We start from the raw sequence: 144,179 nt of genomic DNA on the forward strand, positions 1-144,179 counted from the left end.
AGTGGTTTAACTGAATTGCTTTTAAATCTGAAGCAATAATCTCCTAGACACTAGAGCTTTAATTTTGAATAGAGAAGAGCTGCATAAGGATATCCATCCTTGGTTATGCATTATCTAAGATAAGAAGACACAAAAGCTTATAAAAAGCTAATGTGACTTGGATGAACTGGGCATGAGGACCAATACCCAAGGGTGAAACACTTCTGATTGCAATCCCAATTAGCATTTACATGAGAAAACAGTATGGGGGATTCAGATAGGAGAACAGATCTGTGTATTCCAGGCAAGATTACAAAAGGAAATGAAACTTTGACATAGTTGGATTTCTCTAATATTCAGGCTTGCTGGGATTTTAAAATGTAACTTAGGGGCATTTCAGATGGAAAGTAGGATATATACGCCATGAGGTCCAACATGAGTTGCTGCTCCACAATATTGTTATGCATGAATTTGTTTCTAATTTCAGTGTTTATGGATGTACACGGCACTATTCTATTTCTTATGTGATCCTTGTGTGGTTGATGTCAGGCATTAAAGGAGGATGATAAAGCCAGTTTCAGGGCAGAAACAGCAGCAAAGAGAAACAAGAGGTACAAACAAGTTTAATCTCGCAAATATTTCCTTATGAATATATAAATAATTCTCTTAGCTCAATACTCTTACGCTCTATGACTCCAATGCTTAACCTTGGATGTATTCAAACCAAAAATTCTTTTTAGCTGTAAAGTACATTGGAGGCATGTAAACATCCATAAATTAAAGGCAGACAAAGTCATACTTGTTAGATTCTGAAGTAGCTGATGGATTTTCGAGTCAAGAAATGTATTTAATGATTTTTAAAAAGAGATTTAGTATTAAGAGAATGAGTTATCATCTGGAGTTTCCTTTAGCAGACAAAGTCATGTTTGTAGATTTAATTGCATGTCCTCTCTGCTATATCCAATAGGCATGACAACCTTTTCTTCATTTCTCCTGTAGTCAGATGTTGATAGCAACCCCTATTGTAAAGCACAGCTATTTTTATCATGAGTTATTTGTGCCTTACTTTTGCCACTGTAAAGGACAAAACTCTTACCCTTGTATCCTAGCAAATTATATTCTTTGGTTGGATGCAGTGGTGACATACGACCGGTACGCCCAAGTACGGATGTACCGGTACCTGCTGGGAGCACCAAGTACCATTCCGGTATGGTGCAACGGAGGGCCCACCTGCCCACCCGCTCTCCTTACCTCTATTTGAGCTGACTGAGGCATTTGTGCAACTGCATGGGGCGTATGGCGCCTGGATGATGCTCTGCCAAGCAGCTGCAGCATCGCAGGCAGTGGGTAAACATGCGTGCACTGTGCGCGTGCACATGGTGGACGCCCGGCTGCGTTGCAGCGTACCGGTTGCAATGAGAGCCGGAACCCACCACTGGTTGGATGATATACCATAAGTAACTGTTTGCTTTTACACAAGAATTACTCTAATCAGGTGATTCATAGACTGTCTTGTAGAAGGCAAGGCAATGGTATTACTTGCAGACATGCCAATGCAGCATTGTTGCTACTTTGCCATGCTGTTGTTTGTAATCAGTCTGGGCAATCTTCTTGCAGCAACTAAATAGGTAAGTAGAGTTTTTTCAGATTGTTTGCAGAGGCAGCATTTGCTATCTGTTGCTATCTTCTCAATTCTTGCTTTGCATGCATTTGTTCTTTTTTTTTTTTTTTTTTCAAAATATTTTATTCAATTTTCACATTCCATTTGCAATCATTTATATACAGGGTATTTACTATAAGAAAAGAAAAAAAGAAAAAAAAAGAAAAAGGGAAAACGAACAAGTAAAAAGGAAACACAACTCATCATTCACAACCCCACCTAACCCTTGCATCCTCCATACACCCCATCTACCCCCTCCAACTTTCCTTTCTCCCTCTAACACTCCCCTCCTACTTCCCTTTCCCCTCAAACCTTCCTTCTCCCCTTACTCCCCAGACACCCTCCTTACATTCCCCTTACTCCTTACATTCCCCTTACTCCTTCCTTACTCCTCCCTCTTCCTTCCCTCTACCTCCCTCCTTGGTGTATGCCTTTATTCGAGTGTTGTTTGATCTGATAAAAGTAAAATGAACCAAGGAAAAAATAATAATAATAATAATAAAAAAAAAGAACCACCGTATATAAATACATTCTTGTTCTTGTTAAAACTATGTTAACACCCCCCCACCCCACCCCCCACAATCCCCATCCCTAATCCTCCCGACTTCCCAGGGCCCACACCTGGCACTACCTTCTATCTAAAATATCTTGTATACATATGGATTAAAAAATAAAAATAATATATCAAAAAAAAAAAAAAAAGAAAAGCAGAGAAAGAAAAAAAAAAAGGAAAAAAAAAAGAAAAGAGAAAAGAGAAAAAAGAAAAAAAAAGAAACCACTCTTTGTGTTGATCTCAGCCCCCCATCTTTATCTATGCTTAAATAGTATAAATAATTCTATCTATGTTTTATTCTCATCTCTTACTTCTTTGCTATTTACCCCGACCTTCTGTAGGCTCTCCCGTTCCCTTCCTAAACCTCATGATCCCTTCCAATAAGATTTAAGCAGCGTGGATCATGCCATATATTCAAATATAACTTTACAGACAAGTAGTCAAACTTTCCCTTCTAGTAAAATTTAAACAACGTAAATGATCTTTCTTTACCCCTTTTTCAAACAATAATTCAAAATAATCTAACCAGATTTCCCCTTCTTAGTAAGGTTAAGCAGCGTAGATCAGATATTACCTTACACAGGAATCAATTTCTATCTTAAGATAATTCCAACCGACTTCCCCTTCTAATAGGATTTAAATAACTTAGTTCATTCCACATGTATTTTACCCTCATCCCCCACTTGTCTGATATTTACCACTATCAAATTTATACTACCATTTGTTTAAGATATAACTCAGAGCGATTTGTAGCATGAATCATTCCACATATTCCAATAATACTTTCAGCAAGAGTCAGTTAACCTTCTATTTTAAGGTAGTCGCTTCTAACAAAGTTTAAACAACATAAATCATTCCACATTCTTTTTACAGTTATCTTAAGATAATCCCAAGCGGCTTCCTGTTCTAATAAGCTTTAAACAACGTAAATTTTGCCCTCTTCCCTTGCTTGTCTGGTATTTACCTCAAAGAACGTAGTTCATTTCACATGCATTTTACCCTCATCTCTTGCTTGTCTAATATTTACCACTATCAAATTTATACTAGCGTTTATTTGAAAAATAACTCAGAACTATTACAACCAACTTTCCCTTCAAATAAAAGTTAAATAGCATGGATCATATTCAAATAATACTTTCGGCAAGAGTCAGTTAACCTTCTATTTTAAAATAGTCCCATCTAACAAAGTTTAAACAACATAAATCATTCCGCATTCTTTTAACCACTATCAAATTTATGCTAACGTTACTTTAGAATCTAGCTCAAAGTAGTTTCACCCAGCTTTCCCTTCTGATAAAAATTAGTCCACTTTTTCTACCGGAGAGAGGTCTCAAACCCCCATTCAGTCCTCAACTTTAGGAAGTCTTTTGAAGTATCTAAATTCTCGATCTGCGTTCTTCTGCTTCTCCGAGGGAGGAGGGGCTACCCCCTCCATCTTGCAGCCGCATGGCCAGCCGTTTGCTTTCTCCTTCCGCTTGTCTCTCCTCTCTTCCAAGCGCGTCAGGAGGTCCCGCCTTCAGAATCCTACAATAGAAATCTTGAGCCTCCGAAACAGAGTTAAGACGAAATCTTTGATTCTCAAATGTAACCGTGATGCCGGCAGGGGCCTCCCATCTGTATCGAATCTGTTGACTCCTAAGCTCTTTAGTTAAAAAAGTGTAGTCCCTTCTTGCTTTCAACATCTGGAAAGGTATATCTTTGAAGACAATCACGTCCTGGTCATCAACTCGGAGACTGTTATTATGAAACTTTTGCACAATCGCGTTTCTAGATTCTTTTGTAGAGAAATGTATAATTATGTCCCTCGGGAGCTGTCGCTGTTCCGCTATCAAAGAGTTCTGGCGATAGATTTTCCGAATCTGCCCATCAAAGTTAAATCCCGGGCTTCCCAGCGCATGGCTGAAGGCTTCAGCAAAGGTCTGTTTCAAATTCTCTTGCTCCTTTTCACGGAATCCTCTGACTCTTATTGAAAATGCCTTCCTATCAAAATTTAGCATCATAAGCTGTTCTTCGTTATTTTTAATTTTTTCTTGTAAAATTTGAATATTGGTGGTCAAGTTAAAATTAGCCTTCTCCAGACTTTCCAATTTGTTCTCTATTTCAGCAGAGTAATCTGACAGGGCAGACACGGCTGCAAACGTATTCACCTTCATTTGATTAACTTTAGATTTTAGATCATCATAAAGTTGCAATACAAATTCCTTAATTTCTTGCTTAAAGGTATTAAGTATTTTAAAGAGATATTCCTGTGTTAAAACTTCTCCAGTAGAGGGCGTAGGAGACAAAGGCTGTGTTTCCAAAAAAGATTCTTTAAATTCTTTAGACACATTTGTAGCAAGACGCTTCTTTGATCTGGGTGCCATAATAAATAAACAAGTAAGCAGCGCTTCGCTCCCCTCTATTTCCAAAGAAAAAGAGTTTATTTTGTTAAGGAGCGGTCTGCAGGAAGATAAACCCGGCTAAGTACATCCAGTAATCATCCACGGAGAGAAATCGCCATTTTGAAGTCTATTTAAACAAAGAAGTCTTTAAGACGAATGGTGCTGGTATTTAAGATAGTAATAAAAGCATAAATCTCACAGGGGTGGTACCCTCCCGTATCAAATCTAGCTTGAGAAAACTTTGTTTTGTCCTGGGGGGGGCTAGCCTGTCTGGGGCTGCCAAAAAAAAAAGGCAGCTGAGAAGAACTGGCCGGAGATAAAAGCTCCGCTTCGGCTGGATCTAATCTCTTCCACAGCCAAAAAAAAAGAAAAAGGCTGTGGCTTACGAATAGACCCTAGTCTACGGAGCTATCCTCCCTGCCCCTTTCTTAGCCAAAAAGGGGTGCTATCTATGATCTTATTTAGATATACAGACCAGATCTCTGAGGAGCTCGGTGGAGCCCTCCTCGGCAACAGGCCACGCCCCCAGGAAGCCCCATGCATTTGTTCTTAAGGCTTGGTCTTGTGCAGCCAGAATTAGCCCCACTGTCTCTTTCTTCATTTTTTTCTGTTCTTAACCATCACCAGGTTTTATTGTTATCTGCGTATTATTTTATTATTATTGGCCACACGACTTCAGTGGACTCTGGGCATATATTTATGAACAGGCAGCCCTTATTACTATCATGGCAGCCAAGGGTGAAGATGACTTGTCTATCATTCCCAGCAGACTGCTTATCATTTTCTTACAGTAAAACCACAATTGGGCCATTCTTCACATGACATAAATGGCCCAGCTATTCCATGTTCCAATCACCTAACTTATCCTTATCGACTCATGCATCATGCAGTTTTACAGTCCTGCCCTATTTCCTCCCTAACTTTCCATCCCCTTAGGGTGATTTTTACAATGGTAGGTGAGAATTGGGAGACAGGAGGAAGAGCCACAGCCTAGAGAGTGATCATGCAAAAGATATCTCAGTCCATAGAAGGAATGGGGGCATGGAAAGTGTCTCAGAAGGGACTCTCTTTTCTTAGTTTTCTGGAAAATAAAAGTAAGGAAGGAGGGGGGGAATTGCTTTTAAAGTTGCAACGTTCTGTTGTTGTAACCTTACATTAAAGATAGTTGTGATCCTTATGGTTGTGCCTCTTGTCTTAACTACCTCAGAAGGCTGACATTTCTCAACCAGCTTTTTGATTAAGTCCTCACAGGTACAACCACCCATGTCAATCACCAGGAAGGGAAAAGCCTCTGATTGGCTGAGGCGCACCAGCCCTGAGCGGGAGAAATACTGTTCACTGATTGGGCAGCCGTCTGACAGCTTTTGTATAAATAGCTGTCAGACAGCGGCATGAATTAGTTGTCATTGTTAGAGTTAAATAATAAAGAGTTGTGTTAATCTGCACCCATTGTCTCAGCATATTTTACCGCTACCTCAAAATATACCAATTTTGTTGTATTTAAGTACAATGACAATAAAGATTATACTACTATAAAATTGACAGTTGGAAATAATTGTCCAATATGGACAATTGTCCAGTATCCAGGGAGATGTTGGAGTATTCCCTCTTTGAGGACTTCAGGTAGCACTCTCTTCCACTGCCCATTATCTCCACAAGTATCTTCTCCATAGGAACCAATCCCTGTTGTGCAAAACTAATACATCCCTGTCCTGACCCTAAATGACAGGGACTGCTTCTCATTTTTTGAAAATTATGTATGGAAAATGTTTATTGTGGCCATGCCTTCCTTTGGATTAATGGGCTTTGACCGCTTTACAAGCCTCTGGGGAAATCCTGAACCACAAAATCATGGCCAGCACATTGATATCACTCCAGCCCAGCCTTATTTATTCCTGATGGATTGGCGAGATGAACGCCCATCAGATTAGTCATACAATTGAGAATTACAGACTTGCTTTAAATAATTTCATGTATAAGGATAAATAATTTTTTATACATGAAATTCGGGTTCACCGACAAAACAGTGAAGCCCTTTTCCGCGTCGACATAACCGCGGAGGGCAAATCCGCGCCTTCCGAAGCGCTCAGCAAAATGCTTTTACTAGCATTCAAAAGCTAACCCTAACACTAAACCAAATCCTAACCCTAACCCTAATGCTAACCCTAACCCTAACCCTAACCCTAACCCTAACCCTAACCCTAACCCTAACTCTAAACCTAACCCTAACCCTAACCCTAACCCTAACCCTAACCCTAACCCTTACCTTAACTTAAATCGGCTTTCTGTTGCCGCGCTGTTGAAAAGCGCCCTTCTGTCGCCATGCTGTTGTCGGCGCAGTGATGACATCGCAGTTTTAGCGACACGGTTTTGTCGGCGCGCTTTTGTCGTGCGTGCTTTTGTCGTGCGTGCTTTTCTCGGGTCACATGAAATTCGTGATATCTGAAATGAACTTCTAGGGTTCTGAATAGTCTGCGGAACATTTATATACAAACTACAGTGCTTGAAATCAAAGATTAAAAATAGCACTGTAACTGACAACCCACAATTGGGTTCTGTTCAACTCAGTGAACAGAAATGAAATCAATTCCTGTCTTGATGAAGGTCCACATTAGTTGAATTTTTTTCTGATTATTTTTTATTTCCAGTTATAAAGCTTAACAAGAAAATGCATACATAATTGCAACATATATACATATACCATATTTTCACGACTATAAGCCGCACTGAAAATCCTAAAATTTGATCAAAAACCGGCAGTGCGGCTTATAACCCGGTGCGCTTTATATATGGAAAAAGATCGAAAATCTCTCCCTCCCGATTTTACGCTCAAACTTGAAACTCGCAAGCGCATGACCGCGAGCAGGCACGCACACGTCCCTTGGGCCTCTCCCTCCCTCCTTAGCCGGGAGGCACCAAACTGTGCCCAGCCATCCTCACTTCGTCCTGGTTAAGGGTGGGAGTGTCTGAGACGCCGCTGGGAGAATGTCCACTTCAGGTTGCTGGGACAGCAAATTTCAAGGAAAAACGCAGCTACTGGAATCGGTGCACCACCGAAAGTTCTCTGGTCTGGCTGCACCCGAGCTGGTGAAGCGCCCTTGCGATCAGAGCAATCGCGCGGCTCACCTGCACTGGCTGTCTCCCTGGCGATAGGCGGGCGGTTGCGAGCACTCCATCAGCTTGGGTGCAGCCTGACCGGAGCCCTTTCTCTTCTCAGAAATTTCTTCTCAGTGGAGCTATAGCAGCCTGCATGCCCCTTTCAGGTACTTTGACCCCCCCCCCCGGGAGGGAGGGGGCCAGCCAGAGGGGCATAAAGGGAGCCGCAGCTTCTCTGTGAATGGAGGGGAAAGAGTTCGGCTTCTCTCTGCCATTTAAAGGCTGCAGCAGGGAGAATCCCAACTTTTTTCCTCTCCCTCCATTCAGAACGAAACTGCTCCAGCCTCCCCCACCCCCACATTGCCCAGTAACCCTAACCTTCGCGCTCTTCTCCGCGTTCTCCTCGGGATTGCAATAGATGTCCAGAAGCGGCTTTTGGGGCTAATGGGGATTGGATTTCCAGCTCGATAGCCCCTGCCGCTTCTGGACGTCTATTGCAGTTGTGAGGAGCTGAGGAGAGTGTGGAGAAGAGCATGAAGGTTCTTGGTGCTCCGGGAAGCGGGAGAGGCACGCGGTTTGGTTTATCCTCCCTGGATGTAGTAGCAGCCCCAAACTCACCGATCTCAGTGTTTTTCGCATCGGGGTGTGCTGCAAGAGGGAATGAGTGAAGAGTGAAGACCTTTTCCAGCCAGCGCAAAGGACTCCCCCGGACTTTTTTTGCTGAGCACAGGGCAACGGGCCCGCACCTCCACCACCAGCAATCCGGAAAGGTCTTCACTCACTCTCTCTTGCAGCATGCCCCGATGCGAAAAACACAGAGATCGGTGTGCTTGGGGCTGCTGCTGCGACGTCCAGGGAGGATAAACCAAGCCGTGCGCCTCTCCCAGCTGCTTTCGCGGCTTCCTGGAGCGGCAAGAACCTTCGCGCTCTTCTCCGCTCCTCGTGACTGCAACAGATGTCCAGAAGCGTCGGGAAACGTGCGGCTTATAACCCGGTGCGCTTTATATATGGAAAAAGTTTGAAAAATTAATGTTAACTGATACTGCGGCTTATAATCCGGTGCGGCTTTTGGTCGTGAAAATACGGTACTAGTATTGTTCAAATATCTGATGGGAATAAATTATCTTCGATTATGTCAATTCCAAAACTGAATAAATTCAGTTTCGGGAATCGACATAACTTTGTAATTCAATTTTCTCAAAAACATGTAATTGAATTATTCTTTCTGCCACTTCACAGTTTATAGTCTGTACAGCCTGCCCAGGTTTTCAATGAACACTTTTTACAGTATGTATGTATGTATGTACGTATGTATGTATGTATGTATCTTTGCGTATACATATAGTATTTCCAAACAGCAGCAAAAGCAGCAGAAGCAATTTCTGATCATTGTTTATTTGTTCATTGTTGGCTACGCCCAAGAATGATGTAGAACAATCCAGTCATATTTCATTTCTATATATGTGTATATTTACTTATACACAATAGAATATTGTCAGACTAAAATCTCTCTACTCTTATCATAACAAGTATTCACTGGGAGATGCTATAGAGTGGCTACTCTAAATCTCTCCCCCATCTCCTATCTAACTCCGTGCTGTACTTCCTCCGGTCCCACTCCCCTTTATGCCATGTGCTCCTCCTTCCTGTGAATCTGCTGTTTCACTGTAGTCCATCGCATCAGCTCTTCCTCTATAGATATGAACTTTTATATCCATCCATTCGTTTAAAGATAGGCCTTTAAGGAATGCTTGCCCTAAATTCCAGTATTTTACATTCATAGGTGTTGTAGCTCATGGCTTCAACATTTCAGTCATAATAGGGCTTATGATCATGTCTTGCTAACCATTTTAAAAGTATTTGACATTAGCTGTACAAGTTTCAAAATAATGTTTCCTTCTTCTCTACAATACAAGACTTGCTATATGAATAATATAGGAACCTTTGCTTGATGATGTTGGTGATTAGTGAACAAAGCCCAACTTGGATTAGTTACTTGAAGCCACTATAATCTGCCCACCGTCCATCCCCTCCCTAATAGGGCACTCTCCTGGGCACTATTCTCCAAGGTCATTTTAGCTTTTATTACATGAGATACAAGACATCTAGCTTCCACAGTGGCATCTGCCTGGCACCATTGAACATGGCATTTGGGTATTGTATCTCTAAGTATCCCAAAGGTGCTTTTTCCAGAGGCAACTGGATTTTCTTGTTTTTCTTTGAAGACATTTCACTTCTCATCCAAGAAGCAACTTCAGCTCTGAAAAGAAAAACCAGAAAGTCTAGTTGCCTCTTGAAAAAGCACCTTTGGGACAACCATGACATATAGAGAATCTCTATAGACACATCTCTAAGTGGTTTTATTGCTTTTCTAGACTAGGCCTTTATAATACGGGTTGTGTGGTCCTTGGAAGACTTTAGGCCCACCTGTGAGCAAAAAGGCTGCTGCTGGCACTATGTTTAGCCATTATGTGTACAGTTTCTATTATTGCCATGGTGGGCTAAGGTTCAGAGTCAGATACACATATACTTTCAACCAGGGGGGACAAACTCAAGCCCCCCTGGCTGCATCAGACCCATGGGGTGCTTAGATCTGATCTGTGGAGCCGCCCTGGTAACAGCAAAGAACTGGCCCATGGTGCCTCTGTCAGTGAAAACGGAGCTCAGGAGGGCTGCACACAGCCCCTTGGCCCCCATTTTTGGCCACGATGGCCTTCTGTCAGTGAAAATGGGCTCTGTTTTCACTGGCAGAATGCTGTAGGAGGCCATCAAAGCTGAAAATGGGACCAGGGATGTCAAAGGAGAAAAGGAAAGAGGAAAGACAAAGAAAAAGAAGGGAAGATGGAAAGAGAGCAAGGAAGGAAAAAGAAGGAAAGAGGGAAAGTAAGAAGAAAAGAGAATGAAGGGGAAAGGAAAAAGAAGAAAAGGAAGGAAGGAAGGAAGATTGTAATGAGAGTGAGGTCTGAGGGAAGTCCTATCTTAGCACTTGGCCACCACTGGTGCCCCCAATGTGAGTGATGTCAAGCTGGCCATGCCTATTATGGCCACACCTCAGCCATGCCCACCCCAGCCCCCTAAGATCAAACACAACCCTGATGCAGCCTTCAGTGAAATTGAGTTTGATATCCCTGCCCTAAACCAAAAGAGCAGCCAGCTCCAGCATCACCAAATGGACTGCTGTCTGAGCCGCAGAGGAAGTGGGTCAAAACAGCAGACTCTCTGAAGATAAGGGTGCAAAATAATCACCCACTCCAAATGCGAGAGTTTAAGGGGCTAAAAAGAGAGCAAAGACACTCTGTAAGACTGCTCATGTGGAAGGAGTCTTGCCCTAATAAATGAGCTGCATCAGGACCGCATCTATTAAAATAGAACAGCAAACACAGCAGTGTGTGTTGCAGGCGGTACACCCTGGTACGGGTGTACCAGTGCCTGCCTGGAGCACTGGGTAGCATTCCGGTAGGGTGCTCCAAAGGGCCCACCCACCTGCCCGAGCTCCTTACCTGTATTTGAGCTCTTTGGCGTTTCTGCGCGCGCACATGGAACACACAGAGCCTGTGCGATGCTCTGCCGAGCAGCTGGAGGCTCGCGGAGGCGTCACAAGAGGTAAGGACACATGCGCACACTACATGTACCAGTATGCAACCTACCAGTTGCAACATGATCTGGAACCCACCACTGAAACACAGGCTCTATTAATAGCAAATACATGTTAACTCCTACTCCATATAAGTTGACTAACCAAGCTCACAACCTTGAATTTGAACATGGAGCAGTGCGAGAGTGAGCTTGCATTGGGAATACAAGCATTCTCACAATCCGATGGACCACTTCACGAATCTCTAATTCCTAGGCTGCTTTGGCAATGAGACACACACACACTGCAGACTGGGTGAAAATGGCGTCTTCTGGCTAAACCAGAACACTTTTTATTAGGAAAGTTCAAAGAAAGCTAGTCAGCAGTTTAATACAAACAAAGCATCTCACAGTATGTTACAAATCACTTCTTGATTACACATTCTGGCAGAAAGGGCAGGGAGGAGGGACAAAAGGTACTCTTTGATAAGGGGAAATGAGGAGGTATGGAATTGTAAAACACATCCTGATAAGGAGAGCAGGAAGGAGGAACAAACGGTCTTAGAAAGTATAGAGTTGTAAATTACACAGAGAGCTACATTAGGCATATGGGAATGACTGATTTGTTACACGAGGCGGCAGAAGGATGCAAGGCTAATTCTGTGTGTTTATATCTCAGATAATAGAGGCCTCTCATCTCTGTGCGTATCCGTGTATTGCTATTCACATAGACACCCGAAATGAATTCGGCTTCCTTATCTAAAAGCTTTCCCAGGACTGTTCTTTCCATATGGCTTTTGGCAAATGTTCACTGGGATACTTTTGATCCAGATAGATATTGATCCAGATATTCTATCCTATCCTATTGATCCCAGCTAATTTCACCCAGCCAATTATGGGATAATTTCCCACATCTCCTCCTTTTTTATTTTTTAAATGGAAGCAATTGCCATGGGTTGTTTCTTTCTCACAAATCCCCCTTCCATTGGATATCCAGGGATTATTAATTCTGATGTATTGACACTTATTAATAATGCGTGATGCTTCTGGATAGCAGCGTCCGCAATACTCTGCATAGTGGATCTCAATAATGGTATCATGCATGGCAACATAGTTAATCCCAAAAATATCATCCCAATAAAAAATAAACCTTGCTTCCAATTGTTAAAAATACCTCCAAGCCAACCGTCAGTGTCCAATATGCCTTTCCAAGTTTGTACAGGAACATGTGCAGTTTGTATCATAGTTCGAGTTATTTTTTCTATCACAATTCCAGAATCATCAATTTGTATACAACAATTACTAAGATTAAATTTACCACACACTCCGCCTTCGGCAGCGAGCAAATAGTCTAAGGCTAAACGATTTTGCATAATATAAGTTCTTGACAATACACTTTCTTTTGCAAGCTTAGTTAATGCCAATGCAGTTTCATTTGTAATTATTTCTAATACAGCTTGTAATCTAATAATGCGATTTATCATATATATCGGCGTTCTATATCCCCACGATCCGTCTTGTGCCCACGTCGCAGGATCATAATATGCAATAATTCTCTCAGGGGGCCACTCATCATCCTTCCAGTTACCTATTTTTATCCCTTTAGCAAGATCTATGGTACGTTTACGTCTTTCAAGAGTATCATATACAGGGACTCCCAGTTTTTGTTTTTTCTCTATAGGCATTAGGAAGAATGAAGGCTGAATCGCCCTTAAGATGCATGACCCATACCAACCCGTGGGTAACATATTATAGGCAAAATTACCACATATCCAATATAACCCATCAGGTGAATTCCACACAATAGTATCATTTTCAGGGTCTGAAAGTCCTCGTAACTTAGTTACTTCCAGCAATGAGTTTTCAGGTTTGGTCATATTAGTTTGTGAAACCCAAGTGTTATTTTCCCATTCATTAGAACATTTTAAAAATCCCATAGGTTTATTTCTTTTAGTCTGATTATTTTTATTTCTGGTATAACATATGTGACCTATTATATGAGAGGTAACTTGCCAGGTTTCATTGAAGTTGTTATTAAAGGTGAAGTTCCCTTTCCATTGAGCTATTTCAGTATAGTTTGCTTCTTGTACATGCCATGGCCAGCGATCTCCCATAGTGGTTCCTCCACATACAAAACAATTTTTTAACATAAGTTCTGTAGCAACTTCTTGAGCCAAATTAATAAACATATTTTTTGCTTTTGGAGGTGTAGGTAGATCGTTAAGTTTAGCAATCTCCTGCTCATAGCTCCAAAAAAACTTTACAGGTTGATTTGTTAATTTTGTTGCTTCAGTCTTTACAATGATGTATCCATAAGGATCCTTTCCTGCTTTATCTATACCAATACCATAATGATAGTATCGGGTACCTAAAGTACCTGCTACCTGTGCAGAAAGGCAGAGTGGTGTGCAGTGATGGGATTGACAATCAGTAGTGACTGGAGTAACATTGTATTCCATTTGGTGTATAGCACTGATTGTATTGTGTATTGTTATGTGTGCATGGTGGTATTAAAGTTCCATTGCATTCAGGTTTCATAGTATAATATATTAAGGTCATGGAAATTTTTGCCTTGTTTGGTTTTTTGTAAACAGGCTGTGCAAATGTCCTCTTTTATCTCTCTTTTTGTAAGGTGGCGAGAGCTGTCTCCTCCTATCTCTTGTTGATAACTCAATAGTGTTAAGAACCACTCACTAACCGGGGGAAATTTTATACTTGCTCTTGAGGTTACTTCTGTTTTTATTATTTTATTAGGTAACCCTTTTTGGTATTGTGTGCATTGATACCAACCTATAGAATTCTCTGTAATTTTTACTTTAATATGTGATGAGCAGCCATTCTCTTTCGGGTGTGAAATACCTCTCACATTTTGGATTGCCTTTTTGAATTTTGCAGGCAAAAATTGCCATGTAAACATGCTGCAGCTGGATTTTTCAAATAACAAGTTAAGGTAACTTGTGTATTGGCTTCTCCGTATGTATTGTGAGGGTAGATGCATATCCCTTGAGAATTGCAGTTTTCCCCATTGGAGTATGGAATGATCACTCTTTTTGAGTGGTTGTGTGTGAAAGGAATTTCTTGAATATCCTCCACTATTCCCTTCTTGTTTTTGCGTTCATATTCACATGCTTCCCATATGATTAAAAGCACAATTCCCATTCCCAACATCATCAGCAAAAGGTGCAACAGAAAATGCTTACAAGACATCGGAAGAGCCCAAAAATCCCAAAATCCCATTTCCTGTCCAGGCGAAGGTCCTCTGAAAAATGGGCATCGGGGCTGATGTACTCTGGGAACATATGACCGGCCAACGACCTGTTCCGGACGGATTTTCATCTTGAGTACTAGATATCAAAAGAGGGGTCAATAGATCTTTGGTGATAATGGTTATAAAAAGGATTGTCAATAGCTTGTTGTACTGTTGGTGTGATACGGAGTTCAGTGTGAGAAGGATTGGTATAGGAAAAATTTTCCTCAAGATACTGTTCAATTATCACAATGTCACATGGAATTTTGCAGTGAGTGCAAAGTTCACAGGAATAACAGTGGGAGCAGCAACAATTCTAGTCGTCTGTTGTTTGAAACAAAAGGGATAGGCTTGCTTCGGGATCCTTTTTATCATCTGTCTTCACTGGTCTCTCATGAAACGGTCGTATGCATCTTCCAGGAACCCACAGCACTCTGTCCGGGAGTTGCACAGCAGCGTATCCACGTCCCCAAGTAACGAGCTCCACTGGGCCCTTCCACTGAGGGTCTGGTAATTGTCTGTAATAAACAAGAGGGCGGGGAGAAACTACGCTATGCTGAAAATGTCTTTCCCCAGCTGTGGAAGCTATGGGTGAGCCTGTAAGATTCAAAAAATTCTGTGTGTATAAGGCTTTGCTTAAACGGTTTTGGATTTCAGGCAACCCTATCTTAAAGGGGCCTTGCTGTTTATCAAGCATCATTTTTAGTGTTAAATTTGCTCTTTCTACAATTCCTTGTCCTTGGGAATTGTATGGGATGCCAAATTTATGGACAATTTTCCATTGATCACAAAAGGTAGCGAATGCAGCGCTACTGTATGCGGGTCCATTATCTGTTTTAATCTCCAGGGGGCTTCCTAAGACTGAAAAAGAGCGCATACAATGGTTGATCACTTGTTTGGTTGTTTCCCCCCGCTGTGGACTTGCAAAAATAAAACCTGAAAAGGTATCCACTGTGACATGAATATGTTTCCAGGGTGTAAAAGAAGAATATTGTGTGATATCCATTTGCCATATCTCACAACGTTTAATTCCTCGGGGGTTAACTCCCATGGGAATTGCGTTACCTTGCCCGCTACAGGTTGAGCACTGTTGGATGATCGCTACAGCCTCAGTTTTTGAAATTCCAAACATCTTCATTAAGGCTTTTGCATTTTGATGAAAATACTCATGGCTTTCCCATGGAGTTGCAAATCCAATAAAACTTTCCCTAGCGGCTTTGTCTGCATAATCATTTCCCTCTGTTAGCATTCCAGGAAGTGACTGGTGACTCCTAATATGAGCCACAAAATATTGAAATTTTCTATCCATTATTAATTGCTGTAACTGTAAAAACATATCTAACAATTGCTTATCTAGGGCTGGTGAAAGATAGGCATCAAACAAGTTGTTGATCACTTGGTAAACATACAATGAATCCACAATTAAATTAAATGTTTGGTCTTTTAATTTCTCAAATGCTAATATGGATGCAGCCAACTCAGAACGCTGTGCTGAACTCTGAGGGTGCGTGTGGTAAGTTATCCACTGTCCTGAGATTTGATACACACATGCACCCCTGTTTTTAGTTCCGTCAGCAAAAACTGTAACTGCATTTTTAATTGGCAGTTTACTTTGTAAGGAAGTCAATTGTAAATGTTGTAGATTCAGTAACAAAAACCTATAATCTGTGGGATAGTGGTATTTAATTGTCCCTAAATAGTCACTTAAGGCCAATTGAAGTGCATCTGATATTTGAAAATATTTTTCCCACCAAGGTAGTGGATATGGAATGTAAAAAGTTTCTGGATCCGTTCCCAGTGTAGCTCGAGCTCTCTCTCTTAGCTTTATAATTATCTGGGATAACAATAGAGGTTTTGTTGAAACTGTTCTCCCCGGGCTGTTTGCTAAGTGTATCCATTCAATCACTAACACTTTGTTCTGTTGTGTTTGCAACAAACACCCTGTGGGCAAGTTTTTGGTATTGAAAATAGCAGCTGAGATAGGAACGTGTGAAACTATCCTGTCTACCCAGGTCTTTGTTAGGGCTGCCTCAATCACCTGAATACATTCTTTTTCTTTGTCCCCTATGGTTAGTATAGCAGCAGGCTCCTTTCCTCCTGCCAGTAATGCAAATAAGGGTTGTAATTGACTCGTAGTTAATCCCATGTAGGGACGTGCCCAGTTAATTGAACCCAAATACTGTTGTGACTGCACCAAACTACATTTATCCATCTCAGGTAGTTTTGGAATTACTGGTGAGGCATGAGACGTCATGATTCTATGTCCCAAATATAAATATGGTGGCATAGTTTGAATTTTTTCTGAAGCAATTTTAAATCCTTTATCATTAAAATCTTGTATGATCTCTGTTAAAATCTGTGGATATGCACTTTGTGCATCTTTTTCTATTGCTAGCAAGATATCATCCATGTAGTGGTAGAATAGGATACCTTTATACTTGTCTCTAAAATGTTTTAAAATTTTATTAATGTAATATTGACAAAGCGTTGGGCTATTTAGCATTCCCTGGGGTAAACTTTCCACTGATACCTTACTGTTGGCTCACTATAATTTAGTACAGGAATTGTAAATGCAAATAATACTCTGTCCTTTTTATGTAAAGGTATTGAAAAGAAGGCATCTTTTAAATCAATAACTGTTAAAGCATAATTTTGAGGAATTATGTTAGGGTTGGGTAACCCGCACTGCAGGGGCCCCATGGGACAAATCACTTCATTTATCTTTCTTAAATCTTGAAGCATTCTCCACTTCCCTGATTTTTTCTTAATTAAAAATACAGGAGTATTATAAGGGCTATTTGACAATTCTATTTTTTTATCTAATAACAACTGTTGCACAATTTCTTTTAAGGCTTCTAATTTAACAATGAGGAGGGGCCACTGATAAATCCATATAGGAGTATCATTTTTTAGCATAAGCTTCATTAAGGGGTCCATTTCATTTATTCTTAATACAAAACATTCATTACCATCAGTTCAAAAAGCTATACGTAAGCCAATGAGCTCTATTTTCTTACTGTCTCTCTCCCTCTAGGTCTGAAAGCAGTTACACACACACACACGTCTCTCTCTCCCCCCTTCTCCTGTTTTCTTCCAAGGAAAGGCTCAGGGGGAAAAAGGGGGGGGGGACGGCTGGGCTAACCTCTCACAAACTCTCCTTTGTTCTCACTCTGCCTTCTCTTGACAAGCTTGGAAATGATAACACACAAACATACACACATACCATTAAACAATCTTTGCAACTTACTGTTTCTTTATATGAAAGAAATCAAAGTACGTGCATACCAACTTTTACCATTTAACATATATCAACACTGCAATCAAACTGCTTGTGTAAATTAACTTCACATGCAAAATCCTTTGTCATGCATTCTTCAAACAGCGAGGAATTTCAGAGAGCAGTTTAAATCCTAACTACTCTTCTCACCCTCACGGCTTCAAGCCAAAAGCCCATTTACAAACTTCAAACATCAATTTAATTCAATTCTCCTCTTTCTCTTTACCTTTATTCACTTCCTTTTTTCTCTCTACCTCTTTCTCACTCTTTTATCACTCTTTCTCTACCTTACTCCAAAGTTAGGGTTGCCCCAAACTGAGACAACAAATCTCTCCCCCACAAATTAACATGCAGTTTTAAAACGACCGGTCGGATACGTGCCTTAATTACAGAACCTGGGATGGACACCTAAGAATTTTTTTTTTTTTTAACAGACATTACGTCAAAGTAATCAAGTCCAATTACCTAGGTCTTCCCATTCAGTCAGGCTTTACCTCATTACTTACTAAATTTCTTACTTTTCTTTTAAAAGACAACTATTACAGCTGCAACAATTTTCATCTGATGGTGGCCAGAAAGTCAGCAAATTTGTTACAAAATTGAACACTTTAAATTCCCTGTCTTTTGGATTGAAAACATCTTGTCTACAATTACCTTGAGGGTGCACAAAAACTTAGGCACACATTCATGCATGCATAAAAACATTTTTTTCTCCATTCCAATTCAGATCTGACACGGGCTTTTGTAATTAGAGCTGCAAAGAGTGCAGGTTTCTGAGAAATGAAACATCTGTGAAAAAGTTTCAGGTGCTCAGGCAGAAAAGTGTGCTTAAAGCAATCAGAAGAAAAATTAGATGAGTCAGTAAGAAAGGGAGTAACAAGAACTCCTTGAGACAAGAAATGAAATAGAGGTAGCCGGAATCACCGGAAGAAATAGGAAGAGCCAAGCAGATTCACTTGCCAAGAGATTGAAATGAGAAGGAAAATAAGAAGCAGCCTTTTGTGTGGGGCTAGCCGAATGCCCCAAAATTAATCTCCCGACTGTGAAACAGACAGAAGCGTAACGTTGAGAAGCTTCAAGGGCATATATGCAAGGGAAAAGAAAGCCTTGGATTCAGAGTGAGAGTGTGAATTTAGCAAAGAGGTTTTCAAATATAGCAGGGGGGTGTCTGTTCCCCCCATCACGGCTTGTTCATGAGTTTTTAAACATTCCGTGATGATCTGCCAAGTGGAAAGTATTTTTGCTGCTGAGTACCATTCATTTGGCAATAAAACATAATTTTCAGACAAACTCTGCAATAAACCTTGCACATATGGAGACAAATCTTTTAAAACACTAGATGGCAAGGGAGTGAACACAGGATTTTGTCCTGTAAAATCAACAGGAAAAGCAGCCATTAATTTTAGGTCCTTCAGTTTCACGTCCTCCCCACTTCTCTTTTTTTGCATTCCTGCAGTGAGGAGACCGAGTGAGCACTCAGTACTTTTTAAAACTGGATAAATATTAGATTTTTCTTCCTGAGGAGCCTGTTGTTTGATCTCCTCTTTTATCTTTTCTACAATCTCTGATGTGATTTCCTCTTTTACCTTTTCTACAATCTCTGTTGTTACTTCTTCATATTTAGGAGGGATATCAGATTTTTCTGGGGTGTTGGATTTTTCTTCTTGAGGAGTTTGCTTTAAAATCTCCTCTTTGCTTTCCCTTTTCTCTCCCCCTATAGCCTTTGTTGTTATTTCCTCATACTTGGAAGGGGCAGTGGGGTTTAAAGATGCTAATTCATCTGCCTGCTTTTTGGAAAGCGTGAATGTGTCTCCGTTATCCTTTAATATAATTTTGTGAGCTCCAACTATTTGTCTAATTTCCTTAAGGTGAGCGATCTGCTCTTTTTCCTTAAGGCGAACCACCTGTTCTTTAGATAAATCTGTCCCCATACTTACGGATTGGCCTGGGTAAGAGATGGGGGTGTTGGGCACGCGATGAGTCCGTTCGACCTGTCCGGGCCTCCCTGCGTCGCACCTCGACTGATTCCTGGCGTTGTGAAATGGATCACGTCGGAGGTCACCACTTGCGAGAGTGAGCTTGCATTGGGAATACAAGCATTCTCACAATCCGATGGACCACTTCACGAATCTCTAATTCCTAGGCTGCTTTGGCAATGAGACACACACACACTGCAGACTGGGTGAAAATGGCGTCTTCTGGCTAAACCAGAACACTTTTTATTAGGAAAGTTCAAAGAAAGCTAGTCAGCAGTTTAATACAAACAAAGCATCTCACAGTATGTTACAAATCACTTCTTGATTACACATTCTGGCAGAAAGGGCAGGGAGGAGGGACAAAAGGAACTCTTTGATAAGGGGAAATGAGGAGGTATGGAATTGTAAAACACATCCTGATAAGGAGAGCAGGAAGGAGGAACAAACGGTCTTAGAAAGTATAGAGTTGTAAATTACACAGAGAGCTACATTAGGCATATGGGAATGACTGATTTGTTACACGAGGCGGCAGAAGGATGCAAGGCTAATTCTGTGTGTTTATATCTCAGATAATAGAGGCCTCTCATCTCTGTGCGTATCCGTGTATTGCTATTCACATAGACACCCGAAATGAATTCGGCTTCCTTATCTAAAAGCTTTCCCAGGACTGTTCTTTCCATATGGCTTTTGGCAAATGTTCACTGGGATACTTTTGATCCAGATAGATATTGATCCAGATATTCTATCCTATCCTATTGATCCCAGCTAATTTCACCCAGCCAATTATGGGATAATTTCCCACAGAGCAGCTAATAAATCTGCTACAACCTCTGATCCTTACATTCCGCCTGACTACTTTCCTGTCTGCTGTTTTGATTTGAAGCTCTAGTAAGGCAAACTTCTTTATATACTGCAAGGGTGTGTGTTTTCAAGCCTCATTTAGTATAGAGAACAAAACTACCCCTTTGTGTATGTTTGCTTGGCCTGGCACACAGCAGTTATTGGTTTGGGAGCAACACTATTTTGCCTTCTACGTCGCTTGAATGCTCCTTGGACTAGTTCTGGATGCTGCTGGCCACAGTCGCTCACAAGCACTGCCATTCTTTTAGCACACTTATTGAATTGGGCTATTTGGGAAATGGAAGGAAGCTGACAAGAATTCTGCCTATGTCCTCTTTTTATGCCTGAGTAACTATCAGTATTGCTGAAGGATGGGATAAAGCATCCCATCTTGTCTCTCTCTTTGCATCTGTCCTCTGCTTCAGCCTGTCAGCCTGATGCTTTGTGCCCATGGGTACAGCTCCTCCAGAAGAGTGATAGACCATATTTCAAATCACTTGAATGACAGGCCAGAGATATGAAAAAGTTCACTAGTGACCTGTCATTCTGTCATGTGGAAAACTGGCCAAAAGCCTCAGGCACTCACACATATCGTAGTTAGCCAAGCCAGCCCTATCACATGTAAAAGGCAGTCATTTATGTATGTGTTTCTCACAGGTTGCACGAGATAGGAGAGGAAATACAGCCACAAAAATCCAAAGTAAGGCGAACAGTAATTGCCAATCTCATCACTGAGACAGAGTAAAATTTGATTATCAGGCTAGCCCAATTTACACTGCTTTACTTTCTGCTGATTCAAGGACTGTAAGAATGCATGTCAATGTGGAAAACCCTGCGGAATGAACATTTATAATGATGATTTTACACCTCGTTATCTCTAGTGCCAGCAAAATGATTAATCTCAAGCTAAGAGTAAAAAAAAATAAAATTTAAACCTTAACTGGCAGCCTTGCAGCCACTTATGAGTTAGCAATTACCCCACAGGTTTTCAGGGACCACTGCTCTGATCATTAGTATCAGGATGTTAAGATCGATAAGAAAAAAAATAGTAATATCAGAGAGAAATGAAATGTAGAAATTACAGACAATGTAATGTAGAAATTAGAGACTCATTGGCAGTAGACAATGATAATCCTTACCTTCTGTTTAAATTTGACTTTCAGACAAATCAATCATCAATAGACAGAGAAACCATATTTATATGCCATTCAAAGGAGACAACAAGAAACCTAGGAAGGAAACAAGACTGGATATATCCCCCTTCAGCAGCCAACACTCAGATAACCATGGATTAACAGAATCTGGCAGAAAACAATATCTAATCAAGGAGCCACCAAGGAAGAAACCACACCTTTAGCAAAACTGGTAGGACAAGCTACTGTATGTAATCAGGGAGCAACCCCACATCACTTGCACTGATCAGGTTACCTAGTTAGTAATGAAATGTCTCAAAGGAGCCACAGAGTTTAGAGAGTACTAAAACCCCCACACCTAGAAACTAATTTCCCAGCCTCGTTTATACTGAATTCATTAAGATGGAGTTTCTTGTTGAGATTTAAAATACTTCTTCCGAGATTTTCTTCCTGTTTGGGCTAAATTGCCAATTATGAGACGAGCTGTCAACTGACTTGTCTGCTATGTCTTGGTGGATTAAGCCTGTCTTCTCTTCCATCCTTTTCTCAGTCTCCCAACAAACTTTTCCCTATAATGGGCTCCCTACTTCATCAGCTATGAAAGCAAAAAACTTTCTGATTAGCTAGGTACAGATTTCCCACTGAGCCTGGAAACAGCAGCTGTCCATCATATATATATATATATATATATATATATATATATATGTATGTATGTATGTATGTATGTATGTATGTATGTATGTATATATGTATATATGTATATATGTATGTATGTATGTATGTATGTATGTATGTATGTATGTATATATATATATATATATATATATATATATATATATATATATATATATATATCAATATAGCAATAGCAGTAGACTTATATACCGCTTCATAGGGCTTTCAGCCCGCTCTAAGTGGTTTACAGAGAGTCAGCATATTGCCCCCAACAATCCGGGTCCTCATTTTACCCACCTCGGAAGGATGGAAGGCTGAGTCAACCCTGAGCCAGTGAGATTTGAACCGCTGAACTGCTGATCTAGCAGTAGCCTGCAGTGCTGCATTTAACCACTGCGCCACCTCAGCTCTTATATATATATAAGCACCAAAGCTTTTTAGTATATTTTGCTTGTAATTCCTTTCAGGACATCCCCTGGCTAGTTGAAGTTCATTTCTGTTCATTGGCTTGTTGCAAAGAATCACAGAATATATTGGACCTATACTCCTTGTGAGGACTGGCTAAAGTAAACATAAAAAACAGCATGGAATGGGAAGAGAGACTAAGGCAGTGGTGTCAAACTCAATTTCATTGAGGGCCACATCAGGGTTATGTTTGACCTCCAGAGGCTGGCTGGGTGTGGCTAGGGTGAGCATGGCCATCTTGACATAACTCATGTTGGGAGCACCTGTGGTGACCAAAACACTCTGACAGTGAAAACGGCGCTTGGAAGGGCTGCATTCAGCTGGTTTCCATACCTAAGAAAGGACTGGAACCCAGCACCTTAATGATTATACCATGCTGGTTCTCATATATATTACGTAGGTATGCATATATATCTGTGTGAGTGTGTGAGCATGGGTGTATGCATGCTAAATGAACTCAGTTTTAATATGTATCGGAATATAAGCAAAAGAAGGACCTTCAACAAACAAGGAGAGTAGAATGCGGGTGTGCAAGAGACTGACTATTTTTAGAGAAACAACAATTGGGAGACAGTGAAACAGTATCCTGGAAGGAAGTATTGTTTGGTGGTTGACATCCTATGCTGGAGCACTCATGCTGCAGTGTCACATGTTGTACATTCAACTTTAGTTTTTTTCCAGAACATGCATTTTTTATACAACCCATTCTCACCTTACAGTATGTAATAACTTTAGGGATCTTTCCCCTCATCCAAACATCACCACTGAAAGCAAGCCAAATTCTTCACCAGTACAAACATCTTTAAAAAGCCTCTTAAGAAATTATGGGAAAAGCAACCACAAATAGAAAGATATATATAATTATGTATGTAGCAACTTCAACAAAGCATTTATCCTGCTGATAACGAACTGTAATTAGTCATTTCCCTCCTCCTTTTAACAGGGTCTGGCTTTTCCCTACAATGATATTGGCATAACAACAGAGGTATTAAAAAGCAAAGGAAAGTAGTCATTAGCATCAGATTGGGACGTGTCTGTTTAAATTTGGATGTTTCTTTTGTAAGAAAGATTAGAGATCAGGCTGTCTGGGGCTTTTGCTTCACTGCCATTTTTCTTTCTTAATTAAACTATCTGCACCTAGACTTTCAAAAATACGAGATCCAGTTCTGTATGCATGAATTTTTAAAAAAGAAGAGAAGTAATTTCCAAGATTAGCTGCAGATTGAAACCCTTTACTTAATTTATCCTTCTTTCAGAGACTGGAAATCATGTATAGTTGCAAGTATGGTGAGATGTTTGCCAGGCCTCAGAGTGGGTTTAGAAGTATGGTATATATTTAATGGGCTGCATAAGAATGGATTTCTGGAAAAATTTCTAATGCTGGGAAAGGTGGAAGGAAAGGGAAGAAGAGGAGGCCAGCAGCAATGTGGATGGACTCCGTTAAAATGGTAATCAGGGCACTGATGGAATGACTAAAGAACCAGGTAAAGGACAGATCACCATGGAGAAAATCTATGTGGTTGCTAAGACAGCTATGACACACAATAAAACAAGCAACAAGGATGGAACTGACTGCTCGTGATGGATTAAATTCTTGGGTTGAGAGGTGAAAGTTTCTAGGTAGTTGACATCTGGTAGACTTTATAGCTGCTGGAGAAAAAAGGTGGGGGGGGAAGCATCAGGACTAGCTATGAAGAGATTTTAAACTATTTATTTCATAGAATGGAATGCAAAAAGCTTTGTAAAGGAGTCATAGAAATGCAAATATTTTAGAATATTTTTGCAGTTAAGTTTGTTCACTGCGTATTTGCTTACACAATCTTTTTCCTGAATGTTTTCTTTGAATGAAAGCCATTCTGTGCCAATTAAAACAAATGTTTCTGATCCCAAGCTAAATGATTCAGTGAGGGCTATCCCTCTTAGTGCCACACATTGGCAAGAATTGATAATCAGGTTTTCCAAATTCAATTTCATCTCTGAATGCTAAATGGTTTTTCTGATTTCTCCAGAAAAAATGCTTACTCAACTTCCTTTAAAGGATGAAGCTCCTAGCTCAGGGTGGCATCTCCGAAGAGTTCTGGCTGGTACCTGGCTGGGAAAAGGTTTAGGAGTGTTAACCATGAAAAAGGAATAAGTGACTCAGAACAAGTTTTACTCCATTCCACTATTTAACAGATAAGAAGTCTTTGCAAGATTTAAAAAAATCATATTCAAGAAATGGAGTCAAAAGGATGTAATAGTCCATAATTCTCAAAGAGGCTTTGAAGCCTATGAGTGAGTTTGGGTACCTAAGAAGCATGTAAATAAGCATGTCTTTTCCCCAATCACCTCGAAAAACAACTCAGGAATGCCTCTATTCTCGAGTTAAAATGAATTTAGATTCATTTAGTTGAAAGTAAAATGGAAATTATGAAAACAGACATCACTTTTCTTTATACGTAATTGAAATTATATGTGACAGTTTGGTCGTACACTCAGGGTTGATTAATAGGCAATCGCCTTTTATAACCCCTGCAGAGAACAAAAACAACAATAAGCCTCTGAATTGCAACTTGGAATATTTTCATGGCATTATTTGGAATGAATTTACCAGTGCTATTACACCAGGAAAGCATCAAAGTCTCAAATGAAGTGTAACTCACAATTTATATTGTTCATGTAATTTTTAAAGATATCAAAGCCAAAATTTGTTTTTAAATCACTAGCTGCCAAGAGAAAAAGACATTGCATATTTGCTAATACTGAACTCTTGCAGAAACAAATCCTTTTGAGGGCATATTGATCAAAATATGTCTGGGCCAGTAACATTTTTATGATGGATAATAGCTGTCTGCCTTTACAATATGTTAGGAAATCTGTGATTCAAAATATACTTGGTATGAGTGCCAAATATATCTGGTGCAGAAGGAATACGGGTTTTTTATGAAAAATATTTTATGTACAATCTATTTTCCTGAGCAGTAACCTATTTTGGTAATACCACACAGGGACAGTTTTGGATCTTTTGATGACTAAGAAATTATAGAAATTCTGTAGTTGTAACTCACCATCCATAAAAGTGGGCATTCCTTCTTCACCTAGATATGCACATTTTTTGGTTGGACACAGGTCTTAAAACAGCTCCACCTTTTATGAAGAGCACAGCTCATAAAACAAACCCCAAGTACAGTATGTGTGCAGGGGGGGTGACAAAGTTGTTGGGGGTAATAAAGGCAGAATGCAAATAAATAAATGAATAAATAATGGCAACAATAATAATATATTACTATCATAGTAATAGGCTCCTTGGATGCAATCCCAAAACAATGATCACCACACAAACACCATCAGCAAAGTCATCACCAGTCAATTGCAAAATTAGCTTTACTTGGAACAATTTACATCCTACAATGATACCTTTAATATTATTGAACAACAACATCTCCCTCTCCCAGGTCCTTCAATAGGTGAAGAAAAATGCCAAATCTGACTATGCAACCAATCGCAACAATGATATTATTAAACAACATCTGCCTACCCCGGGTCCTTGGAATGTCTCAATCGGGAGGTAAAAACATCAAATCCAGTCTCAACCTCTGGTGGACTGTAACAACAACAATAACAACATACCTGACATCACAATTAATGGAAAAGAAAAAAGTCTGGCTCAACTAGAAAAAATAATGAAATACTGCAATCTGCAAATTGAACTTTAGTGATTGTGGAAGAAGAAATCAATGGTTCTACCAATAGTAATATGAGCCTGTGGAGTAATACTCAAAGATACTAGATACTTGTAAATTCTTATTAGACCTCAATATTCTGTAAAAAACCACCTTATTTGCAATTGCTTATATATACAGACCAGTAGTGGGTTTCCATTTTTTAAATTACCGGTTTGCTTGTGCATCCACACACCGCTTCTGCACAAAAGCGTCTGGGTGGGTGGGCGGAGCCTCCCACCGCCGCTACTACCAGTTCATCCAATCCGGGCCGAACTGGGAGCAACCCACCTCTGATAGCTCTATCAGATACCTTAATAGCTCTAAAGTCATTGGTTAGGATTAGAACTGTTACATTTTTCCCAGTCCCAGACTATGAAACAAATTGAAGATAATAATAATAATAATAATAATAATAACAACAACAACAACAATAATAAATCTATATGCTACCTGACTCCCAGCAGCTTACAATGATTAAAACTTTAAACAAAATAGAGAAAACATGAAAGCAAAATAAGACAAGGGACAACAATGCAAAGGAAAACAGGAAGGAAGGAAGGAAGGAAGGAAGGAAGGAAGGAAGGAAGGAAGGAAGAAAGGAAGGAAGGAAGGAAGGAAGGAAGGAAGGGGCATCAATTGTCGTCTCCAAAGACTGGATGAAGAGTCAGGTCTTTAGAGCTCTTTAAAATTCCAGTTGGGTTGGAGCTGTTCAAATTTCCAGGAAGCTCTGCATTCAGAAGGATGAGGATGTCTCTAACACAGTAGGATTCAAGATGCAACACATAAGTAAACCAAAACTGGCAGAAGCCCTAGAAGCTACCCAGACAATGGGAACATTGTCCTTCTGGAAAGCATATTGAAGCAAAACAAGCATAAGAAAGCCTGCGGAGCAACCAACTGGGCAGTGGTTTTAAGACCTGGCTGTAGTGAGCTGCAGTGTAGAAAGCCTTGACTGGATTCAAGAGATGGAATAACTCACTGTATGCAAGAGTTTACTTTATGGATTTAAAATGACAAAATGGAAGCCATTTGCTTGGATGGGCCATTGGAACACTTGGTTGCCCTATTACAGAACCTAGGAAAAAGAAATCATTACAGAATCTAAAAGAGGGAATTTAGATTCTATTTCTTTTCTCAAGCGTAGAGTATAAGTTGCAAGCCAAATGGAAACCTCCCTATAGAGAAGTGGTGGGTTTCAAAAATTGTTCGAATCTACTCTGTGGGTATGGCCTCCTTTGTGGGAGTGGCTTTCTGCCCATGTGACCGGATGGGAGTGGCTTGATGCCCATGTGACCGGATATGAAGATGCCGACGACACTTGTCAGAACCACCTTAAATTACCTCACACACAACACTGGCATGCATAAGAATATGATGTAAACTTGTTTTTTAAAATGCATCTTTGGTTTGCGTTAAAACAACTTCAACACACAGTGTTCTGATTGCACTACAAATGCAGTAGTCATCATTACCTTTCACAGAGGCACTGAGTTTTATAAATATGAGCATGATAGTGTAGAATAATCATATCCAAGGACCAGTGGTGGGTTTCAAAAAATGTTGGAACCTCTTCTGTAGGTGTGGCCTGCTTTCCGGGTCCACTGGTAGAACCTCTTCTAACCGGTTCGGTAGATTTGACGAACCGGTTCTACCGAATAGGTGCAAACTGGTAGGAACCCACCTCTGCTATAGAGTCTTAAAAAGGACACAGTATGTTTATCAGTGGAAATTGGTAGAGAATGGGAAGTAATATTTGGCAGCATAATAACAAACACCTGTGAGTCAGCTCCAGGAAGATGAAACTCTGAATGCTGGGGATTGGAAACAATCTAATATTTATGGAGATTGTCAATCATCCAGGTCATGGTTATCCCAAAAGTATTTTTTAGAACCGAAGAAGGTTCTTGGATGAGAAGTGAAATGTTTTCAAAGAAAAAAAAAAGAAAAGAAAGTCCAGTTGCCTTTTGGAAAAGCATTTTTGGGAAATGATCCAATATTTTGCTACCTTAAAAGTGAAAAGGGAGAAAAACTTGAAGGCTGCAGGAGTTAATAGATTCTCATTGGTAACAAGAGCCAAAGAAAATGTCAAGAGATACCATAACATCGAGACACCATATGTAGTAAATACAAACTAAAGAAAACATAGACAAAATAAAATATCAGAGGGAACAGGAATACAGAATTAAATTTAAAATAATAGATTACAGAAATATAGAAATATGCATTCATAAATAAGAAACAATGTCCTATTTTCCACTTCCAGGACCTGGAAAGCTTTACATTTTTACAATAAATCACTTCTGATGGGGCAACATCAAATCTTGTGTCTAGAGTCCATATCAAGAAAAGCCATTGTGGAAATTTCTATATTGAAAATAAAAGAAGGCATATGTAATTAAGAACAGCTGAATCCAATAAGCATGGTTAAACAGATATCATTTATTCTCAGCATGAAGTGTGATTTGATTCTGTTATTAGACTTTAGATGGAATCTGTGCTTTGTTTCTTATTTATCCTGTTATTTATTACATTATATTCTCGCATGATTTGTCAGAGGCTTATTCATAAATAAAGTTTAGAATCCATAAATTCCTTTAGTTGAATTCACTGCTATATTTAGTGGCATCTTTTTAATTTTAAGTGTCATTTTTTAAAGTTTATTCTTACATTATTCTAACTCATCCCTCTTAATGTTTTCTATTCTTTTAATTAAAAATCTTTATATGTACAGTAGGCTTTTTATTATTAATCTTATCAGTGTAGCCTATATAACTATAGTTATATTTACTTCACAATGTGATTTGTGTAGATTAATAACCATTATACGAATAAATGATGATACTGAATGTAGATGGAAGGACAGCTTAAATATAGTTAAAATTCACTGCTATAATATTAAAACTCAGCTCACTCATTTTCATTCTCCCTTTCAGTGCAAATTACAGTAATTTGTAATTCTTTTCAAGCAAACACACTGGCTAAAATGGGAAACTATCCTCTGTCTTAATTCCCATCATCAAGAAGTTGCTTCTAAATTACTTAGTTATATGTGGCCTGCCAACCTTTAATCTAACAATAGCCAGGCAACAATTTATTCATGCTGTCATAAGTATATTCTACGAATTATATTGTAATCCTTTTGTTGTAATGTAATATAACACTATTATAACTCCCACATTGCATCTGTATATGTGAATGGACACATATGTGAATTCATTGGGAAATGCAGAGCTGATATGGTATTATTCACCAGGAATTGAGCTTGAATGAAATAAGATTTCTCCATTGTATGCTATTAGTTTAGAAAAGTATCTTAGCTATATACAGGGAGTTTTTGACTATGGTTCAGATGCTTGGCCAGCAGAGGTGGGTTCCTACCAGTTCGCACCAGTTCGGTAGAACCGGGTCGTCAAATCTATCGAACCGGTTAGAAGAGGTTCCACCAGAAAACAGGCCACACCTACAGAAGAGGTTCTAAAATTTTTTGAAACCCACCACTGACACACAAACACACACACACACACACACAGACTCACACAGAGAGAGAAAGAGAAAGAAAGGAAGAAAGAAATAAAGAAAAAAAGAAAAAAGAAAGAAAAAGTGAGAGAGAGATGAAAGAAAAAAAGGAAAAAGGGACAGAGAGGCAAAAGGAAGGAAAGAGAGAGAGAGGGAGAGAGAAAGAAAACACCTGGCTGGCAAGCCACTCCCACCAGGTCACCTGGCTGGCAAGCCACTCCCACAAAGGAGGTCACATCCACAGAGTAGGTTCGAATTTTTTTTGAAACCCACCACTGTTGGCCAGACCAACTTTACAAAGAGTACTAATTTCTTTGACATTAAATAAAGTATTTTGATAATTGATTATATTCTTACAGTTATTGTAAAACAGGGGTGTCAAACTCGATTTCATTGAGAGCCACATTAGGGTTGTGTTTGACTTTGTGGGGAGTGGGGCACAGGGCGTGGCCAGGGGGCATAGCCAGCTCAACATCACTTGTATCGGGGGCACCTGTAGTGGCCTGCGTGGGGCTGGGGGATACATTGTCTCCCCCGGATCCAGGGAGAGATCCAAATCCTTGTCCTCCAAAGGAGCCTTGCTGTCAGCTGGTGGCCAAGTGCTAAGGCAGGACTTCCCTCCCTCCCTCCCCCCTCCCTTTTCTTCTTTTTTCTTCCATCTTCATTCTCCTTTCTTCTTCCTTCCCATCTTTCTTTCTTTTTCTTTTTCTTTTTCTTTTTCTTTGTCTTTCCTCTTTCCCTTTCTCCTTTCCTATCCCTTCTTGGATGCTCAAATGCAAAAGGGGAAAAGTTTCTCCTTTTGTTTTGCTTTCAGTTTGTTTTGCCAACAAACTAAATGGAGCATGTCCCCCCCCCCCAGGCCCCGTTTTCAGCACTCTGCCAGTGAAAATGGAGCCTGAGCAGACCACACGCAATCCCTGGCCCCCATTTTTGGTCTGCACAGCCTCCTGCAGGCCTCTGCCAGTGAAAACAGGGAACAGAGCTCCATTTTTTGCTGACAGAAGGCTGCAGGAGGCTGCCCAGGCCGAAAACAGGGCCTGGGGGGGCTGCGCATGGCCCTCCCAATCTCCATTTTCATTGGCAGAAGCATCACGAGCTGGTCCTTCACTGTTTCCAGGACAGTCCTGCTGGCAAAATCTAAGCACCCCATGGGCCTTTAATTTGTCACCCCTATTGTAAAGCATGAAAAGGGGAAACAAAAATGCAGTGCTTATTCTTCTTTCTTTCTGCTGTTTATTCCTTCATAATGTATCTTTGCCCAGCTCTGAAAAAATGTCTTTGCCCCATCATATTAAAAAGTGAAATGATTCCTTGAGTAAGACCTGGAAATTTGCTTTTATATAAGTGTCCTTGCCAATTGATTATAGTTTCATTTAGTTCTTCCACGAATGAAACTTGTGTTGTTTTACCTGCAGGACATTATGACATATTATCATGTTTCTATTGGCAGTTAGGATATGAAGGAGAACAAATGAAACTATTAACATTCAAGAAGCATTCAAAGTGCTTAAAAGACATTTAATTATCTAATGTGAGTGTCTAAATCAGTTTTTTCCTCAACTTTGGCAATTTTAGGATGTATGAACGTCAGTTTCCAGAATTCTTCAGCATGTAGCTGAGGTCAAATAGCTGGCCAATTTTTTAAATGAACGAACGAACAAACAAACGAACGAACGAATGAACGAACGAACAAATGAATGAATGAATGAGTGATTGGATAAATAAATAAATAAATAAATAAATAAATAAATAAGTAAGTAAGTAAATAATAAATAAATAAATAAACAACTAAACAAACAAACAAATAAATAAATAAATAACCATCTTAAACTTGCCAAGGATGAAAACCTTTAGTCTGAACCCAAAGCAACTTGGACTGTATGTCAGATTTAAAAGCTTTAAAAAATGGCCCCATTTTGAGAACACATAGGTACTTTGGAGGCAATCAAAATGGGAATAAAAACCTACTCTTTCAAGCTGGCTGTCTCTTCTTCCCAAGATAAGACTTTCCCAAGATAAGAGGTAGAAGATTATTTTGGGGAAGAAGAAAAAGATGGCTTGAAGGATTCATCAAGTTTCTAGAAACTTGAGGAACAAGTATAATTTTCCCAAATGACTTATTTATTGCTTTTATATGCCTATTCACCTCAGAGAATGTCACTCTGGATGGCATTTTAAAAAGTCATCCACAAACAAGTATAAAAGAAAAACAATTACCATTAAATCCAACTAATATAATATAATGATGATTGGAATTAAAATTTATTATAACTTGGCATTTTACTTTTTTGTATTAGGTCCACTTGCTGTGGACTTTACAACACATCCACAAATGCCTCTATTCTGATTGGCCAGACTGTACTGAAATAATTGTTGCTGTTGTTATACATTCAGTAGTGTAATGCTGAAACAAGGACCCTTTGCTTTTGTTTTAACTGGGTGAAATTGACTAGAATTTTGTCAGATTTTCCCATTAGCTCACCTGATGGAAAGAACTGTAACAATAAAGCTGGCTTTATTATTTTTTTCTTTTTCTCCAGGTTTCAAAAGAAATGTTCACAGAAAGCTGAAAAAAATGAGTGCTTATTTTCCTGGATGGGAAGGAAAAAGGAACAAGGAACAGGGGTTCTGGTTAGCCACTGCCCAGTGGTGGGTTTCAAAAATTGTTCGAACCTACTCTGTGGGTGTGGCCTACTTTGTAGGAGTGGCTTGCCGCCCATGTGACCGGATATGAAGATGCCGACGACACTTGTCAGAACCACCTTAAATTACCTCACACACAGCACTGGCATGCATAAGAATATGATGTAAACTTGTTTTTTAAAAGGCATCTTTGGTTTGCGTTAAAACAACTTCAACACACGCAATGTTCTGATTGCACCACAAACGCAGTAGTCATCCTTACCTTTCACAGAGGCACTGAGTTTTATAAATATGAGCATGATAGTGTAGAATAATCATATCCAAGGACCAGTGGTGGGTTTCAAAAAATGTTGGAACCTCTTCTGTAGGTGTGGTCTGCTTTCCGGGTCCACTGGTGGAACCTCTTATAACTGGTTCAGTAGATTTTACGAAGCGGTTCTACCGAATAGATGCGAACTGTCAGGAACCCACCTCTGCCACTGCCTATACTAAACACCAAGTTGTGGTAAAAATGGAGTAGGAGGTTGAAATAGATTGATTAAACCAGCTTCATTTTTACCCAACCTATGGAAGAAAGTCAAGCAGTTGAAAATTGCTGGGTGGTAAAGCCCTAACTCCCATAAATATAGTAGTTTGCACAAGTCAAAGTAGCCAATTGGGGGATGTTATCTTAGTTTCAAACAGATCAGCTAACCTGCACTGGATTAGTTGAATAGATGTTGGTTTGGGTAGACAATCTGCATCAATATGCTCCCTACTTTCTCCTCTCTGTCCCCCCCACCCCAATATACCCAGTTAAACACACCATACAGGCTGAGCTATGATGCTATGTCTCTTCATAGCAGCAGAAGGAAGCACAAGTGAAAGAGGACTACCTGGAATATTGCTCTAGAGCAGGGGTGTCAAACTCAAGGCCCCCAGGCCAGATCTGGCCTGTGGGATGCTTAGATGTGGCCTGTGGGGCCACCCTAGAAACAGCAAAGATCCAGCCCACGGTGCCTCTGCCAGTGAAAACGGAGCTTAGGAGGGCCACATGTGGCCCTCCCGGGTTCCATTTTTGGCCACGACAGCCTCCTGAAGCCCTCTGCCAGCAAAAATGGAGCTCTGGGAGCCGCATGTGCCCCTCCCAGGCCTTTTTTTGGCCATGATAACCTCCTCTGCCAGTGAAAACAGAACTAGAGGGGTGGCTCCATTTTCTACTGATAGAGGGCTATCAAAACAAACTAAAAATAAAACAAAAGGAAAAAATGTTTCCCCTTTTGCATTTGAGCATGTAAGAAGGGACAGGAAAGGAGAAAGGGAAATAGGAAAGACAAAGAAAAAGAAGGGAAGATGGGAAGAGAGCAAGGAATGAAAATAAGGAAAGAGGGGAAGGAAGAAGAAAGGAGTCTGAAGAGGGAAGAAAAAATAAGAAGTAAGTAAGTAAGTAAGTAAGTAAGTAAGTAAGTAAGTAAGTAAGTAAGTAAGTAAGTACATTATAATGAGAGTGAGGGCGGATCTGAGGGAAGTCCTGTCTTAACACTTGGCCACCACAGGTGCCCCCAATATGAGTGATGTTGAGTTGGCCATGCCCACTCTGGCCACACCCACCCCGGCCCCTCGAGGTTAAACACAACCCTGATGCGTCCCTCAATGAAATCAGGTTTGACATCCCTGTACTAGAATAAGGGTGCATCGAGGAAGACAGGAAGCTGATTTAATGCATCAGGGTTTTCCCCTCTTGGGACAGTGTTTCACTGGAAACCTTGCTGTATTTAAGATTTAGTGGAAAGATTGATCAAATCAGGTTTGCTACCGAGAGACCATTTTTCGCTGTCATAGGAATCCTATAATTCTTTGGTTGTCCTCAACTTACAATTGTTAATTTAGTGACCATTCAAAGTTGCAAAGTCCCCTGAAAAAAGGGACTCATGACTGTTTTTCACATTTATGACCATTGCAGCATCCTTGTGGTCATGCAATCAAAATTAGCATGCTCGACAATTGAAATGTATTTATAAAGGTTGCAATGTCTCGGGGTCATGTGATCACCTTTCGCAACTTTCTGACAGTCAATGGGGAAACCAGATTCACTTAACAACCCTGGTCCTAACTTAGCAAGTTCAGTGATTCACTAAAACAACTGTAGCAAGAAAGGTCGTAAAATGGGTCAAAACTCAATTAACAGCTTTCTTGCTTAGCAACAGAAATGTTGGGCTAAACTGTGGTTGTAGACCAAGGACCATCTGCGGTATGATACCTGCTTAATGCATTTGGAGTCCTTTTCTTCGGAGTATATTCTTTGAAAATTGTTATAGGTATTTTGCCATTAAGCCTTTCTTCTTAAGTAGTATTTTTTTAAATGGGTGATATATGCTGTCTATTTTTTATATAAACACTAGAAAGGTGAGAACTACATATTCCTAATGATTGTTTCTTTTACAAGAAAACAGATTAAAAATTTATCTTCCAAGTGACCAAGAAAAAATAGGGTGTTTCCCCCCCCCCCCACAGAGAAGATAATAAATACTGTTATATACTGGAAACCACTTAGATATGTAAGAATCTTATTTGACTCTAGATAAGGACCAACATTTCTGTAATGCAAGCAGTAGGAAATTCTCCAAGCACAAAGAAATAGTAGGAGAGAAAAAGAAAGAGAGGAAGACAGAGTGAGTGAGTGAATGAGTGAGTGAATGAGTGAGTGAGGGAATAGAGAGAGAGAGAAGGCGGGAGGAAGGGGGAGAGTGAGAGTGAGACAGAGAGTGAGACAGAGGGGGGAGGGAGGGGTTGAGAGGGAGGGAGGGGGAGGGAGGGAGGGAAGATAGATAGATAGATAGATAGATAGATAGATAGATAGATAGATAGATAGATAGATAGATAGATAGAAAGAGAGAGAGAGAGAGAAGGCGGGAGGGAGGGGGAGAGAGACAGAGTGAGACAAAGAGAGAGGGAGGGAGAGAGGGAGAGAAAGAGACAGAGAAAGGGGGGAGAGGGAGGGAGGGAGAAAGGAAGGAAGGAAGGAAGGGGAGGTGTATGCATGCATCAGGCAGCAAGGAAGTGCAAGAAGGCAGAAAATCAATGTATTGTGACAGCCCTTTTTTCAAAGAATAATTTGTTCAGACAGTATTATGCTTATAGGCAAATCATTTTTTAACTTATGCAGAGATAAAAATAGCAATAACTTTTAAAAAAAATCGCATTAGCCGATCACGTTTACACAGACAAAAACCTGGAATTGAAGACTATTTGGAACCCCCCCCCAAAAAAAAAATTAGGGAAGAGACTTGACATTGTATCATTTTCCTTTATGGAGTTATTAACCAATCAGAACTGATTGATTATGATGTCACTTGACAACTACATAACTCTTAATTAACTAAGGTTATGGAAGTTGTAAGGTTTTTTTTAAACAAATTGAAATATCATCCAATTAGGAATGGAGGCAATTGGGCAATATTTTGAGATATTCAAACATGTGTTTTCACACTGACAGTGTTCTTCAAAGAAAACTGACAATTGTGTGATCTGTTCCAGATCACTGACCTCACAAATCTGATAGGTCTCAGGACCAACTCAAACGCACAATTTCTGAACTTACACAGCAGGATCATCAATATCTGTGAGAGTCTGTTTATGGTACTTTGGGTTCTAAATACCCCAGCTTGCCAAAAAATTACTGTCCTGGTGTTAGCAATCAAGTTAAAATAAAGCAAGTTTACAATTAAAGAAGCAAGCAATAGAATTGTGTACACTGCCATAAAAATAGCTAAACGTTGACATACAGTTGTTCATCTGCATCCTGAGATCATAGATGTACGTTCATTATATAAGATGTTTTCAACTTACATTTACAATAAAGATTTTCTGATGATTGAATGTCAGATATATGTAAGATGAATAACTCATATTCTTTAATTTATATACTTTCTCTCACTTCCCACTCTGCTTTCAGAGTCAGGAAACAAAATCGTATTTTCCAATTTCCTTCTTGGAAATGTTATTTTTCTATTCACAATTCAAATACTCTGTGGGTGAAAGAGTCAGATCTGAAGCACGCTCTCACATACCGTTTATTCTAATTCAGGGTTGTTGTTATTTTGTATAATTGTTTTGTGCTATAAACAAGGAATATTTAAAGGGTTAGTAATGGGATACTTTTCTTCCAAGATGAAAAGGGATGACTCATAGATGACTTCAACACCATCAAATCTCAGCCACTATTTATCATCCATAACTTTAAAGCAAAATCATGGGTAATCAACCAATAGCCAATTAATAGCCCAATGTGACAGCAAGCAATGGGCAAGAGAATAGGTTAATATCCTGAAATGAAAATGCATTAAATTATTAATTTAAAAAAATCAGAAGCTGAATTTATTTTTCAGATTCATTGCCTCATGTATTGGGAATTCTACAGTAGCCCATTCGAGAAAAAAGCAAATAGGTTACAATAAATATATGATTTTGTAGATATAGTTCTTTCGCATTAATACACCATTGTTTTCTCTCAGTATTACTACTTGGCTTATTCTGATGAAACAACAGTTTTCCTCTCCAATTACAACACTTTTTCCACTTGAGAAACCTAATAGTGTCTTTATCTCTTGTGCAGAAAGGATTCTCTTTCTAGGGATCCCTAATGAATTTCATGCCATTTAAAAATGAATACAATCAAATGCCTAGGAGGCATATTATGAGTTAGTCTAAAATGCTGATCTTTGGGCAGCCCCATCCCATTTCTTAATATCCTGATCATTATGAAATCCAGTTAGGGAGGAAAGCAATCACAAATCAAATGCAAGCTCTTATAGCCCAAATACATCAAGAATTCAGGCTTTACCCATACCTCATTTAAATCCCTCTCCAGGCATTTAATAAGATGCTCAAACTCATTTGGTGTAAGACATTCTTACTTTAGGAATTACAAGTGAGAGAGAAGAGGAACAAAAGTATGCTATGTGTGTTAGATATGTCATCAGTGTTCTTGCATTTGCTATCCTATTCATTTTATTGTTCTTCCTTCCCCTCTCTCTCCTACCTATCTGGTTCATGAAGAAGAAGCCAGTGGTGTTATAGAGCATTACCAGTATTCTCCTGTGATATCAGACATTAGGGCTGTGTCTACTTTGAAAATCGTATGGAAGAAGTGCTTTTGAATGAACATTTCTATGTTATCCATTAAAGCAGCTGAGATTTCCAATGGAAAAAGACAGGACTATTTTAACGAGTAGCCCAAGTTCTGAAATACTTTTGTAACATTTCATGTTGTATGTAGACTATTTGGTGGTTGGAGTTGTTGTGAGAACATGGGATATGACTTGCTTTTCTCCAAACTCTCACTTCTTTTTTAAAGAAGAAGTAGAATTCATTATCTCATTGTTTCTAGGCCAGCAATTTAATCACTACACCAAGTTGGTTCTTTTATAGGATTATGGTTTATGATAAGTTCTGCAGAAATGACTTGCCATTGTTTTCTTCCATCAACTAAGAGAGGAACTGGCCCACAGTAACGCATCTGGACTAGAACTCACAGTCTCTCAGTTACTAATCATGTGCTTTAACCACTATCAACTAGCTCTCCATGGAAGGTAGTAAGCCATCAAATAAATTGATCCTATGCCAGTCCTCTCTCTCTTCACTCCCCCTCTCTTTGGAGTTAATGTTGAAAGCAATCCAGTATTGGTCTGGTGTGATTAGGTAGATAGATGGTTTTGTACATGCACTCAAGGCATGTACCAAAAAATCATCTAGCCAGCATCTGTGCCTAAGGGAAGACTGAGGATTACAACCTGAGTTTCCCTACTTCTATTCCATCAGCTCGACACACATAATATAAAAGAAACCATTCATGGAGACGATGTGGCTATAAAGAATGAGGTTTTTTTTTAAAAAAAATCAGGTTTAAGGTTAAAGAAAAACCTTTCCTTAAATGAAATTCTATTTTAGGAATGAAGTTCCAGTCTCAGAAAGAAAAGCAGTTTTGATATCTATTCTTCAGCAGGTTCTTTTACTATGGCTTATTAAGAAAAAATATATTTCCTCAGATATCCTTATTATAAACTTACTAGCGTCAAATGAAAGCAAACTAATTAACATTATAAAATGAAATGTTCCATATCATAAGGAGCCACCTGCCTGGACATTCAACAGCCCAGCCAGGGTTTTTTTTTTTTTTTTTTTTTTTTTTTGCAGAAGACAGAGATTAGGCTAGTATGGAGATAAACTGCAGAAGGTATTTGTGATATTCATAGAATGTGAATGTTTTATCCTACAGAATCCAACAGTAACTTGTGCCGTTCAATATATTCTAGTTTCAATTAATTAAAGAAGCTGTATTCAATTAAGATTAGGATCATAGTTTGCTGGGAATGAAGATTTCATCTTTTTCCCCATCTGTGATAAACCTACCCACTATTCAGCAGGTACTGATAATAAAAAGCATCCTGTTATGTCACAGTGGAAAGAATTACAACACACGCAGGTCCAAACACAATTATTCTTTACAGTCAAACTGGCAAGACTGCTGACCAAAACTTTGTAGAAACAGCAACAGCCTTTTCAAAACAACATGGACCAAAAGTTATTGCTCTATTGCTAACACAGTAATGCTCCTAGTGTGTATAGCAGGCCCCTTTATGTATAACAAATTTGGGTCACTAAAGATTAAGGGCAGATCCAGACTTTCTGCTTGCTCCATTGCTAATATGGGCCACCCATTGCTTCCTCAGGCATGAACAGATGATGTCCTTTCCTCCCTCTCCCAACCCAGTGCAAAAGCATCCAGTGCCAACTTCAGTTCAAAACGGCTATTTTCTAACCTAAACCATCTTAAGCTTTTCAGAACAGATGGTCTCTAGTGCTTCATTCCATTCTAAAAGGAGCCCCAGTTTCAAATGAATACAATGCCCAGCGTCATCTCTTTCCTCCATGGCCTGGTCACTGCCCTGGGCTGCTATTTCATCTTAAACTACGGAGCTACTATGTTCTCTGCTTGTTGGCATCTGTCGTTTTTAAATTACTTTGCAGTGGATCCAATGATGGCCCGTTAAGTTGATGAACCTTCCTTGCTGGTGTGTTTTCCTACCCCTTCTAGAAACTTCTTGCATGAAGAACAGTTGCAGGAACTGGATATGTCTAATCCAAGGAAAAGAAGGAACAAGCGTGACATGATAGCAGTGTTCCAATATCTAAGGGGCTGTCACAGTGAAGAAGAGGTCAACCTATTCTCCAAAGCTCCTGAAGACCGGACAAGAAGCAATGGATGGAAACTAATCAAGGAGAGAACCAACCCGAGAAATAAGAAGAAATTTCCTGGCAGTTAGCCCAATCAATCATTGGAGCAATTTGCCTTCAGAACCTCCATCTTCAACCTCTTGAAGAAGAGATTGGACAGCCATTTGTCTTAAATGGTATAGGGGCTCCTGCTTGAACAGAGGGTTGGACTAGAAGCCCTCCAAGAAATAGCAATAGCACTTAGACATATATCGCTTCATTCTGCTTTACAGCCCTCTTTAACTGGTTTACAGAGACTGCATATTGTCCAACAATCTGGGCCATTTTACCAGCTTGGAAGAATAGAAGGCTGAGTGAATCTTGAGCCATTCAGAAACAAACAAACTCCTGGTGTGAGCAGTGAATTAGCCTGCATTAGTGCATTCTAACCACTCTGCCATCACGGCTCAGTTGGAAAGCTGGATGAATCATGTTCTTTTTTTACTTTTTTCCCCATTGTCCAGTTTTGGAAACCTTCCTCCCCCTCCCCCTTTTTCCTTTTTCAGAATCCTCAAGTTGCAATATAGTAAATAAAACCCCAAAGTTTCAGTTGATGCTGCTTTGCTTTAGCTATGAAACTAAATCATCAGTTCTTTCATTCTACAAAGGTTTTTTATAGGTCTACAGTGGAACATAGAAATGAAAGAAAACTTTTAACTCTTTATCACTGTAACACAGCAACACAGCAACAGTAATGCAATAACTGGGGGAAAATTCCAAAATGCTTTATATAAATGGCTGTGTGTATGTTCTAGTATAACTCTGGAACGCTTCGAGCAATTTCAACCAAACTTGATACAGATGACTTACTCTCTGAAACAAATACTGGCGGGGCGGGGGAGACCTCCCTAAAACCCCTCGGGTGTGTGTGTGTTCTGTTAAGATACAGCCTGTTGTGACTTAAAATGGCTTTTACTGTACAGCGCAGTGGAGTTGTCAGTGGAGTACAGGCTTCCCAGTACTCCACAAGGGGGCTCCCTCTGGTAAGGGGGGAAATCCAACATTAGAAATTACATCCGGACATTTCCCCCCTATAAATAAATACCCAGGCAATTCCAGGTTATCAACTAGTAAAACAATAAAAGAAGAGTCTATGCTGTATCACAAAGTAGAGAACATGGAAAGGGGATATAAAGGTACAAATATCTGAGAAGCAAAGGAAAGGTATGGGGGCTAATTAAGAAGGGACAATTCCTAAAAGGCAAAATCAGGGATCGGCAGGCCCACTCAGCCAGCAAGTCTTGCTTTCTCTGGGTGGATGGGAAGAACAAGAATAAGCAGATGATACAGAGGAAGAGAGACAAACTACTTAGATGGAATTGTCCTTAAGTCTCTCCTCCCATGCTATGGTGATCTCCACTCTGAGTTGGTCTTTCTATTTCTAGTCTATAGTATAGTTTTCTGTTAAGTTTTAAAATTCTATTTAATTTTAAGAATCAGTGCTGTTTATTTCCATTCATTTCCTTCTTCTTTCAATCCTGTGACATTCAGATCATATATCTGATTCCGTTATATATTAGCCATCTGGGAATTTTTTGTGAGATAAACAAGATGGTAAAAAATATTTTCAATAAATAGTATGATTAAGTGACCATGAGTCACTAACTGACCTTCAAGAGAAGAACTAGGACGCAGCATGGAGAAAATTGGATCCATTTCTGATGTTGAGTTGGGGAATCAGAAATAATTCCAAGGAAATTCTCAGCACTAAAGCCTAAACAGATATTAGGTGTTGGGAAATTCTTCCCTTGTTTAGTGCTGGAGAATTCAGAGGTAAAATCTTGCCTTTGTATCAGCAACTTCATTGCAATTTTTTTCTAAGCTACCTTTTATTAGGTATGCTGATTTCCAAACTCTCTATTCAAAATAGCATGAAGAAAGAATGAAGATATTATCATAACAGTAAAAAGTAGCTGTAATATTCTCCAGATTAAACCTATAAATAATACATTTTTCAAACGTATCTTTCAATCAATCAATAAATCAAGGTGTTTCTTACCTAATCAGCACAATACTTCACTGTCACTATTGGCTGAATTGGTTGTGTTAGTTAACTTCTGGTACATCATCATGATATTATACCAGACTTCTAAATCTTGGACAACCTCTTGATGCTCTTGTATGACATCAACTTTTGGAAAATTCAGCCATAGCAGAGCTGACTAAGGATTTCTGAGGATTGACATTCCCATTTCTGCCAAGGCTGGTGAAAGATGCTTTATATTGCATGCCAGGGAATTATGCAGCAGGTGTACAAATGAAGTCAGAAACCCTGACATGAACTTGTGAATTTATATAAATAAATATATTTTGCATCTATCTATACAGCAAACTAGATAGTCAGGCAAACAGGAACATCATCAGGTAAATCAACACAGCAGGTATGATGAGGTAAATTACAGAGCACGCACAGAAAAAAGGGCAGGGAAAAAGGGACACCCCCCCCCCATACTCACAGCAACCAATCACAGCAGGAGCCAGCAATTTTCAATCGATCAACCACAAATTTCTAACTCAAAAGTAGAATATGGATAGACATCAAAGGTTCATGGCAGAACCTTAATTCAACTAAATGTCTATGGAGATTCTCAGTCAGCCAGGTCATGGTTGTCCCTAAGTTGTTTTTCAAAAAGCAACTGGACTTCCTTGTTTTTCTTTGAAGATGTTTCACTTCTCATCTAAGAAGCTTCTTCAATTCTTCTTCATCAGAAGAAGCTTCTTGGATGAGAAGCAAAACGTCTTAAAAGAAAAAACAAGAAAGTCCAGTTTCCTCTTGAAAAAAGCACCTTTGGGACTTAATTCAACTACTGTACCTTCCACTTCCCATCCTGAATACAGCCTTTCATTTATATAAATACATGGACATTTTGTCTAATGAGACACTGGATATGTTTTTTTTTTCTTAAATGACATGCATTAAATTAATATATAGAAAGTAATTAATTAACATTGATAGAATAATTAAGTTCAGTAGCTTGCAGTGTTTCATCTTTGTTCTTGCAAACACACTATTAGAATTGTAATTGATCACCGACTGAATACAGGTCTGCAGTGTGATATAACTATAAATGAGGCAAACACAATTTTAAACTGCAGCAAGAGAGTTTCCAAATCACAGGAACATTTATTTCCTGTCTATTATGCATTGGTTAGACCCCCATTGCAAAGACTGTGTTGAGACAATAATTTTCAAAATATTGAAACAGATGGATAGGCTAAAAGTAAAGCAATGTGGATGATTGTCTGGAAATTAACTTCTGTAAAAAAAGGTGAATTCCGAATATGTAGTCCTGAAAAAGAGAAGAATGAGGGGAATATAATAGCTCTCTTCAACTAAGTACAGTGATTTCACACAGAAGGAAGTCAGGATTTTTTTGTATCATCCCAGATTGGAAGCAAAGGAACAGTGCAGTGGTAGGATTCATTTTTTTTTTACTACCGGTTCTGTGGGTGTGGCTAGGTGGGCATGGCAGGGGAAGGATACTGTAAAATCTCCATTCCCTCCCCACTCCAGGGGAAGGTTACTGCAAAATTCTCATTTCCTTCCAATCAGCTGGGACTTGGGAGGCAGAGAATAGATGTGGGTGGGTCCAGTCAGAGGCGGTATTTACCGGTTCTACAAACTAATCAAAATTTCTGCTACCGGTTCTCCAGAACTGGTCAGAACCTGCTAAATACCACCTCTGGAATAGTGGCTTTAAGTTACAGGAAGACAAATGCTGTTGAATGTTAGGAAGAACTTCTTTAATGGTAAAAGCAAGTGGTAGAATGAATTTCCTAGAGATGATAGGCTGCCCTTTATTGTATGTGTTTAAGCAGAAGAAGGATCACTATCTGAAAGAATTCCTGCACTGATTTGGCAATTCAACACAGGGGCCTATCAAGTCTAATCTTTTATTTCCTTAAACCTAATGGACAGAATCTTGCCAGATTAAAGCTATAACCTTCTAATCAAATAGGAATACCCTGAGAGATTTCAGAGTGCAAGAACTCTGAAGCTCATCCCCCGCCCCCATTTACAACACTCTTTGGGTGGTTTACAATGTCAACATATTGCCCCCAACAATCTGGGTTCTCATTTTTCTGACCTTGAATGGCTGGAAGGCTGAATTAACCTTGAGCGAACTCCAGGCCGTGGGCAGAGTTTGCCTGCAATACTGCATTCTAACCACTGCACCACAAGGGCGCTATGCAGTCTCTTAATTTGGGACTCTCTCTACTGCTCCCTCCCTGAGGAACTGTGATGCTGCCAAGATTCCCCTCCACTGTGTCTCCAACTGCACATTCCATTTACATCTAATATAATTCAACAATTCTGTGTTTTTGTGATTTCCAGTGAGTTCAAATTCTTGTATCCATCCTTTGAGCAAACAAATAAATTGTGGGAGATGGGGAAAAGAACTGAATGTTTGGGTTCCTTTTATTTGGTGATTTTATTAAATATGACTGCTCAGTGCCAGCCTTCCCCAATCTACTACCTCCAAAATATGCTGTATAACAATCCCATTTTCCCCATTCAACATTGGGAAAATTGTCCTACATTATTATTTGTTGCTATTAATAGTCTGTTGAGCACTTTTTTCTCCCTTTCATGTAAATATAAGCACCCTCCAGTCCAATCTTGTTATTTTATCCTTCAGTATAAATAAGACAGTTGCACAATAATGATGCTTCAGAAAATATCTAAGGGATTTATAAAATGTGGTTGGAAAGTACTTCTAATGGTTTCTTGAAGGTCAAATCAAACTATGGGAAAAAATTCTTAAGTGAAGGTCAAGTACTTAAAATACTTGCTATATGCCACTACCTTTTGTTATTTTAAAGAAAAGAGATTTGAAGATTATCAAGGCCATTGAAATTACAAAAGGGAGATACTGTATTAATTGACAGTGCAGTCATACAAGCATAATTTCATCAATATTGTTTAATTTGTATAAAGGAAGTGACATCTCTCTAGAGAAAATGAATATCTAAAGAAACAAAATTTACCAAGGATTTCACTGACTGAGACAAAGGACCTATAACAATAGGGGAAATTTCTGAAGATATAAAAATATGATAAGAAAACACTCCAGATGGATTATCAGGTTTTTATTATAAATGTTTTGAGGATGAACTTTTATAATCTTTACAAAATACAATTAATTTCATAGGGAGAAAATATGTCAGAGAGATGGAAAGAGGCCAATACAGTAGAATCTCTGGTCACAAACCAAATTGGGTTCCGACCAAAAAAATTCCCCTTTTTTTTGTTTGGCTGATTTCCCCTTCCGTGCCATTTTTTTTTGTAAGTGCCAAATTTCCAAAATTAGCTTTGGGTCACGACCAAAGCAGGTTGCGACCAAAGTTATGGAACAAATTATGGTCGTGACCAGAGGTACTACTGTACAGCATTAATAATACCCAAAGGGGATGGGCAAGATTTAATAAGAAACTATAGCCAATGTCATTGAATAATAACTACAAGTTGTTTGTATTGATGCCCACCTGGATTCTGTATCCTGTAATGCACAGAGATCTACATCAGTCATTCAAAATTACTATATTTTCAGGGTAGCACAGTTTATCCTTGCTGCAATTAAGTTGTTGGCAGCTAAATCCCAAGCAAAATTACAATGCAGGGTACAATTAGGACCATATAACAGCATGATTAATGTAGAAAGAATTAAAACAAATTTATTAAGAAGCATTTTCCAGGTTACCTGCTGTGCTTCAAATGCAGTATTTTGATGGGAAGCTGGAGTCAGTAAACTTGAATCCAATCTTTGGAAAAAGATCTTTACTACTGGTTAAAACTACACTACTGTCCTATTGAACTGACCCATCTATAATTGGCAGATAACTTCAAATCTTGGGAAGGTAAAGGTTCCCCTCGCACATGTGTGCTAGTCATTTCTGGCTCTAGGAGGCAGTGCTCATCTCTGTTCCAAAGCGGAAGAGCCAGCACTGTCCGAAGACATCTCCATCGTCATGTGGTTGGCATGACTAAAAGCCGAAGGAGCACAGAACACTGTTACCTTCCCACCAAAGTGGTTCCTATTTTTCTACTTGCATTTTCACATGTTTTTGAACTTCTAGGTTGGCAGAAGCTGAGACAAGTAATGGAAGCTCACTCCGTTATGCAGCGCTAGGGATTCAAACCACCAAACTGCCGACCTTTCTGATAGACAACTCAGCATGTTAGCCACTGAGCCACCGTGTCCCTTAATCTTAATCTTGGGACTTAATCTTGGGAAATAGCTGGTTCAAAAGGAACCGAGCCAATATGGCTTTCCAGTAATACCATTTAAGTCTTAGGACCAGACCAAGCTAGATCAATATTAAGGCAGAAGACCTTATAGAAGGAAAACACAAAACACTGTTTTTTCTCACAGTATGATAAATTGGTGCGGAAAAAAATAGATATTAGCACTTATACTTATATTTACAGTATATAAGATTGCAATCCCCAGATTCATGTAAAGAAGCCTTATCTTTTTAGACTGATTTAATAATATCCATATAGCGGTTGTGGAAGGGAAATATAGAAAATCCCATATGAAATTTGATACTGTCTCTGTGATATGAATGTTCTGTTGCATTGTCCATTTTACAGGGATATTTGCCACCAGTTGAGGCTCCTCCATTTTTACACGTTTTCATGGCACTCCTATAATTTTTATTTGCATTATTTGTTCGACAACCAGCATGAATCTATTTCTCTGAAAGTAGCTAAATTCTGCTACATTATGCGCAAGCTTCACATAATGGGTTGCCAGCAATCTGTGTCGCTAGGGGTTAACTTTGCTTTGTTTGTTTTATTGAAATTTTTTTATTGGTGAACAATTGAAATAAAGTTTCTCTCTGTCTTTCACCATGATCCTAGGTGACAGCCTGAAAACAGTTTAAGAATAATTTATTCATGAGGTTCAACTTGGGATTTTATCTAAAGACAGTTAAAGGTCAGTGTTAGAAATGTGTTGATCTTTTTAGATGCAGAGAAGGCCTTTGACAATTTGAACTGGGATTTCTTATTCAAAGATTTTCAGAGTTATGATGAATTATAGAAGAAACTTTACAAAATGGGTAAGACTGATTTACACTTCACAGAAAACACAAGTAATTGTTAGTGGAATCTGATAAAACCCTGTGAGATTCAAAAGGAAACAGGGGAGGGATGCCAACTGTCCCCTCTCTTGTTTATTTTCATTCTTGAATACTGAATAGAGATATAAGAGAAGGTAAGAGTATTGTGAAATATTTAAAAAGAAGCTTATAAGTTAAGGGTTTTTTACAGATGACTTGGTGTTGGTTATAGAAGATCCTTTAAAGAGAATTGAAATATTAATGATCAAATTAAAAACAATTTGGTGCATTATCAGGTTTCAAAATTGATAAACAGAAATGGAAAAGGAAAAAAGAAAAAAAAACCTTTTTGGTAAGAATTGCTCCTTTTTAAGAGATCAAACATTACCTTTTTGAGCAATTCTTACCATTAATAAGTTTTTCAGATGTCAAATCTGCTTCTTTGTAATTTAAACCCATTTTCTGGTCTAATCTTCTTGTCTAATCTTCATCCTGAAGATGAAACTCAAATACTTTGGCCACCTAGTGAGAAGGAAGGACTCACTGGAAAAGAGCCTAATGCTGGGAACGATTGAGGGCAAAAGAAGAAAGGGACGACAGAGAATGAGGTGGCTGGATGGAGTCACTGAAGCAGTAGGCGTGAGCTTAAATGGACTCAGCATAAGACTTATAACAGAATCCCATGATTCTGTAAATCCTTCCATTAAAGTAATACAGGAGTATCCTAATGGAGTATATTTTTGAAGATTTTTTTTGTTAAACTGGATAACCACTAATATTTATTTAATATTTTAAGGTATATAGATATTTGGATTTATAGAAAGACAGCAGCTCCGACCACACTTTACTCACACAAACACAAAGCCGAAAACACCAGCCTGAAGATGGTGAGTGGGACCTCGCCGAAACGTTGCCAAGACAATCTTAATCTTACATGGGAAAAGACCCGAATACAACAAGACCAGCATACTTGTACCTGTGAAAATCTACGAAAACATATATACAAATGAACAGGAGAATAAATGCAGGCATCGCAGAACACAAGAACGCAGTAAGAAAAAAAGAAAAAACTTCATCCCTTTCCCAGCACCTTAAAGCTACAGGACATGAAATTAATTTTGAAGGAACCAGGTTAATCTCCAAAACAGAACACTTCAACAAGAAAATAATTATGGAAGCTATCGAAATAGAGAAACACCCCCACAACATGAATAAACGTGACAATACCTCCCACCTACCAGACATCTGGAAACCAGCCCTAGTCAATAAAAGAGCCCCACCCACCACCCAGGCCGTTACAACAGGAAACAACAATAGACACACAGCCAGCACCAATCAGCACCAATCTAGCAATCATGATACAACCAATCATTCCACTTATTGAAACAAAGCCAGCACTCCACACACCCCCACCAATATTTATAGAAAGATGGCAGCTCCAATCACACTTTAAGCCCAAAACCCAGTCTGAAGATGGCAAGTGACACCTCGCTGAAACGTTGCCAAGACAATCTCAATCTTACACGGGAAAAGATCCAAATACAACAAGACCAGTGTGTGTGTGTGTGTGTGTGTGTGTGTATGTTTGTATGTGTGTGTGTGTGTGTATATATATATATGTGTGTGTGTGTGTGTGTGTGTATGTATGTATGTATATATGTATGTATAGATAGATAGATGTAGATGTAGATGTAGATGTAGATGTAGATGTAGATGTAGATGTAGATGTAGATATAGATATAGATATAGATATAGATATAGATATAGATATAGATATAGATATAGATATAGATATAGATATAGATATAGATATAGATATAGATATAGATGATATAGATATAGATATAGATATAGATATAGATATAGAGATAGATAGATAGATAGATAGATAGATAGATAGATAGATAGATAGATAGATAAGGGGCGTGCAGTCAGGGGAGGCAGGGGAGGCAGGGCCTCACGACTGTCATCACGAAAGGAAAAAAAATGTAAAAGGAAAAAGGCTGAGGTAGTTGCTGCCAGAGTCACAGTGGATGACTCTGCTTAGTGCTTAAATGTTTTAAAAAGCCTCTTAAAAAGTGCCCTCTACAGGAGGAGGTGGGAGAACCACGTGCCTCATTTAGTCTATCTTTATGATCACTCGAGCAGAGTTAAGCAAGGGTTAAAAGCCAAAAAATTCCTAATGTAGATGAGGCACGTGGTTCTCTCTCCTCCTCCTCTAGAGGGCACTTTTTAAGAGGCTTTTTTAAACAGTTAAGCAGAGTCATCCATTGGAAACTCTGGCAGCAGCTAACCCAGCCTGACCTCAGCAGCTCTTGCCTTTTTCTTTTTACATTTTTATATTTTCATCATGGCAGACAAGAGCAGACTTGAAATCCTCTGTGAAACAGCTGGAAAAGGTATGTGGGTCGGAGGGAGGGGGAGGAATTCAAAATTAATGTAATTTGTAAGTAATTGTATTATTGTAAGTAATTTGTGTGTGTGTATGTTTGTGTGTTTGTTTTACCCGCCTCTGCTGGTGCGCGGGCTGACACTTTTTTTATGTTGGACATAGCGACAGGGCTTTTGGACATAGCAGCAGGGCGACTTTTGCTTCTAGCTCCAGGGCGGCAGGGCAGCTTTGGTTCCATCCAGCATTGATTCTTTGAAGCTTTCCATAGGTCCTCTCTGCTTTTAAAGTCTTCTGTTGGTCTAAGGAAGTTTTTCTTCTATGGCAGACATAGCGCCGGAGCGGCCAAAAGCCTCTTTCTTTCCATGCATACTTTCTGCTATAGTCAGATCTCAGATTATTGCAGCAGGCTTGGGAGGGGTGCACCTCATTGGGGAATGTGATTTATGACACAGACTGAGGGAAGAGAAGGAACAGGGGTAAAGTTCAGCTACAATTAAAAAAGGCTAAGATCTGACTGCAAAAAGATCTTGCCAAAGATAAATGCTCCTAATAAATGACTAATTTGCTTTTGAAGTTTGGTCCGAGGCTCATGAATTAATTAGGGCATTTTTTTTCTGGAAACCTGACACTCTGCCTTGAGTTATTTGCAAAAATAATAAAGATGGGATACAAATGAATAAATAAATAATTTACCATTTGCTAATCCACTATTAAGCTGTATTTTTGTATGTTTGTTTTAAAATCCTATATACAATATGTATGTTGCTTTTGGACCTTTTAACTATCATTTCAAGTTCCTTGGTATTTTTTGGTGAATCCAAATTATTTTAACTGTCTCCTTGGCATTTTATAAGCATACACAACTAAAGTGTACTATATTGTTTCATCCCAGAAGCAAAACTATACCTCCAGCCCGTCAAGTTAAATTATAATTAATGCTTGGTTTGAAAAGCATAAATATTGTAATACATGATTAAAGAGTTTTTCTAATTTTATCAGCCCCCCCCACCACCTTTTTCTTGTTTTTGCAAAGGAAGCTCAACTCCAAAGTAAGATTTGGACACACTTATAAAAAATATTGACATATCTCCTCTCTCTGTATTATACTGTATATTTTTCTGAAATGCATAATTCAATTGCTTTTGAATTTATACATATTGCCTTACTGCCAGTATTCTCCGAATGCCAATCTAAAAATATCTCTTTAGTTAGGAAAGAAGTCAATTTAATGAAGCCTACAACGTTCCATAACAATCCTTTTGACTGAGGTGAAGGTAATTTATTCTAGCAATAAGACAATTAAGAATATTCAATGTGAATAAATGTTATACTATGCCAGAGGTTCTCAAACTGTGGTATCACTGCCTCCTTAAACTAGAAATAAAACAAATGCATAAAAGCTAATGGTTTCATTGAGGTTAGGACCTGCCAAGAAATAAATATACTACTTTTCAATAATTAACTTTAAATCTAGCGCAGTACTATGTCTTCTTGGTGGGATTTTTGCAGGCAAAAAATTAGAACAGCCTGGAGGCTGCTTTGATAGTATTGCCACTGGAAGGCTAATTGTGCAGCTTTTTTTTTTTAAAAAAAAAATCCAATATTCTCCCCCAAGTTGTTCATGTCTGCCTGGGGACACCTCACCCCAAATTGAAAAGCCCTTCAGAATAAAACTCCACATGCATGAATTGATTCTAGTGTGCAGTCCCAATAAAAGGAACAGTTGCATGTAGTACAAAATGCAGATGTGCTAAATCAATAGGAGACCCCAGAAAGCTGGGGGGGGGGAAGTCCTAGGAAGAAAAAGATGTAAATGTTATAATAAAAATAATAATAAAATCAATTATTCATATTCTGAATATTTGCTATGTTTTCTAGCACTTCTAAGGGTATAATAAAAATCCACATTAAAAAATAATGCACTTGAGTGGCAACTGACAATACAATTTGATAAACTGGCAATGTTTTTATATAAGGGAAAGAACGTTTGGCATTCATATTTCATATGTGTGTGTGTGTGTGTGTGTGTGTGTGTGTTTTATTTGTGCTGATAAATAAATAAAGGGAGACTAGTATAGATCTATTTCAAGCTATTTAGCTCTCATCAGCTAGCCATACCCTTACTGGGATTTTAACCTGGGCTATATTACATCCTAGGCAAACTTCTTAGCCATTAGGCCACAGGCTCTCATCCGTTATCAGCGAAGCCATTTTTGTAAAAAATCTAATAGATACCTTTCACCCTGGCTTCGCTGATAACGGATAAGAGCCTGTGGCCTAATGGCTAATGGCCTAATGGCTAAGAAGTTTGCCTAGGATGTAATATAGCCCAGGTTCAAATCCCAGTAAGGGTATGGCTAGCTGATGAGAGCTAAATAGCTTGAAATAGATCTATACTAGTCTCCCTTTATTTATTTATCAGCACAAATAAAAAAACACAAATATAACAAAGGCAACAGTAAAAATATTGGGTTTCTGTCATGATGGACTCTTGTGACGAGCCGATAGACAGATGATGGAAGCAGTTAGCTTCCTCCCATAATTGGGGCTTACCAGGGGTTGTAAAAAATCTTATATATATATATATATATATATATATATATATATATATGACTTTTTAATTTCTTTTCTGTCCTAATAGGATTTGAAACTAACACAGAGAAAAGTGACCTGATTTAATGTTCATTTACTAATCCTAAAACATTAAACGAAAGGGCTACTCTGAAGACTTAAATTCTTAATTATGGTGAGTGTGATGAAACCACATCTGCATACTTCAAGATTTCTCCCTTTCCCAATTCCTTACATCAGCAGGGATTGGGCTGCTGGAATTTCACAAGGGTTCAGGAGAACTTCTAGCTAAGATTCTGTGCAGTTTGGAGAACCCCCAAATCCCACTCGTGTCTGGCCCTGCCCACCCCTCCACTTTCCCCCTCCCAGGAGACCCCACACAGCCCATTTTGGATGCAGGTAAGTGCAGGGTATGCACGGAGGCTCGGGAAGTTTCTGGCCTCCAGAAGGCATCTGGAGCCTAAGGAGACTGTTTTCACAATACCCCCCTGCCATGTTGCAGGAGGCCATGCCTACCCAGCAACCAGGCAAAGAACCGATTGTTAAAATTTTTGAAGCCCACCCCTGCTTACATGTAGATAAAAAGGCACATGGGTATTTATTTAATCCTCGGGAAATGCAGATTACATGGTCGTGTTGATTAAGTCTGTTGTCTTTGTATACCCCATCTATCATTATGACCAGTTGGATAGTTGAATGAGGTCTTCAGATTGGTCTGAACTGCACTGGTGGGGCTCCAAGAAGATGAACATATGTGATTATTAAAGGTATACAGTATATTAATTTATGTATGTATTTATTATTAAATGTATATCCCTCCTTTATCTTGTACAAACCAAGTTTATACATACAACACTCCATCTCTTATTTTACTCACAACCAAACTGTGTGAGGTGGGTGAGCTAAGAGAGAGCGAGAGTGCAGGCCCATTGTCACCTCTCTGGCTTTTATGGCTAAGCGAGGACTACAACTCACACTTTCTGGGTATCCATGACTCTTTTAGGAAATGGAGTCAGACAGATGGACAAAGAAAGCTGATACCTGAACAGTATAGGTAGTCCTTGACTTAGAACACCATTCAAAGTTATAACAACATTGTAAAAATGGCTTTTTCACACTTACAACCGTTGCAGCATTTCCATGGTTACATGATCAAAATTCAAACACGGGGCAACTGACTCATATTTATGGCGGTTGCAGTGTCCTGGGGTCATGTGTATTCCATTTTGTGATCTGACAAGCAAAGTCAATGGGGAAGCCAGGTTCACTTAACGATTGTGTTACTAACGTAACAACTGCAGGGATTCACTTAACAACAGTGGCAAGAAAGATCATAAAATGGGGCGAAACTCACTTAACAAATGTCTCACTTAGCCACAGAAATTTTGGGGTTGATTGTGTCATAAGTTGAGGACTGCCTGTATATTTCTGTAATCTTAGCCTCCACCACTTTTACAGATATAAAAATCTTTCAAGGGTCAGTGATTTTATTGCTGCTGTTATTATTATTTGCATTATTTGAAGACTTCTTAGCTACCCACACTTGTTAGTATGAAGTCCATTGGGAAGGGTTCTTCTGTGATGTCTTCTCTTGACCTTTTATTAAAGCAGACCATGGAGACTGCAGCCTAAGGATGAGAGGATGATACAATGAAGCACAGAGCATATTTACAGATTTTTATAGATTAACAGAGTTCGAAGGGACCTTGGAGGTCTTCTAGTCCAACACCACCACCACCGCCCAAGCAGGAGACCCTACACCATTTTTGACAGATGGCAGTCCAGTCTCTTCTTAAAAGCTTCCAGGGATGAAGCTCCCACAACGTCTGAAGGCAACTTCTGTTCCATGTGTCAATTCTTCTCACTGTCAGAAAAGTTCTCCTTATTTCCAGGTTGAATCTCTCCTGGTTCAGTTTCCATCCATTATTCCTTGTCTGGCCTTCAGGTGCTTTGGAAAACAGCTTGACTTCCTCCTCTGTGTGGCAGTCCTTAAAATATTGGAAGAAGGCTATCATGTCTCCCCTGGTCCTTCTCTGGCCAGCTAATAACTAAAAAACAGCCAGAACACTCAATCTACCAATGAAAATATCACCAGAGTTATCTTTTCCCATGAAAAATATTTCAAAAGTACCTTCTCTATCATGAGATTGTATGAGTACTAAGAGAGAGAGAGAAAGAGAAAGGAAGGAAGGAAGGAAGGAAGGAAAAGCAAAATAATTTTTCTGCAAAGTATTAGATTGAGCATGGTCAGTTCAAAATGGGCTTGAGAAAACATTTTGAGTGATTTTCTATAGGAAACTAATATCCCATTATTAAAGCCTAGAATAGCTGCTGGAATCATTCTGGCATTATCCCTGATGTTCATATTTTATTGATTTCAGGATTTTATTCCTTAGTAAGAAATTCAAGTATGAGATTCTTCCATACAATATGCAGCTGGGTAAAGTTCCTCCTTAAAAGGGATGCGATGGCTCAGTGGCTAAGACACTGAGCTTGTTGATCAGAATGGTCGGCAGTTTGGCAGTTCGAATCCCTAGCACCACATAACTGAGTGAGCTCCCATTACTTGTCCCAGCTTCTGCCAACCTAACAGTTTGAAAGCATGTAAAAATGCAAATAGCAAAATAGCGACCACATTTAGTGGGAAGGTAACAGTGTTCTGTGCGCCTTCGGCATTTAGTCATGCTAGTCACATGAAGACGGAGATGTCTTCGGATAGTGCTGGCTCTTCAGCTTTGAAATAGAGATGAGCACTGCCCCCTAGAGTCGGGAATGATTAGCACATTACCTTTACCTACAGTTCCTTCTTAGTGAGAATGATTCTTGCAATTGACAGCTGCAGGTATCATGGGAAGGTTTTTTTCTCCCCAGAAGGTCTGAAGTTGGACCATGACAGAATGTACCATACAAGGTAATAAATTAATTTTACATTATTAATGTTGTAGAAAAGTATAAGATTAAATAAAAGTTAGTGGCATTTTGTGTGTGTGTATTACAGTATTCCCTGCCAGATGTTGTATTTTTATTGAAATTTTAGTCCAGATGCAATGCCCATTAGTGGTGAACAAGAGACTTGGTTGGGAAAGAAATATTAAAAAGCAAATAGAGAGAGGCCTGTTCAGCTAGGAACAGATTTGAATTGCAAATTGGCACTTGCTGTTGCTAAACAGAGAGACATTGTGACTGTACATATATAAACATCTGTCCATTTCCACTATTGGAGTAAATCCCAATAAAACTCTACCTACAATGTACATTTCAAATCTACAATTGCAGATTCTGTCACTGCATATGTTATTCTAAGCAATCTGCTAGGGGAAATGAGGCAATTCACAGATAAATTCTACTGGAGAATGTAGAATATGTATGAACATGTAGAATGGTTTAGTTGAAATGTTAGCACCGAGGAGCCTGGAAGTGTGATATTACAAATGCTGAATAACTAGAAGCAATTTAAAGATAATTCAGGTTCAGCTGAAGAATAAAATTAAATTGCCTTAATATAATGTGCTGCCAGGAATTTTTCAATCTGCATTTTATTTCTAATGTAAATAAAGATTCCTTTGAGTTTTGAGTTCAGTTTCTGGTGACTATATGACCACGTCCATGTAATTTTCTTGAGAATAATAGAGAAATGGCTTGTCATTGTTTTCTAGTAGGATATTTTCTCAATTAAATCCAATAAACCAAACCAAACCAATTTCCTAATCCATTCTACAGCCCTGGGAAGTTCCTTCTGTTTCCCAACCAAGCAGTTAGTTGATCTTGATCCTGCTTAGTTTTAATCGAGGTAAGTTAAAGTGGACTGAGAATTTCAGCAGAGCAGGATTAAAAAGATATGTCCAGCTAAACTTTGGTAGTGAAATATCTGTGCAAATCTTAATCTAGCACGATAATGATGAAAAGAACTAGGGGTGATATGATAGCAATGTTCCAATATCTAAGGGGTTGATACAAAGAAGAGGGGTCAACCTATTCTCCAAAGCACCTGAAGGCAGGACAAGAAGCAATGGATGGAAACTAATCAAGGAGAGAAGCAACCTAGAACTAAGGAGAAATTTCCTGAAAGTTGGAACAATTAGTCAGTGGAACAACTTGCTTCCAGAAGTTGTGAATGCTCTAACACTCGAAGTTTTTAAGAAGAGATTGGACAACCATTTGTCTGAAATGGTATAGGGCCATGATGCAAACCTATGGCATGCGTGCCACAGGTGGCACATGGAGCCATATCTGCTGGCACGTGAGCCCTCAGCTCCAACACGCATGTGTGTACCAGCCAGCTGATTTTTGGCCTTCTGGAGGGCTGGGGAGGCTGTTCTTGCCCTCTCCAGGCTTCAGGAAAGACTCTGGAGCCTGGGGAGGGCGAAAATGACCTCCCCCGGTCCCACACAGGCTCTCCAGAAGACGGAAACAGATATTTTCTGAACTTTTGGTAGGCCTGTTGGACCTGTTTTTCTCCCTCCACTGGCTCCGGAGGCTTTCCTGGAGCCTGGGAAGGGTGAAAATGGCCTGTCTCGGCCCCCTGTAGGAAATACCAAGCTCAGCTTGGAAGCGAGCAGTGCGGCGTTTGGGGGGAGCATGGGGGGGTTTGTGCGTGCATGTTGTGTGTGACTTTGCATTATGAATGCCGGCACACACAGTATCTCATGCACAAACTTGTATTTTTGGCACACAACAAGAAAAAGGTTAGCCATCACTGGTATAGGTAGGGTGACCAGATGTCCCGCATTTGGCGGGAGGCACGCTTTATCATAATTTTTCCCGCATCCCGGGCCGTTCCCAAAACATCCCGCTTTTTAATTTTGGCGCCTTCTTCGATCACTCGCTCCCCCGCCCATCCGCTGTCGCTCGCATGGGCGGGGTAGCGTAGCGAGTGAGCGGGCAGATGGGCGGGGGAGCCTGCTCGCCTTTCCAGCCCCACTTCCGGACAAGCCGTGGGAAAGTCTCCGCCTCTCCGAAAGAGCCACCTATGTGTGTGGCCCTCAGTGGGGTCTGGAAGCGGCGCCTCTCCGCCAAAGCACCCCTCGCGCACTTCGGGGGCTGGCGGGCGAGGCGAGCGCAGCGGCCGGAGACTCCTCCGTGGGACCCCTTCTGGCTCCGTCCACTTCCCAGCCTGTCCCGGCTCTCCTGACTCCCAGGGCCACCGCTTCTCCGAACTCACCCAGAGTAAGTGATGGGCGGGGTAGCATAGTGAGTGAGCGGGCGGATGGGGTGGCCACCACCGGCTGCACTGCAGCTGACTCGCCCGGGCGGGCTGGGAGGCTTTGGGCATCCGGGCGGGAAGAACCGCAAGCAGATGGTGGTGGGATCGCCACCCGGGAACCGCCAGAAGCCTTCCTGCCCAACACCTACACTCCCTGGACTTGTTTTGATGAGCGCGGGGTGACTGACGGTAGTTTGTGCTGGCTGCGCCCGCTCAAACTATCGTCAGTCGCCCCGTGTTATAATCTGGCCACCTTAGGTATAGGGCTTCCTACCTAAGCAGGAGGTTGGACAAAAAGACTTCCAAGGCAGCTATTATGTTTTTGTTACAGAGTTGATGACAGATGACACTACCGTGTCCACTCACAAATGGTACAAAGGAAAAAGGAAGGGATAATATTAAAGCTTAATATCTTTATCTGAAAAATCTTTTAGAAGTAGAAATGTGATTTGCTGCATATTTATACTAGCTGATAACCTGGCGTTGCCTGGGTGTTTGTTTATCCTAATCCTGTATTAGACAGGAAAAGCTCTGATTTCGGTGACAATTAAATTAGTTACAAATGTGCCTCCAGTAGCATCAAAAAAGTGATACCACCTTAATTTCTAATGTTGGATTTCCCCTTACCAGAAGGAGCACCCTTGTGGAGTACTGTTACTATGGCAACTGCACTGTACTGTACAGTAGAAGCCATTTTATGGCAGTATGGTAGAAGCCATTGTAAGGCACAACAGGCTGTATCTTAACAGAACACACACCCCAAGGGGTGTTAGGGGTGTCTTACCCCCCGCAGTATTTTTTTCCAGAGCGTAAGTCATCTATGTACTAAGTTTGGTTGAAATTCCTCAAGGCGTTCTAGAGTTATGCTGGAACACACACACACGCACACACGCACACACGCACACACGCACACACGCACACACGCACACACGCACACACGCACACACGCATACACGCACACCCACCCACCCATGTAGATAGAGAGAGGTGGGAGGGAGGGAGGGAGGGAGGGAGGGAGAGAGAGAGAGAGAGAGGGAGAGAGAGAGAGAGAGAGAGAGAGAGAGAGAGAGAGAGAGAGAGAGAGAGAGAGATTACACCTTCCAATGCAAAGGAGACACAATGTAAAATATTTAATTATGTTTGGTAACTTGAAGAGACAAGAAGAAAATCTCATTTGAGAGGAATTTCTAGTCTGTTCAGATACATTTTCGTGTCTTGAAGTTAGTAGTCCGCATATAAGCACAAAACTTAACCCATGGTTCCTCTACAGATGTATTTCTGCATTATAAATCCTATTACTATTATCATTTGACAAACTTGCACGAAAAAAGACACATGGTGTTGTGTATCTTTTCTACTCTGTTGCTCTTCATATCTTTACTGCCGATACTGTAATAAACATAAAAGAGCAAATAATGAATATTTTTTGCCAACTACAAAGCCTTTTGATAGAAAAGATTTCATAATTTATGGTTATATCCAAATCCAAAATTTCAAAATAATGATCTATCATTAGCAGGAAAATGGAATATACAATTACCACGGAACCCAAAGCATTGAATTTGTGAATTGTCAAATCTTGCAATTTGATAGGCATGATACAGACTATATAGGAGAGAATAATTAATCTCTTGTTTGCTTGATTGATAGATCAGCATACCATTGTTCTTTGAAGTTCCAAAAAGTAAAGCTATAGAATAGCATTTAAAAAAGTAATTAACAAAAAAATTGCAGGCAAATATTGTCACTAGTGCTGCATTAAAAAAAAGAAAACACCCAGGTTTTTTACCATTATTCTATCAAACAGCCTTGACACTTCACTTGACAGAGCAATAAAAATTAAGGTTTCTGAAATGAGCTCCTGAAACTTGGGGACGTTATATGACAGAAAGTGATTTTTCAGTGTCTCCTAGCTATTAGTCACTTAGACAGGGGGAGGGGATAACCTTTTAGCATAAGCATGACTTTAATCTATAAATAGTGATGCATAGCAGTATAAAGACAGGCATGCACAGAGAAAGACTTTTAAAAATTGAGCATTAAATTATAAAAAACAACCAAAATAAGTATGATTATTTTTTTTAAAGATATATAATTACTTATTTTCTGGAGCAAAATATGCCACCAAATTTTGGAAATAAACAAACACTAATATTCAGTCTGATTTTATGCCGAAGCCCATGACAAATGATAACCGAGAGTTACTTATTTATTTATTATTCTTGTGCCATATCCATCATCGGACGCTGGTGATCATGTCGGCAATCCTATTTTTGTCAACAGCCGCACAAGAAAGTGCTCCTGAGCTTTGTACAAACCAGTCCCTTAGATTTTGAAGCCATGATGTTCTTCTTCTGCCTGGACATCGTTTGCCTTCAATTTTTCCCTGAAGGATTAAGTCGTTACTTTTAAAGCCCTGCATGGCATCGGACCTGGGTACCTGAGAGACCGCCTCCTGCCAATTACCTCCCAAAGACCGATTCGATCGCACAGACTTGGCCTTCTCTGGATTCCATCTGCCAGCCAATGCCGGCTGGCGACCTCCCAGGGGAGGGCCTTCTCTGACTTCCCCGTTGAGATCCGGACCCTTACTACTCTCACGGCCTTCTGTAAAGCTACTAAGTCCTGGCTGTTCCGGCAGGCCTGGGGCTGTTGAAATATCCAGCCCCACTTTAATTGCGAATGTTGTTGTATTTTAAATTTTGTATTGTCTTATTTATCCCCCTTCCCTTTTTATTGTAAGCTGCCCGGAGTCCTTCGGGAGTGGGCGGCATACAAAATTAATAAACTAAACTAAGTGAAGTGTGTCATATTTTTCTGGGTTTCATATCACATGTCCAAAATACTCTAACTTTTGCTTCTGAATGGCTTTGATGATTTCCCTTTGCTTACCCAGGCAGCTAATCACCTCCTCATTTGTGATTTTGTCAACCCAGCTTATATGTAACAGCCGCCTGTAAATCCACATTTCAAATGCTTCTAGTTTCTTCAAGTGGTTTTTTGTCTGAGACCAACTCTAGGATAGAAAAGATGTAACATCTGACAAGCCTGATTTTCAGTCTTAAGCTTATGTCGTGACTGCAGAAGACATTCATTCATTCATTCATTCATTCATTCATTCATTTTCTTTTCATTTCATGGACCTCAGCTTGGTCACCGTTAAATGAAATGTCTCAAATATTGGGGGGTGGGGAGGGGGAAGGTCAAGAAACAGGGCTATTATAAATGGCTTATTGAAGGAGATCGTTTGTTCTGAAACAGCCACTGAGAGAAAGAAAAGCAACTGGGTGTTTGTTCTTGGCAGAAGACAAAACTGCCCTACTCTGGCAGAGGAGGACCAAGGAACTCATCCTGATGGAATCCAGGAGCAAAGCCTTCTTCTGTAACATTGGCCCTCTGGAATATACTGCCTCCAGGATGAGGTTTACTCTTACCCTCCTATCCTTCTGCCAGGGCCAGAAAATCTGCCCCTGCCAGTTGGCCTAGGGAAGGACATTACTGGAGGTGGATGATGTATTAATTAGCTGACCACACCTCCCACCTGCATTTCTTGCTCCACCTCTGCTCATTTTTTTACTTTCATATTATTGTACTTCCATTGTTTATTTTTATTCTATTATCTTTTACTGTTGTTATTGTTAAGGTTTTGTTGCAGCAGCACATCCAGCAAGCACACACAAGTAAATGAATTTCTGCAGAATTCAATTATATATAAGGAACTTCTTTATATACAATACTGTACGGCAGAATTCAGCATACAATATTAGGAGCACAGAAGCAATATACATAGAAGCAAGTCATTACAGAGATACAGAGGCCTATATTGTACAGAAGCTGCAAAGTTTACAGAGGCCAAACCAACTCTTATATACAGTTCAGCAAATCTAAGCCATGCCCAGACACCAAACTGTTTCTTATGGCCCCATACAAACAAATACTATGTTTCAGTCTCCAAACAGTCCTCATTGGCTGGCCTGTTATCATGTCTATCCAAACAGTCCCCATTGGCTGACCTGTTGCCATGTCTATCCAAACAATCCCCATTGGCTGACCTGTTGCCATGTCTATTCCAGTCTATAAAAACTCATTCATACTCTGACAGTTATTTTTACATGTGTATCATTTTTTTAAATTTTATCGTTGTAAGCTGCCCAGAGTAGCCCCACAGTGAGATAAGTGGCAAATAAATTTAACACACAAATAAACAAATAGGTGGGAGCATTAAAGAAGTGAAAATCCACTAATTGGAGCCATAGTAGCTCTATTTATACAGCACACCTGAGCAGCATCAGTGCCAAAGTTGAAGAACCAAGTGAAATCTCTACAAGGATCCTACTTTCACCAAATGAAACATAACATGCACATTATATTTTACTCAAAACGAGTGACTTTTTAAAATTGAGTGATGAAAACCAGCTATATTATTACTAGAGAAACAATTGGTAGAACTGGGTTATAGTAAGTGAGCACTCACTGATTTTCAGTGTGGCTTCTATTAGCGGTTTCACTTATTTTTTTCTTATCACTAGTGAAATTGCATTATAACTTGTTTGAAGAAATATTGCTAGCTTTAATGATGGCATGCTTTAAATACTCTAAGGAAACGATTTATTTGCATATTTTTTCAACTCCAACTATTCATGATTATCCTGCATCTGTTCAGTTATAAGGCAGAAGCATTTGGAAATCAGGCTTGGTCCATAGGTGGATTACACAAACCCATAATGATTCTCCTGGGGATGGCATTTCTTTGCTAGAATAGAAACTGAATCTTGATTGCTGAAACTAGAGAAGATTTCTTCTAGACAACTAGGTTACCTTTACATGACACTATCATAGTGTCATGTAACACAATGATAGTGACACTAAGATTGTCACTATCAGGGCTGACTAGACAGCATCCCCAGATTAATTTCCCACTGTAGGGCAGAACATTTGTCACCTTTAATTTGTCAAGATAAAATTTGACACCACAATTTGAAGTCTTGTTTCAAGAGAGAGCAACTGATCTACTCCTAAGTAATTTTCAGGAAATGAATGGGGATTCTACCACCCAGCCAGCATTTGTTTTTCCTCAAATGGCATTCAATTCACAACTTCCTGCTGATATCAAAGTTGCCATCTCTGTCTAGTTACTGTCAGATTTTAGCTAATCTCGATCTCAGGGACTTCTGATGATGACAGAATCATCGGTCATGGAGCAAAGCTACCCGCTCCTGCTAGGCCTAACAGCTTAGCTCAGAAGTTCTTCTTATTAGAAGCATGTTCCCTTACGAGAAGTTCTGATTCTGTTGTCAGAATGCACCAACTGAATTTATCTTAGAACTTTCCAATGAATATTTGTGTATCCCAATCTCTTCCCTGTCTTGTCTATGAAACACTTCTTGACTAGGAAGTAGAAATTGAGTTGTTTATGTTAGGTAAACTCCCTGTTGGGAGAGCAAGTGCATTCAGAGAAGCGTTGTGAGAGTTGTGTTGGAGAACACAGAAACCAACATGTAGAGACACTGCAGTTTAAATAGGCTTTTACTTTTGTGGAAATAGAGGTATCAGAGTCCATCAAACAGCCCAAGTCATACACGGATAAGACAGTCAGTCATCAATGTCTTTCAGTTAAGGGATAATCCAAATAACATAGTTCAGTATCATATAATCAGTTCAGTACTCAAAGTTTGCTAGCAGTTGCAAAACTTACAATAGCTCACGGCACTTTCTAACAGCCAGCTTCCAAAACACTCAGATCAGATCAGTATCTAACAAACAGAGACCTAACAGTCATTCTGGTTCCCTCTTATGGCCGATTGAGGAAAACAGCAGCCAATCACACGTTACAGCATGATTTAAAGAAACAGGTACAACATTGTTACATGATTTTTATATTTCCAACCCAACCATTACATTATATTCCTAACAGTTTATATTGTATTGTTGAGTGTAGTAGACAAGAATAGATTCTTGAAATGCTCATATGTTTTTGTGTTATTGTTTTTATTCAAGCCACTGGTTTCCATTGGAGGACAGATTGATAAAAGCAGCATCACATTCAAGCTTGGCCTTTTCTGTTTGTTTTATGATCCTGCATACATGTGCAAGAGGGGTGAAGATGGCATTTGATGGGAAAAACAAGCTCCTGCAAAGGCCACTGTCCTAGCCTGTGGTTAACTTTCCGAGTAGTATTCTATTGAAACTGATTCTTCTACAGGCAACGTTTTAGCCTTTACTGTTATTGTCTAATTTCACAACTTCACATAAGCCATGATTTACATCAATGTGGTTTTCTTGGCAACGATATGCCATTGCGTTCCTCCAGAATATTTCCTCCTGGCATTCCTTACTTAACCAAGCACTAACTTGGTGAGCTTGGTGATTAGCTTGTGGGCACAGACAGAGTGAGCTGAAATTGTTTGGTATTCTTGCTTCACCCCTATTCTTTCCCTGTCAGAATTCCAATGAGACCCAATTTGGCATTTTTGGAGAAACAAGGGAGCTTTGGATATACAGAGTCAAGGTTGATATCCACAAACTTGGAAACTAGGATTTGCAGTCAGGTACAGTATGTTCTAGCCACTTTCTGGCTGACAATCTTCTGCTCCTTCCTAAACCTTGTTTGGTCTTTACCAGGGAGCTTGTTTGTTTTTTCAATGTTACCAAGAAGAGTATATATTTTTTTGATGTGTCAGTGATGAACAACCTTCCACCTGTTTCCTGTTTTACAAAAATGTCAGGTTGACATTTTATGAAAGAATGTGAATGTTTATTTTGTTCAGAAAAAGGAACATCTTGATTGTTGCTATATAAATATTGTTTGAGAAGCAAGGAGTCATACAATTTATTTATTTGGGTTCAACTGATGTAATATGAGACCATACTGGTGCAAACAGGACAGATCAGGTCTGAATAACTTGCTATGTACAGGGAACAGTTGTTCGGTTAAAACACAGCAGCAAGTATAATTTTGCATAATTACTTCCAATATGATTTCACCGGGCTCTAATGTTGCAGAGAACGCTTCTGAGAAGGGAGGCACAGCTGGAAATCACTCAGTGGCTGAACCAGCATGGTGGAACACATTTCTTTTTCATGCATGAAGATTTCTGCAGAGTTTATTTTTCTTACATTCAGATTAAGCTGCATTTACAACAAAGTGAGCTGTACCTTTTGCTGGAGCATAGATTTGCCAGGGATTTGAACTGAGACGATTCTATCATTTTGGTGTTGTATTTGCACTCTGATTTTGTTAATAACAACGGGATACATTTATTCTATGAATTTCTTGTCTGCAGTAAAAGAACTCACGTTCCTCTGATGGGAAGTGACCTATTCCACTTCATTTCTGTTCATAGAGTTCCAGAATGTCAGTGTTTAATTATGACATTTATGGTCTGTTACTGCCTTGGTTCATGATTCTGAAATTCGATATAACTAATGTCATACATTTTCTTTACAGAGCTGAACTTTTCTTTAGCCTCTGGCGGTGTCAACATCTGGGTATATTTCAGCTTTAATCTAGTCACATCATAAATACCAGTGTTGCATATACTTTCCCTCTGGTCTTCTCAATAGCTTGTTGGATAATATTCAACCTTGGAGTCTCATCTTGCAAGTAGCCTATTGACACTGCTTGGTTGTTAATATCCATCTGGTTTTCTTGGCAGAAGACTGAAGTGAGCTGCCATTCCTTTTCCCAGTTGATTATATTTACTCTATGCTGTACATTAAACCATTTAATTATTTACATATAATTATACAGCATAGTGTATAATTATGCATACATCAGGGTCTTTAAGTATTTAATTTAATTATATCATGGCAAAGTAAAGTAAATTTACAAAGTAAAGATTCACTTTTGCTTCACTATATGGATTCATGCTAAAATATTGGAAATAAACAAGATATATATAATAAAATTAAGAGCTAGCTTCTTGGAAACGGAAGTATAACAATTGAAGTAAATAAAATCCTTTATTTTGTATTGAAATTCTTTGATGACATTATGTGAGATTCTTCTAATGTGAGATTTTAATTCCATGTGGGGTATTAATTTTATGTTTTATAGAGCTTCCTGAAACTAATCATAGCAAAGAAGCCATGCATAAATTCAACCACCCCATAATTTTTTTTCATATATATATTTTAAAATAACAAATTTTCCAATAAAAAATTATTTGTACCAAGGAGACATGCAATGGCATCAACAAAAAGTTCTGCAGACATCATTACTGAATATCACATTAAAAGTGTCAAGAATTATTAGAATATCAATATAACTCTGCTCAGTGAGAGATGGGGGCTTTTATAAGGTATCATGAAAGGCTATTATTCCCATAAATAATAGACACTGTTCAGTTTGATAATTAAATAGATACTATCTTGCAAAATAGCTACATATATTAGTGAACAAAAGCATCATATAATATAGCAAGGTCCTTAAGCACACACACACATACATTCACTCACTCACTATTTCTTTGGGCATTGCAATGATGAACAAAACTAAATAAACAGAAAGAATGGCAGAACTTCCATCAATTTATTCAACAACAGAGAAAAGCATCAATGAATTTAAAAGCACACAGACTATATTGGAACAGCAATTATGACATAACAGCCAAGAGGAGATGTTACCGAGTTACCAGAAAAAGTTACCGAGTGCATTAAAAATAGTTTTAAGTCGTTAATTTGGAAGGCAGCAGAGCAGACATCACATTACGACAGAAAAGGACAGGGCTGAGTCCAAATCTTTCTTCTAAATCTCCAGAATATTATTCCCATTAGATTTCTGCCTTTTCTCAGAGCTGAATGAACTGCTTTCCACACATTCAAGAAACTACACCACCATGAAGCTTTCTATCCCTATTGCTGATTCTCATCCTCATCTTGTTGCTTCCATTTAGGGTCACTTTCCTTCCCAACTATCAGTTGACAAAACCTCACAGATCTTATATGCATTTGGGTAGTGTGGTAAAACAAGTGGAATCCTACTTTACTATGGAAATTTCTTTTTTCCCCCTTTCCTTTCCTTTCCTTTCCTTTCCTTTCCTTTCCTTTCCTCTCCTCTCCTTTCCACGCTTCTTCTCTCCTTTCTTTTCCTTCCCTTCCCTTTCCTCTCCTCTCCTGTCTTTCCCTTCTCTTCCCTTTCCTCTCCTCTCCTTTCCTTTCCTTTCCTCTCCTCTCCTCTCCTCTCCTTTCCACACCTCTCCTCTTCTTTATTTTTCTTCCCTTCCATTTCCTCCCCTCCCCTCATCTTCCCTTTCGTTTCCTCTCCTCTCCTCTCCACACCTCTCTTCTCCTCTTCTTTCTTTTCCTTTCCTTTCCTTCCCTCCCCTCCCCTTTCACTTCCTTTCCTCTGTTCTCCTCTCCTCTCCTTTCTGCTCCTCAACTCCCCTCCCTTTTCCTTCCCTTTCCACATATGGCATCCTGAGCTCTTTCCATTGGGATGCATTTTAAGCCAGGAGATCACAAGGATTATCTGCCATTGTGGAAGAATTAACAAATTCTGTGTCATTGTCCAGAGGATGCCTGAGTTTCAGGGAGGTTTCTTCTTCGTCCCTCAACAATGGAACAACTAAGAGTGACTTATGTGCGTCTCATTTATACCTGATGATAAAATGAAGGCCTCAGGTGACTTGGGGAGATAAAGGACTTTGCCTCTGTTTCAGGTGCCTCTGCCCCAATAACTTCTGCAGAGGTCACAAGTTGTGGACATCAGGTGATCTGGTCCCTGAAGAACCTATTTTTTTTAATGATTCTGTTTCATGATCTGTCATTCTGTTTTCAGTTCTAAAGCTGCTAATGGGCTATTTCACTTTCCTGATCTTTGTCCCATTGCTATGCTTGGTTTTCTTCACCCAATACATTTAATGTCTATATTTGTCTGATATTTTAGCTGCCTTACATTACTTTTGATTTCTCTACTGCATTTGGCCATTCTAGTTACATCTGCTATTTTAAAATGGACCCCCTCTAAATGTTGGGGTAAATATACTAGTTTGTTCTTCACTTTTTCTACTGTTTCTGCAAACATCTATTAAATTCTAACAAGGAAGAGGCCATATGTTATGTTTCAAGAGAGGATAAAACACCATTTCACATTTGGAGTGAATTTTGTCTTCTCTAGCCTAGGATTCTCAATAGAAGGATTACAAATACGAGAGGAAGAAGGCGGGGCTTAGCAGTGAGAAGACGGATTTTCAGGCTACTTCTGAAATTCCCCTATTCTGAAGCATTTGGACGGTTCCTTTTTGGACCCAAGCTGTCCCGGAGAGACAGTGAAAGGTAGGAGGAGATCCAGTGGCCCCAGAGACGTTCGCAAAGTCTCTGGGGGCTTGGAATTTAACCTCCTTTGCCAGTGACTTCCGGATTAGCCATAAGGCTAACTGAAACTGCAGATAGCTCCAAAGAATGGTGAAAGTGTTTTCAGCTGGTAAGGTGATTTTATTACTCAGAGAAAGACAGTCCGCCTAAAAATTCAAGATAATTTAAATTAAAGAACAGAAGAATCTAGCGGCGATTTTGATCTCTTTATTGGTTTATGGACGGTGGTTATCCTATTTTTTAAATGTTTTAAATGCTATTTACATGGACAAAGGATAGATTACTCCAACATCTCCTTTGATCCTCTGCAAGTGGGCTGTAAACCAATTCACTATAATTTGGCTCCTTACAACTTGACACTTTTATTGCTTGGCTGGATTGGTCTAAGATCTGATAAGATTGTACAGTTCCCAGCTTGTTTTTACTTGCAAATACCTCAGAGTTTTCAAAGAAAATATACTAACTGCGTACAAATATGGAGTCTATTCAAGCCTCTATTCAAATGATTTCTTCGGCACTACAAAAATTATCTGCCACACATGATAGAATTGAGAGGAAACTGGATTATCTGCTGTTTCTAGCAACAAAATATGAGGGAAAAAATGAGAATGTTGAACGTTTGAATGTTCTTCAAATACAAACTAAGGATGTCAGAGATAAAGATTTTCAATTTGCTGATATTCGTGGCAACTGGTTTATCTCTGAGGGAGAAAAAGATGGAATGTCTGAAGGGGGAGCTGCCACACAGAAGATTTACTTCGAAAGTCAGGCGCAGGAGGAGTGAGAAGCATTAAAGAATTTATACTTTATGAAATACCATCTGCAAAACTTTTGATACCACCACTGAGAATTAAAGACAAGCTGATAAAGGAAATAAAAGGAGGACGGCAGCATTATATGAGAGGCACCATAAGCAAAAAGGTGCAAAGATAGGTAGCCATAATAACATACTTTCTCAGAAAGTCAAGGTCGACTGGCTCTACAGCTGTGGTGAGATGACTGAGAGGTAACTCCTGGATTGGATGATACCTGATTGGATCATGTGATGGACATGTGGGTGCTGGGTAGGGACTTGAACTTTCACTTGGGTGAGGAAAACCTGGGAACCTTTAATAGGACATCTTAATAAAATGGAACTTTAAGGAAACTCAAGCCTCGGAGTCTTCTTTCATTAGGAGTGTTACTTGGAACCCTGACAGATACCATATTTTTTGGAGTATAAGATGCACCTTTTCCCCTCAAAAAAGAGGCTGAAAATCTGGGTGCATCTTATACACTGAATACAGCATTTTTTGCCTCCCAAAACCCCACCTCCTCAACCAAAATGGCAGTGGATAGCCTTTAGGAGGCTTATAGAGTGCTCCTGGGGGCTGGGGAGGGCAGAAATGAGCTAAAAACAGACTGTTTTTGCTTAATTTCCCCCCCCCCCGCCCAGGAGCTCACTACAAGCCTCCTAAAGGTTATTCATGCCCTTTAAAAAATAAAAAAACAGACACATTTTCACAAAAAACAGACCATTTTTGCGAGGTCTGCAGAGTGTAAAAACATTTTGTGTGTCTTATACTCTGAAAAATGCGGTATGCTATCAATCAAGAAATTTTTAATATAAGAAAAAGCTTGAAAAATATGACTTTCTATCTGTGAACTAAAGAAGTCCTGTGCCATTTCTTTCTGCATATTTTACTTCTCTTCTCAGTATGATATACATTGATTTGGGATTAATGTCTATCCCACTAAATACTTTACATAATATGCTGAGGTTGGACTCTTACAGGAAAGAGATACTCTTGTAGCCATCCGTTTTTGTTTCAATGAATAGATTTGGTAGACCCACAGATTTTTCTTTCTTTGACACATGGAACTAAAATCCCTGGGCATACTTCAATATATACTTGGCAGAGACCCTAAATTTCACACATTTCATTATTGCTTTGCTATTTGGCAGCGGTTCAGTGTTTCTGTACTGTGTGTCATTTGGACTATTAATGGCTTGACCAAGCATCATTCTATAAATATAGCGTCTATAAATATTTCCCTCCTTCTCCTAAAGCACTGTTCTATTTAAAGTTTTAATTCTAGCAATATACACCTTCCTATTTTCCTTTATGCAACAGAGCTAAGGTGAAGACCTTGCGGCAAAAACATTGACAGGCATCACTTAATTTTATTAAAAATATATAAAAAAATAGAAATAGAAAAACCGTAGCAGAAACAACTGGCTTTCACTAAGCCATGCTGGTTTTCCCCTCCTATCTATACCTCTATCATTTTCTGAGATACATGAAACACAAATTTGCCTCTTAAGGGAGTACAAAATGTCAATGTAAAATATCCTCAAGTTGAGTCCACTTAATGATTTCCAAGGTGCAACTATGCAGTTGTTTTAACAAATGTATAGAAGCAGTTTGGCACTGCTTTTTTTCTGGAAAAGTTTTCAACTGTCCATATAGACTACAGCTCTGTATGATTTGGTGTCTCCCATTCAGCCATTAAGTAGCCCAGTCCTACTTCGTTTCTGAGCCCAGAGAAGACAGGTGATGAGGGGCTGCTAACAACTGGGTCTCTAACAGACTAGCAACATTATGTTATGGATCTCTTCAATGTGATACTGCTCTTTTATCTATGTTGTATGCATATAACATTTCATTTCTCTACAGTTGATTTATATATGAATAGATTGTCATGGAATACGCATCATAGAATTTGGAGTGAAGAAAATGTTCTTTTTTTCTCATTATTACATGCATCTGGCAATCAAGATCCATTTTACTAATTTACCAACAATTAATTAAATCCAAAGATATTAGTTGGTTTAAAAACAAAAGCAATTATTCTCACCTGAAGGAGCAATTCTTTATTATTATTTGATATTCATTCATTCATTCTAGAGACTATCCAGCTTCAAAATGAATCTTGGTGATTTACAATTAAAAAAACAAAGAAAAAAACAGTAAAGAAAATCTGAAACTTCTGGATCAATAAGTCTCCTCCAAGGCCTGGGAAAACAGTAGTGTTTTTAAAGTCTTCCAGAAAGCCATCAAGATGGGAGCTACTCAGATCTCTAGGGGTTATTATTCCAGAGTGCAGGTGCTGTGATTGAGAAAACTATTCATTAACTTTTAGTAATTTTCCCTGCTGCGATGCCTGTCCAAGTAGTGCTTTTTCAGAAGCACAATCACTGCAGATTGCAGAAATCTGCAGAAGCAATGCGGGAAAATGGGAAATTTAAGAAACCTATCATTTACAAATCCAAATCTGAACCAGATAATCTCCCAGATTAATTTTATTATGTATTTGTTTCTATTATGTATTTGAGTTTTGGTAACTGCCTGGAGTGCCTGGCAGTTTTCTTTGCAAAATTTTGGAAGTGTTTTACCATTCCCTGTTCCTAGGACTGAAAGAGAAATTACTGATCCAGGGTCATCTAACTTAGTCTTTTGTGTCTAAATTAGTATGTTGCAGCCTAGTGCCTTAACCACTACACAAAACTGGCTGAGATTAATAGCATAGAAATTAGTTGTCCAAAAATTTTACAGACTTCCCAAATGATTTTTAAAAGCATTTTAGAAAGACACATTCTTTAATTGTTTATGTGTAAACTGTTTATATGTTTCTGTTTAATGTGTTATAAAATGCATTGTTATGCAATTGTATTCAAGAATTTTTTAAAAATCTGTATTTTATGGATAAAATGATTATATGGAATCTAAGAAATAGACTGCTCCACTCATCCCTTATGGTGAATCTCTATTCCCTGAATAGATGTCAGTGAACTTGAGCTGGGAGCGATCAAGTTCTCTATTTTTATATGTAGGCATTATAAAGGATGGTAATATGTTATATAAATTGAACTTTATTTATTGACATAATAATAGTGTTAGTTAGTCTCAGCAGATGACTATGTGCCCCCTAATTGACAGGAAATGCAAAAGAATACACAGAAAATAAACGTCACAGCTTGTGTTTCATACTTTTACTTTCACCAAAGTTTTATCATATACACACACATATACATCGTTGACGTGCGGTGAAGTTTATGGCTGGTGAGGCAAAAAGAAAGAAAGCGGCTTTTGGCCGCTCCGGCGCTATGTCCACCATAGAGGCGGGACGCATCCCGCCTCTAATGGCGGACACAGCGCCAGAGCGGCCAAAAGCCTCTTTCTTGACAGCAGCCAAAAACCGCTTTCAAGAAAGATCCTTTTGGCTGCTCTAGCGCTATGTCCGCCATAGAGGAAAAACTTCCTTAGACCAACGGAAGACTTTAAAAGCAGAGAGGACCTATGGAAAGCTTCAAAGAATCAAAGCTGGATGGAACCAAAGTCGCCCTGCTGCCCTGGCGCTAGAGGCAAAAGTCGCCCTGCCGCTATGTCCAAAAGCCCTGCCACTTTGTCCAACATAAAAAAAGTGTCAGCACGTGCGCCAGCAGAGGCGGGTAAAACAAACACACACACACACACAAATTACTTACAATAATACAATTACTTACAAATTACATTAATTTTGAATTCCTCCCACCCCTCCGACCCACATACCTTTTCCAGCTGTTTCATAGGGGATTTCAACTCTGCTCTTGTCTGCCATGATGAAAATGTAAAAGGAAAAAGGCAAGAGCTGCTGAGGTCAGGCTGGATTAGTTGCTGCCAGAGTCCCCAATGGATGATTCTGCTTAACTGTTTAAAAAGCCTCTAAAATAAGTGCCCTCTACAGGAGGAGGAGAGAGAACCACGTGCCTCATCTACATAAGGAATTTTTCGGCTTTTAACCCTTGCTTAACTCTGCTTGAGTGATCATAAAGATAGACTAAATGAGGCACGTGGTTCTCCCACCTCCTCCTGTAGAGGGCACTTTTTAAGAGGCTTTTTTAAACAATTAAGCACTAAGCAGAGTCATCCACTGTGACTCTGGCAGCAACTATCTCAGCCTTTTTCCTTTTAATTTTTTTTCTTTTCATGATGACAGTGGTGAGGCCCTGCCTCCCCTGCCTCCCCTGACTGCACGTCCCTGATATACATACAGACACACACACACACACACGTGTGTGTGTGTGTGTGTGTGTGTGTGACTAACACAGAAAAGGAACAATACAAAAACATAAATATCAATAGCAGTTTTCAAGCATAGTCTTGATCTCGAAGGCTGAATGGCACAAATTGCTTTCAAGAAGCTGTAGACTGCTGTGTTTAAAGGGAAGGCGAGATTAACCAGTTGGTTTTGCATTTAGGCTTAAATGTTTCTCTCATACTTTTCAACTTATATTTTATTTAAAGCCAGTGAATTGCTCTCTGGGGAAGTTGACTCTTTCATTCAAATAGCCATTTTATAGTTTATAGGAGCTGGCACAAAAAAACAACTATCCATCTGTTTGACTGTGCTTGGTGCAAAAAGTCCAGCCAGTCACATAACATGTGCAGGAGTGTATGTGTGAGAGAGAGAGAGAAGGGGGGAGGGAGAGGGAGAAATGCAGGAGAGATATAAAGAAAAGAAAGAAATTTATTTTTTTTATTGTTGACAAATGATTATTAGTAGGATGGTTCTTACAATTTACATTCCTGCAAATTGAAATTTTCTACCCTGTTTGAGGGCAGAAACATTGGACGGACATTTTCCCCCCATTGGAGAGGTTGTGGAAATTCTCCAGTGGTCTCTGATAAGCATGGGAATAATTTGTTGGTCATTGATTTTTTAAAAATTTCCTAAAGGTTTTTCCTAGTTCATTTGTTGTCCCTGCAAACAGTGGGGATGATATCCATATGGAATATCTGTCCTCATGTTGTATCCCACCATGAGGCTGCTACTATTCCATAGTATTTGGAAATGTTGCTCATCACAGTATACTGTCTCTAGTTTAGGGGTCTCCAACCTTGGCAATGTTATGATTTGTGGACTTCAACTCCCAGAATTCCTCAAGTTCACAAGTCCTAAAGTTGCCAAGGTTGGAGACCCCTTCTCTAGTTAGATAAAATTCTTTTTGTGGAGAAATGAAACTCAGGAATTCCCACATGGGGGAATGGAGGGGAGAACTTCCCTTTTGCTCTAGCTAACAACGCCTTAGCAGGATCCCTGAATGCTTTGAACACTAATATTTCTCAAATACGATGTGCCTCATATACTGTTCTCATTAACACTGTCCCTTTGATTATTTTCTTGACCATCTGTTCTCTTTCTCTCTTTTGGGAAACTATTTTTGTTATTAAGGAATTATTTTTTGCAAAGTAAAAGCAGTACATTTTTTTTAAAAAGAAAGCAAAGTAAAAGAAAAGAGATAAATACATGGACACGAAAGAAAAAAGAAAGGTAAAAAGAAGTGGCTTCCAATCTTTTTCATGCAAGTTATAAATGCATTTATATTTTATGTTCTCTCTAAAGTTACATCATGGCTCCCTTCTTTCCATATTATACACTTTCTAATCATTAAGCCCATAAATCACAATTTCATCTTTTTCTCTTTTTAGCAAAATGGCCATATTGCACCACCTTTTTAAAAAACCTTTCTTTTTTATTTTTCCACATGCCCACCTGTTCATATGCTTAAAATATATATTCATTCAGCACCGAATCTGCTCTGGTAAATCTATCTGCTTGATTTTGCTTAAAATCTTGTTTTTACTGGAGAAGCTTGTTGACCTTGGCTTTGAGTATAGACCAGTGATGACTAACCTTTTTGTTGTTGGGTGCCAAAAATGTGAGTGCACGCGTGTGACAGAGTGCATTTATGCCGGCACCCATAATGCAAAGCACACCCCCACATGCACATGTGCACACAACCCCCCCACACACGTGCTCCCCCCCACACGTGCTGCACTGCTCACCTCCAAGCTTAGCTTGGGTATTTCCTCCAGGGGGCTGTGGGAGGCCGTTTTCACCCTCCCCAGGCTCCAGGAAAGCCTCTGGAGCCTGGGAATGGTGAAAAATGGGCCCAATGGGCCTGTTGGGCCTGTTTATCAACCTCCCCAGGCTCCAGAGGCTTTCCTGAAGCCAGGGAAGGGTGAAAACAGCCTCCGGTGGCCCTCCGGAAGGCCGAAAATCAGCTGGTTGGCACACACATGCACGCTGGAGCTGATGGCTTGTGTGCTGGCAGATATGGCTCTGGGTGCAGCTGTGGCATGCTGCCATAGGTTCGCCACCATGAGTATAGACTCAGAGAAGGATAACTTTGGCATGCATTGTTTCTGGGCAATTTTCCTCTGTAGAGTGGTTCATTTTGTCCTGAAAGAATGAGGTATCTTGCAGAGCTTCCTTACTTAATTTTAGTGAAGAATCCTGATAGCATCAATGGGTTTAAATCCATCATAATATCAGTGGCTGATAGTTGAGTGATCTGGGCTTATGAGAACATTGTAAATATCTTCATAAATGAAGGAGAAAAGATGCTTGCACATTGCTTGCAACTCTCCCCAAACAAGGACTCAGGTCTCCATCCCAGTGAATAAAATATACCAACAAGCTAAGTATTTACTAAAGATAAGTGTCCTTCTCTTTAAACTCTTCTTCTCCATCCACTGAGAAGGTGAAAACACCAAGATGCTCTGAGATGCACAGTGGAAAACTAGATGACTCTCAACTGTAGCAGGACGTTTTAAGCAAAAGGATTGATCTGCACCAAAATGAGGAATGTTCCAATAAATGAGCTGAAAGACCAACTTGATTCAAAATGTAGCCTTTTGTTTGGTTAGAGTGAAATGTACAGTTGAAAAGTGGTCTGGAAAGTCTAAACTGAACTGAAACAAAACCAGTTACGAAGCCTAATCTGAAGCATCTGTTTAGATCAGGGGTATCAAACTCACATCATCACAGTGGCATCACATGACATATTGGGACTCTCCTCCCCTTCGCTAAACTGGGCATTGGCGTGGCCAGCACATGATGCATCCAGCCTATGGACCAGGAGTTTGACAGCCTTGGTTTAGACAATAAAGAGGTAGATGGCAACAAGCGAATGGGCTAAGAGGTGAACACCAGGTCAAGATGAACATTTGAACTTTGAGATACTAGGTGATGTTTTGTCTTGGTGTGCCAAATAACTTGGGTGATCAACCTTCTGGGCAGTACTGTATAAAATGCATCATGGAACCTTTTAAAATGACCTTGCAGCAGTGGTGGGATTCAGCCAATTCCAACCTATTCGGGAGAACCGGTTGTTAACTTTCTAAGCAGTTCAGATAACCGATTGTTGGAAGAAATCTCATTTTGTTTTTCCCCACTTTACAGGGCTAATCCTGTAAGGAAGGCAGGAAGGAAACTCTGGTGCTGTTTCTAGCCTGATCTTTATTGCCCTGCTTACAGAAACTGCCTCTCCGGTTAACCCTTATTACATTGTAACAGTTAAGACAAAGGGCCCATGGACATGACTGATGTTGAGTTGGCCACACCCATCCAGACCCATGACCACTAAACCACATCTACCCAGCCAGTCATTAGAGCAAAGAACCGGTTGTTAAATTATTTGAATCCCACAACTGCCTTGCAGTACTGATAGTCCTCAACTTGCAATCATTTGTTATGTAACCATTTGATGTTACAATAGCATTGAAAAAAGTGACTTACAATTAATCCTCACATTGTGCTAATCCAGCATCCCATGGTCAAAATTTTATCACTTGACAGCCACATGTATTTATGACGGTTGCACCAACTCAGGTATGCAATTACCATTTTAGACCTTCCCAATCAACCTCTGACGAGCAAAGCCAATAAGGAAAGCTGCTTTCACTTAACAATCACATATGGACTCCTTCAACACTTGATAACAATAATAACCACCTTGCTTGGCAGTGAAATGCAATATATCAATATTGTATTGATATACAATATAGATATACAGGGCTACCTGTTTATCTATATTGTTAATTTCTGCTTTTTGTCTAATATATTATGAGTTTCTAATTCTGAAATACAATATATCAATATTGTATTGACATAGATGGCTATCTGTATATCTATATTGTTAATTTCTGCTTTTTGTCTAATATATTATGAGTTTCTAATTCTGAGGCAAATTAAGACTTACCTGAGGTTTTTTTTTAGAAATAATGTGTCCTGTATTTATCTGATGAGTTTTACCCGTAGCTAAAAATAAACAACTAACATCTTGAAATAATAACAGCTTTGTCAATAGTGTATTTCTTCAGATCAACTCAGATACTGAATTAGCACTTTTATCTGTTCAGCTGTTTAATATGCCCTTAATTAGGAGATGAAATATTAACAAGAACCGAAGAAACAAATCAGTTTTTCCTATCTTTAGAGCTTTGATTGTTCCCATCCTCAACAATCCTAATAATTGCTGCACCTGTCTTTGAAGCATCCTATCCCATAAAATTAGAGCCAATAACTCTTGATGAAAAAGTATTACTGGCATTTCTTAATACTTTCCCTCCACAACTTAGCATGATTCTTTCTCCTTAATTTAAATTGTGGGCTTCCACCTGCAATTGCTGCTACTATACTTTTTAGGAAACTCAACTCTGACCTGAATCTATCACAGACAATAAAGTGACGGAATTTCCTCCCTTGAGGGCAGGAACAAGAAATAAAAATGTGATGCGGCTTGGGAAGGATTTGAGGATATTTGAATTTAATCAACAAGATAAACAATCCAGTTGGAATAGATCTTTTCCCTGTAGTGACTAACACTACTCATCAATGAAGTTACAGAATGTCTATCTTTATTACAGTTACTTTTGCATATTGATGGTTGGATAACTCTGATAAACAGTATAAACAACTAGTGGGGAAATGATCTTGATTTATTTCATTCTAAAATGAGAGAGATAGAGAGACAGAGACATACAAAGGGAGTGATTCAAACTAGGAATGAGGAGCGTTCTAATTAAGCAATTGATAAGAGAGGAGCATTTCAGGATTCAGATATACTTTTAGGGATATCTGCCTTAACTAGTATGACAGTTATTTCCTGAAACATTTTCATGAACAAACTTGCAGTCTTCTTTTTTTCCCAAAAAGTTTTTTTATTTTTTTATTTTCATAACATATAATCACATGTATACTATTACATAGCCAACATCATAGTGTATTATTAAATGTTTACATCTTACCATCAACTCCCAAAAACAATTATTGGCTCTTCTGCTCTCCATACACCATATTTGTACCTTATCCATCACTTTCTTCTCCCTCTCTCCTCCCTCTCCCTACTTCCTTTGTTCCCTCTGTCGTCCTTCTTTTCTCTACTTCCCCTTCCTCTCTCCTTCTCCTCTCTCCCCTTTACACTCCTCCTTTCTCTCCTCCTCTTCCCCCCACCCTCTCTCCTATCCCTCTCTTCTTCCCTTACCTCTCTCCTCTACTTCCCACTCTTCATCTCCTTTACTTGGTGTATTTCAGCTTCTGAGCAAGCTCCATTTTGTGTTGATGGTATTTCCTTTTCAGTATACATATTTAATTTTAACATGTATTCTCCTCCATTTAAAAAAAAAATAGAACAAAAACGTATACATATGTAATCATTGTGCTTTTAATTCCTACCCACCCACCCCCACCTAATTTTGGCCGAGACGTAGACCTGGTTACAATCCCCAGCTATTCTCATCATTATCTTTATATAATTATACATCCTTACACGCCCCCAATTTGTGGTTCTGTCTTTAAATCTCAATAGTTTCCCATTATAGGTATATTTCATGTTCCCTTTCCATTTTTCCATATCTTGTATTAGATTACTCTTAATTGTCTATACATGGCAATCCTCGCTGTTCAATGTTCATTACAATTCCCTTAGTCTATTATGTAGAATAATAGTGGTAAACATCTCACTTTATTCATCATCTTGCAGTCTCCTTGTGTGGAGCAGGATTTTGGAGCAAATGTGGGTGATCCTTGGTCCAGAAAGGTTTGAAGAGCCTGTCCATGCACCGGTTTTTCATCTATTGCTATTGTCACTGGCTCCATGTTCCCTGGAGCTGTTTTCAGTCAGCGATTTCTTCCTCCAGAGGTCTCTTTATGAATATTCTGTTCTTTAAAGTGAGAATCATCCGTTGCAGAGTGAACAGAATTTTCTTTTAGTCATACCGCTGTGCTACCTAGATGGAAAGTTGGCCACTTGATTTGTAGGCAGGCCAGAAGGTCTGCAGAAAATAATTTAGTGCCCTATATCACAAAATGGCTAGTCACATCTTAATGAAAAGAAGGACCAGGGATGACATGACAGCAGTGTTCCAATATCTAAGGGGCTGCCACAAAGAAGGATGGGTCAACCTATTCTCTAAACCACCCGAAGGCAGGACAAGAAGCAATGGATGGAAACTAATCAAAAAGAGAAGTAACCTAGAACTAAAGAGAAATTTCCTGACAGTGAGAACAATTAATCAGTGGAATGATTTGCCTCCAAAAATAGTGGGTGCTCCAGCACTGGAGGTTTTTAAGAAGAGATTGGACAACCATTTGTCTGAAGTGGTATAGGGTTTCCTACTTGAGCAGGGGATTGAATTAGAAGACCTCCAAGATCCCTTCCAACTCTGTTATTATGTTACTCTGTTATTCTGTTCTGTTATCATAACGGTTATGTAGATTCTACTAAATCGTGGTATTCATATCAAGAAGGTGTTGTATATTGAGATCCTTTCTTCAAACAGGGGGCTGTAGGAAGCAATGGACATTTGGATCAATCCTAGGAGTGAAAAAGAACAACAGTTCCAGAACAACAGGCTTGAAATTTTGGACTTGGACAACCTGGAACTGGGCTGCCTGCGGTTTGATCTAAGCATAGTACACAAAATCGTCTGCTACATCTTACCTGTCAATAACTTCTTCAACCTCAATAATATACGGGCAAACAATCGATATCAACTCAAGGTAAACCGCTCCAAACTCGATTGCAGAAAATACGACTTCAGCAACAGAGTGGTCAATGCCTGAAATGCTCTACCCTAATCCTATCATGGACCTCACCCTATTCCTAAGAGGTCCATAAAGGGGGCGTGCATAAGCGCACCAGCGTGCCTTCCATCCCTGTCCTACTGTCCCCATCTATTTGCATTCATCTTCTTCATTCATGTCCATGTTCATGTTCATACCTGCTATCTTGTACATGTTTGACAAGCTAATAAATAAATAATGAAACAAGAAAGGAATAAGGAAAAGGAAAAAAACACAAGAAAATGGCTTTTATGGTACACTGACTTATTAACTGTTTACCACAGCAACTTAATTGGTGGTTCTTTTGTGAAAAATTGGGACTTCTTTATGAAAAACAATGAATACAGTACTATTCACTAAGCAGTTAGTCATGGATATGATGAAAGATTTCTTAGAACTATAGACAAAAACAAACAAACCACGCCAAGCAATAAGCCAAACTCGAGGGGGGGGGGGAGTAAACAAAGCTATGAATAGGATGCTGTTTACAATTCAAAATAAATAACAACCAAGATTAACCAAGAAGTCTTATCCTTCTACAGTTTAAGAAGCATCTCATTCATCTGCACAAAATTATTTCAACATCTATATATAATTTTCTGTATACTGTATTATCTTTTATAGTTTCTTTGATTAAGACTTCATCAAAACAAATTAGCTGAGTAAATTATAATTTAGGATCTCTGAGGTTTTTTCTCATCTAAGCCTACAGTAGTTTCTAAGAACCCAGAAGAGCTTTAGTTTGATTACTTGTTACCAGGCAATTAAAATTTGTCTGAAGTCTTTAACTTTAAAATTTGATCATTTTAGTCAGCTTTCTATTCATAATTCTAAATTATAGCTCAGAGAATAGAGGTCATTTGCCAAACAAGACAACTGTGGAAACTTTCCTGTGAATCTTCTTCAAGCTTCACTTAGTAATAAAGTGACTGTGTCATAGCTATCTTCACATACGCAAAGGGCTGGGATAAAAAAAAAATCAAGGTGGCCAATCACAACAACTTGTTCAAACGCCCCCTTCCTTTATTATAAGCCCCACACTGTTAATTTTGATGCCTTATTTTTTAATGATATCAAGTAGAGATTATGATGATGATTAACCATCACATAGTCAGCCAGATGTTCAGACTGGGTTTGGCATTTTTGTCTACTTATTGAGCCCTTACCAAGGACCAGAGATAGGCAAATCTGGATGTTTGACAGTATTACAGATATCATCGCAGGATGGAAGCAGTTCCAAGTAAATCCGCTTCCTGCAATTGACTGATGGAAAATTTGTCAATGTCTATGGTGTTCAAGTGGTGCTCCAGTTGTTTTGGGAGTGCACCCAAGGAATTTATTATTATTGGTACTACCCTTCCTTGCCTTTGCCGTAGTCATTCTATTTCTATTTGTAGGTCTTTGTATTTTGTAATCTTGTCTGGTTCTTTCTTTTCTATTCTGCTTTCTCCAGGCACTGCCACATCCACTAAATAACAATAACAATAACGATAACAATAACAATAACAACAACGACGATGAACAACATCATCATCACTATGACCACCACCACCTTGGGTGCAGTCCCAAAACAACTGGACCACCACTTGAATACCATAGGCATTGACAAATTTGCCATCAGTCAATTGCAGAAGGTGGCTTTACTTGGAACTACTTCCATCCTGCGACAATAACTGTAACACCATTAAAGATCCAGATTTGCCTATCCCAGGTCCTTGGTAAGGACTCGATAGGTAGTCAAAAATGCCAAACCCAGTCTGAATATCTGGCTGACTGTGTGATGATTAACAACAACAACAACAACAACAATATGGGAACATAAAGTGAAAACGTTACTGAAAATGAAACAGTGAAGATCTTGTGGAACTTTTGAATACAGACAGATCGTCATTTGGAACACAACATGCCAGATATCATGGTTGTCGAGGGCCAAAGAGTACAGTTTATTGATATCGCTATATCAGGAGACGCCAGAGTCAAAGAAAAAGAACCAGAAAAAATCATGAAATATCATGACCTGGCCATCGAAACTACATGGCTATGGATGAAACATGTAACAGTGATATCCATTGTCATTAGGGCACTTGGTACCATGTCCAAGAATTTTATAAGATACATCAACAAATTGCAGCTTCCTACAATAACACCAGCAGAACTGCAAAAAAACTGTGCTGCTTGGAACATCATATACTTTAAGAAGATACTTAGTTGATACCTAGGATGCTGGCAGCAACCTGTATCAACCATTAGCACCAGTCAATGGTATTTGTGATGCATTTTTGAATGTTCATTTGACTGAGTTTCCTGCTTAATGAATAAAGTATGAAATAATAACACGCTCATACACATGCATGCTTGTACATCTCCCTGAGCTTTTTCCATACTGCATCACCCTCTAAACTCATGTACAGTCTGTACCAGCTCCCCTGAGAAACCATTGTGTTCCTCACTTGGGATGTGCACTGCTTCCTACTTAATGACCTGCATGTCATTAAGTTATAAGGGCAGCTGGGACTGCTCGGATTGCTGTCCCTAAGCAATGCAATTATATGAGAACACCACACTTTACAACTGCATTACTTATGATAGAAAGTCTGGTCCAAGCTGTAATCGAACGTTGAGGACTACCTGTTGTCTTCATTTTCTAACTCAGTAGATTTTGGAGAAAAAACTTACAGTATTTTTGGGAGTATAAGACGCACCAAGATTTTGAAGAGGCAAATTTTAAAAAAAGTTTGTGTACTCTGCAGACCTCCCAAAAAATGGCCAGTTTTTCATCAAAAAAAGGGCATATAGAGCACTCTATAAGTCTTTAGGAGACTTATAGAGTGCTCCTGAGGGCTTGGGGTACCAAAATGAGCAAAAATGGCCTGTTTTTCACAAAAACAAGCCCATTTTTTTGTCAAAAGAGGGCATGCATAGCCTTTAGGAGGCTTATAGAGTGCTCTTGGGGGTTGGGGGAGAAAACGAGCAAAAAACAGTCTGTTTTTCACTCATTTCTGTCCTTCCCAACCCACAAGAGCACTCTGGAAGCCTCCTAAAGGCTATGCATGGCCATTTTTGCAAAGGGGCATGGGGTTTCAGGAGGCCAAAAATGCTGTATCAGTGTATAAGACACACCCATATTTTCACCCTCTTTTTTGAGGGAAAAAGGTCTGTCTTTTTTTTTTTTTAAACAGAACTTTTTTATTTTTCTTTAAAAAAAAAACACAAATATGTCATCATTTGTCAATCATTAAGACATTGAAGTACAATTTTTTTTGTTGTGTGTACCCCTCCCTCCCTCCACCCCCCCACCCCCCCTCCTCCTTCCCCCCCCCGACTTCCCAGAACCCGTACACGGTATGGATTTTTAACTAACACAGTCTAAAATCTATTGAGAAAAAAGAAATAAAGAAATTAATGACATTCTAGATTGACCTTAGCTTCTTCTTACTGAACTGACTTTTAACAGTTTAAATCATTTCTGATCTTAAGCATAGGCTAACTGGAATTTCTTAGTCCCGTATTTATTTTGTATATAGTCAATCCATTTTTTCCAGTCTCGTTTATATATCTCATTTGAATGATCTTTGAGATATGCCGATATTTTAGCCATTTCGGCTAAGTTTGTTACTTTCAATGTCCATTCTTGGATTGTAGGCAAGTCTTCCTTCTTCCAATATTGCGCCACCAACAGTCTTGCTGCAGTTATCAGGTGCAGAATCAAATTGGTCTCTACCACTGTAAAGTCAGTACATATACCTAGTAAAAATAACTGAGGAATAAACTTTATCCTTCTTTTAAAAACATTTTGCATGACCCACCATATTTTTATCCAAAATGCCTTAACCTTTTGGCAGGTCCACCATATATGATAATATGTAGCGTCGAGAGAACCACACCTCCAACATTTAGGCTGTACATTCAGATACATAGAAGCCAACTTTTTAGGATCTAAATGCCATCTATAGAACATCTTGTAAAAATTTTCTCTCAGATTTTGAGCTTGTGTAAATTTCACATTTCTTACCCAGATTCTTTCCCATGTATCCAACATTATTGGTTCCTCAATATTTTGAGCCCATTTTATCATACAATCTTTAACTAATTCTGTTTCCGAATCCATCTGTATTAATACATTATATATCCTCTTTATATGCATTAAGCTTTGATCTCTTATTTGTTTAAACAGATTATCCTCAACTTGGATAAAACCAATTTTTTGGTCTATTTTCCACCTAGCCTGTAATTGCCCATACTGGAACCATGTTTGAACTACCTTCTCCTCTTTTAATACCTCTAAAGATTTTAATTGTAATACCCCCCTTTCCGAGGTAAGAAGCTGTCTGTAAGTAATTCTGTCCTGTTTTTGTGCTGTATTCATATTTTCAATTGCGTGTCTAGGAATTGCCCACATGGGTATCTTGTCATTTAATTTATATTGGTATTTCTTCCAAACCCACAATAAAGCATTTCTTAAAATATGACTTTTAAAATTCTTATCCAATTTTTTGTTGAATAACAGGTAAGCATGCCAACCGAATACCAGATCGTGTCCCTCAATATTCAATATTCTATCATTGGTTAAATGAGTCCAATCACTAATTACAGATAATGCCACTGCATCATAATATAGTTTTAAATTAGGTAGTTTCAATCCTCCTCTCTCACGTACATCTTGCATTATTTTCATCTTTACCCTTGGCTTCTTTCCTGCCCACACAAATTTGTTGATACCCTTCTGCCATTCTAAAAGGTTCGCATCTTTTTTAAGTATAGGTAACATTTGGAAAAGAAATAAAAATTTTGGTAAAATGTTCATTTTCACTGCCGCTATCCTACCCAGCAAAGATAAGTGCAATTTCTCCCATTTTTTCATCTCTGTCTGTATGCTATGCCAAAGTGGTTCATAATTATGCTTATATAATTTCCCATTTGAAGTTAAAATGTTAACTCCAAGATATTTGACTTTTTTAACTACCTCACATCCTAGCATCACTCCTAATTCTTCCTTTTGTTTAATATTCATATTTATAGCTAATATTTTGGTTTTTCCTAAGTTTATTTTAAAGCCCGACACTTGACCATATTGATTAATCGTATTCATTAAAACCATACTGGATTCCTGCGGTTGTTCCAATATTATGACCAAATCATCCGCAAAAGCGTGGACTCTATATTCTTGCTGCCTAATCTTGATCCCTTTTAAACCATCCAAGCCCCGTATTTTATTCAACAATACTTCCAAAGTTATAATAAACAATAATGGGGACAAAGGACAGCCCTGTCTTGTACCTTTTCCAATTTGAAAAGAGTCTGTTAAACTTCCATTGACTATGATTTGTGCTGTTTGCTGTTGGTATATTGCTTTAATTGACTGTAAAAAATTATCTCCTATCTGCATTTTTTGCAGTATCTTCAGCAGAAATTGCCAGTTAACTCGATCAAAGGCCTTCTCAGCATCCAAAAATATAAACGCAGCAGGGATCTGGTTGTTCTTTCCCAAATATTCTAATGCATTAATAATTAATCTAACATTACTTTTCATCTGTCTCCCTTGTATAAAACCTGTTTGGTCCGTATGTATCAATTGTTGAATGGCCAACATTAACCTATTTGCTAATATTTTAGTAAAAATTTTATAATCTACATTCAGTAATGAAATAGGTCTATAATTTTTGGGTTGAGTAGTATCTTGATCTTCTTTGGGTATCAAAGATATAAACGCTGTCTTCCAAGATGGAGGGACTTTACCTTCCGTTTGAATCATATTAAATAATTCTCTAAGAGGTTCTACCATTTCTAACTGTAAGTTTTTATAGTAAACCGCTGTCAAGCCATCTGTACCTGGTGCTTTCCCTGACTTTAATTGCTTAATTACCTGCAGGATTTCCCCCGAGGTTATTGGTTGATTCAATTTTTGCCTGTGTTCTTCTCTAACTGAAGGTATTTTCTCTTTGTCTAAATATTTGTCTATGTCTAAACCATTAATTTTATCCCCTTTATACAGTTCTGTAAAAAATTCCCAGAAAGCCTTTTGAATCTCTTCCTGTTGAAACACCTCCTTCCCTCTATAAATCAGTTTAGATATATTTCGAGTTTTCCTTTTTTTCCTAATCTGATAAGCTAACCATCTGCCAGGTTTGTTTGCATTACAAAAAGTATTGTGTTTTGCATATAATAAATTAGTAGCTACCTGGTCAGAGATCAACATGTCAAATTGAGATTTTAATATGTTAATAGCTTCCTTAACCTTTGTATCGTCTGGGTTCATTGTTAACTCCAGCTCTTTTCTCTTAATTTCCTCTTCCAGTTCTGTTCGTTTTAACCCTTGCTTATTTCTATGTGTTTTATTTATATTCATCAAAACTCCTCTCATATACGCTTTGCTTGCGTCCCATACAAATTCCATAGATGTACCCTTATTCATATTCAAAACAAAATATTCAGATAGTAATTTTTTACAATCATTAATATACTTTTCATATCTAAATAAGTTTTCATTCAATCTCCAAGACCTTCTTGCCTGCACTACCCTTCCCAACTCCATCCAAACTGGGTTATGGTCCGAAAGGACCCTAGCTGCAATCTTTGTTTTCTTGACCCTAGAAAGCAAATCATTAGTGGTTAGAATAAAATCAATCCTTGAGAGGGATTGATGCCTGTCCGAGAAGAAAGTGAAGTCATATTCCTCTGCATTTCTTTCTCGCCAAATATCTCTCAATTCAAAATCATCCATAATGTCAAAGAAAGATTTGGGTAACTTTGCTCGCATCTTGGTATTTAGGCGGGAAATCTTCTTATCTCTCTTAGTGTCTATCACTCAATTCCAGTCACCCAATAGTATACAGGAACTATAGTCCCCCTGTACTAATTTAGCATGAAGATTTCTATAGAATCTATCTTGCTGTTGATTTGGAGCATAAATTCCCAAAAGTAATGTCTTTTTCCCTTCTAAGATTAAGTCTAAAGCAATATATCTTCCGAAGGGATCTGCTTCTATTAATTCAGCTTTCATATCTTTTCTTAAGTATACAACTATACCATTCTTCTTTTCCATAGCAGAAGCTGCAAAATGTTGACCAAGTTTTGAGTTGATCAAATATTTTTGATCAGTTGACTTGATATGAGTTTCTTGCAAACAAATTACATCGTTCTTAAACTGTTTGAGATAATGAAATATTTTCTTCCTCTTCTGTGGAGAGTTCAGTCCGTTGACATTCCATGTTAAAATCTTAGTTGTCATCTTTGGTTGGTTGAAGCATTTTTAGAGCTTCCTGCACGGCCTGTTTAACCTTAGGTCTAGCTCCTCCCACTGCTTCCAGATTTGTTATTGTAGTTCCTTGATCGATGGCCGATGATTGTTGATGCTGTTGCTTTTTAGCTTGTTTCTCCATACGTCTAGTAGTCATGCGGCTAGGTCTTGGTTCCATAGCACCTTGCACTTCTAGAGAAGAGAGATGCTCCATCTTGTCTGGTGGTTGTGTAGTTTGCTGTCTATCCTGTCCTTCTTGTGGTCTTTCTCTAGGTCCAGATGGTGCAGGGTGTCCGGCCTTCAATATATTATAATAAAAATCTCGGGCTTTCCATACAGAGTTGAGGCGGTACCTTTGCTTATCAAATGTAAATATGATGCCAAATGGTGCATCCCATCTATACTGTATCTGACGATTTCTGAGTTCTTCGACCAAAAAAGCGTAGTCTCTTCTGGCTCTTAACATTTGAGGTGGTATCTCTTTCAAAACAGCCAGGTCTTGACCGCCAATTTGAAGCTTAGTGTTATAAGACGCTTGCAGTACCATATTTCTAAGCTCTCTTGTAGTAAAATATATTTAGATTTAGATTTAGATTTTATTAGTATTTGTAGGCCGCCCTTTTCCCTGAGGGGACTCAGGGCGGCTCACATAAAATCGGGGAAGGGGAATACAGACGTTAAGATAGAGACATATAATAAAATAGTAAACAACATACATTCATCATTCGGGAGGGGTAACTATCCTTGTCCCCAGGCCTGACGGGCGAGCCAGTTCTTAAGGGCTGTGCGGAAGGCCTGGACGGTGGAGAGGGTGCGAATCTCTACGGGGAGCTCGTTCCAAAGGGTCGGGGCTACTACTGAGAAGGCCCTCCTCCTTGTAGTTGCCAGCCGACATTGGCTGGCCGATGGAATGCGGAGGAGGCCTAATCTATGTGATCTTATTGGTCGCAGGGATGTAATTGGCAGAAGGCGGTCTCTCAAGTATCCAGATCCACTGCCATGTAGGGCTTTATGGGTGACTAATAGCACCTTGAAGCGCATCCGGAGATCAACAGGTAGCCAGCGCAGCTCGCGGAGGATAGGTGTTATGCGGGTGAACCGAGGTGCACCCACAATCACTCACGCGGCCGCGTTCTGTACTAGCTGAAGTCGCCGGATGCTCTTCAAGGGCAGCCCCATGTAGAGCACATTGCAGTATTCCAGCCTAGAGGTCACAAGGGCCCGGGTGACTGTTGTGAGAGCCTCCCGATTCAGGTAGGGTCGCAACTGGCGCACCAGGCGAACCTGGGCGAATGCCCCCCTGGTCACAGCCATTAAATGGTGGTCAAACGATAGCTGTGGATCCAGGAGGACTCCCAAGTTGCGAACCCTCTCTGAGGGGTATAAAATTTGACCCCCCAGCCTGAGAGATGGAATATTGGTCGAATTTTTGGGAGGGAAACACAACAGCCACTCGGTCTTTTCTGGGTTGAGCACAAGCTTGTTAACCCTCATCCAGTCCATAACAGCTTCAAGGCCTCGGTTCATCACGTCTGCCGCTTCATTGAGTTGGCACGGGGCGGACAGATACAATTGAGTATCGTCCGCATATTGATGGTATCTAATCCCGTGCCTGCGAATGATCTCTCCCAGCGGTTTCATGTAGATGTTGAATAGTAGGGGGGATAAGACCGAGCCCTGAGGCACCCCATAAGTTAGGGGCCTAGGGGACGATCTCTGCCCCCCCACTAACACCGACTGCGACCTGTCCGAGAGGTAGGAGGAGAACCACCGCAACACGGTGCCTCCCACTCCCACCTCCCGCAGTCGTCGCAGAAGGATACCATGGTCGATGGTATCGAAAGCCGCTGAGAGGTATATAACGATGTCTCGAGGAAGCTGCTTCTGCTTTGCCAGCCAGGAGTTAACGCGGTAAGCTTTGTCAATTTGCCAGTCTTGGTTGGTCCCTGGTCTTCCCATCAGGTGGTCAAAAGCTTCCGATAGGATCTGTTTCAGGTTCTCCTGTTTCTCCTCACGCAGCCCCCTTACTCTTAATGCGAACTCCATTTGTCGGTACTGTATCATAATAATTTCTTTTTCAGCATTTTCCACTTTTTGTTCCACCACCTCTGTTTTCAATGTCAAGTTAGCATTGGCATCATTAAGAACCTCTAGAGTATCTTCCACTCCAGAAATATGTTCTGTTAATACAGTTACAAGACTCAGCATGTCGTCTCTAATTTTATCAACCTTAGCCTCAAATTTCTCATACAGCTCCTGTTTAAGTCCTTTTATTTCACTTTTAATTTCTTCTTTCATTTCTTTTATTTCCTCTTTTCTCTCCTCTCTATTATCTCTAAATTTATCTTCCATTTTAATTGTCTGTGCATTAAGAGCCTCGCTTAGATTACTCAGGAAAAATTCTTTCGTTAACACATCCCCAGCAGGGGGCGTAGGAAGCGGAGGCTGCAGCTTTGTGCCAGGCACTGAGGATGTGCCCCTTGAAGTAGAGGGTGACGACTTCAAGTTAATATTTGGTTTTGAGGCCATTTCAAAATTTATCTGCCTGCAGTTAATAAAACTCTATTGCCTGAATATGCAGCTTTAAGTAAAGAGGCTTTTATTTTGAAGTTTAAGGCTTGGCAAAACTTTCAGTGAGTAAACATTGTAACAAGACCGTTCAGCAGATTCATCACCATTTAACTTCCAGATAAGCAAGGTTAATGAAGGAGTAAAATTCTTCTATTGTGAAACCAAAACATATGATAAGCAATCTCTTTTGTTTTGAATTCTTGTGAGGATTAGCAAAAAGTGTTCGTTATTACCGGAGAAACCAGCCTGCTCGGCGCCATTTTAAAAGCCTCTAAGTAAATAATTTTTCGGAGGAGAAAAAGAAAAGAAGCTAAAATGTTGATAAACAATTATTGTCCATGCAGTAAACGGATTCAGCTCGTGATAAGATTAAATCAAACAAAACTTTGAGCAGAGTGGGGGAGACCTACTTTGTCCTGCACAAGGCAGTTTGAAGTTCCCAGCACGGACAGCCGTTCTGCCTTGGGCTAGCCCCCCTTTCCTTGCAAGCACAAAGCTGCAAAAATCGAAGAGCATTTGCCAGCAAAACAGTTTCTTCTTTCCTTCTTGCCTGAAGGATAAGAAAACCTGATAAGACGTCAGATGGAAGATCCTCTAAACAGGTACGTAGCCAGGAATTCGGAGGCAGCTGATTTTTTGCTGCCACCACCAGCAGGCTCCTCCCAGGAAGTCCAAAAAAGGTCTGTCTTATACTCTGAAAAATACGGTAAATGATGTTCCTAATCAAACTATTATGGTTATTAAATTTGCACCCCCTGTTATTTTAAAACAACAGGAGAGAGTGCAATTTAACAGAGGTCACAGCCCTTTCTGCTTCACTGAGTAGTCCTACCTTCTTAGCAATCCTTGGAGTAAAGCTTCTGTCTCTCATGCATATATACATATATGTAGCTTCTTGGAGGGAATTAAAAGCGCCCTTTTGACAGGAAGCTGTCAAAAGCTGCTTCCTCCCACAGGTTCATATCTCTCCCAGTTAGAAAAAGTAGCTAGTATTTTTTTCTGCCAGCAGGTGATGTTTGCTGAAAGGCAAAAAATAAAGACTAGTCCATCAATTACATTTTTTCTCTGACTTAGCTCTTTCACATTAGCTCTTGTATACTCCATACTTTTCTACCGAATGAAGGATTGGAATAAAACATGCTCAGCGTTACCATGGCTGTGAGGAAGCGCACTTGTCATGTACATAGTGCGTTGCAGATCTGCTTTGAGATTCAATTATTATATAATTGAAGACCTCTGTTAAAAGTTTTATACAATGCTAATTCAAAAGTGAGGTTGGTTATTTTTATTTGTAACCTCTCCATTCCTTTGAGGGTGAATGACAATGCCACAGGGAATGATAACTACCGATCTGGTGATGTATGGATGCAGGAAATATTTTCACAATATGGCTTTAACTTATTAAGCATCCAATTGATTAATGGCATACATTATAAAGATGTTCACCTGGAAATTTTTAATTTAATAACGTCGTTTTAGGCAGGGTTACCATTCAGTATATTCAGGGGTGAGCTGCTGGGGGTTCGCAGGAGTTCGGGAGAACCTCTAGCTAAGATTCTGTGCAGTTCGGAGAACCTCCAAATCCTACTCCTGGTTGGCCCTGCCCACCCCACCCCTCCCAAGAGTTCCCACACGGCCCGTTTTGGATGCAGGTAAATGCAGGGTGTGTGTGGAAGCTCGGGAAGAAAAAAACAACGGACCTACCAGAAGTTTGGGAAGGCCGGAAATGGGCCTATTTCCAGCCTCTAGAGGGCCTCTGGAGCCTGGGGAGGCAGTTTTTGTCCTCCCGGAAGCTCAAGAAAAGCCTCTGGAGCCCAGGGAGAGCAAAAACGCAGCCCCCCTCTGTGGTGCAGTTGGCCGATTAGGCCACACCCACTATGGCCACATCCACTCAGCAACCAGGCAGAGTAGCTTGCTAAAATTGTTGAAGCCCACCCCTGAGTATATTAATTTTTGTTGCTAAAAAACAGTAAATGTTTGTCAATCAATTATATTTTCTAGACTATAGTTAATAATAAATTATCCAGTAGAACTGAAAGTATCATGGCTTTGACTGTTGCCCAGACTTTCATATCAATATAGCACATATTTGGTTCAGAAAGAAAATTTTAATGAAAAGGAACTTACACGCGAATGCCTCACGCACTCATAGCAGGCTTCAATTTTCCAGTTTGATACCTCTCTCCGAATAGCTATTCCCAGTCCAGTAAACCAAAAATAGACAACTGAAATTGTTCTAGGATTATGTCATCTGCCAATCATTTGCCAAATCCCTCTCTATACCAGGGAGATTTTTTTTAAAAATTCAGGCTGCAGAGCCTTTTTTTTTTTTTTACAAAAAATAAATCTCAGAACGCAGCTCAAAAGGCAAAGCGCTAGTGATTAAAAATTTGTTGTATTTGAATATATCCCTTTATTTTCTCCTTAGTTTTCATTTTTATTTTTAGAAAACCTCATAAAATCCTGGCAGGACCCGAGGGTCCACAGAACACAGAGTGGGAAAAAAAATCCAGCTAATGCTACTAAGTAAACAAACTGCTTAATATTTCCCCCAGGTTTTAATGTTAGGCTCTTCAGACTTTGTATTCACTTATCAATTATACTTGATTATGCTGAGGTTCATTGCTGTCCAAGTGGAGCTATCACCGCTTTCAGAACGCACTTTAAATAAGGAAGAAAATGAAATAAAAGCACTTCTGATTGCTACTTCAGGTTCCATCATAACATAATTGGCTGTGCCTTATTTTATCAAAAGGTTTGCTGCTAAGTAGCCTGATTCTTGTTATTTGGCCACAACAAAAGAAAATAACAATCTCAGATTAAAGGATTATTTCACTGACCCTTTAGACAAATTTTCTTGATAGCATGACAAAAGTATCTTTTCCCTGTCACGGAATCCAGTCCATGACCGTAAAAAAATTTGGATTGATAGGATTGATTGGTTTGATTGATTCCAGTTAATTCTCTGACAAAACAAGGACTTGTTTCTCATATCTCTCTGAAAATTGTGATTATTACTCATAGCAGACAAAATGTATTCAGTTTACTGAGGGCCTGAATTTATTTTTTTCTCAATACAAATCTCTATTCAATTAAGAGTCAAATAAAATGAAATCTTCATAACTCTGGATTTATGAACATTTATTTATTTGTTTATTTGTTTGTCAAACATGTACAAGATAGCAGGCATAAGCATGAACATGGACATAAACAAAGGAAACAAATACAAGTACATGGGGACAGTAGGACAGGGACAGTAGGAAAGCTGGTTCACTTATGCACATCCCCTTTACAGACCTCTTAGGAATGGGGTGAGGTCCACGGTAGACAGTTTAAGATTGAAGCTGTGAGGATTTGAGGATATATATAAAAAAATGGGTAGAACATTCCAGCCATTGACCACTCTTTTGCTAAAGTTGAATTTTCTGCAATCGAGTTTGGAACAGTTTACTTTGAGTTTATATCGATTGTGTGCCTGTGCATTATTGAGGTTGAAGCTGAAGAAGTTGTTGACAGGTAGGATGTTGTGGTAGACAATTTTGTGCACTATGCTTAGGTCCGACCGCAGGTGACGCAGTTCTAGGTTGTCCACACCCAAAATTTCAAGCTGGTGGCATCAGGAATTCTATTGTGAGTAGAGGAGTGGAGGACTCTTCTTGTGAAATACCTCTGGACCCTCTCGATCATATTAATCTCTGATATACAGTGTGGATTTCAGGCAGACCAGCTGTATTCAACAATTGATCTGGCAAAGGTTTTGTACAGCTGTAATCCAGTAATATAAAACATTGTTATTTAATTACAAAGAACACAAACCTACTCACGATAGATGAATTGATATGTGAAAAGCTGAAGACTGCAAAAAATCTGAGCATCGCTGGGGCAATATCCCAAGAGTGTTTTGATTAGTCTCATCATGGCTCAGATTGAGGCAGATATGAAAGACTTTCTGAATTGCCTTGATTTTCATGGTTCACAATTATTTGCAGAACTATTTATATTACAGTAATCCAGGCAAGTTCATATGTCACCATCACCAGATATTACATACCCAGGAATGGTTCTATTGCTAAAGAATCTCAACTAGGTAAATGCACTCTGTGTCCTACTGAGATTTCAGCAGTTGTTAAATTGCTGTAATTTGGCAATTTGCTACTAATTACTGTAGTGATATTTTTGCTGCTCCAAGATCTGAACAATATTTTTGGGAGCCTATTTGCACTAAATTGTAGGTTACCTGCAAGATCCAATCTAGGTCACTCTTTAGGACCAGAGGTTTAGTCTTCCGAGCTGAAGCCCATCCTCACGGAACTTCTCTCTCGCCAGAATGTAGAATATAGAGTGACAGAGTTGGAAGGGACTTTGGTGGTTTTCTAGTCCAACCCCCTGCTTAGGCAGGAAACCCTACACCACTTCAGACAAATGGTTGTCCAATCTCTCCTTAAAAACTTTCAGTGTTGGAGCATTCACAACTTCTGGAGGTGTTCCACTGATCAATTGTTCTAACTGTCAGGAAATTTCTCCTCAGTTCTAAGTTGCTTCTCTCCTTGATTAGTTTCCACCCATTGCTTCTTCTCCTGCCTTCAGGTGCTTTGCAGAATAGCTTGACTCCCTCTTCTTTGTGGCAACCCCTGAGATATTGGAACATTGTGATCATGTCTCCCCTAGACCTTCTTTTCATTAAACTAGACATACCAAGTTCCTGCAATCGCTCTTCATATATTTTAGTCTCCAGTTCCCTAATCATCTTCGTTGCTCTTCTCTGCACTCTTTAACGAGTCTCCACATCTTTTCTACATCATGGTGACCAAAATGAGTAAGAGAAATTCCCTGAAGATGGGCTCCAGCACCAATCTGAAAACTCAGAAGAGTAAACCTCTGATCCTGGTGACTGACACAGATTGGATTTTACAACATGATCCTGGGGCACATATATTTGCCTTCATTTGTGTAGGTTACTTACCTGTCCCGCAGACCAGTGTTTCTCATTTTCAGCAACTTTAAGATTTGGGGATTTCAACTCCCATGCTGGTTGGGGAATTCTGGGAGTAGACCTCTATCAGTGGTGGGTTCCGGATCCCATTGCAACCGGTATGGTGCAACGGGACCTGGCGTCCACCACATGAATGTGTGCAGCATGCACGGACACACGCGCAGCGTGCACATGTATCCTTACCTCCTGCGACGCCTCCACAATGCTCCAGCTGCTCGGCAGAGTGTTGTGCATGCGCGGAAGTGCCGAAGAGCTCAATACAGGTAAAGAGGGCGGGTAGGCAGATGGGCCCTCCGGAGCACCATACCAGAATGGTACCCAGTGCTGATACGCCCATACCGGGGCGTACCGCCTGCAACCCACCACTGATGTCTACACATCTTAAAGTTTCTTAAAGTTGAAAAACAAACATAGACCAAGAACTACAACTCTGAACAGAATTAGACCGATCTGCATGTACCTATTCCAATTTCCACTTTCGTGCCTGCTGCTGAGTGACGCAGGCTTTTTAGCCTTATTCTGAGTATCTCCTTTTTAGCCTTTATCTGAGTACTGCTACTGCTGTGGCATAATTAGTGAAAAAGCACTTTTCTGCCCCTTCTCCACTGGATTGATGGGATCTTGGCAGAAGGGAAGCTTTACAACAATGATTGAAGTATTTCTGAACTCAGTTTTGGGGAAATTAGTTACAAAACATCTGTGCAAAACAGAATAAACATTAATGGTACAAAGCACAGATCCAAAGACTTAAAACGTTATTTATCAGCCTTTCTACTCTTATACAGCAAATTTGTATATGTGCATATACATGTTCATTACACACAAAATCTTTCTGCCATTTGTGATTTATAAGAAAACCACCATTTCTCTAAACTTTATCTTAGAAATCAGCGGTCCACTAGTTGCATATTTTTGTGTGGATAAAATATTCAATAGGGAATATTTTCCCCAACATTATAATACAATAATGTGTCCAAATTCATTATTTGACTTGTTGACATTCGTAGACTTCTAAAAAAGTTTTTCAAGAGAGTCTCTTTGTGTTTAAATTAATGCATTTTGCAAAGAAAACACAGATGAAATATTATAGTCCACCAAGGCTATGGTGATACAAGAGATCCAGCATTTACACCAACACCAAGTATAGTAAACACATTATAAGTAAGATGTAAGATTTCTCCAAAAACTGTGTCTAAGCAGTTAAATGAACTGAACTTATAGTCCACTTGAAATTGCTGCTACATTGAGGTAATGAAATGGAATTCACTTCATTCTTTCTTTCTTCCACTCTCACTGCAGACTAATTTCTTTCTGGCAAAAATCCATTTGGCAATTGCCAGAGGCTTTTAGATGGAGCATCTCAATAGGCGTATAATTAAGGCTGATGTGTCTATTACCTACTTAACGATAGAATGCCTTGAATCAGTGGTATGTTACTGCTCGACTTGGCTATTAGAATATTTCGGCAGCCAAGACAGAAAGGAAGCAGTTAGTAGTTAGTCTATTTCAAGTATGTGTTTTAGAAAACACCATAGGAAGTAATTGGGTAGGAAAGATTAATTTCTGGCTCCCGTTTAAAGGATGCCTTCGGTGATAGGTAAAACATATAGCAAACTCATCAGTCAGTAGGGCCTTCAATTATTGCCTGTGTTAGCTTCTGTGATCGTTGTGTATCCTTTTTTGGATAGCCAGGGCATTCAATGACAACTACATGTGTTTTTGTTGAACCCAAACCCTGATATGGTGGCTCAGTAGCTAAGACTCTGAGCTTGTTGATCAGAAGGTCAGCAGTTCAGCGGTTCAAATCCCTAGCGCTGCGTAACAGAGTGAGCTCCTGTTACTTGTCCCAGCTTCTGCCAACCTAGCAGTTTGAAAGCATGTAAAAATGCAAGTAGAAAAATAGGGACCCCCATGGTGGGAAGGTAACAGCGTTCTGTGCACCTTTGGTGTTTAGTCATGCTGGCCACATGACGATGGAAACATCTTTAGACAGCACTGGCTCTTTGGCTTAGAAATGGAGATTAGCACCGCCCCTAGAGCCGGAAATAACTAGCATGCATGTGTGGGGGAACCTTTACCTTTACCTTAATTCTTATTAAATGGATGAAATTTAAATCAAGACGATTAAAGCTTTTCAGCAGTTAAGTATGGTAAACAACTGTTTTTCTTGTCCCTTAGATTTTTACTAAGAAAAGCATGGAAAATCAAATTAGACAGGGAGAGGTGTAGAATTGCTGACTTAGCAACCAGATCAAGAAAAACATATCTGCAAGGAATATCTATCTATCTATCTATCTATCTATCTATCTATCTATCTATCTATCTATCCATCCATCCATCCATCCATCCATCCATCCATCCATCCATCCATCCATCCATCCATCCATCCATCCATCCCCTACTGGCAGTTAAAATTTAATCCCCTACTGGCAGTTAAAAGCAACAAACAGCCGAGATCTCACACTACTCCTGGAAACACCAAACCTGAAGTAGTCTGAAGCAGCCTGAAGATGACGAATGAGACTTCGTCGAAACGTCGCCAAGACATCTCCAATTCTACGCGGGAGAAAACCCGAATAACTAGAGACCTATCTATCTATCTATCTATCTATCTATCTATCTATCTATCTATCTATCTATCTATCTATCTATCATCTATCTATCTATCTAAATATTGTGGTCCTGAATAGGAGAGTTTATACATAGCAACTAGCACACAGGTGTCAAACTCATTTGCGTCTTTGCCTTTGTGTAGTGGGGGTGTGCGCGGCCTGAGCGTGACATATGCAGCCTGTGGGCTGCCAATTTGACAAGCCTGATTTAGCAAATCAATGGTCAGATAATAATAATTGAACTGGGGACTTTCATATTTAAAGCCATAGAAATTGATGCCCAACACAATAACACATGGAATGGAACCAGCCTGGGGAATCCAATTTTGTCTAAAAACGTGACAATATTTGTTTTATATAAAGGTCTATGTTTCAACATGCAGTCATAACAAACAAAAAGCACTAATTTCAAATGAATATTTTTCATACAGAAGTATTGTCAAATTGAATTTGATGGTTTTTTTCATTCTATACCATCTCAGCACCAATATGAAACTGATGTGAACTGCATGGCAAAATTTAGAGAACTGAAAATTTTGCGTGTGAAATGACTTTTCATCTATTCATTGCAAAATCCAAAGCTAAGTAACTAATTTTGCATTCAGACTTAGAAACTGCAAACACAAGCAGTATCAGGTGGTCAAGATCCACCTGACCTTAAGAAGAATCTTTAATTCTTCTCTGCATCTTCCAGGTGACTTATACCCACCCCTTCTTTTGGGTAGGCTGTCAGTCATTTTTTTCCTAATGTTTTAATGTTCACTGAATACATAAAAATGGGGATTTTTTTGCCTTAAATTATTTCATCCTCGTTCACTCCGGGCGGCTTACAGAATACAACTCTAAAAAGGATAAAAATTAAAAATAGGGAAAAGAAGCAGATTAAAAAAGAAACACGTCATGCACTCAATCTAGGCTGGGCTGGTCAACAGCCCCAGGCCTGCCAGAATAGCCACAATGCCACACAGCACCCACAAAGCCATGCCTACAGAACTGGTAGTAAAAAAAAAATGAATCCCCCCCCCCCACTGTACCAAGGTACCACCACACATGGAAATGAATGGCAAAGGACAACTGATTTTACATGACTTGAATCTGGTTCTTGGATGGTTTCAGAATAAGTAAAAAAATATTAATTTAATACTGTTACAGCTAAAGTGGCCTATCTCTATGTCACTCATTGTCTGCAGACAAGAAAAGGGGCAGCATGAAGATGTGATAGAAAAGATGGCTGGTTAGATCTCTTCATGGCAGCTTTGCATTTAGAGATAGCATAGCAATGGAATTGCCAACCATGTCATCATTCTGATTGGCAGAAATTTATCTGGAGGAAGGAAAGATCTGGGAATCATGCACTTGTGCTCTAGAAGAACTGCTCCTTGCAAGGAAACTGCAGGAATTTAGTTTCTTGTGGTCAAGCATGGTTTGAGTGGTTGGGAGTTGATTAAAACTTGTGGTAAATTGCTGTATAACCTTCACCAACATTTGACTGGCAAAAACTTCATCTCCTTAATCACTTTACAATTTAATTGCTTTACAACCCAATAAAGATATTCCAAATGCCAGTGAAAATTAGACTCTCAGTAAATGTCTTCTTTTTGAAATTAAGAAAACGAGCTATTTTAAAGGATTTTAAGTTCAAAGCTTAAGAAGATCACGATCTAAGAAACTTTCAAACGGACAGATGGGATAGCAATTTTTAAAAAAACTAAGAGGATGAAAGTACCTTTTCTGATGAAAGTACCTTTGAAAAAAAGTAAAATTAGAATCACAGAATCATAGGGCTGGAAGGGATCTTGGAGGTCTTCAAGTCCAACCCCCTGCCCAAGGCAGGAGACTTTATTGCATCCCAAACAAATGGCTGTCTAATCTTTTCTGGAAGACCTCCATCCATAGAAGATCCACAACTCTGGGATGCAAGTTCATTTATTAATTGTTCTTACCGCCTGTTCTGACTGCCTGCTGCCAATTACCTCGCAAAAACCCATTAGATCCCACAGATTAGGCCTCCTCCGGATTCCATCTACAGGCCAATGTCGATTGGCAACCACCCGGAGGAGGGCCTTCTCTGTGGCTGCTCCGGTCCTCTGGAACGAACTCCCCGTGGAGATTCGGACCCTCACCTCCCTTCAGGCTTTCTGTAAAGCCGTTAAAACCTGGCTGTTCCGGCTGGCCTGGGGTTGACGAATTCCCTTCCCCGCTCGAATTGTGTGACTGTTGATTGTTTTAAAACTTTTCTCTGTATTTTGTTTGTTGTGTTACCTTGTGTGTACTACCCTCCCCCCCCCTGGGTTTGTTAGCCGCCCTGAGTCCCTCCGGGAATAGGGTGGCATATAAATGCAATAAATCTTTAACCTTTAACCTTTTACTGTCAGGAAATTTTTCATTAGTTTCAGACTGGATCTCTCTTTAACCAGTTTCCACCCATTGCTTTTTGTCCTCCCCTCAAGTGCTTTGGAGAATAAATAGATTTCTTCCTGATGACAGCCCCTTAAGTACCAACATTTTACTTTATTTATTTATTTTTATTTCTTTGTCAAGCATGTATAGGATAATAGATATAAATATATACAAGATTATGAGTACATGAAATGGATATGAATAAATGGGGCTGTTAGGACAGGGACAGTAGGCATGTTGATGTGCTTATGCACGCCCCTTACAGACCTCTTAGAAATGGGATGAGGTCAACAGTAGACAGTCTGGGGTTAAAGTTGTGGGGGTTCAGGGAAGAAACCACTGAGTCAAGTAATGCATTCCAGGAATTGACCACTCTGTTTTCTGCAATCGAGTTTGGTAAGGTTTACCTTAAGTTTGTATCTATTATATGCTTGTGTATTGTTGTGGTTGAAGCTGAAGTATTCATTGACAGATAGAACATTGTAGTAGATAATTTTATGTACTATGCTTAGGTCAGACCGAAGGCGGGTACTTCTAAGTTGTCTAAGCCCAATATTTCAAGTCTGGTGGCATAAGGTATTCTGTTGCAAGCAGTGAAGTGGAGGACTCTTCTCGTTAAATATCTCCGGACTCACTCAATTGTATTAATGTCCAATAGGCAGTGCAGATTCCAGACAGATGAGCTGTATTCGAGAATTGGTCTAGCAAATGTTTTGCATGCTTTGGTTAGTAGTACTGTGTTACCAGAGAAGAAGCTACACGAGATTAGGTTTTTTATTCTGAAACCATCCAAGAACATATTGAAGCCATGTAAAATCTGTTGGCCGTTGCCATTTGTTTCCATGTATAGTAGTACCTTGGTGGATGTAGGACCTTGGTGGACAAAATTAACGTTAATTAGTTTAATGAATTAGTTCTTCATGAGAATGTGGATTGTTTATTTTAAAGGACAATAACAATGGGTTTTACAAAACGTATTATCTCTTAAGAGAAGAAGAAAAGAAATAGCAAGAGGCCAAAAATGGAGAGTGACAAGAAAGAGAGAGAGAAAAATATATCAAAGGATGGAATTTACAATACTAATTTCCCTTCTTAAGAATGCAGAAGCCATTGGGCAAGAGTCTTCAGTTTTGGCTAGCTCCACTCCTACTGTAGAAGGAGGTGTGATCCCTATGTTATCACTATTTGAACATCTGGCAGTGTCCTAATGGCCAAGAGAAGATTGGGTGGCTAGGTTGGCCTATTGTTTGACAGGAAACACTTTATAGGTATTCCTGCTCAAGTAGTGATGGATTGCAAGAAAGTAAAGGAGATTATTGATTTCTCTACCATTATAAAATTACAAAATATACTTACAAAGATTCTGGGAATATTAAGACCAGGAACAGGAAGGACTCAGAAAACATTGGGCAAAAGCTGGAGGAAATTGTGAATGAAATTGTTTTGGAACAACTCCAAGAGGTCCTGCCTTATCAAGTTTGATTTTGGATACAATAGCATCATCCAGATGTAGGTAGGCAGTGATCAGTGACGTGCGGTGAGGTTTATGCCTGGTGAGGATCAGCTGGGCATCCTTTTGTGAAGCCTCGGCGGTGGGGGGGGGAATTTGCATCGCGGGAGCCGCCAAGCGCCCGGGTCTGCAGCAAAGGCGCTTGGCGGCTCCCACAATGCAAAGTGCCCCGCTGCCCACCCGCTGACCCGGCCTGCGGCTGCTGCTTTTCCAAGCTCCACTACTGGAAGTCTCGGATTGCCTCTGGGGAAAAGCTGAGTGAGAAGCGGAGCAAAGCTTCTCCGTGGCCTCCCGGCGCTGCGCAGAACCTCTGCGCAGCGCCAGGAGGCCACGGAGAAGCTTCGCTCCGCTTCTCACTCAGCCTTCCCCCAGAGGTGATCCGAGACTTCCAGCGGTGGAGCTTGGAGAAGCAGCGGCTGCAGGCCGGGTCAGCGGGTGGGCGGTGGGGCACTTTGCATTGTGGGAGCTGCCAAGCGCCCAGGTCTGCAGTAAAGGCGCTTGGCAGCTCCCGCGATACAAAGTGCCTGTCTCCACAAGAAAGAAGCGAGGGATTCTCCCGCCTGGCTCTTGTAAGGAAGCGTTAAGCGTTTTGTGGCTGGCTGAAATGCGCGGACATTTCCAGCCACCCACAGGGGAACTAGGAGGGAAGGAGTCGCTCCTCGGGAGTCTATCTAGCCAGCAGCCCCAGGAGACACCCCCCAGAGAAGAATTGGGGCCACCAAAGCTCCCACACCCACCCACCTTTGGGATGCAAGAGACAGCAAGGCTTGCAGAGAAGGGAATCTGGACCCTGGGAAGGTTGGGGAGGGGTGAAGAGTGAACCTCCTCCTTCTCCCCCACTCCTCTCTCCTCTGAAGCGCGCCCTCCGAAATAACCCACCCAACGTAAGCGTGCTCAAGAAGACATGATTGGCTGCTTCCAGATCAGGAGGCGGGAGAATTGGTGCCTCTTTTCCATCTGAACTTCTTTGCCTTTTAACTCTTTCTTAACTTTTAGAAAGTTTAGAAAAATTCCTTATGGAAAAGAGGCCCCGAGTTCTCTCGCCTCCTGCTTTGGTTAACACTAAGCAGACACCAAGCCACTGTGACCTGGAATCTGGTAGCAACTATCTTGGCTTTAATTATTTAAAAATATATATTTAAATTTCTTTTCTTTTCCTGAGGAGAGTAGTGAGGGTCCGCCTCCCTTGCCTCTAGTGACTGCACGTCCCTGGCAGTGATCCTATTTGAAGATTATCTTACATCCAAAAGAGGTGAGGAATCTAGAAGGAGACATGGAGAGGTTGGAAAAGGGAAGGAAAAAAAGGAGAGACTGAAAAAAGGAGATATACAATGAAAGACAACTACTTTCCAGTCTGATGGAGATTAAGATTAAACCAGGGGAAGATAATTTCTGTTATTTAAGATAGGAGTACTTAGCTAAGGTTTTTTTAAATCACCAGAGAAAAGGACCTTTGTCTGCTACATTGAAACTGCACTAAGCTAACTGTAATGCTAGGTGTCAAGAGACGTGGTGGCTCAGTGGCTAAGACAATGAGCATGTCGATCAGAAAAGTCGGCAGTTCAGCAATTTGAATCCCTAGCGTCGTGTAACAGATGAGCTCCCATTATTTGTCCCAGCTTCTGCCAACCTAGCAGTTCAAAAGCACGTAAAAATGCAAGTAGAAAAATAGGGACCACTTTGGTGGGAAGGTAACAGCATTCTGTGCCCCTTCGGCATTTAGTCATGCTAGTCACATGACGACAGAGATGTCTTCGGACAGCACTGGCTCTTCGGCTTTGAAACAGAGATGAGCATTGCCCCCTAGAGTCAGGAATGACTAGCACATATGTGCGAGGGGAAACCTAATTATCTAATGCTGGATGTATTTTCTTTAAAAAATCCCCAATTTTTATTTGTTTTTGAACAAGGACAAACATAAAAATAAAAACCCCATCTTCCATTACAAATTGTAGAAAGTGTGTCAATTGGTTATAGTATTTCCATGCATCTCTTCCATAGTCATCACCTGCTTTTCATATCAAATCGCATATTTTAAATTCACCTATATTCATGTATATCACAATTATTATATCTCAACCTTAATTTGACTATAATTGTTTTTACATCCTTTTATATATAATATTCAAAATCTAGAATAGGATTATATGATCATTCCATTAAATCCTAAAACCATCCAATCACAATACATCTTTATAACATATTCTAGATAAAGCTTTTAAACTTCCTCTCATAATCTCCATATATTGTTTATATAAAATTTCATATTATCAAACTGATATATTTATATGTATTGTTATCATTATTAATCATTATTTAACTATAGCTATTGTCACTTCATTTTATACATACTACTAGTACACTAAGTTTAGCTTAATTTTTATTATACATTTTCATTGCATCAACTTGTATCCCTCCAGAAATAGTATGGTCTTATATCTCTTGCCATTTGCAGCATTAATGCTCTTGTTACTTTCTTAATAAATCTTGTATAAACCTCCCTTGGCAACATGCTTTCCTTTCGTATCTCACAAAAGCTTGAAACCCAACATCTGCTCTTTCCATCAGCTTATCTTTGGTTATCGCTAGTGCTTCTATCAAGATATCTCTCTTTATCTCCATCAATTTTTCTCTCTTTTCTTCTTCTGTGCTTTGAAGTCTGGGGTAGAGTTCCAATCCATCCATCTCACCTTTCCATATTCCCCTCTTGCCATTATCAACCACGCTCATTTTGTTGTCAGCTTGCTCATTTTTTCTTCCATCTTTTGAACTCTGTCCTCTACTTTCTTCATTTGGTAAACATCCTCAGTTTTTCCATCAGATGTTTCTGTTTTGTACTCCATATTCCCCAATCTCTTCAATTTTCTCTGTCATTTTGAATTTCAAACATAATCATTTGCAATGTTACAGCTTCTTTTTCCTGCGGGGCCATTCCTTCAATTTTGCAGATACTGCCAGGGTTATTTTAATAAACTTCAAAAATGTTGTCTTCTCTCCAATAGCTAGTGATAGAACTTCCAAAAGGCACCTGTATAAACAACTTGTGCTCTTCCTACTATCACTGTCAGTAAACAAGCTGAAAGAACCTTGAATCTCAACTGATCAAAGAGAAAGAAGAAAAAAACAATGTATCCAGCCTCCAGCCTCTAAGTGGCAGTGTAACTGCTTTTCCTCCTGTTGTTACAACCCTCTTTATTTACTTCTTATTTTCTTCTTTATATTCCAAGCTTAAGAGAGCTTAAGAAAGAAAGAAAAACCCTTAAATGGAAATCAAAAACAATCCAATCAATCCAATCAAACATTATTAAAAAAAGAGGAGAATTTCCATAGGTATAAACAAAAGTGAAAAAAGAAGAATTAATCCATTCAGTTTAAAAAATAGGGATCCCCTGCCAAAGTTCCATCTGTGAAAGAAAAGAAATTAGAAACTGGGTAACACACTAAGTTCAATGCAAATCAATCTCACCACCTACAGTCTTCTGTCTTCAATCTTAACTTAACTTAAATTTTTTTCTTGGATACTCTCTTCCTCTAATAATAAAATTTCCTCACCAATTCGACACACTTTCTCTTTCCACTTTCTTCCCGTTCCGGAGCTGTCCCAACTTCAGAAACTTCATTAGCTGCGTTTCTGTCGCCAGAAAAAAAGGCTATTCCTGGATCTTTCAGGGACTTTGCGGTGTCCCTGAGATCAACAGGAGGTGCCCTTCTCAATCATCGTCTCTGCAGGTTGGTTTAGGTCCAAATGGACCATCCAGTGGCAGAAATTCAACTGTGATCTCGGAGCATGTCATGCCGTCATGCCGTCAGCTCTCTTCTGACCTAATTCTAAGTGTATTTTCAACCCAATTGGACTTCTCCATTTATTTTGCCAAACAACAAAAATCAAGTACAGTAGATTATTAAAATTTGCATGTCTACTAGTCATAAAAAGGCGCTCTGGTTCTAACAGTAGTTTCCTTTTCTCTCAGTTATCAAGGTAAATTTAGTCTAAATCCTAGGTGGATTTCTATCCCTACTTTTACATACTGCTTGTTTGGGGAAAATGAGTATAAAATCCTATTTGGATGCAAATCCACCTAGAGTTAGGGTTAATCTAGTGTGCAATTGGCGGAAAAATCTTCAACCTGTTAGGTTTACAGAGACTGTTTATGTTAAAATATTCATGATTGGGAGAGACATGGTAACAAGGTCAGCCAATGAATAGGCAATTAAATCAGCCAATGGGAGCTTAAACAGATTTGAGTGTGTGTTGAGAATCGAAACTGAAACTGACTCTGTTTGCTCTGAACGCTGAACTGAAAACTCCTCTCTGCTGTACTGCTGCCGGTGTGTGCTTGCAACTTCTACTACGCTGGAGAAAACCTATATTGGCATTGTACATTTATCTTCATGTGTTAACATGTATATAAAGAACAATGAATCCAGCTGAATCAGTTATCTGTGTGTGCTTTCTGGAAGTGATTTTCTGCAACAAACTCTGACAGTTTATACTCCTACCCTTAGATTCCATTTAATTGTCATCACTTGGCAAAATGAATGGAGAAATTCTATTGGGTTAGGCTTAAGCTATGTTGACATTAAAGTCTGAAAAAAACAAATCCTTAGATTTTGGGAAGTTGTTTATAGAAGTAGACCTTCTTTGTTTACAATCTGCCTCATTTTCACTGCTTGGCAAAATGAATGACTCTCTTACTGAACAAAGATAATTTGGTAGTGATAGGCTGCATATGGTGCACTAGAAGATGTGGCACAGAAGGATTTGACACATTTGTGCTCAGGAAAATGATAGTTTTGAGGACAGTTGGCAACAGTTTTATATGGCTGTTTGGAGCATTATTTGGACTTTCTGATTCAATAAAAAAATGTCTGTAGATGAAGCAACCTTTGGAAGCAAAGCATCTAATTGAATTGCAGCTCTGCTTTATGGATACCAAATCAGAATTTTTCTTCCTTTTCAATCCAGACACGAAACGTGGCTTCTTGGGTTTATTTATTTTTATTGACTTGAAGCAGCTCACTATATTAAACTGCAGTGCTCCACACAGGGGACTAAATGACTTAATTTTCCAAATTGAGATACTGCCTTGAATTGTATCACTGCGTTGGTCCAGACGAAAGCAACATCTTGAGACAGAACAGAAGTGCTTTACAGAGCCCTGCTATATTCAAAATTACCACTTCTATCCTCTCAAAAATCCACAAGTGCCACTAGTACCTTCCCTCCTGAATTATCCGGATATCTAGATGTGGTGAATGGTCTTTAATAGCCATTGTTGGTATAATTGACTAATTTTAATGAAGGGATAACAAGGCACATTTTGTGACATTTCTGATTTGGGTCAATTCTTTGAATAACAACAGCTCCTAGCTTCATGTTTCAGTGTAGAGTCATTCACCTTCTAATATTATAATGTCCCAATTTCAGATTTGCATTTGCACCTGAAATGATGATTAAATTATATAAAAAAGTTATATTTTTACGCCATTAAATGACATTCATCAATCTAATGACAGACTTTATGTCAAGTCCTTATTCTTTCTTTTTGGCCCAGGTACAAGGAATATCAAGTTGTATACATACTTGTGGATGGTCTGAGCATTGCTGACATCATGTGGACATTACTGGAAATGTTATCTGAATGATAATTTATCAGTGCTACAATAGCACAAATCCTGTATTTTGCTTTTCAAGCTCCGGATACATGATTGAAAGTGAGGTTATGACAGCTTTTGGCTAGAATATGAAAATGTGATGTATTGCCTAGTATATCTAAACTGTATACAAGAAATTTCTATCAATTTTCTTGCAAGAAGTTAGTGGACCATCTTCTCAACAACAATTGGGGAGGATAATTTGAAAAATCACTGAAGCTTCATATACATTTTCAGAGATGTACCATATTTTTCGGAGTATAAGAAGCTCTGAAGTATAAGACGCACCTAGCTTTTGGAGAGGAAAACAAGGGAAACAAATCTGCTTCTGCCTCCCAGCAATTTACCTCCTTGCAACAAACAGCAAACAGTACAGATAATATACACTGTTTGTAGTGTTACATTTCAGACTATACATATACAGATGCTGTTAAAACTGATGTGCTTTCTGGAAGTATAGTTATTATCTGCTATTTAAAAGAAGATACAGTGGCACTGGGCCTCTTCAGATCAAGCATTTATTTTAAAAAGCTTCTCCATTTTTTTAAAAGCAGTCTAGAACAATAATAAAGCAGTCTTTAAAAAAATAAATCTAATAATTTGAATATTCCATAGGCATTTATAGTTATTGACTTACCTTCTTGCAGTAAACAGCAAACAGTCTGATTAGCGCGCGCGCGCGCACACACACACACACACACACACACCAGTGATGTGCGGTCAGCTTTAGACCTGGTGAGGCACTTTTTAGACTTATGGACTTCAACTCCCAGAATTCCACAGCCAGGCATGCTCAGTTCCAATTTAAAGCAACAGCATTTTTCCCCCTTGCAAAATAAGTTTTCCCATTCTTTTTCTTCTCCCTCCCCCTCCTTCCTCCCTCTCTCCCTCCCTCCCCCCTCTCTCAAACAGACACACGCACACAGAGAACTTCGATCCCTCTCTCATTCACTCACTCTCAAACACAAACACAGAAGTTGGATTGGATATATTTTCCAAAGGCTTGAAAGCAGCTCCTCTGCCATACCCCCGCTTCCCCTGCTGCCTTCCGATCAAACTTTTTGAATTCCTCCCCCCTCCCCACACGCACCTTTTCCAGATGTTTCAGAGACTATTTCAACTCTGCTTCTCCCTGCCCTGCCCTGCCCTGCCCTCTTGAAAAGCCAGAGCTCTGTCAGACTGAGCTAGTTGCTCCCAGAGAACTCTAAAAAGCCTCTAAAAATGCCCTCTACAGGAGGCGAGAGAATGCGTGCCTCATTTGCATAAGGAATTCTTTGCTTGTTAACCCTTGCTTAACTCTTAAAAGGTGAAAAATTCCTTATGCAAAAGAGGCCCCTAGTTCTCTGGCCTCCTCCTAGTTAATACTGAGAGCAGACACCAAGCTACTGTGACTTGAAATCTGGTAGCAACTACCCTGGCTTTAATTATTTTAAGAAAATTATTTAAAATCCTTTCCTTTCCCTGAGGAGACTGGTGAGGCCCCGCCTCCCTTGCCTCTAGTGACTGCACGTCCCTGACACACACAAATCTGCTTCTGCCTCCCAGCAATTTGCCTCCTGGAGCAAACAGCAAGTTTCACTTTTAGTTTAAGGGCTTCCCGATCATCAGCTGTTTCAGGCTGCAGGAATTGCTATAGCGTATTACAGCTTTCACAAGCCCCATTTACCCCGTTTGCTGCAAGAAGGTAAATTGCTGGGAGGCAGAGGCCAAAGGGTGGGGGATGGTGGGTGGGTGGGGCTACATTCAGTGTATAAGACACACCCAAATTTTCATCCACTTTTAAGGGAGGAAAATGTGTGTCATATTCCGAAAAATATGGCATTCTATTTCTCCCTGCCAAAATAATGAATTTATCCCAGACAATATTTTTTTCTAGGTTACACATTTGTAATAACATTTTTTCTAATGGAAACATATAATATTCCATCAGATTGTTGAAATATTAACTGCTGTTCCTTAAGTTTTTCTCAGTTACTATGATCTCAGCCGTTTCGAATATCTTATTGTACAATCTTTAACATGCCTTAGATGTAATTTCCATGAAGCTCAATGGGGCTACTCCTAAGTAAATTGGTATATACTTTTAGCTTTAATCAATCATTTCAAAATAATTAGAAATTAATTCCAATAGTGAGCCTAGATACGATATCATAAGCAGTTCCAGTGTTATAGTCCAAAGTTTCAGTTCATCAATTTTGCAAAGATTTTGTATTTTCTATTGTAGGAAGTTAGCACCCACCCTTCTCCTAGAAAAATGAAATATTTTAGGAAATATTAAAAGGGCAGAATATTTCCCCTAAAAGGGAGGCAAAAACTCAGCCCCCCCCTTTGTCAATGGACCATTAAGGCTTGAGCCAGATCTACCTCCAGGCAAAGCCATAATAAGAATCCCGCAAAGCCCTTTCATTACATCATCAGCCAGCAAGAATCAACCAAGCCTGGGACTCAGGACAGCCTACAGAATTGCCCCTGCATGGCCCCATGTGAGTCTGACAACCAATCAGAATACAAGCTAAAATTCAAAAGCCCAGAGAGGGCATAAAACTCAGGCACTCTCACCATCTCTTCCCTTTTTTTGCCCAGGACCTCAAACCATGTGATCCTGTTCATCATTAAACCACCTTTCTCAACAGCCACCATGTTTCCAGTGTCTTTCTCTCCACTTGGAACTGAACCCAGATGGACATTTCTTCCAACCCTAGATTTTCTTGTTCCATAGAATCCATGCTGCTCTTCGTTCCTTGCTCTAGCCTGTTTAAAGTGCATTCATCTTTGTTTTTCTTAGGGCAACTCAAAATTTGCATTTGCTAACCTGGTATTTTTTCATAGGACTGATATATTCTTTTCCAGTCTGATATCCCCCAGATATACTCAATTACAAGTCATAACATATCTGGACAATAGAACAGTTGAGGAAGACTGGCACAGGGCATTAGCATGCTCTTTTTTTTAAAGGTAAACTTAATTTAAATGGTTTATATAAACATTGCACTCGAATGAATGAAAAGTTTAGCATGGTCAAAGGACTCAAGAATAAACATAACAACCAAGAAAGAAAATACCAAACATTTTAGTATTCTGTGCAGGAACAATCATTCATTAAAAAAAACCTCACAGTTTCTCCGGACAGAGACACATTATGCCTAAACTCAGATAAGGGAAATTTTGTATATTTGTGGGTTATAAGCCTAGTTGAAAAATCAATAAAACAGAAATAAAGGTTTCCCCCCCACTAAATTATGGTTATTTAGTAAATATGTAACATTTAAATCTTGGCTGCTTTTCCTTCCTTGTAGTTTCTTTGCCCTTAATTATTTTCAATTTATATTCATTGCTTTAGATCCAAACTTAATCATGCACTTGGAAATCAATGGGACAAATTACTGATAGCACACTTTAATTTCCCATAAAACCATTGCAGGCAGTGTTCCATTTTTCTACTTCCTTATTGTTCTCAGCCTATAATTGATCAGAATGTAGATGAAATTACAGAGTTGTTCATTTATAGTGAGGCAGCATCCTCTAGTGGAAAACAGAAAAAAGCATAAAGAAAATAGTTTTATATTACTGTACGGTTGGAATCATACAACATGCTGAACTTAGTAACATTCTCAGTTCTAAGTAAAGTTAACCCATTTTTGAGTGCACCCAGGACATGGAACTATAACTAATTAAAGGGTCTAGATTTGCTATGGTACAAAAAACCACACCTGTGTTAAAACTGAACTTACCAACGTGTGTGAATGCAACCTCTAATCCATTACCTGATCTGGTTAGGGCATTGTATAATGCAGCCAACCATTTAATCAACCTTATTTTTCTCTGTATCATTTGTATCCTTTCCCCCCATTTTTTTATTTTTTTCATTACAAATTTTTAAATTCTTTTTACAAACAAAGTGTTGCCAGGTTTTCTCCCCCTTTACTTTCTCTTGTGGGAAGTTATCATCCAGCCCTCTCCCAGAAAAATGAAATATCCTAGGAAATATTGAAAAGGCAGAGTATTTCTCTGGATGTGAGAAGAAAGAAACATGTTTTAAAAGACAGAATAGTTGCCTGTAGCTTCCTGCCCATCCCCACTGTTAATGGGCCATTAACACGGCCAAGCTAGTCCACCTTACATAATAAAGACTTCTCCACCAGCTAAAGGAAAGCATGATAATAATGGCCCTTTACTCAACTGACCACATGGCATCTGAGAACTCATCCATACCTGGATTCAAAACACAGCCTAGAGAGTAGCCCCTGCATGGCCCCATGGGAGTCTGACAACCAATCAGAATACATTTCTTACACAGGAACAGGAAACAGAGAGTTGGGACTAAACAGTTTATAAAAAGCCTAATAAGCCCCTCCTTCAGCCCTTCTCTTCTTCTCCACCAACATTGAAGCATGTGATCACCCTTTCTGTTCGGGGCTCAAGTCATGTGGCCCTGTCCAACAATAAACCATCTTTCCAAGCAGCCTCCATGTCTGCAGTGTCTTTTTCCCCACTTGGAGCTGAACCCAGAAGGACATTTCTTTCATCACTCTCTTATACGTAATTTGTTTTGCATCACATTACCATTCCAATTTCAGCGCCATTATTTTCTTCCCATATTTTCATAAATCTAAATTTTTCTTCACATGTAGACAATATCAATTTTTCACCCTTTCAGAAAAATATACGAAATTCCTCCCAGAAACTTGAGGAAAGCCTCCGGAGCCTGGGGAAGGCAAAAATGCCCCCCAATGCAGGAAGCCAACTAGGCCACACCCACCATGGCCACACACCACCACAATTGGCTAGAGAATCCATTGCTGAAATTTGTGAAGCCCACCCCTGTGTCCTCACTATTACTGTTAGGAAGGCTCAACTATTGTAAATCACTGCTGACCATCTTTATGATTTCACCTTTTGACATTGATAAAATGAAGTTCATGTAGCTCATGAGGATATCTGGAAACCTTTTGCAATAATTAACTTTATTAAACAATTTTTGCCTATCCCAACTCCTTGGGAAGAACTTGGGAGGTGGACAAAAATGCCAACTCCAATCTAAATATCTGACTGTGTGACCAACTTTAATAATATAAATCTGACTTTCTGTGAGCGTCGTGACAAGCTGACAGCTTGCTGGCTTTCCCTGGAGAGCAAGACAGGTTTTGTGAGAGAATTCGCCACTGGATGCGGTATCTGAGCTGCTCTAATCTCTTTGAAACAATGGATAGTTGAGATCATCCATGTACCTCTGGACAGTCACTCCTTGTTAGTAGACTGCAGAAACTGCTCTTTTTATAATTAGCTTATGAATGGAGCAGCTGGGAGTTGGGATTACATCAAGAACACACTCCCAAGGCCTTTTAATCTTTGCAGATATTAAGTTCAATTGAGCCTTATACTTTAATCACCCTTTGAGATTTGGTTTATATTGCATATTAGAAAGATTAAGACCATTGGGATTAGCAAAGTTTTACTGAATTTACTGGGTGAGTTTCCGTTCTCCTAAAAAGATACGTACATTTGATTTTAAAAGTTTTGAAAAATATATGATTTTTGTAAGTATAAGCATCCTGGGTCTTGTTTGCATGACATGCTTAAGTGCTGTAGTCTTCAACCTTTCCAGCTTTGTGGACTCGGGATGGTGGGGGGAGAGAGGATGGTTCTGCACAACTCAGTGGTGGGATTCAAAAATGTTTACTACCAGTTCTGTTGGCGTGGCTTGGTGGGCATGGCAGGGAAAGGATACTGCAAAATCCCCATTCCCTCCCCACTCCAGGGGAAGGTTACTGCAAAATCCCCATTTCTTCCTGATCAGCTGGAATTTCAGACGCAGAGAGTAGATGGGGGCGGGGCCAGTCAGAGGTGGCATTTACTCGTTCGCCAAACTATTCAAAATTTCTGCTATCGATTCTCCAGAATGGCTTAGAACCTGCTGAACACCACCTGTGGTGCAAGTGGATCTGTTTTGGGATCAGTGCTTTTTAATTTGTTCAAAACTATCTTGACTTAAGGATAAGCAATGATCTGGTTAGATCTGCAGATGATGCCAAACTATTTAGAATACTAAAAATTAATTATGAAGAGCAGAATACATTTTAAAGGACAATGGAAGTTTACAGAACAGAGACCTGTCAAATTGTTTGTCTGTTGAATCTATTTAATTTTTTACAAAATAAAACACTCTCTCTCTATCTCTCTCTTTCTCTCTCTCTCTCTCTCTCTCTCTCTCCCTCCCTCCCTCCCTCCCCCTCCCTCCCTCCCCCTCCCTCCCTCCCTCCCTCCCTCTCTCTCTCTTTCTCTCTCTTTCTCTCTCTCTCTGATTTGAATAGGTTTAATAGCTCTGGTACCATTAAGAACAGCTCCAAAGAATCAGCAATAGCATTCACAAATGCTATCTCTTTGGGATATCTGATGAGATAACTGACTGAATTTTGGCATCCATACAACACGCTGACCTTCTTCTTGATCCACTTAAACAAGGATCTCCAGTCCCCAGTCTCTGGCCCACTACCAGGCCATGGCCCGTTCAGAACTGGGCCATAGAAGTGGTGGACAAACGCCAGTCCTGCAGAGCTGCAAACGTTGGAGACCACTGCCCTGAATCATGGTCAACAAGAGCCATGATGCTTAAACCTACAAAAATTGAGTCAAAAGGGTGCCTATTTAAAATAAATAAAACACTATAAATATCCAATTACTTTTGTTCAGAAAATGAATAATTTTGGTATTTATTTTTGTATTTGCTCATTAACTGATTAATGTCTCATTTTTCTATCACTGCCTTGCTGACCCTGGGAGAGGAAGGGAGGGAGGGAGGAAGGAAGGAAGACAGACAGACAGACAGACAGACATGTAATGAAGCTACATACTGGTGTGGCCCTTCAGCGGCCACGGAGCTGGCAGCAGATTCAGAGAGTGAGAAGGGAGGAACATGGGCCAGTCCTGGAGTCTGGGGAAGGCTCTGATGAGGGGTCTGTGTCGGAGGCAGAGAGGGGGCCAAAGCCAGTTGCCAGTTATCAGATGCCTTCAGAGTTAGACATCAATGAGGCAGATGAACAGCTGGAGCCTGTTCCCAGTGTACGCATGTACAGAGTTGCCAGATGAAGGGAACAGCTAAAGGACAGTTGTCAACTTGGGAGTAAGGCCACAGGTGGATGATGAATTGCCCTTCCCAGAGGAAATAAAAGAGGAGCGAAAGGGGAGTGGAGTTTGCAGGAAACAATTAGTTTGCTTAATTGGTTTGTGACTCTCAGAGACTCCTTGCCAACTTTTGCAAATATTGGCCTGGCAGCTCTCCAAGCCAGATAAGGTCTGTGACTGTAAATCCTCCCTTGAAAGACTTTGTTGGATGTGAATGATCAGAATTCATAAAAGGGGTTTTCGTTGGTACCAGGAGTTTGATTCATGCTCTTGGGAAGCCTAGGTGAGAACATATACCCACCTTTCTGTGTAATTTAGTATGCTGTCCACTCTTTGGTGGAACACATATTTAAGTGGGACAAATCCATGTCAGGGTTTGCTGCAAGGTTTATGAATGTTGTGTTCTAGATTACTGTATTTTTCAGAGTATAAGACGCACCAAGATTTTGAAGAGGCAAATTAAAAAAAAAGTTTTTGCACTCTGCAGACCTCCCCAAAATGATCCATTTTTTGTTAAAACGGGCCCATTTTTTTTTTTAAAAAAAGAGCATGAATAGCCTTTAGGAGGCTTGTAGATTGCTCTTGGGGGTTGGGGGCAAAAACGAGCAAAAAATGGCCCGTTTTTCACAAAAATGGGCCCATTCCCTCCCCCCAAAAAATTTGGCATGCATAGCCTTTAGGAGGCTTATAGAGTGCTCCTGGGGACTGGGGGGGGGGGAAATAAGCCCATTTTCCCCTCATTTCTGCCCTCCCCAATCCCCAGGAACACTCTGAAAGCCTCCTAAAGGCTATGCATGGCCATTTTGGTGAAGGGACAGGGTTTCTGGAGGCAAAAAAATTCTGTATTCAGTGTATAAGATGCACCCATATTTTCAGCCTCTTTTTGAGGGAAAAAGGTGCGTCTTATACTCTGAAAAATACAGTATATTACTCTTTTCCTAGGGAGAAACTACAACTAATACTTCTGGCAGAGCTCTTGCTTTAATTATTGTCATAAGTTCAAATGGTCAACTTTCTGTGCAGAGAGATTGGGAGACTAATGGCTCTGACTTCTGCTGTGGTAGGAAAATGGAGAATAGGAAACACGCTCACAAAAGAGGAGCCTGAAGGGCAAAGAATGGTAGTATGAAGCTCAGTTTCCCCTTTGCCACCCACTGATGTCTCAGTGGTATTAACATAAATGTCTATCTGTGAACTTCCTCATCTGGGTGATTGTTCCTGTGACAGGACCGCAAGCGGCATTACTCTAGCCCTCCTAAACAAAGCGCTAATCACAGCATGCCAAACTTTCCAACTGCTGGGCTGAATAAAAGAGAGTGATTTTCTCATTTGATTCGCGTCTTGCTACCAGGGCAGCACTCCCTGTCGAATCCCCCTAGGAGACAACACTTTTTTTTCCTCACAGTTTTATCGAAGCGACAAGAAATTCAGAGGTGGGACCCAAATGGCAGCAAAGGGCAGAGGAAGAGAGGAAGGAAACCCTCCATCCACCCAAGGAAGAAAATCAGGAGAAAATTGGGCACAAAATTAAAATACACAAAAGTATTTGGAATACATGTTCTCCAAATTCAGAATATACATTTTAATACCTCTGAAAGGAAGATGAATATACGGTTTCAATGTGGCAGTAGAGGGAGCCCAATCCTAGCTGAGATGCCTGTTTGCTATAAAATGAGGTTTTCCCTCACCAACCATAGATGCAGTTTGTTCCTAGTTTGCCTTACCTAATTCTTCAAGTTGCAGAAGCCAGGCGCATGCAGAGAACTTAATTCATCTAGTACCGCGATGGAAAATCTATGGCATGCATGCCAGAAGTGGCATGTAGAGCCATCTCTCCAGGCACATTGTCGCCCATTGCTCTTCCAGGTTCTGGTGCACACATGCACGCCGGCCAGCTGGTCTTGGTGTGTGCGGAAGTATCAGAAACCAGAAGAGCAGGGTTTCTGGCACGCGCATGTGCCCAGGCCAGCTGGTCTTTGCATGCGCATGCATGCCATAAACCGGAAGACTATGTGACCAGTGTGCATTCACACATTAGAAACCGGAAGCTCAGCTTCCCAGCGCACACATGCTCTTCCAGGTTCCAGTGCTCCCGCATGTGCACAATGGGGAGCTACACTTTCTGTTTCTGGTGCTCCACCACATGTGCACGAATCCGTTTTGGCACTAGTTGCTGAAAAGGTTCACCAGCACTAGTATGTATAGAGAAAGTTATCATTCTCCAGTTCTGTCAATGTGAGATTTGTGCTAGGCTAGAACAGGAGATCTCAACAACCGTGACCCATTGGATCATTTCAGAGATAGTTCCTTACCTAAACAGAGAAACAGAATGACCATTGACAGACAAAATCACTGGGAATTGGAGCGACTGATTCTGACTTCCTGTTAGCTTCTCCACTGATTTTCCTTGTGGGAAGCTAGCACCAAGCATTGGAAATGATGATCTTGGAAACATGATTAAATGCAACAGCATCCCGTTGCCAAATTTCAACCCCTTGGGAGTAATAGGTCCCAGATTTTGGACACATTCTCACATTTAAGTTAGTGCATTTGAGATACTGTACCGTGATTTAAAAAAAAAGGTTGCCTTATGATGCACCATTTTATCTGTTTAAAAACAGATAAAAGAGTTTTCATGTTATATAGATGGATCCAAACATATTGAAAATGTTTAAGTATTCAGTATGTGTCAGGAGTAGCTAAGCAGAACAATGAAAGTCACAAAGATAAAACATATGAGGAACGGTTGCAGGAACTGGGTATGTCTAGTTTAATGAAAAGAAGGACTAGGGGAGACCTGATAGCAGTGTTCCAATATCTCAGGGGTTGCCACAAAGAAGAGGGAATCAAACTATTCTCCAAAGCAGCAAGAAGCCATGGGTGGAAACTAATCAAGGAGAGAAGCATCTTAGAACTAAGGAGAAATTTCCTGACAGAACAATTAATCAGTGGAACAACTTGCCTCCAGAAGTTGTGAATGCCCAACACTGGAAGTCTTTAAGATGTTGGATAGCCATTTGTCTGAAATGGTGTAGGGTTTCCTGCCTAGGCAGGGAGTTGGACTAGAAGACCTCCAAGGTCCCTTCCAACTCTGCTATTGTATTGTATTGTATTGTATTGTATTGTATTGTATTGTATTGTATTGTATTGTATTGTATTGTATTGTATTGTATTGTATTGTATTGTATGGAATTGTATTGTATTGTATTGATGTGAGGATAGCTTCTTCCTATTTATCATCCTCGAACAACAGATATACTTTATATTCACAAAACATGTGGGATCATGACAAATTAACCATAATTAATTGAAATAACCCCAATGGCTGGGTGTGCTTAATAGATTGGATCCTAAACAAATTACAACGGTGTGGTTTGCTATACCAACTTGCCCACCAAACTTAAGCCTAGCACAACAAAACGTCTGACATTGAATGGTACAGATGTTATGACTGATGATCTTCAGTTGAACACAAGTTGCAGGTGGAAGGAAACTGATAATTGTCCTGTTAAAGACCACAACTACCAAGAGTCACTGACCCTCCATTCTTTGACCTTTAGCTGAGATTTAAACTTAATGCTACTGATCACTGATAACCTTTATATTTCCTAACTTTCTCCATTAGCTTTTCCAACATAAATACCTTCCAAAATCACAGACTTCCAAAATTGACTGCAAAGGCCAAGTTGGTTGGGGAATTATGAGAGGTGACATTGACATATCTGTACACCAGGACTGGGAAAAACTGTAACCTTTCCTGTTATTGAATTCATCGGGTTACATATACACTTTTCTCTCCTGAATTACCCACCATTACTCTTCATTGTGGGACACGGTGGCTTAGTGGCTAAGACGCTGAGCTTGTCAATCAGAAGGTCAGCAGTTCAACAGTTCAAATCCCTAGCGCTGCATAATGGAGTGAGCTCCTGTTACTTGTCCCAGCTTCTGCCAACCTAGCAGTTCGGAAGCATGGAAAAAATGCAAGTAGAAATTAGGGACTACTTTAGTGGGAAGGTAACAACACTCCGTGCACCTTTGGCGTTTAGTCATGCTGGCCACATGCTCATGGAGACATCTTCGGACAGCGCTGGCTCTTCGGCTTTGAAACAGAGATGAGCACTGCCCCCTAGAGCCGGGAATGACTAGCACACACGTCTGTGGGAACCTTTACCTTTACTCTTAATTGCAACACAATAGCTTCTAATGTCATAATTAAGAAAGACGTATTTCTGTTTATCTTCTTTCTCCAGATTATGCACAATTTCCAAACTTCTGTTTTATTATTAGTTTTTTTTAATTGTGTGGACTTTGATATGGGCGCATTGTACATTTAACACACATTATGACAAAGGATTGCTGAAGCAAAGGAAGACCAGTAGCATGTCCTTAAAAAGGCAAGGTTACTTGATTAACTTAGGCAGTGAAATAAATAAACTTCAATTTCTCTCTCTCTGTTAATTAAACTTAATAGAAGTGGGATGCTGGAGGAAAAGGACATACATATACCCACAATCTAATGTTGGAAGATATGTCCTTCTGGGTTCAGTTCCAAGTGGGGAAAACAACACTGGAGACATGGAGCTGCTTGGAAGGATGGTTTAATGGTGGACAGGACCACATGGCTTGAGGTCCTGAACAGAAAAGGTGATCACATGCTTCAATGTTGGGTGAAAAAGAAAGAGAAGGCAATAGCAGTAGACTTATATACCGCTTCATAGGGCTTTCAGCCCTCTCTAAGCGGTTTACAGAGAGTCAGCATATTGCCCCCAACAATCTGGGTCCTCATTTTACCCACCTCGGAAGGATGGAAGGCTGAGTCAACCTTGAGCCGGTGAGATTTGAACCGCTGAACTGCTGATCTAGCAGTAGCCTGCAGTGCTGCATTTAACCACTGCGCCACCTTGGCTCTGAAAGTTCCTTACTTTATACTCTCTGTTCGGCCCCACCTGTTTCTTGTTCCTGTGTAAGAAATGTATTCCGATTGGTTGTCAGACTCCCATGGGGCCAAGTTTGAGTTTCCAGATGTCATGGGGTGAATTTCTGTGGAAGGCTAATCCTTCCTTTATTATGTAAAGTAGACTAGCTCAGGCTTTAATGGCTCATTTACATGGGGGGGGGGGCAGGCGGGAAGCTGCAGAGAACTACTCTGTCTTTAAAAATAGGTTTCTCCCTTTTCACATCCAGGTGTTGGAAGAAATGTCCTTCTGGGTTCGGCTCCAAGTGGGCAAAAAGACACTGGAGACATGGAGGCTGCTTGGAAAGATGGTTTAATGGTGGACAGGACCACATGGCTTGAGTCCTGAACAGAAAAGGTGATCACATGCTTCAATGTTGGGTGAAGAAGAAGCGAAGAGAGAGAGATGCTGAAAGTTCCTGGCTTTATACTCTCTGTTCAGCCCCACCTCTGTTTCCTGTCGTCAGACTCCCATGGGGCGATGCAGGGGCAACTCTCTAGGCTGTGTTTTGAGTCTCAAGTCTGATTGAGTTCTCAGATATGGTGAGTTGGGTAAAGGGCTAATACTATCATGCCTTAATCCCATCACCCTGGAGTTGAAGGGGAGAACTCTTTATTATGTAGAAGTGTCTGGCTTGAGCATCTTAATGGCCCATTGACAAAGAGGGATGGGCAGGGAGCTACTTTGTCTTTAAAACATGTTTCTCCCTTTTCACATCCAGGAAAAGATAATATTCTGCCTTTTTCAATATTTCCTAGGCTATTTCATTTTTCTAGGGGGGGGGGGTGTTGCTAACTTCCTACACTAATTTACACTGCAGGTGCCAATTCCGAGATGTCCCTATTCCTTTAAAGAGAAACATCACGCGTGGCGCAAAACTGCACACTTCTGAGCTCCTGTATAAGCAAAACACTTCTTAAGCGATTCCTCCAGCGCCACCAAGGGTTAACGTTTATCTTTCTCACGCGTTTCCCGATCGCTTGGCAATTTCCAAACGGCAAACCGCCAGCAAAGGAGAAGGGCAGAGAGTAGAGACCAAATCTCCCCCCTTCAAACCGACGACGTAAAACGATCGCCCTGTAGCGATGGCGTCAGCTAAGATGCAGTGCGGAAAAATCGGGAGCTTTTTATACATTATTGACGTGCCAACGGGCGAATCTCTCTCCGTTCGAGGCTGCTCTCCCCCCCACCTACCCCCCCCAACCCGTCCCTCCCTCCCTTTCGCGTGCTCGTCCCCATCTCCAGCCGACGCGCAGCCTCTCCCGGCGCTGCCTTTGATTGAACTTTTATTCACGCATCCATCTTGTTTCCTCGCCGCAGGAGATTGGACCGGAAAGACACGTCGCCCCAGCGTGGTTTGGGGATGCTTAGTTCATGCCCGCTTTTCAACGCGCGGCGGCGGGGCGGGGAATCGCTCGCTCGAGAGACAATGAAGCCTTTCGGAGGACGGGCGCAGACGGCGGGAGGGGAAGATGGAGGGGGGGAGAGCAGCCCTTGGACGCGGCGGTCCAGGAGGTGGCGATCGTGCTCGCTGGCTGGTTCTCTGCCGGCGACTCCGCCAGTTTAAGAGACGTCTGGGGATCTATCCCGCGTTACATCCTTGCCAGGAGTCCAGAAGGAGAGAGAGAGAAATTAAAAAGGCTGCAAGATCAATAGCCCAGAGGAGGAATTCTTCCCAATCGCTAATAGCGGCACGCAGGCAAATCTACGGAAGAAGACTTTCATAATCTCCCTCACAGCTGTCAAAAAAAAATTCCCCAATGGTTTATGGGTGACAGTGAAAAATGCCGATCAATTTTGGTCGTTTCAAATACCGAACCTTGCTTTGATTGCCATGGGGGGGGGGCGGTTGGGGGGGCAATTGTTTCAATTCCTCTCCCCCCCCCCCTCCATCCAAAAGGCTTCCTTTGACCCCAAAGGGCATAACAAGAGCTCAAGTCCCGGTTGTTGCTCTTTAAAAACGGCCAACAAGATGCTTCTGGAAAACTCACTGCAAAAGGGAACAATGGCCCCTCCGCTGCTCCTTCTCCTCTCCAGCTGTTCCTGCTTGGGTGGGTTCCTCCTCCATCAATCTCTCTGTCCTTTGTGAGCCCTCAAAGCAAGTGGCCATCAATGCTCTTGTTGTACTCAGCCTCTACAAAGGATTTTTTTTTTTTTTTTTTTGCTGTGGAAAAAAACACAGTCTATTCAAACCAAGGAATCATGGGACATAATATACTTATCTGGATTCTCTAAAGTGGAATAAAGACAAGTGAAATAGCTACCTTTTAAATATGAGAAATAGAACCAGGAAAAAAAACCCCACATCTTTGGCTATACTAGCAATGCTCATTCTTTTTTTTAAATTGTATTTTGCGTATCCATACTAGCTACCTCAAAATAATTGGTTGCTAGCTGGGGTTTAATGAGGATAGGGGGGTAAAGAACTTTGAGAGCTGAACTATGAAACAGGGAACCCCTCTACTCATTAAGGTAAAGGTAAAGGTTCCCACGCACATGTGTGCTAGTCGTTTCCGGCTCTAGGGGGCGGTGCTCATCTCTATTTCTAAGCCGAAGAGCCAGCGCTGTCCAAAGTCTCTGTGGTCATGTGGCCAGCATGACTAAACGTTGAAGGCGAATGGAACGCTGTTATCTTCCCACCAAAGGTGGTCCCTATTTTTCTACTTGCATTTCTATGTGCTTTCAAACTGTTAGGTTGGCCAAGTAATGGGAGCTCACTCTGTTATGCGGCGCTAGGGATTTTAATGTTTTACTGCCGACCTTTCTGATCGACAAACTCATCTTAGCCACTGAGCCACCTCTACTCATTAGTTTGGGGCAAAGTTTAGTCATGCCTACTCCAGTGGTGGGTTGCAGGCAGTACACTCCAGTACGGGCATACCACTGCCTGCCGGGAGCACTGGGTACTGGTACGGTGCCCTCCCGCCGTCCTTACCTGTATTTGAACTCTTCGGCGCTTCTGTGCACGGATCATATGGCACTTCTGCAATGCTCCGCCAAGCAGCTGGAGCATCGTGGAGGCATTGCGGAGTGTCGCAGTGTTGTGTGCATTCATGTGGTGGCCGCTGGGCCCTGTTGCACCGTACCAGTTGCAACGGGATCCGGAACCCACCACTGGCCTACTCCAATGAGATTATGTAACCATGTCATTATTGAATTATTCATTCATTATTCAATAATGAGATATTCAACGAGATAAGCAGTTATAAGGCATTTATGCATCACTCTGCCAAAATAATGAATGAAGCCAAAGCTTTATAGTCTCATTGATGTGGAGTGGAGGGTATTGTAAGATGTTGCAACTACTTGTGAAAAAAATGACTTTAGCTGTTGATTTTCACACCCACACCCATTGCAACATCATGACTGTGTTCACACAACAGGTTTGACCAGATTAATTACCAACCTAATTGCTGCATTTGTGAAACTATTACTGAGCTTTTTATAGGCAACCCCAACTTAGTCGCTAGTGGCTCAGCATAAAGTGCAAATCTAGGAAATAAATTAATTTAAAAAGCAAACTAAATGCATCGTACAAATGCAGCTAATATTGTCCTACTGTACAAAGTCTGTGTTCTATTTTGAAAATCCTAAGCTTCTGTTTAAATCTGATGTAGAATTATTGCCATCAATCAAGGAATAAGTGCATTGTCCCTCAAGTCAGAAAGCTCATGTCTGCAGCTTTCGGGGTCAAAATGAAATTGATTTATACTCTTTTGGGTTATTGCAAGTCCAAATTACAGCAGGCCCAAATTCTCAATTTGCAATCAGTCCCTTTGCAATTGTTCAAAATTAGATAGACACCCCAAAAAGTGCTTAGGACCCAGTTCTGAAATTCCAACAGTTGCCCCCTCTGAAGTCATGTGACTGCATTTTGGGTGCTCAGAAACCAACCTGCCTTTGTAATATGCAGCAGTCACATGACTGTGATTTACACCTGTTTTACCAAAAATGATATTTACTTCCTTTTTTTTTTCAAAAGCATCCCATAGCAAACAATGGATTCTCTTTATGAACTCTACAAGAATAGGTTAAAAAGAATCAGGTCAGACCTATTTTACAACCGTCACAACAAAATACCATAAGGGCCAAGCTCCATTACAATTGTAAATCAAGACTTAATTATATAGAAAAACAGATTGCATTCAATATTGCCATGTGTCCACTACATACAGGTTTGTGTGTTGTGTAAGTCCAACTGATTGTGGAATAGTCAATAACCCATGGACAAACTGGACACAACAAACATGAATTTGGGCAAATTCCAGGAGACAGTGGACAACAGTGGTGAGTGCTGGCATGCTGTGATCCATGGGGTCACAAAAGCTTGGACATTACTTCACGACTGAACAATAGCAATAGCACTTAGACTTATATACTGCTTTGCAGTGCTTGACAGCCCTCTCTAAGCAGTTTATAGAGTCAGCCTATTGCCCCCAACAATTTGGGTCTTCATTTTACCCACTTCAGAAGGATGGAAGGCGGAGTCAGCCTTGAGCCTGCTGAGATTCGAACTGCCAAATTGCAGGCAGCCGGCAATCATCAGAAGTAGCCTGCTCTAACCACTGCACCACTGTGGCTCAACAGCAACAAAATAAACTGGGAATAGCACAAATTGTGACTTAAATCATATGTTCTTATCTTGCTCACATGTTTCCTTTCCAAAAACGAATCTTGCCCATTCCAGTTATAAGAAAGTGGATTGGTGTCATAGGTTCTTGGGATAAGGCAGGATATAACCAGTATATCTATGAAGAATAGCTGTGATCGGGTGACCACATAATCTGGCTGAACCCTGCAGCTATCACTCGGACTCTGGGGGTGGATTTATCAATATCTGGTCATACCTTTTTGACAATCAGTGCAATTAATCAATGGAAGAACTTGCCTCCTGGGATTGTGGAGGTTTTCAAAAACAGATTGGACAACCATTTGTCCTGGAGGGTATAAGACTCCTGCCTTGAGCAAGGGTTGGACTAGAAGACCTCTTGAGGTCCTTTCCAGCCCTATGATTTTATACCCTAGGGAGCAATGTTGCCCCTTCTCTCCTGTAGTGTTGGGCTATTGTGTTTTAGCACAGAACTCGGGCCATTCATTCTCTGAGATACCACATTAAGGGTTGCTTTGCACATGTGCTTTCTCAGTTTATTGCTTGCTTGCTGCATGTTTCCTGGGTAGGCAGGGCATGAAATTGGCCTTCAGAGATTTTCTCTTGGGTCTATTCCAGGTTGTTCTCATCTCCATTCAAGCATAGGGAGTGCTGGCAGTCCAGCTCTAGGCAAATGACTTCAGGTCTTAAGATTTGATATTTTGAACCATTTGCATCTTGAAATGGGACCTAATCTGGCCACGGAGATTTTATGTTACTTTTGCATATCATTGAACGAAAACAAATCTTCTAGGAGAAGCACACCCCAGAATTTCCCACACTTTTGCTGTAATAAGGTAGGAATAAAAAGCACGGTGAAAGAGATGAGTGTTTATTCTTTGCAATTTTTTAAATAAACCCAAACTTCACCTAAGGCTTGCAAGATTTGCCTGCAAGCATTAGCTAAGGACCCCTTCATGGGATTACTGCCTTGTTGTGGCGAAGGGGCTTGGTAGCTCAATGAAGCTATGAGCTATGCCATGCAGGGCTACCCAAGACGGACAGGTCATAGCAGAGAGCTCTGACAAGATATGATCCACTGGAGAAGGAAATGGCAACCCACTCCAGTATCTTTGCCATGAAAACACCATGGACAGTACCAAAAGGCAAAAGAAGGCCTGGAGGAACGTTGTCCATGGGATCGCAATGGGTTGGGCACAACTTCATAAAAACAACAAATTAGCTAAGGACAATCCCACAGCACTCTCCTCAACTAGGTTTAAATTTCAATGACCATCATAAGTTCTATTCCAACATAATATGTTGGGAAGGCTTCCAAAGGATTATGGAGATGGTAAACCAAGTGTATTTATCTATTGAATTTCTATCCCAATTTTAGTTTTTGCAACCCGAAAGAAGTACATGACATCCTTCCTCCTATTTGCCTCACCACAGCTACAGGTAGTCCTCAACGTAGGACTGAGCCCAAAATTTCTATTGCTAAGCAAGACAGTTGTTAAGTGAGTTTTGCGCCATTTTACAACCTCTCTCGCCACAACTGTTAAGTGAATCATTGCAGTTGTTAAGCTAGTAACACAGATGTTAAATGATTCTGGCTTCCACGTTGACTTTGCTTGTCAGAAGATCACAAAAGGTGATCCCATGACTCCAGGACATTGCAAACATCATAAATATGAGCCAGTTGCTGAGCATCCAAATTTTGAACATGTGACCATGGTAATGATGTAATTGTCCTAAGTGTGAAAAACAATCACAAGTCACTATTTTTCAGTGCTGTTGTAACTTCAAACAGTCGCTAAATGAATGGTTGTAAGTCAAGGACTACCTGTACCTTGTAAAGTGGGTTGGACTGAGTGAGACTGGCCCCAAATCACCCAGTTGGTTTCCCTATGGAAGGGAGGACAATGGCACATGGTCTTCTGGTTTCTAGTCCATTGTTCCAAATTAGGTCTCAAAAACTATACCCACAAAAATTATACCCATATGTAAACCTATAAATATGTTCTCCAGACCTTAGAAAAATCCCCAGGACAATCCCAGATAGAGCCAGATATTCAGAGGATACATTAGGAAAGCAGGACAACTAGATCAGTAGCTAAGGTTGTACATTCTGCAACACCCTAATGAGTTTGTTTTTGTTTGTTTTGACTATTGTTTATTTTAAATATGTTATGCAGGAATCAGACCACCATTGTATGTTCAAAAGCCCCACAGTATATTAAAACAAACCATGACAGACTGAGACATTGACTCCGCTTTTTCCTCTTTTATTCCATTTGTATGGAATACTGAACCAAAACAAAGTCCAGGTGACTTTGCATAGCATGATAGGCTAAATGTGGTGAGCTTGTTTGAGCTTCAGTGTGTTACATACATGCAGCCAGTGTGTGATACATGAGCCCAGGCAATATGTGTGCTTTTGTTCCCAAAGGAGACAAGATCATTGATTGCAGCTTGTTCTCGAAAGGATAAAGAAACTATGTCTTAACACTCAGTTTGGAAAAGTCATTTTATAACTTGGAAATGCTCAGATGAAGTAGTTTTGAACTCTATTGTTCACAAGGATGCCAGGCTGAGTTTTATACATTAATTCAAAAACTTTTATTTATCCTTTAACCATTTCCTCCTCAGTTTTACATAGGATGCACCTTTAGGAACTTGAAACATATTTAGGGGGTCACGAGTGGAAAAAGTAGAGCACTTGACTTTAGTTCTCTATGCCCTCATTAAATCATGAGCCTCGAGCCAAGCATCAAAAGAAATCCAGTTATTTATTAGGAACTTCATGTCGGGTTCCCAAGTGAAGCCAGCTCTGACCCCATGTAATTTATGGCTCCAATCATGATCCTGTTTCCCCCCTCCCCCCAGGGTGTGTTATCAGTCACATTCACCAACGGGGCAATTTTGCGGGTTGTAGAGATCACTCCTGCCCAGCCGCTGTAAATAATACAGTCTTGAGAGAGATAAGTCTGGAATGTGCATCTGTCTTTTGCTGCCGTGCCAATTCATCGGTTTCCCATCCCCACTTTCCTATGGCAACTCAAGAACAGATCAGGGATGCTTTGCTACTTAGCAGGGGTGGGTTTCAACCGGTTCGCGGCGGTCCCTGCGAACCGGTTGGTCGCCGAACCCGGAAGTAAGTAACTTCCGGGAACGGCGAAGGGCGCGCCCGCCCGTGGTCCTTACCCGGTTTTGATGAGTTCTGAGCTTTCACGCATGCGCAGGATGCTACAGTGCCTGCACGATCGTCCAGGAGCAGCTGGAGCATCGCGCAGACGCTAGTACGCATCCGTGCACCACGCGCGTGCACGAGGATGCCACCGGCCCCGTTCCAACCGAACCGGTTGGAACGGGGTGAGAAACCCACCCCTGCTACTTAGGATGCACCTTTAGGAACTTGGAAATATATTCAGGAGGTCACGATTGGTAAAAGTCAGAGCAATTGACTTTAGTTTTCCATGGCCATGTATATATACCAGGATTCACTACAATACTGGCTTAGCAGATATTCTGACTCCAAACAATTCATTGTGTGAAACCATAGAAACTAACCCAAGTTAAAACTATTCAGACTTCATATGTTATGCAAATGCAGCTGCTGAATCTTCACTAGCCATGCTTGCATGAACCAAGCATATTCCGATCTGTGTGTTATATGGAGATTTTTTTTAAAAGAAACCAACCTCTTTTGTCAGTGCTGAAAATTGATCTGGCAGGAAGAGAGTGATAGGATAACAGCTTTCCTATGCAGCTGTTATTCCCCTTGCCCTTCATAACAGTGCTGGAAGATATTATCTTGGGATTCAAATGCAAGAGTGTGTAGCATGTACGTACGTATATCTCTATATATTTAGACGATACCATGTGCAATACAATTTGTGTCCTTTGTTATTTTTCTCACCTTGCTGTAACCAAGGTGACCTTTCAGAGTCTCTTAAGGAAATGACTATAATTAGAAAGTGCTAGAAACGGTGGTAGCAGGTTTGCTCTCCGATACCATGAAAATAACAAGGAAATCTAATTGGACTGACTAGGACTGAACCTCTTCATTGACAATGTCTGCGACTAAAAAAATGTTTTATTATTTTCATCTAATTGCCACATATTTTGGTATGCTGAAAACAAATAAAATATTGAAAAAAACTTCTGGATATCATGATTTTCCACAACATGCAAAATTGTCTTCAAATTTATCATTTTTTAAAATTTTTGGTATTTTTTAATATTTTTAACCAAATTTAAAGCCCAAATTACTATTAATTAATTCACATAAGTGCATTTAAGATATAAAATGCCAAAAAAAAAACCTTAAAGGGTTTGTCTGGCATGTACAAAAAATATAGCACTGTAAATCTGATGGTCAGCAATATATACATAAGCTAAGCAAGTTTTAAGTCTGTGCTTATAATGGTAGGAGGGGTTAATCTTTCCTGAAGAATCCAGTGGGAGGGAGACACAGGACAGATAGCAGCATCTCCGGTCAGTGCAGGGGGCGTGGCCAGCACTGTGACATCTCGTGTACAGACAGAGCTGCTCTCTCCTGCATGCCACACTTGTGCATAAATCATCATCAGGTTCTTGGTTCTAAGCTGTTCACACTTTTTCATCGCAATTCATGTTAGCTCGTCATTTAGTCCAAAAAATTTAGTCCAAAGTATGCAAAGTATACTTTTTTCACAAAGTCTGTAATATTTTGCTGTTGCTTCAACACTGTATATTCACCACAGATGAAACAGAAACTGTCTGGTGAATTAATATACTTTCGCGGAACCATAAATTTAAAATCCAATATGATTCAGAGCAATGGCGTCTTTTTATAGATTTTTCAAAAAGAAATCTCAAAGCAGTTTTACTCCACAATGGTTTTATGCTTCCATACCTGTAGGTCATTCCATAAACTTGAAGGAAACCTATGAGAACTTGGAATTGGTTCTTCGTAAACTTAAATATGAAGACCATGGTTGGCAAGTGTGTAGGGACTTGAAGGTCTTGTGCATGCTGCTCGGGCAACAAGCTGGGTATACCAAATACCCTTGTTTTCTGTGTCTATGGGACAGTCGAGACCAACAAAATCACTGGACCAAGAAGAGTTGGCAGCCGAGGGTGCTAACAGTCGGTGAAAAAAATGTCCTCCGAGAAATTTTGGTACCTTCCCATAGTGTTCTTCTACCACCTCTCCACATAAAATTGGGATTGATGAAGCAATTCGTAAAATCACTTCCAAGAGATGGAGAATGCTTCAAATACCGTATTTATCGGCGTATAACACGCACCGGCGTATAACACGCATCCCCCATTTTAACACAAAAATTTGAGTAAAAATTTTTTTCATTAAAAATAAATGACTTGGAAGCTCGGAACTTAATGTTGGATTAAAATTTATAACATTAGAACATGAATTATAACATTAACTCCTCAACATAAAGTGCCTTCCTTCCTTCCCTCCCTCCCATCCCTTTCTTTATGTTTTCTTCATGCTTTCTTTTCTTTTTCCTCTGCTCTTTTTAAATCCCCCCCCCTTCTTCTCCTCCTCTACATTTAGGTTGGATTAGTTTGTACAATGGTCATCAAACTTCTGAAGTAAAAATAAATAAATAAATCATATTTAAGAAGAAGAAGAAAAAGGAAGACGTTTTTAGTTAAGTCAAACGTTTTAATAAAAGTTTCATCTTTTAAGATTTGTCCAACACATCCAATTGTAACCTTAACAGTAAAGAATATCACCCCAGCTGCTAAAGGTTCAACCAGTCTGAGAACCATTGAAAAGACAACAGTGCAAAATCCAAAAGACACAACTTCCTCACCGCCATTGCTTTGGTACCAAATCTTTGAGGAAGGGGCTCCAGAAAGAAGGAGGAGGAGGAGGAGGAGGAGGAGGAGGAGGGAACTAAAGAGAGCTTTTACCGAGTCTGCGCCCCACAGCCAGGACTGTCCTGGCGCCCCTCAAGCCGCGTTTCTTCCCCGCAAAGCCCTTCGGGCAACCCGAGAGTTCCGCTTGACGCCAGAAGGGCTTTGCGGGGAAGAAACGCGGCTTGAGGGGCGCAAGGACAGTCCTGGCTGTGGGGCGCAGACTCGGTAAAAGCTCTCTTTAGTTCCCTCCTCCTCCCCCTCCTTCCACAGTCTGTGTGACGCTGCCGCCAGGCTGAGAGCTGCCGCTGAAACAAGTTTGGGAAGGTCCTTTGCAGGCAGCCAGTTCTAGCTGCCTGCAAAGGACTTCCCCACGTTTGCTTTGAAAGAAACCTCTGCGCGGGAGTTAGAAACCTCTGCGCGGGGGTTTCTTGCGGCCGCGCACCTTAGAGGGAACAGTGGACCCGGCGTATAACGCGCAGTATCGGCGTATAACACGCAGGCAGGGTTTCAGCTTACAATTTTAGTTTTAAAACTGCGTGTTATACGCCGATAAATACGGTACTTGGTCACCAAGTTTCCATGCCTGTCAGAGGCAAAATTGAAGGAAGGTGTGTTCGTCGGACCAGACATTAGAAGGCTTATAGTTGATCAAGAGTTTGTCACTATCATGATGGATACTCAAAAAGAAAGGTGGATTGCATTTAAAGAAGTCATACAGAAATTTTTAGGCAATAACAAAGATCCTCACTACAAAAAGATCGTCGGAAGAATGCTGAAAGCATTTCAAGTTTTAGGTTGCTTGATGAGTTTGAAAGTGCATTTCCTTCAGTCCCACCTTGACTACTTTCCTGAAAATTTGGGAGCTGTGAGTGAGAAACAAGGTGAACGATTCCACCAAGACATTAAAGAGATGGAAAGGCGATACCAGGGAAAATGGAGCATTACAATGATGGCAGACTACTGTTGGATGCTTCAGAGAGACATTCCAGATGCTACTCACAAGCGTAAATGCACCAAGAGGAGCCTCACAAGGAAGAAGAATCGAATTTAGTGTGTGTAGGTGAGCTCGTTTCAGTTCAAAAAAGGATTTTCATGAAAATATTGTAATAAAAATTTAATTTTATAAGTCTATTTCCATTTATTTTGAGGTATTGCCTTATTTAACATAGTTACCTAAATTGTCAGGAAACGTGATGTCCTATGACAAAATGGAGGTCATTTTCTGATTCAGTGCACCAAAAAAACAAAGATTACGTGGAATAACCAAAACAGCTCTTGAAATTTTTTTTTGCATACCTGTGTTATAAAATAAAGGAAAATTACATGATGATTGGCATCATAATGGCCAGTGCTGAAATGCGAAGACATATCAATATGATGTAGTTCTCTATTAGGAATGATAAATCAAAGGCTATTCATTTGTGTTTGATTTATGCCTCGAAAATGTTGCCATGGGAAATAAAGAGTAAAATCTCTTCTTGGCGGCATAAAAAGCCCACGAGAGCCCTCTTCTGCTGGCATGTGAGAATTATAGACTTTACAATTCCCCTTCTCAACCACTAGATTTCCCTGACGTGTTATCATCTGCTTCATTTTTAATCTTCCTTCCTCTTGGCTCAATCTAGACACTGTTTAATATCTCTACTTGTACCAACAGAACGTACTACAGATGATGGTTTTACCGAAGGCGCTGCTCAGAGTCCTTCTGTTTTGATTGAAAGACCTTCGCCAAGCACCATGGGAGTTATTGACACTTTCTATCCTTACCAAAATATCCTTACCTTTGATTCAGTGGTGGGTTCCAGACGGTACGGCCCGGTATGTGTGTACCGATGGCAGCTGGGAGCAGTGGCCACCGTACCGGAATGGTGGCTCATTGAGGCCACCCGCCCACCAGTGTTCCTTACCGCTTTTTGAGGAAAATGGGCCAATTGCGCGCACACGCACAGCATATGGTACCTGCACGACCACCAAGCAGCTGGAGCATCGCAGGGTGGTGGCATGTGCATGCATGTGCAGTGCGCATGCCCGACTAGGACACCCGACCCCATTGCAGCATACCGATTGTGACGGGATCCGGAACCCACCACTGCTTTGATTGAAAGAAAGAACAGAGTAAAGACAGTATTCTCTTTTCCCATCAGATAGATGATGCTCTTCCTTGTTTTGTATGAGATAAATGGAAACAACAGTACCATGCAGGTAGTCCTTGACATATAACCACAATCACAATTTCTGTTGCTAATTAAGGCAGTTATTAAGTGAGTCATACACCAATGTTATGACCTTTTTTTGCCATGATTGATAAACAAATCATTCCAGTTGTAAAAAAAAATTCTACTCAGATGGAAGAAACTTCCTGTCTACTTAGAAGCAGCACAAGAAGAATGATAATGGCACCTGACACACAAAGTCTTACAACTCAATAAGACAAGGAGATTCATGTAAATGGTGCTGTCAATGACACTTAAATCTTTTACAATCAGCACAGAACATTACATCTTAGAATAGTAGAAAACAGCTGGCAGGCTTGGAACTGTTCTATTTGGACCCATTGTATCTGTGTCCCGTGTTAATCATGGTTAAAGTAGGTATTCCAACAGCAGCCCAAGAACCAAAAGTTGGTGGCAAGGCAGATGATATAAAAACAGTTCAGATAACTAAGGATTCATACAACTTTCCACTTCCATAGGCTCCTTTTTCCCCCTTTCACTTCATGCTAATTTTTAGCAGTGCCAAAATAAACCAGACTACTGTATTTTTCGTTGTATAAGACGCAACTTTTTCGCCCCAAAAAAGAGGGTGAAAATCATTTTTGGCCTCCCGAAACCTTGCCCTGCACATTCTGTTTTTCACAAAAATGGATGCACAGAGGGTTTGGGAGACCTCCAAAGTGCTCCTGGGGGCCAGGGAGGGCAAAAATGAGCAAAAGATGGATTAATTTTTCACAAAAACAGGGCTGTTTTTGCCCTCCCAAGCCCCCAGGAATACTCTGCAAGCCTTCCAAACTCTCTGCACCAATGTTGGGTTCCTACCAGTTCAGACCAGTTTGGCAGAACCGGTAATGGTTTGATGGACTGGGTCGCTGGAACTGGCAGCAACCTAATCCTGCCACACTCTGAACTGGTTATCCAGGCGCCGTCATAAGGGCTGCCATCTTGTTTTTTGCTTATGTGCATGCACAGGGAAATTTTTATTGCTCTGTGCATGTGCACACAGTATGCATCAAGCGTATGTGGTGCATCCAAGAGCAAACCAGCAGTAGAGACTGCCGGAACCCACCCCTGCTCTGCCCATCCCGTTTTCATGAAAAACTGATCATTTATTGCTCATTTCCTGCCCTCCCCAGCCCCTAGGAGCACTCTACAGGCCTCCCATCCCTTCTGCACAAATCTTTTTTGTGAATAATGGGTCTGTTTTTCGCCTTCCAAACCCTCCATGCATTGCATTTTTGCCTTCTCTGGCCCACAGGAACACTTTGCAGCAGGGGCGGGTTCTAGCAGAGACTACTGCTGGTTCACTCAGGGATGTGCCTTGTGTGTGCGCATGCTTGATGCGCACTGCCTATGTATGCACAGTACAACTAAAATTGCTCTGCGTATGCGCAGAAGCAAAAAACAAGGTGGTGGCCCCTATGGCGCCACCAAGAGAACCATTTCAGGGGTGTGGCAGGCCTGGCTCGCTGCCGGTTCCAGCGACCTGGGCCATTAAGTTACTGGTGCAAACCGGTAAGAACCCACTACTGGGTTCCTCACACTTCTCAAACTGTCTGCATTTTTCACTAAAAACAGGGTGTGCAGAGGGTTTGGGAGGCCTGCAGAGTGCACCTGGGGGCTGAGGAGGGCAAAACCTTTTAATTTAATTTTTTAAAAAATCTTGGTTGTCTTATACTCTGGTACACCTTATAGTCCGAAAAATACAGTAATCACATTTGATTGAGGGACATGGTGGCTCAGTGGCTAAGATGCTGAGCTTGTCGATCAGAAAGACCGGCAGTTTGGTGGTTTGAATCCCTAGTGCCGCGTAACGAAGTCCTAGCTTCTGCCAACCTAGCAGTTTAAAAACACGTAAAAAATGCAAGTAGAAAAAAAGGAACCACCTTTGGTGGGAAGGTAACAGTTCCATGCACCTTCGGCATTTAGTCTTGCCGACCACATGACCACGGAGACGTCTTCAGACAGTGCTGGCTCTTCGGCTTTGAAATGGAGATGAGCACCACCTCCAAGTATTGGGAATGACTAGCACATTTGTGCGAGGGGACACCTAATTACCTAATGCTAGGTGTATTTTCAACCCAATTGGACCTTGAATCACATTTGCATCCACCAATTCTAGGTGTGGAGTTAAGTATGCATTGTCTTATTGTTGCTTAGTTGGAGCTAATAAGCAGTCTGTGGCGAACAAGGTTTGAGTATGGCAGGCACACAGCTCCAACTCTCTTTAGTGCAATAAAAATCAACTTGAGCCATCAAGAAAAAAGGATAACTGCTACATTCTGAGAGCGCAGTGAGGATTAACTCCATGATCTTATTAGGAATATTTCACAAATATCTGATGAAGTAGGAATATATTTTCTTTTCCTCCCACAAGAGTGATGCATGGTATTTTGAAAGATTTGTAACTCTGTTATATCAGGGTGAAACAGAGCGGGGTATGCTTTGCCAAATCCTGTAGGAATGCAGTAGCATAAAGGAAAATAGTTTTTTGAGGAAGCGCTGGTGCAAATTAAATCTTTTATCTCTCACGTGTCTTTTATAAAGAAGAATTACCTAGAGCAACAATAGCATTAGCAATATCATTTAGGCTTATATACCACCCAGAGTGCTTTACAGCACTCTGGGTGGTTTACAATGTGAGCATCATTTGCATGTTGCCCCCAATAATCTGCGTCCCCATTTTACTGACCTTGGAAGGATGGAAGGGCTGAGTCAGCCTTGAGCCCTGTTAGGTTGAACAATGCATAAAGGCATCTATATAAACTGGTTGTTCCCAGTTTGGCCCGGTTCGGCTTGGTTCAGCTGAACCGGTAGTGGAATTCAGCCCTGGGTCACAGAAACGGCAGTAACCCAGGCCTGCCATGCTCCTGAACCAGTTACCTTGCTGCCACTGGGCTGCAGCCATTTTGGTTTTTACTGACTGCGCATGCACAGCTCACTGTAAATTGTTCTGTGCATGTGTGAAGAACAATTTACATTGAACAGCGCATATGCATGGATTGTGAACTGGTAGTAAAACTGGCAGCAACCCACCCCTGGGTCATTATACCTGCTTTTTCAAATGCCATGCTTAAAAAACAACATTCCCCCCCACCAAATACTGTATTTTTTGGAGTATAAGATGCACCGGAGTATAAGACGCACCAAGGTTTTGAAGAGGCAAATTAAAAAAAGGTTTTTGCATTCTTCAAACCTCCCAAAAATGGCCCGTTTTTCACAAAAATGGCCCTTTTTTTGCAAAAAATGGGCCCGTTTCCCCCCCAAAAAGGCATGAATAGCCTTTATGGGACTTGCAGAGTACTCCTGGGGGGGTGCCCCCCCAAAAAACAAGCAAAAAATGACCCGCTTTTCACGAAAACAGGCCTGGTTTTTGTAAAAAAAAAATTGCATGCATAGCCCTTAGGAGGCTTATAGAGTGTTTCTGGGGTTGGGGTGGGGGGACAAAATTGAGCAAAAACGCGCCGTTTTTCACTAATTTCTGCCTTCCCCAGCCCCCAGGAGCTCTCTGAAAGCCTTCTACAGGCTCTGCATGGCCATTTTGGTGAAGGGAGTGGAATTTCAGGAGGCAAAAAATGCTGTATTCAGTGTATAAGACCCACCCAGTTTTTCAGCCTCTTTTTTAATGGAAAAAGGTGCTTTTTATACTCCGAAGAATACGGTGTTTCAGTTCTGTAGGCACCTGCAAGCTTTATGGCGCACTTCAACAATTCTCACTGCATTCAGTGAGGTTTGTTCTTCTGTTACTGTCTGTGTTTCATGTCCTCAAGTCAAGTTCAATTCCTAGTGATTGTGTCTTTGCAATTTTCTTGACAATAACATAGGCTTGGTTTGCCATTGCCCTGTTGTTCTTACTTTTCCCATCCAGCCAACAGCCATGGTCCCCATCCAAGTATTAAACAGAGTATTCTAATTATTCAACTAAGTATGACCATTGGTTGCTAAGCTTTCATGTGTAGGCTATACAATTACACCCATACCATATTGTTAGACATATATTGGATAAAGCGTTAGGCATTGGCAAATGCCTAAATGCCAATGAATATTAGATGAATATTAAATAGAACATGCCTTTTCTTTAATAGTTAATGTCAGCAGTTCAGCGGTTCGAATCCCTAGCGCCGCATAATGGAGTTAGCTCCTGTTACTTGTCCCAGCTTCTGCCAACTTAGCAGTTCGAAAGCATGTAAAAATGCAGGTAGAAAAATAGGGACCAACTTTGGAGGGAAGGTAACAGCATTCCGTGCACCTTTGGCGTTTAGTTCATGCCGGCCACATGATCATGGAGACGTCTTCGGACAGCGCTGGCTCTTCAGCTTTAAAACAGAGATGAGCACTGCCCCCTAGAGCCGGGAACAACTAGCCCATGTGTGTGAGGGCAACCTTTACCTTAATCACATTCTAATTGTCTAAAATAATTTGTTTCAAAACTTCAGTTTGAGTAACTGATTCCAAAATTTAGACTACGGTCTTTTGACTTGTGAGAAAAGGCTGAGCAACTTGATCTCGATATATGCCCGACTGTATGATCAGCAGGGAGAATACATCTGCTATTTGGATTACATTCAAGCTTCAATAGCTTAATTTATATGATACTTGGGTTTCTGGAGACCTTAGCTGCACTGACATTTTCATTGATTATGTAAACTTGGGACTTTTCCAGAGAAGGAAAAAAAAATTCAATCCTGCTTGTGCTTGAAGGACATAGTGCTGTCTTACTTTCACTAACAACATAGCATACAAGTAATCCTCGACTTATAGATTGTAGATTGTAGATTGTAGAAGTTTATTTATATGCCGCCCTTTTCCCTGGGGGGACTCAGGGCGGCTCACAACCAAAAAGGGGGGGGGGAAACAAACTTTTAACATATAAGACACTACATAATTAAAACACAACATTCATACCATTCGGGCGGGTTACAGTCTTAGCCCCAGGCCTGACGGGATAGCCAGATTCTGAGGGCTGTGCGGAAGGTCTGGAGGGTGGTGAGGGTACGAATCTCCACAGGGAGATCATTCCATAGGGTCGGAGCTGCCACCGAGAAGGCTCTCCTCCGGGTGGTTGCCAGTCGGCATTGACCGGCAGATGGAACTCGGAGGAGGCCTAATCGATGAGATCTAATAGGTCGCGTGGAGGTGATTGGCAGTAGGCAGTCTCTCAAGTACTTATAATCGTTCATTTAATGACCAAAGTTACAAAGCACTGAAAAAAGTGACTTATGACCATTTTTCACAGTTGCAATCTTTGCAGCATCCCCATAGTCAAGTGGTCAAAATTCAGAAGCTTGGCATCGGGTTCATATTTATGACCGTTGCAGTGTCCCGAGGTCATGTGATCTGCCTTTTGCAACCTTCTGACCAGCAAAGCCAATGGGGAAGCCTGATTCACTTAACGACCAGATTACTAACTTAACAACTGCAGTGATTCACTTAACAACTGTGGCAAAAAAGGTTGTAAAATGGGGCAAAACTCACTTAACAAAATGTCTCACTTAGCAACAGAAACGTTGGGCTCAGTTGTGGTCATAAGTCGAGGAATACCTGTATTCAAAACATGGTTATGGAAATATTCTTTTTGGTATCCATTAATCTATCGTTGATCTCACTGGAATTATGTGGCAGGGAACAATTATTCCCTAAATTGCTTTTAATGTTTAATAAGTAACAAAAGTAATGGGGGAAGAATGGTTTCGTTTGTGATGCTATGGAAGCCAGCCAATAAGTTTCTCTGGAATTAATACAATTATTTCCAGATGGAAACTTTAAATCACATTGTTAGAGGTAATGGTGGGAAGGGAAGGTTGGGGTGTCACCTCTTCCCAGAATCAGAAAATTACTAAATAAATGCCGAGAAAATGAATTGCATTGCACTTCCTTGTTAAATGGGGTATAAATGGGAGTGAGGTGGGGTGTCAGATCCTTGCAATAATTGAGTAATGACCGTATAGAACATTTCGTAGAATAGTAGTCCCTAACCTTTCTGGCTCTGTGGACCGACAGCAGCAGTGGATGGGTGGGGATTGTTTCACATGCACCCACCTGCCATTTGTGCAGCCTGGTTCCCAATGGGCTGCGGCCTGGAGGTTAGGAACCCCTGTCATAGAAGACAATCTTTTATTAGGAAATTCTGTGTACAGATGTCACTTTATTCCCCAGAGATCCTGGCTGGAAAGAAACAAACAATGCTTCTGTCTTTCTGGTCGGCAGTGTTCTTTTGAGATAAATTCTCAGAACCCTCCTCATGTCCAAGGTGTGCCATTTTTTCTCTAAAGGATGAGAAGGATCCGGACAGAAATTGGGCAGAATCAGTTCCTGAGGTCGATGAAAACAAGAGCACACCTTGGGTATGAAGGAGCGGCCCAGCCTAAGAACCACTCTGTCATGGTGAAATATACATAAATCATCCCTGATAGATAGAGCCTGTAGCTCAGATATCTGCCTAGCGGAGATAATGGCCACTAAGAAGGCCACTTTGAGAGTCAGGAACCTGTGGACTTCCGGGGAGTGGCCTGTCGCCGGTCGGCAGCTTAACAGAGCTGCCCCCAGAATTCAGGACCGTTATCTACTCAATATCAAGAAGATAACTCTTTTTTCAGACAAGAAAAAAGCAGTGAGGAATCTCAGCTGGTAAGAATCTTCTTTGAAGTTCACAGTTTGTTTCTTTGTGAGCTGTGGACGGAGGGGGAGGATCAACCCATAGCTGAGTCATTCAACTCCGACCTGAACTTCGCAGCTGTTATCCACAGCACAAGACAGGATCCCCTCCCCCTCAGGACAATCTTTAGAAAAGAGATTATTAAAAATCAATACGAGCAAAGACCAACTTGTGAACTTTAAAACCTTTCTCTATCTGAAATACCAGCTTCAATGTTATAAAAACCTCTTTTGTTTAATTGTCTTCAAAATGGCGTTTACAGCTTCTGCATTTGTTATCTCCGGCTTCCTGCTACAGAACTAAAGAAATAATCTCTTATAATTTAATTAGAGCTACTCCCTTAAAGCTTTCAAGACTCTTTGTTGATTCAGAGACATTCCAAACATTCCAAACGGACTTTCTCTTTTGAAATCCTCCGTAAAACCCCTTGTAAAAAAAGAAAAAAAGAAGGAAAAAAAGGGGGGGGAGGAATTTCTTTTTCTCCACATAGCACAGTGGATTAGTAATTTAGAATAAATAATTAAAACCAAAATATAATGGCATCCAAATCAACCTCTGTTAAATTACCTCCGAAAACGTCTCCCATACCTGGCACAAAGTTGCAGCCCCCACCATCTATGCCCCCTAGTGGAGATGTACTAACAAAAGAATTTTTTCTGGAAATGTTCCAAAAATCCAGAGAACAGAACTTAGAAATGTTTAAAGAATTCAGAGAACAGAATCTAGAAATGATTAAAGATTTCAAAGATGAAATAAGGAATGAGATGGAAGTTCTATATGACAAATTCGATACCAGGGTCACTAAAATGAATGATAATATGATGGGAATTGTAAATGTGATAACAGAATATATTTCTGGAATGGAAGATAATTTAGAAACTCTCAATGAAGCTAAAACTAACCTGATATCCAAAACTGAAGTGGTGGAACAAAAAATTGATAATGCTGAAAAACAAATTATTATGATACAGTATAAGCAGATGGAGCTTGCATTAAGAGTGAGGGGGCTGCGTGAAGAAAAGCAGGAGAACCTAAAGCAAATGTTTTCTGAAGCTTTTGACCGTCTGGTGGGAAAACCGGGATCCAATTCTGATTGGCAGATTGACAGGATTTTTCGTGTTAATTCATGGGCGGCAAAACAAAGGCAACTTCCCCGAGACGTGGTAATATACTTTGTTACAAGAGAATCTAGAAATATGATACTACAAGAGTCCTACAATACTAAGCTTCAAATTGGTGGACAGGACCTGATTGTTTTGAAAGAAATACCACCTCAGATGCTAAGAGCCAGAAGAGATTATGCTTTTCTGGTGGAAGAGCTCAGAAGGCGTCAGATACAGTACAGATGGGATGCCCCATTCGGTATTATAGTTACAATGGACAAACAAAGATATCGTCTCAGCTCTGTATGGAAAGCTCGTGATTTCTATCATAAGATTCTGAAGATGGGATACCCTGAACCTTCGGGATATGGTGAAAAACCACGAGACGAACAAGATAAACAGCAAACCACACAACCATTAGATAAAATGTATCATCTCCCTCTTCCGGAAGGGCAAGGAGTCAAGGAAAAAAGATCCAACCGTAAGACCACCAGACAAACGGATAAACAAGCTACTATGCAACAATCTCAACAATCATTGGCCACTGACCAAGGTGCTACTGCAACAAGCTCAGAAGCTGTGGGAGGAGCCAAACCAAAGGTGAGACAGGCCTTGCGGGAGGCTCTAAAAAAGCTTCAGGCAACCAAAAATGACAACTAAGATTTTGACATGGAATGTTAACGGACTGAACTCTCCACAGAAAAGAAAGAAAATATTTCATTATCTTAAGCAGTTTAAGAATGACATAATTTGCTTGCAAGAAACTCATATCAAATCAACCGATCAAAAATATTTGTTTAACCCCAAATTGGGCCAACATTTTGTGACCTCAGCCATGGAAAAGAAAAATGGCATAGTAGTATATTTAAGAAAAGACATTAAAGCTGAGCTAATTGAAGCAGATCCCTTTAGAAGATATATTGCATTAGATTTAATCTTAGAAGGGAAAAAGACGTTACTATTGGGAATTTATGCTCCAAATCAACAACAAGATGGATTTTATAGAAACCTCCATGCTAAATTAGTACAGTGGGATTTTGAGTCTTGTATATTAATAGGTGACTGGAATGGCGTGATCGACACCAAAAGAGATAAGAAGACAGCTCGACCGAACACCAAATTTCGAGCTAAGTTACCCAAACCCTTTTTTGACATGCTGGATGACTTTGAATTGCGAGACGCTTGGCGCGAGAGGCATGCAGAAGAATATGACTTTACCTTTTTTTCCAATAGACATCAATCTCTTTCAAGGATTGATTTTATACTAATTACAAATGATTTACTTTGTAGGGTGAAGAAGACAAAGATTATGGCGAGAGTTCTTTCAGACCATAATCCAGTCTGGATGGAATTGGGAAGGGTAGCCCAGGCAAGAAGGTCCTGGAGGTTGAATGAAAATTTATTTAGATATGAAAAGTATGTTAATGATTGTAAAAAATTGCTATCGGAATATTTTGTCTTCAATATGAACAAGGGTACATCTTTGGAATATGTATGGGATGCAAGCAAAGCGTATATGAGAGGAGTATTAATGAATATAAATAAAATACATAGATACAAACAAGGGCAAAAACGAAAAGAATTGGAAGAGGAAATTAAAGGGAAAGAGTCAGAATTAACATTGAATCCAGGAGATACAAAGATTAGGGAAACAATTGCTATATTAAAATCTCAGTTTGATATGCTGATCTCTGACCAGGTAGCTACTAGTTTATTATATGCTAAACATAATACTTTCTGCAATGCAAATAAACCCGGTAGGTGGTTGGCTTATCAGATTAGAAAAAAAAGGAAAGCTCAAAATGTATCCAAATTGTGTTACAGAGGGAAGGAAGTGTTTCAACAGGAAGAGATTCAAAAGGTATTTCGGGAATTTTTTACAGAGTTGTATAAAGGGGATAAAATTAAGGACGGAGATATAGACAAATACCTAGATAAAGAGAAAATCCCCCTAGTCAGAGAAGAACATAGGCATAAGCTGAACCAACCTATAACCTCTGGGGAAATTTTGCAGGCAATTAAACAATTAAAGTTAGGGAAAGCACCAGGTACAGATGGTTTAACAGCTGTTTATTATAAATATCTACAGTTAGAAATGGTAGAACCCCTCAGAGAACTATTCAATAAAATTCAATCAGGAGGGAAAGTGCCTCCCTCGTGGAAGACTGCGTTCATATCGTTGATACCCAAAGAAGATCAAGACCTTACCCAACCAAAAAATTACAGACCTATTTCATTACTCAATGTAGATTATAAAATTTTTACTAAAATATTAGCAAATAGGCTAATGGGGGTAACTCAGCAACTGATACATACCGATCAAACTGGTTTTATACAGGGCAGACAGATGAAGGATAACGTTAGATTAATTATCAACGCTTTAGAATACCTGGGAAAGAACAATCAAATCCCGGCCGCATTCATATTTTTGGATGCGGAGAAAGCCTTTGATCGAGTTAATTGGCAATTCCTGCTGAAGACATTGCAAAAAATGCAGATAGGAGATGGCTTTTTACGGTCAATTGGTGCAATATATCAGCAGCAAACAGCCCAGATCATTGTCAATGGAAGTCTGACAGACTCCTTTCAAATTGAAAAAGGTACAAGACAGGGCTGTCCTCTGTCCCCATTATTGTTTATTATAACTTTGGAAATACATAAGATACGGGGCCTGGGCGGTCTAAAAGGGATCAAAATTAGACAGCAAGAATATAGAGTTCGTGCATTTGCGGATGATCTGGTTATAATATTGGAGCAACCGTAGGAAACTAGTAGGGTATTATTGAATACGATCAATCAATATGGTCAAGTCTCGGGATTTAAAATAAATCTAGGAAAAACCAAAATAATAGCTATAAATATGACTATCAAACAGAAGGAAGAACTGGGGGCGACGCTAAGATGTGAGGTAGTTAAAAAAGTTAAATATCTTGGAGTTAATATTTTAATCTCAAATGGGAAATTATACAAGTATAATTATGAACCACTTTGGCATAGTACACAGTTGGAGTTGAAAAGGTGGGAAAAACTGCATTTGTCCTTGCTGGGTAGAATAGCGGCAGTAAAAATGAACATTTTACCAAAATTTTTATTTCTTTTTCAAATGTTACCAATACTTAAAAGAGATGCGAATCTTCTAGAATGGCAGAAGGGTATCAACAAATTTGTGTGGGCAGGAAAGAAGCCGAGGGTAAAGATGAAAATAATGCAAGATGCACGTGAAAGAGGAGGATTGAAATTACCTAACTTAAAATTATACTATGACGCAGTGGCATTATCTGCAATTAGTGATTGGATTCATCTAACTAATGACAGAATTTTGAATATCGAGGGATATGATTTGTTATATGGTTGGCATGCTTACCTGTTATTTAACAAAAAAACGGATAAGAAATTTAAAAATCACATCTTAAGAAATGCTTTATTGCGGGTTTGGAAAAAATATCAACATAAACTAAATGATAAAGTGCCCATGTGGGCAATTCCTAGACATGCAATTGAAAATATGAATGTAGAACAAAAACTCGATAGAACCACCTATAGACAACTTCTTATCTCAGAAAGAGGGGTGATGGAACTAAAATCTTTAGAGGTACTTAAAGAAGAGAAGGTAGTTCAAACGTGGTTTCAGTATGGTCAACTACAAGCTAGGTGGAAAACAGATCAAAAAATTGGCTTTGTAAAAGTTGAGGATAATCTGTTTAAACAAATAAGAGATCAAAGCTCAATGCATATAAAGAGGATATATAATGTATTAGTACAGATGGATTCTGAAACGGAACTGATTAAGGATTGTATGATAAAATGGGCTCAGAATGTCGAGGAACCAATAATGCTTGAAACATGGGAAAGAATCTGGGTAAGAAATGTGAAATTTACACAAGCACAAAACTTGAGAGAAAATTTTTATAAAATGTTTTATAGATGGCACCTAGATCCTAAAAAGCTTGCCTCTATGTATCCAAATGTTCAACCTAAATGTTGGAGATGTGGTTCTTGCGATGCTACATATTTTCATATATGGTGGACATGTCGTAATGTTAAGGCATTTTGGATAAAAATATGGTGGATCCTGCAAAACATCTTCAAAAGAAGGATAAAATTTACCCCCCAGTTGTTTTTACTGGGTATATGCATTGATTTTACAGTAGCAGAGACTAATTTGATCCTGTATTTAATAACGGCAGCAAGACTCTTGGTGGCGCAGTATTGGAAGAAGAAAGATTTACCTATAATTCAAGAATGGACTTTGAAAGTTATGAACTTAGCCGAAATGGCCAAAATCTCAGCATATCTCAAAGAACATTCAAACGAGAGATACAAAAGAGACTGGAAAAAGTGGATTGATTACATAAAAAGTAAATATGGGACTAAAAAACTCCAGATAGCTTATGCTTAGTATCAGTAATAATTTAAATTGTTTTAAATTTGGGTAACAGTAAGAAGCTGAGTTCAATGTAGAGATATTTCAGACTGTGATTGTTCAAAAATTATACCACGTATGGTCTTTGGGAAGTCGGGGGGAGGGAAGGGAGGTGGGGATTTGGGGGGAGGGGGAGGGGGGAAATACAATATGTGTTAAGAAAAATAAATAAATAAAAATTGTAAAAAAAAAAAAAAAAAAAAAAGTAAGAAAAAAAAAAAAGAGAGAGTCAGGAACCTGAGAGAAACCTTCTGTAGTGGTTCAAAAGGTCACTTGTTAGAGTGTCCAATACTTCGTGAAATCCCAAGAAGGGTAGTTATGCACCATAGGTGGCTTAAGAGTAGAAGCACCCTCGAGAAAACGCCTGACCATAGGGTGCTGAGCAGTGGTGGGATTCAAATAATTTAACAACCGGTTCTCTGCCCTAATGACCAGCTGGGTAGGTGGAACTCAGTGGTCATGTGACTGGATGGGCGTGGCCAATTCAATGTCATGCACGACAATGGGCGCGCTTCGCCTTAGCTGTGACAGTGTCATCAGGGTTAACCAGAGAGGCAGTTTCTGGAAGCAGGGCAATAAAGATTAGGCTAGAAACAACACCAGAATGTTTCCTTCCTGCCTTCCTTACAGGATTAGCCCTGTAAAGTGGGGAAAAATACAAAAGGAGATTTCTTCCAAAAACCAGTTCTCTGAACTGTTTAGAAAGTTAACAACCGCTTCTCCCGAATAGGTGCGAGCTGGCTGAATCCCACCACTGGTGCTGAGTCAATGTTTGTGACCTACCACACAGTAACACAGAAGAGATTGCCGATACTTGTCTCCTAATTGTATTAGGAGCCAACCCTTTATCCAGGCCTGCTTGAAGAAAGCCCAAGACTTGGGG

This window comes from Thamnophis elegans, chromosome 9 (genome assembly GCF_009769535.1).
Source record: "Thamnophis elegans isolate rThaEle1 chromosome 9, rThaEle1.pri, whole genome shotgun sequence".
NCBI classification, from domain to species: domain Eukaryota; kingdom Metazoa; phylum Chordata; class Lepidosauria; order Squamata; family Colubridae; genus Thamnophis; species Thamnophis elegans.